Source organism: Argopecten irradians, chromosome 13, assembly GCF_041381155.1.
Source record: "Argopecten irradians isolate NY chromosome 13, Ai_NY, whole genome shotgun sequence".
Classification (NCBI taxonomy): Eukaryota; Metazoa; Mollusca; class Bivalvia; order Pectinida; family Pectinidae; genus Argopecten; species Argopecten irradians.
Window position 1 is genome coordinate 13979033 of NC_091146.1, and position 137407 is coordinate 14116439.

The following is a 137407-nucleotide window of genomic DNA, read 5'->3' on the forward strand; positions in this document are numbered from 1 at the left end:
TCTTTCTTTAGCTCAACTTCCTTTTTCCTGGTTTTTTTCCATACACATAAGTCTCCACAATCAAACTTACTTCAGCTTTGATATCTCCATTGGCGGGGGATCTGAATGACTATGTCCTTGTTTTTGATATATGATATATTTGAATTAGGTTTTACACGACGAAAAATAGCCCAAGAATAAAGGTGAGTGCTTGTGATTGAGATAATGTCCCTAATGCGTGGTAATCCTGAACGGGGAGGCCAGTGCAATGATAAATACATATGTCGTGGAGCTACTGAGTATACAGTCCGTCAACCATGTGCATATAAGATGTAAACTTCTATGTGGCGTATTCTATATTTTAAATCAGAAATACAAATTAGATCTAATGTTTTCCCTACATTATCTATAGTTATATGCGCGATCCCCTCCACAGGGGGTTAACACTGAACCCTGTGGTCTTATAATTGATAATTTTTATCATAACACCTTTTTATCTGAAAAGAATATTTGTTTATATCGTTTCTGGAATTCCGTGTACATAAAAAAATTGAACTTCAAATGGTTACATAATGTAAAACATATTGGTCCTTTTTGGTCCCGCCCCTCAAACCCATGCGTTTCAGTCAGGGAAAATGCAATCTCATACGGATAATTCTGACACCATGAAATTATTCTCGAAAATATGTTTTCCCTATATACACTGTAGTTAACCCGATCATCTCCAGGGGGAAACGTTATATTAGACCTCTCCATCTATGAAGAGTATCTGATTCTCGGCCCTGCATGATCGTAAAAGGCGACTAAATTTAGGATCTTATCTTTTTCTTTCTAGCGGACTTTATCTTTCCTAATGCCTCCTTTGGTACCGCCTCACTTTTGGCATGGAGTTGAGCGTTCGCCCCTGTGAGGAAGGCTCTGGGTTCTGTCCCCTGGCCGAGACATACCAAAGTCTATAAAAGTGGTGGTTCCTGCTTAGCGCTCAGCATACAGTGTGACGACTGGTTCGCTCGTCGTCAGTATAATGTGACCGGGTGGAGTGTGTTGCTTGGTGTCTTCGGCAGCATGCTCCAGTGATATAGCACTATAAAAAGGGCAACAGTTGCGCTATACTAGAAGACACAACATGAATATACCGTAGTCTCCTAAAACACGCACCTCGCACAACATACACGCAACACACCGCTTACATTGGATGCCGTCCTTACATGACCATAGTTGTTAATTAATAGGACTTTAATTAATCAAACAAACAAAAGTATCTGATTCTACCATTTCCGGAATTTCAGAATTTTGAAATTTTAGCGTATTGACCCCTTCTGGCACCACGCCTCATGCACTGGGGGCTGGGACCATATAATTCACAAATTTGGTTGACCTTTGGCCATGGAAGGTTTCTGCAAAATTTCAACAAATTTGGTTCAGTGGTTCTGGAGAAGATGAAAATGTAAACTGTTTATCGTTACAAGACTACAGACAAAAATGACCGTCGTTCACTTGAGATTTTGTCTCAGGTAATATATCCTTATGAAAATTTGTTACCTGTTTTTCATTTCTTGTACTATCATGTGATTAGCTCATAGGCATTCCGATGTAAATTGGTTGTATCTCTGTATTTGTACAGAACTAATGCAAATATTGATTTCCTTGAAGTCTAAATGAATCCTGATGTCTGAATTCAGCTATGATGAGTTTGGTTTTAATTGATCATGTAGCTCCCCAAATCTTTCCTTAATCTGAATCAGGGTATCTCCTACCAGCGTTTTATTATCTTCCAAGTTTGGTGTTGAACATCTAGCATAACTGTTTAATAATAAATAAGAAAATGCTAATACAAGTTTAAATATTGGTTATCATATTTTTGACATCAATTGGTGTTATTTACAAAACTTAGGATTCATCAATTATGATATACATTATGTACCTCTTGGTCACAATTTGACTCCCATGTGAAGCAATTGCCAGGTACTGAACGCTGGTCAGTGTTTTTTTTTTATCTCTGACTAACTCGGCTTTCATCCACTAAAAAGTAACAAACTTGGCTTGTCCTTACATGATCCTGGCTGTTAATAGAATGTTACACAATCTGATTAAAATACAGATCCTTATAACCACTCCGTTATATAAAGGATCTGACAACATCCCATAGGAGATCACGTCCAGATGACCTTTATACCACGTGGTCTTCATATAAGATATATTTTCTACGCCTTGTCACATTCATTGAAAACGATATTTCGTCCCAGTATATATATACAATTAGCTTTATTGTGCTCTTTGGGCGAGATGACTACGTAAACCAAAATAATTGACAGTTGTTTTTTTCAAACTATTTCGTCCCTGAAATTCACTGTCAAAATTTTCCAAAGGTCACCTGGACGTGACCCCTAATGGGAATTTCTTAGATCCTCTTATTTAACGTAGTGATAATAAGGATATGTATTTTAATCAGATTGAAATGTTACACTAATGAAACCCCAATCATTACTCATTTAACAATTCCTTATATTAACCTATAAAAATCAATATTTGTATAATGTCCTTTGACTTGTATGCATATATTTCTATTTTTTAGTAGAATTCGTTGATGTCAACAACATACAAGCAACACACCGCATACATGTGAGGCCGTCCTTACATGACCATAGCTGTTAATAGGACGTTAATAAATCAAACAAACAAATTGATGTCAACAACATTATCATTTTTCTTGATCATCATTAGCAAGTGTACTACATTATGTTTGGGTTTTTTTAAACTATAAAAGAAAATTTGGATAAAAATCAAACATTTGTTATAAAAAACTAACAAATAATTTCCAAATTTCGATGTGTAGATACTGTGTATACAGATACATTAATATACTGTATATCAACTCATATACTTAGGAACTATTAAAATATGTTACATATACATAAGTAGAATATTATGATATGTAGCTATATAGTCAATCAATCAATTTTCTAAATAAAATAACAATCACCATTATTTCATGAATTACTTATTACCTATAGGCCCTATAGTGGCTAAATATATATTCCATAGACATGATTTTGATTTTACTTTGAATTTATTTTGGCCTTTTATTTCGGATCATTAATATACTAGCTTTATACCGTTTTTACCTCATTATGACTTATCATCTAAATCTCTGATTTGAAGGCACAGCTTCATTCGATATAGCTTAAGGAGACTATTTTTAATTTCTGACTGCATGCTATGTTTAAAGGCCGAGTGCACTGTCTTTCCGAAACATTTTTTTTAAATGGAAAAGCATTTGACGTGTTTACGATATGGCCAGATTTTAGGAGTAAAATAGGCCCTACAAGTTAGACAGCGAGAGAGTCTTGTTTCGACACCAACATGGTCGATTTCTCTTAGAACTAGACGTATATATCATCTTTTCGAACTCTTAGTCCCATTTGTTTGCATTTTTCACACATTATTCTATAGCCATGAAGTTGTCCTGAATTCCAAAGTTCGGTACTCGCCGTCGAAACAATTTCGGCCAAATTAGTATATTGCCTTCGACGCAAATTCATACTCACCAATTGTCTTTTCAGCTGTATTCTGCTGCCAATTTTCAGAAACTTATAGGGACAGCCACTTGATATTGGTACCGTGTCATACCTATAGGCAGTACTACACCATATATGCAGATAGATGACCTTGGACGCGGTTCAAGGACATTGCACCGATAAAAAAATTGTATCACCATTTTCTTGGCAACCAATACGGCCAAAGACCTGATATTAACAAAATTCAACCTCAAGAGTAAGAAAACAGTGAATTTCAGGGGACGAAATAGTTTGAAAATATGTCAGAATCATTTCCGTGTACGTAGTTATCACGCTCAAAGAGCACAATAAAGCTAATCGTATTGTATATAGGGGCGAAATGGCGTTGTCGATTGACAGAGCAACGTGTAGAAAGAGCATTTGATTTCGTTGTCAGTATAATGTGACCGGGTGGGGTGTGTTGCTCGATGTCTTCGGCGGCATGCTTCAGTGATATAGCACTATAAAAAGGGCAACAGTTCCACTATACAAGAAGACACAACACGAACATACCGCAGTCTCCCAGTACACTCACCTCGCACAACATACACGCAACACACTGAATACATGGGAGGCCGTCCTTACATGACCATAGCTGTTAATAGGACGTTAATAAATCAAACAAACAAACAACCAATTGATCTGAATTACACGTGGAATAAAAGTCATCCGAACATGACCCTTAATCGGATTTTCTCAGATCCTCTATTGAGTGGTTATAAGGATCTGTATTTCAATCGGATTGACCTTACCTGTGACACCTGACTGATCATCATCCCAGGTAATTATATAAAAGGTGTCACCATCTTAGGTGGAAGGATGGGGAAAGAGGGAGAAAATGGCCGTAGGCCAGGTGACCATAACGACAGCCCCGTGTGCCTATATGTATAGTTTACAGTACACAAGTCATTTACGTGTATGTAGGTTCAGTGTATACCTGTATCCCCATGTACTTGTATGTATGTACACTTTTCAGTACTGTAACGAAACTGGGGTTGTGTGTGTATATATGATTCAGGTTCTTGCCCTCCTCTACACTCCCTTTACAGTGGTGCTTTAGTGCTTGGTGTCTTCGGCGGCATGCTTCAGTGATATAGCACTATAAAAAGGGCAATAGTTCCACTATACAAGAAGACATAACATGAATTTACCGCAGTCTCCCAAAACACGCACCTCGCACAACATACACACAACACACCACATACATGGGAGGCCATCCTTACATGACCATAGCTGTTAATAGGACGTTAATTAATCAAACAAACAAACTATCTTTACAATCCTGTTTCCCTGTGGGTAAAGTCTGACCAGGACCATGACAAGTGTGGTCAAAGACCACTTTTTTCCCAGTCTATTATTCATCAGGCCTCTTGGACCACTAGTAGAAGTAACTTCGAGTTCTGTAACCATACGCTTTGCTAAATCCTTATTTATCACTTCCAAAAACACATAACTTCAAAGAAAACTAGAAGTCCAAAAATAAATTACTGATTCTTTTTTTATTAAAAATTTTCAAATTCAACAATGACAATTAATATTTACAAGATATCGGTGATGAAAAATGATGTTACTGTATATTATAATTATAAATACATGGACAAAATGAAATATACTCTAAGCCTAATAACTGTAAAAAAAATAATCCAAGAGTCTTATAAGACCGTACGAGTAGTCTCCCTTATTTGTATACTAACTTTGCTATACTAAGGCTATCTATCTAATAGAGGTTATAAAAAGGCGCATGTATAGACCAATGTCGATGGGCTAGAACTGCCGAAACAGCGATGCACGCCGCCTTTTATAACCTTCCGTCCTCACCGGATGAGACCAATACCTCATCTGATGAGGAAAATATCCATATAAGGAAAATGTGACCTCACGTGCGGGGTCAACAGTAGCATTTACTATGACCGAACAGCCGTGTCTGGACGATTCCTTCCGCAACATAGTGCGGGAATCTATCGATTAAAATACATGTTTTACATTAAAAATGTATCTCTATAATTTATAGACTAGTATAAACTATAAAATTCTGAAAGCGAACAATTACAGCCGTACGCTTCCTAAGTAGTTCTTTCATAACGTTTCATTGGTAGTCATGTTGAGAGTGAGAACGCGATGAACTAAGATAAACAAACCATGAGTTTAGACGTGTATAACCCGAAAGTAATAAAAACTGTCGTTGCGAAAATGATCTATGAACTCATAAGTTTTACAAACTATGCTAACAACTTCTAATATTATTGATATGATTGAAATTTTACCTTGTATAAGTAGGCTGCAACAAATCCCGTATACCAGTAGCAGTGTTGTAATTGCGACCTGGGAAAATAATTTAAAGACCTAGTAGACAGGAAAAATCATTAAAAATCTAAAAGTGAATAGATTTTCACAATTCCTTGTTCTAAAGCTAGAACAATAATTTTACCAACATCCTTATTAATACTGGTGTGTAATTATCATTATTTATCATAAAAATAGTCGAGTAAACCCAGTCGAACACAGAAGTAAACAAAAATCAGCTGTTTACAAGGTCTCTCGATCTTGTTATAAGAAGATCACACTCACACAGTTTTCCATACCAATTTATCATGCTCAATACTTAAGTTACTAAAATTTATCTGCAACAGAGATGTATAGCCTACATGCTCTACCCATATCCATCCGAAATTATAATTATAATAAATATCCAAACTGGAGTTATAAGTATCATTGATGCCTTGGCACAGGCCCTTGCAAATTCAGATTCGCCACATTACTCCGGCTTGGGTGTGTTGCTTGGTGTTTTCGGTGGCATGCTTCAGTGATATAGCACTATAAAAAGGGCAACAGTTCCACTATACAAGAAGACACTACATGAATATACCGCAGTCTCCCAAAACACGCACCTCGCACAACACACCGCATACATGGAAGGCCGTCCTTACATGACCATAGCTGTTAATAGGACGTTAATTAATCAAACAAACAAACAAAAATTAAAATATTGACGTCCGCGTCAATGCTTAACTTTTCACACCATCATTATCACTTGCCCTGCAGGTAGGGCGTTAGAATTGTACCTGCTGGCCCTATTGCATGATCGTAAAAGGCGACTAAATTTAGGATCTTTCTCTTCTTAACTGACTTTATTATTCCTAATGCCTCCCTTGGAACCGCCTCACTTTTGGCCTTGAATTGGGCGTTCGCTCCTGTGAGGAAGGCTCTGGGTTCTGTCCCCTGGCCGAGACACTCCAAAGTCTATAAAAGTGGTAGTTTCTGCTCCTGCTTAGCGGTCAGTATAATGTGACCGGGTGGGGTGTGTTGCTTGGTGTCTTCGGCGGCATGCTTCAGTGATATAGCACTATAAAAGTTTGTTTGTTTGATTTATTAACGTCCTATTAACAGCTATGGCCATGTAAGGACGGCCTCCCATGTATGCGGTGTGTTGCGTGTATGTTGCGCTAAGCAGGTAGTTTCTGCTCCTGCTTAGCGCTCAGCAAAAAGGGAGTGGGACGACTGGTTCGCCCGTTGTCGGTAAAATGTGACCGGGTGGAGTGTGTTGCTTGGTGTCTTCGGCGGCATGCTTCAGTGATATATCACTATAAAAAGGGCAACAGTTCCACAATACAAGAAGACACAACATAAATATACCGCAGTCTCCCAAATCACGCACTTCGCACAACATACACGCAACACACCGCATGCATGGGAGGCCGTCCTTACATAACCATAGCTGTTAATAGGACGTTAATCAATCAAACAAACAAACTTGCCATTCGTTAGATTCAGTAATACAAAATGTAATTTCAGTATTTCGACAAGTATTAACAAGATCAAATATACACTTTTCTTGACTATCATAATCAAAAGTTTAACTCCACAGAATATATATTGATGTATTAGTATATGAACAGATATAATAATAATGATAATACTGATCAAAATTATATGGCTGGCATATATACCCTACTCTATAATTCCACTCTCTGTCAAAACGTTTGTTCCCAACTTGTATGAAATGAACATTACAATATAGTTATGCTTTTATACTCCATCTAAAAAAATACAAACAAGAGTTCTAAGTCATTCGGGTATGTGCAATGGTACGCTTGATATCCACCCTATCCCAATTAATTATAAATGCAGTATTACTAAATAAACAATTGTTGTCGACTTGTTCCATAAATAAAGTGATGTTACAATAACTGGTTTTAAATTGACTGATTTTGCTCCAAGGGAGGTAATCCAAACTCAAAAATAAAAACATTATTTCATCAGGTGAAATGACTATTTCATTTCTTTTAAACATGAACTACGAATTTAAATTCAAGAAGAAAATAAAATTACACGTCAATTTATCTTATGATATAACCTCTAATGTTACAATGTGCAGTACATGGTGCTATTTGAAAAAAGCAACTAAATGTAGACTTTATGATATAATTGTAAGTTACATGATACAGGTACATAACTACTTACTGATTTTTATCTTCTATCTGAATAATATTTAATAGGAAATACCTACCCATGGAGCATTACAATAATGATTATATTTAATTTATTTTAACTGCAATTGAATTTTCTCTATTCTTTCTAAAATTTGATCTAAGTTGGTTTTCCGTCCCACGGTCTTTAAATGTGACACGTTATCTCCCTAGTCCTTTCCTTTGATCACCACTTCTCTCAGGGCCTGGTACTTCCAGTACCTGCTCCAGGCAAGTACTTTCTGATTTCCATATGGACGACTTCCCTCGCTTCCTCTCAACATCAAGAAGTTGGTACTGTCCAGCAGCACTGTGCCAGCAGCTGTTTCCCAAACTTGCAGGAGTCGGTCCCCATCCATTTCTCTCCATTCCTTCGGAGGCCATCTTAGTTCTAAAGCCAACTCCACCTCTACCTCCTAGACTGTGGTCCAGTCCCGCAGTGCAGGAGGGAACAAAGGCATTCTTCCTCGGCGTAGCATTGCCTCAGTCTGCACTGCGAGACTGTCCTTTGTCGTCTCATCTCCTTCTCCCAAGCAAGTTGGGAGGGATAGTTCCAGGGCCTGCTGGTTCCTGCTCTGTTTCATCCCTACTCCCAACTCGCTTGGAAGGGTGGCTACTTCAATATCATCTGTCTTCTCCTCTGGAGGAGGGTTACTGAATGTAATTGTGGTCTCCCTCAATTCCTCTTTTTCTGCAATCTCTTCCGGAGGAGGAGTTAAAGGTAAATGATCCAAACTAGCATCAGCCTCCTGAGAAGATGGAGGAGGGGGAATCCACAAGCACATCCAAACTCCTCGGAGGCTCAAAAAGCTGCACTTCATGAGTAGGCGTGCAGGTGAAAAGTCGTACATTTCCTGTCCCTTCTCCGGCACGACCTGCTCCGGAACCATCGTGTCGCTCTGGCTTGGTACTACTGTCACCACTGAACGTGTGTATAGCCGAAATCTGTTCATGGACAACTTCCAGCTGGCTGTATGTGGAGTATACTCTCCTTTACCAAGAACATTATGGTTCTTTCTGATGTGGTTTTCGAGATGTCCTCTATTACTAGAATATCGAAAATTACGGTTGGGGTAAGGACACTTCTTCTCATGTCTATCCTTTCAATGCTGGTTTAGGCCTTCAGCGGTCTTAAAATCCTTTTTACAAATGTAACATGGGAACATTCTGAAACGATACAATTAATTACATGTGTCGCTATAAAGATTTATATTTAGCATATGACTTATGCGACAGAGTTTCAAACCACCCCCATTCCCATTATTATTATTGTTTAGAGCGAGGGAATTAATGTTTATTTATACATGTCTTCAAATTATATATAACTATTTAAATAATCATTCTTCAGCAGTTCTGTATGGCTTGCTACTCCAGTTCTGAAGATCTGTGTTCAAGTCATCGCTGCCAGAACTGAGTAGTGGACTCCATACAATAGACATCTCGAGATATCCTGGCTTGGACTCTTCCATCTTCACAAGGGTATCCTCTTAGTATACATCTCAATAATTGAAATAATAAATGTAATTTTAAGATATATCAATTTATGGTAACAATTGATATTGAAACTTATTATAGTGCCATATTATATTATATTAAAATAAATAAATAAATAAATATGTGTTTCTCTTCCTTTACAGTATTTCTCCCACCCATTCCAGATGAGTTGAGGACCGCCTATTTCTTCTTGTGGCTCTCAAGAGTACTCCAGACTGGTGATGATACTGTTACCTGCGCATGGTGCATCATCAATCTAGAAAGAGACACTATACATTTCTCTGCTATAGACTACATTGAACATCATCCAGCAATGTTAAGAGAACCTGTCCATGGTCAGCGGGTTTCCATTATATACCGTATATTATACAATTAACATTAATTAACTTAACAAACTATGTGTAAAATCTACTCGGGTGTGACCTCATAATCCACCATCCAATATGGATTTTTCCTGGTTCGACTACTTCTTTGTGTCTGAATCTCGGATTCTACATTGTTATTTTGTCGCCTGTCGTTTGAGGTAACAACGTCTGTAACATTCATAGAATGTTGTATCCTAGACGGATGTACGAAATTATCATTCATAATAGCTCCATAATACGGCTTCAATCTGTCATAATGTGAAATCTTTTGATCAGAATTCCTATGTTTCTTTATTTTAAATACCACGTCGAATATATATCATGTAAATACTAATAGTCTTTCCAATCTCTCTTGCAGTTTTGAAGATCGTCCCTTTACACGGGAAGTAACTCTAATCCAAACTGTGTCTCCAACATTTTTAGCTCACCTGGTCCGAAGGACCGAGGTGAGCTGATGGGATACCGCAGCGTCCGTCGTCCATCAACAATGGACTTCTTCTCCATAACCGCTGGTCGGATTTCACCAAAATTTGACTGGTAGCATCCTTATGGGCTACTAACTGAAAATTGTACAAATGATGGGGCTGAGGGGCGGGGCCAAAAGGGGTCAATTTGGCTATTTCCATATAAACGACTTCTTCTCTGAAACCAAGCATGGGATAGCACCCATAATGCAATGGTAGCATCGTTATAGGGTGGGGATTCAAAATTGTACAAATGAAGGGGCTGACCCCCGGGGGCCTGAGGGGCGGGGTCAATTTGGTTATTTCCATATAAACGACTTCTTCTCTGAAACCAAGCATGAGATAGCACCCATAATGCAATTGTAGCATCTTTATAGGATGGGCATTCAAAATTGTACATTTTTGTTTGTTTGTTTGATTTATTAATGTCCTATTAACAGCTATGGTCATGTAAGGACGGCCTCCCATGTATGCGTAGTGTTGCGTGTATGTTGTGCGAGGTGCGTGTTTTGGGAGACTGCGGTATATTCGTGTTGTGTCTTCTTGTATAGTGGAACTATTGCCCTTCACAATGAAGGGGCTGACCCCCCGGGGGCCTGAGGGGCTGGGTCAAACGGGGTCAATTTGGCTATTTACATATAAACGACTTCTTCTTTGAAACTAAGCATGAGATAGCACTCATAATGCAATGGTAGTATCGTTTTAGGTTGGGGATTCAAAATTGTACAAAAGATGGGGCTGATCCCCGGGGGGTCGAAAGGGGTCAATCTGGCTATTTCCATATAAACGACTTCTTCTCTGACCCCCGGGGGCCTGAGGGGCGGGGTCAATTTGGTTATTTACATATAAACGACTTCTTCTCTGAAACTAAGCATGAGATAGCACTCATAATGCAATGGTAGTATCGTTTTAGGTTGGGGATTCAAAATTGTACAAAAGATGGGGCTGACCCCCAGGGGGTCGAAAGGGGTCAATCTGGCTATTTCCATATAAACGACTTCTCTGAAACCAAGCATGGGAAAGCACCAATAATGAGAGGGTAGCATCCTTATAGGGTGGGGATTCAAAATTGTACAAATGAAGGGGCTGACCCCCGGGGGCCTGAGGGGCGGGGTCAATTTGGTTATTTCCATATAAACGACTTCTTCTCTGAAACCAAGCATGAGATAGCACCCATAATGCAATTGTAGCATCTTTATAGGATGAGCATTCAAAATTGTACATTTTTGTTTGTTTGTTTGATTTATTAATGTCCTATTAACAGCTATGGTCATGTAAGGACGGCCTCCCATGTATGCGTAGTGTTGCGTGTATGTTGTGCGAGGTGCGTGTTTTGGGAGACTGCGGTATATTCGTGTTGTGTCTTCTTGTATAGTGGAACTATTGCCCTTCACAATGAAGGGGCTGACCCCCCGGGGGCCTGAGGGGCTGGGTCAAACGGGGTCAATTTGGCTATTTACATATAAACGACTTCTTCTTTGAAACTAAGCATGAGATAGCACTCATAATGCAATGGTAGTATCGTTTTAGGTTGGGGATTCAAAATTGTACAAAAGATGGGGCTGATCCCCGGGGGGTCGAAAGGGGTCAATCTGGCTATTTCCATATAAACGACTTCTTCTCTGACCCCCGGGGGCCTGAGGGGCGGGGTCAATTTGGTTATTTACATATAAACGACTTCTTCTCTGAAACTAAGCATGAGATAGCACTCATAATGCAATGGTAGTATCGTTTTAGGTTGGGGATTCAAAATTGTACAAAAGATGGGGCTGACCCCCAGGGGGTCGAAAGGGGTCAATCTGGCTATTTCCATATAAACGACTTCTCTGAAACCAAGCATGGGAAAGCACCAATAATGAGATGGTAGCATCCTTATAGGGTGGGGATTTAAAATTGTACAAATGATGGCGCTGACCCCCAGGGGGCCTGAGGGGCGGGGTCAAAAGGGACCAATTTGGCTATTTCCATATAAATGACTTCTTCTCTGCAACTAAGCATGGAAGAGCACTCATAATGCAATGGTAGCATCCATATAGGGTTGGGATTTGAAATTGTACAAATGATAGGGCTGACCCCCGGGGCCTTAGACGGCAATAAATGCGGGGTCAAAAAGAATTAGGCTACTATTTTCATATAAAATTACTTTGTCTCTGAACCTATGTATTGGATAGCATATTTGTATGGTATCAATAGCATCAATGTATGATCGTGATTCAAAATTAAATTTTGGGAGTCAGTTTTGCTTATTTTACTAATTGTCAGAGTCTTGTGATAATTACTATAAAAAAGGTGATCGATACAGGCCCTCTGGGACTCTTGTTTGTTTTGCTTTAGTTTTGTTTTAATTTTGTTTTATCTTTTATATTCTTTATGTATAAATACAGTGTTCACTGATTATTTTTTTTACTGATACACACATATATATATATGTAGTTCCATTTCATTGGTACACTACGTGTATGCACATACAATGTACCATTATAAATACCTGTACTTATAAGATGCTCCACTGCCGACGGATGGTATTTTTTCTCTATCAAAAACAGTGATGTATCATCTTTAATTATTGCACACTACTCTTTACTACTTATACTGTTTATATAGGGTAACGTTATATCACCCAGATCAATGGCAACAACATCATCCCCCTCCGACTGGCAGGTCGGGAAGACATTGTCGGAATGTTTTGATCATTTGCTGACCTCCGGTATAGGCAGTGACGTCACGTTTTTAGTCGATGAGGAAAAGACCCGGATTTACGCCCACAAACTAGTCCTTCTCAGCAGAAGTCCGGTATTCTACGCAATGTTTGAGGATCCACTAGCCGAGAAAGGGGAGATAAATATCCCGGATATATCTCCAGACACATTCAACTTGTTTTTACGGTACACACCAAAACATTAAATAACTATGAATTAAGTTAACCTTTTCTGGCACCTTGACATTGTTGGTGTTAATGTATTAAGCAGAAAAAACACCAATCGTAAATTTCGGCACTTTCCGTGAATGGGTAATTATATAAGGTCACATATGTTTCCGTAAATACCCACGAAAAGTTGATAAGAATAGTAACCTTTGTAGCGTAACACTGTTAAAGATTGACAATACCTGAAACATTTTACCAATAACTTACTTTAAAAAAGAAAATCTCGAAATTTTCTACCGCGAAATTAAACAGCTGGTCAATTTATATTATTCTTTGTAATTACTTACGTAAACTGAATTCATTTTCCAAACTGATGCACTCTCACTCATAATGAACGGTATATAACATAGTGTAGACTATTTCGTTATTTTTGTTGTGGTTACGAAAATTTTTATTTAAAAAATGAAATTTGGTTTATTGATACATTTACCCGCAATATACTTTTAAAAGTTACTAGCCGATAAAGAAAAAACGAAAATACCTTGAAAATGAAAATGAAAAATGAAAATTGACATATAGAGGATCTTACATGAGTGGCTATGTGATATGAAATTTTCAAACGAGTTCAATAATTTAAATTTGAAATAATCAGATTATTTTACGAGTTTGATAAAATTGCATATCACATAGTCACGAGTGTAATACTATATTTATCACATAACTTTTAATAATAGAAATATAAGTAAAACTATAGATTTCGCCTCTATTTAAAACGGTAGAAATCCGGTTCGGATGTGACGTTTCCATCTACTAAGTCAATCATTCGACACATATATTATGACGTCAAATCTATATGTGACGTCACAATAGTGTTATTAGACGTGTGTCTAAGGATATTTATGACATGGGAGGACGGGCTTCTTATGTCATAATTCGTGTTCTGCAATACAGAGGATTTTTCCGCTAAAGCTAAATCTTTTTTTTTTATTTTCATGCTGTTGGGAATAATGTTTAATATCACATGTATGTATAATTGTTTTTAATTAATTAAACTAGATATGTAATCCTAAAAACACACAATTAAAGAATGCTTCGAAAATCAAGCAATGTAGTCTTACCCTTTCCAAGCTAATTTTTAGCCCACAATCTACAGATGGTTGGCTATTCAAATCGCTTTTTGTCCGTGGTCCATCCTTCCGTCCGTTAACAATTCTTGTTACCGCTATTTTTCAGAAAATACTGAAGGGATGTTTCTCAAATTTTGTATGTAGGTTCCCCTAGGGCGCTAGTTGTGCATATTGTATTTTGGGACCAATCGGTCAACAAAATGGCCGCCAGGCAGCCATCTTGGATTTGATAGTTAAAGTTTGTTACCGCTATTTCTCAGAATGAACTGAAGGGATCTGTCTCAAATTGCATGTGTAGGTTCCCCTAGGGACCTAGTTGTGCATATTGCATTTTGGGACCGATTAATGAAAAAAATAGCCGACAGTCCGCCATCTTGAATTTTGACAATTGAACTTTGTTACAGCTATTTCTCGGAAAGTACTGAAGGTATCTGTCTCAAATGTCATGTGCAGATTCCCCTAGAGGTCTAGTTGTGCATATAGCATTTTCGGACCGATTGATTAACAAGATGGCCGACAGGCCGCCATCTTGGATTTTGATAGTTAAAGCTTGTTACCACTATTTCTCAGAAAGTACTCAAGGAATCTGTATCAAATTGCATGTTCAGGTTCCCCTAGGGGTCTAGTTGTGCATTTTCTGACCCATCCGTGAACAAGATGGCCGACAGGACTCCATCTTGGGTTTTGATAGTTGAAGCTTCTTACCACTAGTTCTAAGAAAGTACTGAAGGGATCTGTCTCAAATTTCATGTGCTGGTTCCCCTTGGTCCCTGGTTATGCATATTGCATTTTGGTACCGACCAGTGAACAAGATGGCCGACAGGACGCCATCTTGGATTTTGACAATTGAAATTTTTTCCGCTATGTCTAAAAATGTACTGAAGGGATCTGTCTCAAATTGTATGTGCAGGTTCTTCTAGGGGTCTAGTTGTGTATATTGCATTTAAGGACCGATTGGTGAACAAGATGGCCAACAGGTAGCCATCTAAGATTTTTATAATTGAAGTTTGTTACTGTTATATATCTCAGAAAGCAGTCAAAGGATCTTTCTGAAATTTTATGTGTAACAATATGTAGTAAAAGCTTGAAAAGCAGAGGAAAGATCCCTCTTTCCTTTGTCAGACAATGATCGTTCTTAGGTGGGCGCCAAGATCCCTCTGGGATCTCTTGTTTTTTTCTTTTTTCTTGTTATGTCCCAAAGGTACCTTTACACTGACGATACCGAAATGCCATATAGAAGCATTTTCCCTGTCTTACAAGCCGCTAGGAAGTAATGTGTCGATACCTTAGTATCGTATTGCGAGGAGTTCCTGACATGGAACCCACTGCCTAACACTGTGTGTTTTACTGGAGCAGGCACACCAGTTCATGGAGGACAAACTACAAGCGGAGTGCATGAAGTTCATCGAAGAAAACGCTACCTTAGTTCTACAAGCTGAGACGTTCAGTGAACTCGGTCGGGAATATGTGTAATACATCACTTCTTCTGACAATATACAGGTCGTGGAAAGACGGCTCTATGACGCTGTCATGCAGTGGGCAGACGTAGAATGTTCTCGGCAGAATATTGAGGTACGTGTGTAGGTGGCCACTAGTCTCTAGATTATTAAAAACATAACTCAAATTTAGCTCTATATTTTTATCCCCCGCCCAGCGAAGTTGGCGGAGGATATACAAATGGGTTCCGTCCGTCCGTACGAATGGTTTCCGGAGCATAACTCTAAAACCAGTAGAGATATTTCCACGAAACTTCATACACACATTGGTCTTATGATCTAGTAGTGCCTTTCGCTATTTTTAGGTTTTCATTTTTTTGTACTTTTTTCTGTAACCATGGAAACATTGCTGAAAATGGCAGATTTTTGTGTAAGAATCGTTTCCGGAGCACAACTCTAAAACCAGCTGAGATATTTCCATGAAACTTCATAGACACATTGGTCTTATGGTCTAGTAGTGCCTTTTGCTATTTTAAGGTTTTCACTTTTTGTGGTTATTTTTCTGTAACCATAGAAACATTGCTGAAAATGGCAGATTTTTGTGTAAGAATTGTTTCCGGAGCATAACTCTAAAACCAGCAGATATATTTTCATGAAACTTCATAGACACATTCTTTTTATCGTCTAGTAGTACTTTTGCTATTTTTAGGTTTTCATTTTTTGCACTTTTTCGTTACCATAGAAACATTGCTGAAAATATCATATTTTTGTAGCAGGCTCATTTCCGGAGCATAACTCTAAAACCAGCAGAGATATTTCCACGAAACTTCATAGACACATTCTTTTTATGGTCTAGTAGTACTTTTGCTATTTTTAGGTTTTCATTTTTTGCACTTTTTCCGTTACCATTTCATTTTTTGCACTTTTTCCGTTACCATGGAAACATTGCTGAAAATATCATGGTAAATGGTAAATGGTAAATGTTACTTTGCAAAACTCCACCCATCTTTGTGTATATAGTCTAATATAAATGTCAAGGCTGTATACCTGATTCAACAATTGCAGCCCCGCTCTACTTGAATTATACTCCATCTTTCTTTAGCTCAACTTTCCTTTTTCCGGTTTTTTTCATACACATAAGTCTCCACAATCAAACTTACTTCAGATTTGATATCTCCATTGGCGGGGGATCTGAATGACTATGTCCTTGTTGTATCTTCGAAATGTCTGAATTCAAAGTCGTAACTAGAGAAAGGGGTTGGGAATATAGTATTGGGACTCTGGGTAACAGAGTCTAGTAGCCAGTCTAAATTTCTTAGTTTCAAACTAGAGGAGAACATCTACTCTAAGGAATATGCTGAGAAAAATCTTATCAATAACTTAGGGTCTGGTGGCCAGTCTCTTTTATGAATTTAAAAATAGGGGAAATAATCTATCATTAAGACCCTATTAAGAAAATGTCATCAATAATGGTATGTTATGGTAGACTGTCCTGTACATATGATGTAATGTTAAATTCGGTGGTTTAACGATGTGTAAACTGATGTATAAACATTAGTAGGTTCATGTTGATATAAACGTTAGTTAATATCCAATATCGTGACAAAACCTCGCTAGATTCTTCCATCGGCCTCCGCTTGCTGAAAGGTGTATTGCGTTATCTGTTCACTACCCCTATGTCTTCTTGTAATTTCTATTGTTACTTTTATATCATATGACCATTTTTGCTTGATAAGTGTATTGATAAATGAGTTTGTCAAAACATGGTAAGCATATGTTTATTGGTTTTAAGCAGAACGTTGCTTAAGTTAAACTTAAAGCATTACATTAAATTCATGTGAACTCGGTTTAGTGTGTGTGTGGAGTAGCCGAAAGAGTCGACCAACCAGACGCCGTAAATTACGTAGCCAATCATGTCCCGATCACAGATATCTCTATAAGCCAATCAGATCACGTGTCGAGTGTGTGCACAATGTGGCATATATTGAATGTTATTCAAGGATACTAGTGTTTATTTGATAAGCTTAGAGTTGAATAGCATTCCAATGATGCAAAAGAAATGAATATTTGTCGTTTAACTGATATTTCATCTCGTGGTTTATTTTCCAGACAACCGCTGACAATAAAAGAGAAGTTCCCGGAGAAATTCTGTACAATGTGCGTTACATTTATATCAGCGATGATTTTCTTGAAGGAAAAGTCCTCTCCGATATGGTGCTTGACCCAGAGTATGTAGACAATGTTATTGATCACAAGAAAACCGAATCAAGACTGATATTGAACAAATTGATCACGACGAAAAGGTTAGGATTTCCAACGCGATATTTTCAGGAATGTGACGGACATCAGGTGATAAACGGGTACTGGGCCCACCCCACCCGAGGACGAAACAATTTCATTAAAAACTTATGTAGATGTATATATGTTCGGATTCGGATCTTTTTTCTCCAAGGTCGACGGAAGTAGTGTCGATTTCAAAATATATGAGGATGACAGCCCGCAGCCTGACACACCAAGCATGGGGGATGTTCTGATAGATACTCCGATGAGGATACAGGCTGGGAAAACGTACACTGTTCTAGAACATTCACATTATCCTGTGTATGATTACTTCGAATTCTGTAGTTCTCTGACAGTTTTAAAAGCTCATGTACATATCAACTAGAGGCCAAATACCTTATTGAATTCTGTCGGAATACTGCGCGGACAAATAACGCTTTAGCCCTCTCGTAATAGAGTACGATTGTAAAGTATATTTAAATATAGCACAGATTTATAATACCAGTCATGATCTTTGTCTCGTCATCAACGAGGGCACGTGCTGGTCTTGCTTTTTATGTCATCTACATTGAATTTCTTCGTTGAGACAATGTGGGACAGACGCGAAGCAAACTAAAATAATAGTAGTAATTCCTATATGAAGCAAGCTTATAAATTTAAATGAACTTATTTATGTTATATTTTTATATTGATACTCAATGGCAATGTAAGTGTTCAAGTTCTAACAAATAACACTAATTCTCTGAGAATATATCTCACCGTGATAAGGTTAATTGGCTTATTGATCTCGTAATTGACCGATCGCCAGGTGTAATATACCTACGTATACGCCTCGTACTCGCAAACGCGCAGGTTTTTATTCATAGTCAGAGCAAACATCGTAGCACACACGATACAAAAAGCAAAGTCACGTGCGGTTTGATTGACAGTTGGCAATCCGTCAATATGAATTGAATATGCATCAATAAGGATATGCGTCCTTATCTGATTATCTAGGAAGAAACTAGTCCCTATACTTCTTGGTGCTCACGTATTGCATTAAAGATGCTCCATCGCCGACAGAGCATAAATTACATTCATTATTTGAACAATGATTGGTGTTCAATCATGTGTATGTATGTCGAATTAACACAAAAAATAATATATGTATTTTCATTTTGTCTTTTGTGCACGCGCAATCAGTTCTTCATTCCATATAGGATATAGTGCGTCGGATTTTTTCGGGATGCAATTAATTATTTTACATATTTTTAACTTGACGTAGAATTAGAAGCTCAAAATTTTCAACGGTGGTAATGGTGTAAAGTAAGTAGTTTTTGTAACTGAAGAAAAATACTAAACCGTCTGCTCCTGTTTTTGATAGTGAAACAGTACTATTTGTCGGCGGTGGCGCATCTTTAAGTAAAAATGAACCAGATTTTATGGTACAAATTAAATGGTATAATTATGAGTGTGGACAGAATATTGTCGAATTTTCGAGACGATCTGTCCATTAGCCAAGATATAAAAAGGACAAATAAAATATAAATAATAAAATTCGCAAAGGCTTGTAAAGATAAAAAAAAATCTTAGAGTATTTTAATCTGACATTAAATGAACACTCATTCAATATCCATATATATAACATAATCCGTATCTCACCCTCATAACATTTTTGTGTGTGTCTTTAATGTTATATTATAAACTGGAGCGCCTTTTATTGACTAGAACTTCATTATGACGTCATGACTTTACGTCAGTATTACAATGACGTGATATCCGGATTCAAATACGTTGTGACAAAGCCTCGATTTGATGTTTAAAAAATGTTGGCCTTGAAATACTCGGAAATATAGTTATTGAAGTTATGTTGTATCAATTTCAACTGATATTTTACGAACGTTTGCCTGCCAAGGCTCATTAAATAAAAACTTTTTTAGATTTTTTTTTCATAAAATCACAGTTAATATTCTGTATATATATAACCCGATTATCTTAACATCAATTCAAGATGCAATAGATTGCATGAAGCTGTCACTGATTCCTCGAATAGGACTGATATGCATCCAATTAAAGGATTTTTTTTCCAATAATTTCAGGATCGTCCCTTCGTAAATAACGTGTGGAAAGAGGCAGTTCAAAGCGTCTGTGTGAACGTTTTATGATTAGCCAGATGGTCATCACAACTGCTTGTAATCATTTAGAATAGAACATTATTTAAAATGTCAACATTAAGCGTTTTCTGACCAAACCTTACAGAGGCAAATTTTGTATATATATATATTGACAAAGGCCAAAATCAATGTTTCTTTTTCAATTTTGTTTGATTGGGTCCTGCCCTACATACAAAGGGTAACTTGATAAGTTTATCGTATAATATCGGCTAACACTACGGTGTTATTTTTAAAGTTGAATACATAACGAAACGTTTCTAATTTTTATACAATTACCTATTATAGGTCTTGTTTGCACTCAAATGTACTTCGATCACAATTTGATTGAAGCACAGCTCCTTAATCTCACTCCATTGAGGGTCTGACAACATCAAGTATGACGTCACTTTCTGATAGCATTTGTACTAAATAATCTGCATGTGTTTGCGAGCGCGACGTCGCAGAAAACGACGTGAATTCCACTCACAAAATAATGGCGTCACAATGGATTCCTGCCTGTAAGGGAACTAACTCTGTAATATGCAAAGACGGGATACTTAACTCACATTCACATTATCCGTCTAAGTACATTAACTGAAAAGGTCATTTTGCCCCAACGTGATCTGTGCATATAACATTGAATACTCTTTGGACAAAATTACTACATATAGGGAAAAGGTTTAAGTAGCAATTTGATTGGACGATTTGAAAGGTTATTCGAACGTGACCCCTAATGGGATGTTGCCAGCAAGTAGACGTGTGTTTTTAATTACATACAAAATGATATAAAAACCCGCTTCTGCACCACTTGACAAAACGTCAGAAACAATTTTCGAATTATCGTTTTTTTTTTTTTATTATTTCGCGGTCTTTATTTACATCTTACCTTCTGAGCAGAAACACACCTATACGCGATGTGTTGCAAAATCAATAGAAACAAATAATACAATAGAACATTTGTATATTCAATAGTGTGTCAAACGATCAAATGTTACACATTATATATTCGACATCGGGTATAAAACCTGATCGATATCTCTGTATGATATATACGCCATGAAATTGCAATTTCTTTAGTGTCACTTACCCACTTCAATGGGCTTAAGGAAGTATTACTTGAAATGAATGTCAGTGGTAAACAAACTATTTGAACATTTTTTCCCAGCTGGAGTATTCCAAGAAAAAAGAGTAATCGGCTGTGTTGTGTTTGAGGAAGATGTATAGCAATAATAATACAACAACTACTGGTAAGTTTAATTCAATTTGTTTTCTTAAATTATACTTTCTTTTTTAAGCGTATATTTGGCTAAATATTTACACTTGACTCTATCCCCATTTTCAATAGTATTAATTTGTAACAATAAATAAAGAAATATCATTTGGTTGAAATATATGTAAGTTGGCGGTCAAAAACTCTTGATTTAAGTTTTGACAAAATTTAATTTAAAATTAGTTTTAACGCGCCATCAAATTCCTAGTTAATAGTTGATAATTACAGCACAAATCTGTACTCCGATATGCTACTTCGACTTACATCATTGCTGTTTCGAAAACGTCATGTTTACAGTGTAATAGTAAGAATAATTTATATCTTCATTTATTGGTAAGCTATATTGATCTCAAATGAAAAAAAAATAGTTGCAGCTGGATATCCGTTTTAGAAATAAGCTTAACTAATCAAAACATATGATTTTCAATAGATTACTGAGGTAATGATATCATTTAATGTTTGTCTGGCAATTTATAGCCCGCATAAATTTAACAGCTGTATCATTTCCTCTCAAAATGTCAATATTATTATATTTTCCCAGTATATTAATGGACATTCAGTTACTAAATAACAAAACTTTATGTAGTTTTCATTTGGAAGTTAAGTTTTAAAATCACAGAGATATCAAATGTGACACTTTGCAGGCAGAAAATTCCCTTTACTCACAAAAGTAGTCGACATCCATGCATCGGTAAACCGTTACCTGTAAAATCAATAAATAAACTGTACAGCAGTCAAGACTAACGTGATCTATTGAAATGTATTCATGTGTGAAATAGACATGCAATCGCATTCAAGTTGAATGAACAGCTATTGGATTCACTTTAACATATTGAATTATAGCGATTTGCAGGCATGAAACACATTATCTCTTTTTCATCTGGGCATGCTGCGTTTGTTAATCTCTCTCCGTTTTATTTATGATTAGTGTTGCAGACCTAGGTATGAAGATATATTGCACACGGTTCGATATGATCTTCCGCTAAGGTATGTTCATCAAACGCACTTCCGACGAAACTGTTTTAACTTAATTCTCTTCGATACCTCTCTTGCAAACAGAAGTTCAAAAAACAATTGTATTGATGGTACTATTTACATGGGGTAAAGAAGTATTTCTAACAATATACACAAAATATTGTCAAATTATTTTAGCTGATTTTCTTTTTAGTTAGATCGTAAAATATATGTGTTGTGTATATGCCTATATGGCGTTTACAAATACCAATATGTCTTTCTAAAAACTATATATAGACTGGAATAATCTTCCTGAACACATTAAGGAAACATCAAATTCCACAGCATTTTTCCAAGCACAATCTAATCTTATTACTTCAAAATCAATTATATTTAATCTATATGAACAAGAAAAATGACAATCATTGTAGACTCTTTAATACACCTTTGTACCCAAACAAACAGATTTATTAACTTTCATTGTAAACTAACACTAAACAAATATTGTGATTCCTTTTTCCCTGAAATTAAAAGAAACTTTTTTAAATGTGAAATTGATTAAAAGTTACTTTAAACAAATTTTATATAAAATGTTGTGTATAAGATTTATTCCAAATTTTGTGTATAAAATTTATTTTAAATACATTCGTATTTGATTGATTCAAAATATATGTTTATAAAACTGATTCAAAATACCCGTGTAACAATATTGATTCAAATTGATACCTGTGAAGACTTGGCTCAAAATGTCGTTTTAATCTTATGCCTGACATTGTTGTCAAAACCTTATTGCTCTGACGATAACACTGATTCATCAAACAAAATAAGTATCCATGTGACCTAGTATTAAAAGTTTGATTCGTTTATTACTATAATTATTTTGTTCTTATTTCAATATTACGATGGTTTTACCCTCGAACATTACTGCCTGTGTGTATAAGTCTGGTTCTATGATAGCATATGCCGCTAGCTACATTTAAAAAAAGTTATATTAAACAGATTATGAGTTTAATTATATCATGACTATAACATGCCTTCCCCCATAACTCGTGTCATAAACCATATCAATTAACGATTATCACGAAAATACCGTTATTTTTCAAATTAAAAAATAAAGCTCAAAATGAAATGTATGAAATACAAACGTAAATACAAATTTTATTATATTTTATTTTCCTGATATAATTTTAACTCAAATTAAAATATATAATGATATCAAGTGGGTTATATAATATTGGTCCAGTTTCACGAAGTTCAATATCCCTTCTCTATAAGAAAATTAGGAAAATCCTAATGGTAATGTATGTTTGTGAAACTGGGCCAATATCACCCACTTTGCAGCAAATTGTCCTCAAATATATTGTTGTTTATGCATCTACATATATGTGCTCACAAGTAACAACCTTAACAACCATAACGCCATACCCAAGGTGACTGACAGGGTATTTGTCAATTCAACAGCAAATGATATTTCATTATTAGCCCACCATTAACAGATGGTGGGCTATTCAATTCGCTTTTTGTCCGTGGTCCGTCGTCCGTCCTTCCGTCCGTCCATCCGTCCTTCCGTCCGTTAACAATTCTTGTTATCGCTATCTCTCAGAAAGTACTGAAGGGATGTTTCTCAAATTTCATATGTAGGTTCCTCTAGGGCCCTAGTTGTGCATAATATATTTTGGGACCAATCAGTCAACAAAATGGCCGCCAGGCAGCCATCTTGGATTTTGATAGTTAAAGTTTGTTACAGCTATTTCTCAGAATGTACTGAAGGGATCTTTCTCAAATTGCACATGTAAGTTTTCCTTGGGGCCTATATGTACATATTGCATTTTGGGACCAATCAATTAACAAGATGGCCGACAGGCCGCCATCTTGGATTTTGATAGTTAAAGTTTGTTACCGCTATTTCTCAGAAAGTACTGAAAGAATTCTTCTCAAATTTCATGTACAGGTTCCCCTAGGGCCCTAGTTGTGCATATTGCATTTTGGGACCAATCGGTGAACAAGATGGCCGACAGGCCGCCATCTTGGATTTTGACAATTGAAGTTTGTTACAGCTATTTCTCAGAATGTACTGAAGGGATCTGTCTCAAATTGCATGTGCAGGTTCCCCTAGGGTCCTAGTTGTGCATATTGCATTTTTGGACCGATTGATGATTAAGATGGCCGACAGGTCGCCATCTTGGATTTTGATAGTTAGAGCTTTTTACCACTATTTCTCAGAAAGTACTCAAGGGATCTGTATCAAATTGCATGTGCAGGTTCCCTTAGGGATTTATAGTTGTGCATATTGCATTTTCGGACTGATCGGTGGACAAGATGGCCGACAGGATGCCATCTTGGATTTTGACAATTGAAGTTTTTTTCAGCTTTGTCTAAGAATGTACTGAAGAGATCGGTCTCAAATTGTATGTGCAGGTTCTTCTAGGGGTCTAGTTGTGCATATTGCATTTTAGGACCGATCGGTGAACAAGATGGTCGACAGTACAGGTAGCCATCTCGGATTTTGATAATTGAAGTTTGTTACTGTTATATATCTCTGAAAGTAGTCAAATGATCTTTCTCAAATTTCATGTGTAGTAATATGTAGTAAAAGTTTGAAAAGCAGAGAAAAGATCCCTCTTTCCTTTGTCAGACAAAGATCGTTCTTAGGTGGGCGCCAAGATCCCTCTGTTATCTCTTGTAACACATGATAAAACTTATGTGAAATACTTATAAAGCAATATTTATTTCGAAAATTAATATATTTAAAAGCCAATGTGGGTTTACAAAGTAGAAACAGCCAAAATGATTTTGAAAATGCCTTCGACACAGAATCTTTTAACAAGTATGTGGCTGTTATACAGAGACAGTCGGTTAGAAAATCTGGACTGTGCGATCCCGTGCTGACATGAATAATTGATCTTATTGTTTGATTTTCAGTATCCGTAAGGTACGTACTTATCTGTTACACAGCAGAAAATGAGATTAACACACAATGAATATGTTTACGGTTGAATAAATTGAAATATATATATTCATATATTATTGATGTGTTTCGACCATATTGATTTATTACAATATATATTTCTCTTCGATATTAGCGTTATTTTTCCGTTGTGTTGTATTCACATGACCGTTAAACATTGATTACTTTTATTTATTTTTCAAATCAATTTTACATATCATTTGTCAGGACGCAAAGGTGAAAGACACTCATAGTTTACTCTCACTTTAGATAAATATAAACAGACAATACATATATATTTCCATATTAAACAATTATATAGTATATAATGTACAATATTTATTTTTTCGTTTTGTTTAATCTTATATGAATAGCATTCACCCATAAAGGTATAAGTATAGTAAAAACATTATTATGGTTTTGTCAGTAAATGAAAAGACATATATTGTTTTATTCTGTTACCTATACTACTAATGTCGTAATGTAGAATATGGTTTTACAGTACAATTACTTCAGATGTTTAGTGATTACTGAAGCGTAGCGTTTATATATATTTCTTTTTTTTAGTTTTTTTTTCTTTCTTTTTTTTATGCTCATGCTATCGGTTACTATTTCCAACATTTTATTACTAATGTACTCTAAATCACACACAATGAATGAGTTTTTTGCACTAAAAATTCTGAAATTCTATTTTTTGACCTATTCATTACAAAATTGATATTTTGAACCTAAATCTCAATCTGAATTTCCAAAGTCATATCATGGTTATCTAGAAATATTTACCTGAAAGCATTTTTACTTTTGAAATTCATAATTAGCCAGCCAATCAGCGGCCGGTTAAAAATTCTACCCTGGGCTCAATCTTACGCTGGGGCCATTTCGAAGGTCTTTTTCCATTAAGTTGGTTTCTCCCTATATGCGTGTTCCTTATAGCTGTGTTTTGTTGTACAAGGTAAATCTTCTGTTAACAAAACTGAATCGTTATACTCCGTCTTTGGGTCATTTTATAAGATAGATGTAAAATTGGTCTTATTTTCAAGAACACATCAACAATTGAAAGGTTTCACACATTGTTATTATCTACATTTATCGCAGTACTCCTACGATTAATACAGGCCATTTGCTCCTCTTGTTTGCGCTACATTTCATAAAAATTTAGCCTTGGAAAACATTTTGACATTAACCTGATATATGTATCTCTCTACCATCAATCACAAACACACGACAATGTATACAGGTATATCTTGTAAATCTAGTTTCTTGTCGTTTGGTAGATATATTATAATGATAAAAGGGATATCTTGAAAGGATGTATATATTTAACGGTCTGTAATTCGTTAATTAACCAACACTATATAAAGCAAACGCAGACTAAAAGACATTCAGACATACATTCGGCTAATGTCTACTGAGTCTGACTAATCATATTTTTGTTGTTATAAGTTCATACATAATAGATGTCATCCAAACAACTGAGAGTAATTTAAGCGTAGCATTTGAGTGTGCATACGGGCGTTTCACGAGGGACATGTCCCAGTTGTTAACATCCATGTGGATTATAGTTCTCGACCGACTGGGGATACAGAGAAATCACCAATACACGGCGTACAGAGCTTATATGATATACTGAATTGACTGAATCCTAAAATCTGTAAGGTAAGATCATCTCGTTTTCTCGACATAGTAAGTGTTGTGAAATCGAGATATCACTTTTCCTTTTGAAAACTGAGTGTTTTTTGCTTTTTTTGATATATTTATCTCATATATTTTGTTACCGTTCTTGAAATTCTAAGGAAATCGTTTAAAGCTTAAGTCCAATTTTCAAGCAGCACATTTATCTTTAAATGCCATATCAGATATACATGCACTTTTCTTTGTTGTGTTAAACGATTTGATGAAGTCAGAATATTCAACATCTGACCAACAATCGGGTTATTTTACTGATATCGTCTTAAAGTCAAACAACTTTGAACCTGGGAATTGAATTTTAAATGTGAATATTCTGACTTTATCAAAAGTGCATGTATATCTGATATTAAAGATAAATATGCTGCCTGAACTATTGACATCTAAGTACGTCAAGTTATTGATGGCTTGTAAAAAGGTTATAATGCGATCATCTCTGTTTGAAATGAGATGTAACGTTATCTAAAACAGTTACAATGTAGTATTATTTAGTCCAACTACTACAGTACAGACCAATCTGTTGATCGACTTTATAGGAACCTAGATTACTAGTGAGCCGTACAAATATACTACCATATATGTTTGAACTAACAATTGTAATGTCCGCATATGTGTAAAATGGTTGTGCTTACTTTGGATGGAATTTAGAACTAAGGAAAACCATTTAAAATGTTTCACTGCTATGATAATTTCTCAATTTTGTAATCGCAATTAAATAAATAAATCAATAAACGAATCCGAGAGATAGTAAATATGATTAACGATACATACCTTTGTATACCTATATATTAGCTATTAATATATTAAATTTTTAATTCGCCTATATTTTCACTCTATGAAAATAAAATGCGAAACATTTGACCATGCTCATAAAGTTTCGTATAATGTAAATAAAAATGAAATATCATATATATTAATAATCTTAAATGAAAATGGAAAAACTACATCGCAAATACGCGAGACAACTAGATGTTAATCTCTTTTGTGATATATGTTATGTATGTACTCGGAGAATGAAATAAGTTACAAAACTGGGGATAAGGTGGTTATCCCTTTATATAATAAAAATATTGATGTTAAAAGTCAGCACATTCCGTGAGTCAATATTGTTGAGACTTTTAACATAACATCGTTTAAAACGTGTTGGTAAAGTCCTTTAATAATAGAGTAAACAATTGTAAAGAAATATTGACATTATCACGTGCGGTCACCTGTGGATAATACAAGTGGTCAACACTTGACCAGCATATACTTTGACCGTTAGAATACCTTCAACGAATAGTGGGATTCTTGAGATGTAAGTAGTCGTCGTTGCTGTTTTTGTCCCCTAAATATTCTATGTGTGTTTTTTTGTTTTTTTTACTTATTTTCTTTGAGTTTTCCTGATCTCATTAATTGATAGATTTTCACCAAATTTGGCATTAACATAAGTAAAGTAGGTACAGATACATAGCATATGCAGGCAAAAATCCATTGAAGACTACTTACGTACGTTCCATGACTTTCTTTAATTTGGTCAAATTTTAGGCGCGAGTGCGAAAACATGAAAATTATTGTTTATTGGGACAGATATAAATAACAGTCCTGTATCGGGTTGATACAGTAAAACAACTTTGTTTCGCCTGTGATATTCCTTCTTAGCATATTACAGAGTTAGCTCCCTTGCAGGTAGGTACGTCATTATTCTATGAGCGCAATTCACGTCATTTTCTCCGAAAGGTATGACGTTACGCTCGCAAAAACGTGACGTCCCAATATTTTCGTGGATTTCTTAATCCATGCACTTTCGCGAAGTTTTATCTCTGCGAATTAGCATCTTCGCAATTTATATTTTTATGAATTCCCAATTTAAATTCACCTATGTTATCTTCGCGAATTTTGGAATGCAAATCGCGAAATTTAGTAGTCGCGATAAGAAGCTGGTTTACAGTATTTGAATACCCCTTTACATCATGTTTAGCGTGCTACAGGGATTACCATTCCAAAGACAGTATTGAAGGGTTATAAAATAAAACTAAGGCTAAAACAAGTGCGGTTACAGTATATTTCAACTCTCTCTAAAGCCCTGTTTGATATGCATTATTTCTGTACACTATATAATTAGGTCAAGATAACTCGTAATTATTAATGGTCCTTCGAGATAACAAGTACATGTAGTGATTTTGTATGACTACGACAAATTGGCGTCAAACTATTGTTTCCGTCCGTTTTTCCCAAGAAAATTAAGGGATCAATATATATCGTCTTTGTTCCCTGAATGTTAACCAAAACTCTTTTCTATTACAAGATGTGCTAATTATAAACAGCATCAAAGAAAAACTGCGTTGTGTATTTATAAAACAATTATTTAGGATTCCCAAATAAAATTTTAAAAACAACAGAACTAGAAATATTCATTTGAAAAGAAACATTAACTTAACCCAATAAAAGTAACTTGATCAGGCATAAGCACTAAGTATAGCCCAAATAATTGTCGCAATGACTTTATTTTTTCGTTTTGAATCCAAGACCATAATTCACGGTTATTGAATTTAACGATTTATAATTGAAGAGTACATTTGCCTCCTGTGTACATAGTAAGACATTTTTGGGGCGATTAAGTTCATGATTTCGAACTCCCCACAATAAATGTGAAATTTAACGCAACAATAACTATGCATACAACAGATACACTCTGCACCACATTAGGTAACATATTTAGACATACATAAAAGTGAAGAATATGTAAAATGATGTAGCTGTATAGTTAATAACATGTGAACATCATTCATAGGACATAAAGCTATACATTATAGCTGTTTTATCATCATATTGAATGCCAAAATGATGTTGGGGACAACGCAAATGTTTTACGTTGTGTTAAAGTACATTGTAATTATGATCGTTACATAATGTAATTACATCCCTTTCCTGGCTCTTTGAATTTTAGCTCACCTGGCCCGAAGGGGCCCAATAGGGGAAATAGAGGTAACTTGAATAGAGGTAACTAGAACAGAACTTGTATAAAGTTTGGCTCTGACCCCCCCCCCCCTCTCCCCCTGGGGGGCAGGAGGGGCGGGGCCCAATAGGGGAATTAGAGGTAAATATTCGAATTCTTTCAGAAAAGAATCGATGAACCTGTATTTAGAACATTACTTGGCATTACAAACCAGGTGAGCGATACTGGCCCTCTGGGCCTCTTGTTTTATATATATCGCTGCTCAACTTTCTATTGTCACCCAAATTTAAGTTAGAATCGCCATAGCAGTATGCATATTTCTCATGGTTATCCTGTGTATGTTTTTAAATTATAACAACATATGTTGCAATCTTAAGACTTCGGTAGTCCATAGAACTACGACTTATTAAACGTTGACTTACTTTTTACGTAGATAATTTTGCGAGGTCTTAATTTTGGGATTTGCGTGCATAAGACTTTCGTGATTTTGTCATTTTCGCGATCGATACACATTTAGGCTTTTAACCAAGAAAGTTGATAAATATACACAATATGACGCGGGAGGAAGGATTTCAATTTTTACCAGGAAAGAAATACCAGGCTTACACATGTATATAAAAGGTTTGCTTTTATTCCGGTCTATGCCCTATACACATCCAGGATTAGTTATGGACGTGCCAGGTTAAGGATAGAGATAATATGAATATATCCGCAAAAAAATCCACTGACTGACGGTCTGTACCTGAAAATTTCACTGCAATGGTTACGAATTAGCTAACGAGGAGTGAAGGGATTCGTTCCAAACACCTTAACCACTCGGATTTTTGTACAAACAAACTTTCATAACACAAAATGATGCCGAATACAGGCCTAGGGGCCTGTTGGAACTACCTGCTAAGCTGCATTATCAATGACCAATACAGCACATACGACTTTGAATTGTCTGTCACGTTTCATTTTTTCGCACGGCGTGTTATTCCGTTCATTCGTACATATAACCCTACTTTAAGTCCGAGTACTTAAACACCTATCCATGTTTATACCACAGAGACGAGATATATTCTGTGTTTGATATTGTCAAACTGATCGCTGTAGTAGTAGGGTATTAACGTATCATCTGATTTGTCAATATTTGACAAGGGGTTTTAGACAGACATTAACGAAACTGTCAAATATACTTGTGATTAGGCTTTTACCTGTTTACCTGTGTTACCTTTTGACACTTCTTAGTACTTAATCACACACTCACGACTAGGTATCAATCCGATAGGTCAAACTATTAGCGTGTATGCAGTGTTTTATATAAGGTGTAAAATTGAAAGCTATGGTACTAACCACGTGAAAAAATAAACACACCCACAAAAATAAACAACAAAAAAGAACACAAAAAACACCAAAAAAGAGAAACAAAACAATCAAAAAAGCAACAAATAAAACATAAAACAACCACATAAGGCAGCACACAGGTATGTACTGGCTTATCATCAAAGATCCGTGGTTTATCTAGAGAGTTAAAAGGGAACGACTAGTTAACTTTTTCAACGTGCTTGAGATAGACCAGGGGTACATTGTATCCATCTAATGAAGTAAGAGTATTTGAAAACTTACTAATTTCTTATCAAAGAGCGATACAAATAGAATAACCTCTAACCTTCTTTAAAACTTTTCTGTAGTGTTATGGACGACACCGACTGATTTACCTTTCTTATTTAACCTTTCATGTCACATTTTAAGATACCAATAATGGCAGCGACCGATTTTTATTTCTCTTGTTTTTCTTGAAAATCATTCTACGTAGAGAAAAAAACACCTATAATTTTTTCTGTTATCATCCTTAAAACTTTTTGAATATCGATTGATTTTTAACAATTCTGTAAAACATTTCCTCGGTATCAGCAGTGGCAGAGATTGATATTTTTTCTCTACTTTTTCTGGAAAACTTTTCTATGGTGTTATTAAAGGAAGGAATCGATTGTTTCCCCAACGCTTTCCGAGAAAATAAGTTTCTTCGGTACCGTTATTCCCTTTTTGTACATTACAGAGTTATCTACCATTGCGGGTAGATTTTGGATTTTATTGATTTGTTTCGGAAGGTAACGCCATACTTTTCAGAGAAAATGACGTGATTTGAGCTCAAATGATAATGACGTCATAATGGAAACTTCATCGAAAAGGATGTAACTCTGTATTATGCCAAGATGGAATACCATTCTTTAGGCGTACCTCAAAGTTCGTGAGACATCGGGAACGTTATCTTTTAAGCTTCGCATTTGAACATTGTTTACTCTCGTTACATGCTACGAATGTGTTTATTTAAGCATTAAACATCTTTCAGTTAGCAATTATAGCCAATATGAATGTCAACTGGACAGAGGCGCTTCATATTGAATTTGCCTCTGTTTAAATGTACATTTGGTTACTATTCTATAATAAATTAGTTATTCGTTAACTTCATGCATGGAACAGTCCTTTGAACAGCCGTTTCCGTGATCACTGGCAAGATGATTGTGATATCACAATGATACTGACGTCATAATAAGGGCGCAGGACACGAAGTGCGAAACACTTCTAAGGTAACAGGCACACGAAAATATAAGAAAAAAACACAATCTTCAAATTTCAATAATACACACTGACAGCTTCAGTTTGCGGCCGCCATTTTTTCATATATGGGGAGGTTGTGCGTTGCTCCGGTACTGCTCTCAGTAAATATATGTTTAACTAATGCAAATGCATAACAGGAGTTATTAAACATGTTTTATTTTCTTTAAAATATGAATAATAACACTTTGAAAATTAAAAGCTATAGAATGCCGTCAAAATATCCACAAAGGCGAAGATAAGCGCAAGGAATTATGACGTCACATAACGTCAACAAATGGCGCGCAATCATAGGATTCTCATACGCGGCACTCAAGGCCTTGAATGGACACAGATAAATCCGAATCTTTGAGTTCATTTTTTGTGTTTATGCTACACAAGTATCACATCATATACTTCTATAGTTTAATGTGCGTCCTTTTATTTCTAAATTATGTCTTCTACATGAAAAAGAAAATAAAATAAACAAGTAGAGCTTCGCTCTTCCTATGCCATGCATGATTCATATCAAAACATCTGGCTGCGTCCCTTAAGGCCTTGCCTTCAGTCATATTAAGCGCTTAAAGTGCATAGACTATATGAATGCAAACTGCGCTTGGTAAGTTTACATAGTATGACTGCAGTGGAAATGTAAATATTGTCCTTACATGACCATAGCTGTTAATAGGACGTTAATTAATCAAACAAAAAAAAAACAAAAAAAATCTCTTGTTAAATTCAAATGTCGGCTAACCATCTTCGCACACACAGTGTATTTACCATGTAAACTCTGATATATATGTAATCGACTGTGATAGCTATGCGTAATACCCGTTAATTATAGATCAATGCAAATGTCAAACCCGTTAAACAACTGCCAGATAAAAAGGTTACGTCGTTTATTTTGACACTATGGTATGATTGATATTTCGTGGCTTGGCAGAGAAACACTTCTGATTACCTTTTCAAAATAAAAATATAAAGTTGCATATGTGGTCGTAGTGAAGTTCTTTCATATTAGGATGAATTTCTAGATGTTTTGTTTGTTTTATCACGTAATATCATGGTCCAGCATGGTCTAGAATTATACTCCGAACGTTTCTGATGTTAACTCTCGCGATATAACATGTAAATTCGATTTCTCAAAAATTGAAGTCTATATTTTACAAGAAAGATTTAATAGTGTCCCCATTCGTTAACGCTGTTGAATATCATATACGGCCAAAATTATTTTCACAATGGCAATATTTCCTTTACTTAGTATTTTTTCGTTATACTATTATTATTTATATTTGTAAAAATAGAAGCTATTGCGTCCTACAGTTTATCATTTTTGGAGCATGCAATACTTTTATGATAATTTTCGTTTATTGAAAGAAAACAACGCCATTATATATTCTAACATGTTGATTTCGAGATACCAAAACGACATGCTCGATGTAAGAATCAACGTCGATTAACCCCAACTTTCGGTGATTTTATTTTCATATTTTGCTTGATATTATCCTTTGTCAAAATACTTCACCGACGTCGTTATTATAATTCAAACCGACCTACTAAAGGTTTTTAAAGTAATTTAGTTAAATAAGTTGAATATAAGCATATTTTGTTTGGGTTTACAAAATATCATGTAGACAAAGTTTTAGCCATGTAGTAGGTCTACGTACGTATGTAAACGTCAATATCCATTTCTAAACAATCATCATCGTACATGTATGTATTTATGTAAACAACGATTACGAATATCATTAATACAATTATTATGTAAAAAAAAAAAAAACAAGAATTAATAACCGACAATTTTCTTAATTCTCTATTTACATTTAATAACAATAAATCATTCCGTCTGCTAATTATTTCGTAAAATTAATCACAACCATTGCAGCGTTCCAACCTGCGATCTATATTACACATTAATGTGTGTTCTTTGTATATTTCCGATTACTAAACGTTACATTACATTTTACATTATAAATGGTTATTTGGCTAAACCACCTGGATGTTGTTCGCAAACAATACATGCTGCGCTTGATAACTCCAGTTCCAATGTCAAATAACAGTTTATTCTTCCGGTATATGTCCTAGTCGAAAATACGTGTATTTGACCTGAAACGTTCTCTGTAATGACTAAAAGAATTTCTTGTAAGATCATCGCGTTTATCCCTAAAGTTTACATGTAACTTCCATTAACAACTTTATTTGAACTTGCAAACATATTCACGTGTTTCTTTGATTCCACCGTTTCGTTCATGGTCTCCCATGCACCGAATGTTCCATAAGGCGATTTAATAATATTTTATTGTATGGTCTTTAAAGTTTCATTTTCCAGTTTCACGAACATGTCTCCAATTTTTTCCATAGGAAAGCATTACAAATGTTAAGGTCAATCTATAGTACATAGATGTTCTTTTACTTAAGCTATTTTCCCTTTAATTTTTGTAATGATTTTCAATGAGTTGAGGAATGTTCCTGAAACTTCACCCTGTGTGGAATATACAAACTGACCTTTTTCATTCACATTGGTTTTTTTTGTTATTCATGCGTCGGTGTGTAGATGCATTGATCTCAATATAATTATCCTTGATTTATGTTGACTTCGTAGATTACATCAATAGAATAACGTTTGACAGAGAACGTTAAACAAATGGTTATTAGATAAATGTCTTCGTAAATGTGGCGTGTGAAATATTAATAAATCATAATTATTAACGTTAATTACTATAAGTTAGGGAGTGGCGGATTAAATGTAACGATAAAGATACTGTTTTCAAAATGTTATTTTTTATTTCTAATCCCTAATCTCCTCGATCTTATTTTTGAAAAAAAACGAACGTTAATTATTTATCGAATGAAAGTATTATTAAACAAAAATATAATAGGTTCTGAAGCATGACCATTGATAAAGCAAATCATTAAAAACCTATTAACCTATTAAAAAGTAATGAATAAAAAGAAGAAATGAATAGCAGTAATTACAAAGGTAGGTTAATTATCGAGTTAACGTTAATAACTGAGAAGGTAGACACGCCCCCATCAATCACCTGGTGATCGTTCATGCACGATTGTCAATAAAATGACGCCATGCAGCGTGATATTTAATATTTACACAAATCCATTGATAAAAAAAAAAAAAAAAAATAAACGTTGAATAGACAAACGACAATAAATGTGTACATACAACTCACTATGTCATTTAAATACATTGTGAGCTTACCATAATTGTACAGTTCAAGCTTTGAGTACCAGACTAGTGTCAAAGCGTGTGATACGGATCATATTTATAATTCATATGTTGAATAAGGTAGTGCATATTGATTTATTTTAAGACGTTCAATCTATATTTTGCGTATTAAAGGAACAAAGCAGTATCGTGACATTTAACTAACTTACTTGACAAGAGTAAAACTTAAAATCGAGTACTGCATATTCGTCAATACTGCTTAACTTATTATATATTGTCATAAACTCCTAAAATTAGATACAATGATATTTGGAGTAACACAAGGAAATGGGCGATATTGGAAAATATTGACATTTGTCAGCTTGATTTAAAAAAAGAAACTAACATTTTCTTTATTTATTAACATTTCAAAGATTGTTTTGATATTATTCCAAAACATTTGCATAATTAGTTGATTATCAATTATAAACGATTTACATATCTTTATGAGATAATAATCACCTGTACTATGTACGTGGTATCATCTAACTTAACCGGTCTAACATAGTATTCATATTGTACTCAAAATCAAAAATAAAAAATACCACAAAAACAATGCGGAAAAACCAGTTTAATGTGGTTTTGATGTAAATACAGCAGTCCATTCAAAAACTTACGAGGCTTCAATGCTTGATATTCTTAATTTTGTAAGATATATCGATGTTACCGTTTTTTGCGAGTGTTTAATTTCACGATTAGCACGGATAAACATTTTCTATGTTATTATATCGTGACAAATACATCTAGTAACATTGTGCTTTTACAACATAGTTTATACATGTATCCAATAGTACGCGAAGGGGATTCTCACGCTAACACGTCCGTCTGGTAAATACGTTAAATTCACCCTGACGTAAATTCCCAGCGGTATGTAATTTGTTATGTGACGATTTGTCTAATACTTTTAGCTGAAGTATTCACGCACTAACACGATTTTAAATAAGCCTCTCAGCAGAGTTCATTTTCACACTAAAATCGATGGTAAATTTTGATTTCAAGTATATGATATCGCTATGTCGAGTTATTAACAGCTTACAAAGTTTTGAAAGATTGGTATTTAATGTATGAACTTTAAAACCAGATTAAACCCACCACAGGTGTCGCCACACGTGTCAAAGGAAAGCGTGACGTAAATGATTAACTCTATTGGAACATGATCACGACATATTATAAAGGTTGATTTCATATATATCTAATAGATTGTTGGAATTGCACGACAGATCATACGAACATCATCTTATTTTTATTCGGCCGTATTTGCTATTCTCATGAACCACGAGGGGCTTTTTATATGTCAATCATCACCAAAATTTACCAACATATTCAGAGCTTCAGAAAATTTTGTATGAAGGGAGTACTTTACTCCTGTTTTTGTTCATGAGGGAGTAAATACGAGAGATAAAGGAGTACAAAAACATAGATTACAAAGACCATCAAAAAGCAGTGAAAGCATATATAGTTGTATCAAAATAGTAGCTAACACTTCGACGTTGCACAATGATAAAGATTTTGGACTGTTTCCGCAAACAAGGTTATTTAATGTCGATGTTTTTCATTGAATTCAGAATCTAGAAGATTTCAGAGACGACCCATTACTTTTACTGATGGAAACACAATTGTATTCATAATATCAACGAGTATTTGGTGCTTCCAATTTCAGAAACTAGGGAATATTGAATTTTGTTTTGAGAGCATTTTGCTCCTTCTATCTGGAGCACTGATATTGATAATTACAGATCTTTTAATGCATAGGTTTTAATTTTACAAGTACATGTACAAATAAGAGCTGAAAATTCATCATATTTACATCTATAGTGAAGTGAATACTGTCCGACTATGAAGTCGAATTGTGGTCTACAACTTCATTTCACATTTTTACAGTGTTATTGGTAAGTGTAAAGTGCTTTGAGCAGGTATGTATCCATCTTAACGTAAATAAGGCATAGAAAACAACAATTTTACAGTACATAATTTCTGTGTTTTAACTAACGTTTATAAGGCTTCTGAAGCCGTTGGAAAGATTTTTACAGCTTAATTCATCAAACATTATGGGTTTCAATAAATTTCTAAAGACAAATGACATGTAAAAATTTTCGCCCAGTATCGGCACTTATAACTTTAACGAAACAAACAACAACGTGTCTTGACTACCAAGACATGATTGTACTCAGACACGAAAGAAAAAACACTGTACGAACTTTGACGCTTTATCTAATAAAACAATAAAATACAAAAACTAATATTTATTTGAAGATTTTTTAACACGAATATTTGCATATTAAAAAAATACTTAAACACAATATGGCTCTTATCGACTTAAAAGGGGTTATTTAATGCAACATGACTTTATGTTCAGTTTGGGAAACGACACATAAAAAAAATAAAAAGTGATATTTCCTTGTCAAGTAAATTCTAGGTTTAATCGAAAAAGATAAGCTAATTTAGAGGGAAACTAGGCAGATAAACAATGAAATGTAATTAAGAATATAAAAAGTCCTTAGGTTGATTTAAATTGATGAAATGGAGTTTTTATTTAATGTAACACAGCTTAACAAACATTTTAGTGTGAACGCGGTTCTCTTTTATCCCCTTGCATATTACTTTTTTCTTTGTAATTTGAAACCCATAGTCATACACTCTCTATCTAACTTGTGTTTGCTGTGTTTCGCGTATCAAACGTTCCAAAATTAACTCGCATGTAGGTAGCAGGCAGTCCTTTACCCAAGCTATTTTGAATACGTAATTTGAAAAAGATCGGATGATACAAGTCGTTTAACTTCGGATTTATCAAATTATCACAGCACAGAAATAAATTAAATTGGTATCATGTAAAGCAAATTAAAAACTGTCTACGACAGATCTATGTTTGTAACGTCAGTGTCGATAGAAAATTTACCACGAGGAACTCTTATCGTATTAATGAATAGAATCAACAAACATTAATATCTTCTCGAGACAAGAAAATTCTTAAGTAAACATCTCGATGACTTGAGAGCCGAATTCTTCTATGCGCTTGAATGGGATATCATGACGTGAAGAGTCGGTGACGGAACCAAATGCGTAGGAATTCCGGATATGATTTAGTTTATAAAAGTTCCAGAATTGGATTTTCAATTCAGTTTACCATATTTTGGAGTACGGGTTTTCAATCGACATAAGGTATTCAGGTGAGTGAATGTCGCTTTATTTTAGCCGTTTTTTCTTCGTCCGTAACAAATATTTGAAGAGAAATTCAACACCATCGGCTTCCTTGTAAAATAAATTATACAAGTGGAGAGTTTGTGCTATGTTGATACGTGTACACAAATCTGCAAATGTGTTGGAGTAGTAAACAGTGCAAAGATATTATAATTGTATAATAGGTACGATTTTGAAAAGTCATAACGAAATAAGACACACAAAATGTTCACCTAAGTTCGGTCAAATTATTCGTAAGAAAATTAATAAAAGAACAGAAAATATATGTATTATTGATTAACCTTACTACTTTTCTTGCACAATAAAGGTCGAGAGCATCCAGGATGCTACTTTTATTTTAGAAATAAAATACGAGATTATCAAGAATGTTACTTTTAATAAATATCCACGAAGGCATCGAGCGTAGCCCTACATGTACTTCAAAAGCGAGATGAGCAAAGAGCGCACACAGATGCGTTTGTTTTAGAACCTGTTGATTTAATCTTCAGTCGATAAACAAAATCTCATCTGATTTAAAGCGAGATACAAGTGTGTGATTCTTTAAACCAAAATCTCAACAAAATGTTTAAAGCTGCTTCATCTATAGAGTTCAGGTTCGTAAAACTACGGATTTTAAAAGTACACATATTTCATCCCAATCAAATTTCGAGACATACAGATGGATGTTTAAGGATATCACTGTAGGTTCTGAAAGTCGTAGTGATCGGTTAAAGAAGTTTTTTTTTCAAATTGTATTCATTTTGATATCATTTCAATTTTTCAAAGTTCTATTTAGTTTTCCATTTAATTTCAAAGTTAATACGATTAATTGCATTTTGAAGAAATTGTATCGGTATTTTGTATTTGATATATGTACATGTTATTTCAGTGCTATTATTTCACAATTATCTTAGACCTTTATAATTCATTTGGGGTTTTAAATGCATATGCAAAGTTTCAGTAACTATAAAATTATTTTGAATATTACTTTGCTTATTCTTTGTCTTAAAATCCAATGCATAAGTGTGGACTTGAAAACGCCAAAAAGAAATAGAGGCTCGTATGAACATTTGTTATTTGAAAAGTGATTAAGCAACAACTTCTTTGAAGGACTTGGTTGAATAAAATGACTTCGAGCACATTGTTTATACCACCTTCTCCCCCTTCTCTCTCATTCTAATTTATATGATGTATTGTAAATAATTGAAAAAAATGTCAACTTGACCGTGTGATATTATATGTTTTTAACTTGAAAACGGGTTTTAGATAATTGGAATAGCCTGTGCCGAATACTATTGCTCCTTATCACAATGAAAAATGTTTTAATCAAATGAAAAATTATTTATGCTCAGATAGTGGCGGGACAACTTTGAAAAACATCTGATAATTCATCTTAAAAAACACCTGTTAATACCAAGGGCATTCGTTTCCTTAATGATACACTTGGTGGCATAGAGGTTAAGGTGTCTCAGCAGTATACCACTAGCCAATCACATTCGGGTAGCAACTGTACAGGAATATCACTATATATTTAAAAAAAAAAAAAAAAAACACTGTTGTTTAACATGTATAAAGGGATAAAAAAAAGTGTCCGAATGGCTGTATCTAATAATCATGTTCAATAAAATGTGATTATTCATTATCGATCTATCATTTGTTTAAACTTGGAATTGGATTTTTCTAATTTTTGATTGAATTTTTCATTTTATTGATTCAGAACGGTCTGCAGGATCAAGGCATCCTTCAAAACATTTGGTCAGAATTGATGTTACTTCCGGTTTTGAAAACGCGGGAGTGCAGAGCGATCTCGAAGATGGCGATGACCATCCGGTTTATGTAAATTACTATCTATCTGATGGTAACCGCCTGTGGCGACCGAGACACCAAAACAAGTCAGTGACAACAAAGCAGGAAATCTTCAAAAGTTTCACATTAAGGAGGTATCTACCGGAAACGGAACCAGTTATTCTAAATAATCCTTACGTAGTTCCTGTCGAATCTGATTATCGGAGTTGTTTTGAAAATAGATTCAATCCAATCGTCACATCTACGGATATTCCAAAATCGGATCTAGTTCCGCTAACCAACATGGCGGCCATTGATGGACTTTCCTTTAGTAAAATAAATCCAGCTTTTATAGATTCTGACGAAAAACAATCAAATTTACCATCAAATGCAACGTCAGAAAGTAAGAAAAAGGAAGTACGAATTGAAATTGAAGATACGTCACACAAACTGACTGGACACGATGAGGATAAAGACGACGTTTTTAACGATGAAAGTAAAAATAGACCAAAAAATCCTCCGACAGCACAAGTATCGCCGATCATTAGTCCCCGCACGCCCGGGGGTGGAGACGAGGAGAGTATAGCTATCTCTATAACGGACGAGAGAGGACAAGATCAAATCGTCGATACAATTCGGACATCAGTTTCATCGCCACCTGAAGAGAGTTCCGAGACTGGTAATGGAGTGATTCCAAACGGCACAGATGAAACAATAACAAAAGAAAGTGATCAACAAATAAGGTATGTTTCAATTTACATGCAATATTTTTTAATTAAAAAACTCACACCAAACTATTGATACACATTTTTGATATTAAGGTTTTTCTTCTTTTATTCTGAATAATTTGAAGTTTTTATGAAATCGTCTGATCTACACTACTGTTAACGTCCTCACTTTTGTGAAATAAAATCCTACCGCAAAATCGATTGATTTTGAACCAATTAACGCAGTGCTGGTTCGCCTGTTGTCAGTATATATAATGTGACTGGGTGGAGTGTGTTGCTTGGTGTCTCTGGCGTCATGCTTCAGTGATATAGCACTATAAAAAGGACAACAGTTCCACTATACAAGAAGGCACAACATGAATATACCGCAGTCTCCCAAAACACGCATCTCGCAAAACATACACGCAACACATCGCATACATGGGAGGCCGTCCTCACATGACCATAGCTGTTAATAGGACGTTAATTAATCAAACAAACAAACAGTAATAGCTTTAATACACATATGTTGTATAGAAAATACGCTTCACGCATTAATATGCATATGTCTTGCGCGAAAAGTGCTTAATATGATTACCTCCGAAATATGTACGTTTAAAGCATTGAAATTCAACTACACCGAACATACTCGTCATAAGATTGATTCTACATATTGAACAACATCTTCGTTTTTAAGGTCAAATGGATAATTTTGTCGCTGTTAGATGACCCCGGATAATCTTTAGTCATCAGCTTCTGAGAGCGGGTGTGAACTATTTTGGCAGTTTCTTAATAATTATAAAACTTCCTGCCAACGCGACATTCATTAAATTGAATGAAGCTATAACAGGAGTAGAACGGCTTATATACTCGTTATCATTATACTGTGACCGCGTGGAGAGTGAAATAGCATTATAAAACAGCCAGGAGTTTCACTTTATAAGGAGATGCAACACAAATATACCACAGTCTCCCAAAACACGCACTCATTTCATTTCACACATGCAACACACTGCATACGCGGGAGGTCGTCATTAAATGACCATATTTGTAATAATTAATTACAACAATGATTGTATACAGGTAGACACAATTTATATACGCCTATTTATTAGGTTTAATTATCTACACCAATGTAATTTTACAATAAGATAGAAAATTATACATAACTTATCTAATAAAAGTAGATACATAGATGGAGACAAATTTGTATTGCCAATTACCAGCACATAGAAAAGGAAAACGGGAAAATTATCAAATTTCAATAATCTCGCACATATAATTATAATTGCAATTATGTGTAAGGCCGGTTAATGCAGACATCAACGCGGATATTTTTGTTAGTTGTTTTATTTCGCTATCAGCACGGGTAAGCATTTCGCTGTGTTAATTATTTCACGATAAATACATCCGATAACGGTTTGTAACATAGTTTCGTACTAGACTGGATCCCGCCTTAGTTACCTCCCTTGCGCATGTTTCACTTAGTGAGTGGAACACAGCTGCCTGGCGGAGAATAGAGAACCTGGAGCAGGAACTATTCTAAGTTTTATACATATACTAAATATAAGTCGCAAGGAAAATGTTCGCGTCAAAACGTTCTTCGTGTAATAAGCGAAAAATTACCCCTTGATTAAATTTCCATGGTTACAGTAACACAAGATAGAACTGATTATACATATTTATCAGTGGTATACCGAATGTATGCAATATTAAACTGATTCGTTTTAGGACTGACCCGAAAAAGAAAAGGTAAGGTTAACATGATGGATGTACGCATTAAGCTTTGGTGATGGACCAGGTGTTTATCAAGGGTTACCATTGATAACATACAATTTGGCATTCGTATATTATTTTCAATATATTCTGATGGCCTTAACGTGAACCACTTCAAAAGACATATATACGTATTAAATGATTTTATGCATGTTTTGTATATAATTCTCAATTAAATTAATAGTGAAGCTCTTTTTTATTTTCACGAATTCTAAATCCAAAGAAATTGTGTAATTAAACTCTTATATTCAAAAATATCAGAAATATTCTTTTTATATACAGGTGTATTTTGAACAAATATTTCGAATGAAACAACGGATATTACTTTATGAGACAGTATCATTTTTGGCTAAGATCCCTTTGAATAATTTATAAAGTTGACAATGTGTTCAATTATGCATTTTTGTCACATTTTAGACATGTATTGGCGTGTAACATACATTGGGTGTTCCAGCATATCCAGTGGTGCACATTCGCGCACCATGATAGATATGCTAGAACACCCAATGTATGTTACACACCAATGCATGTCAAAAATATGATAACCAATGCTTATATTTACATTTAAAATTGTCATTGTCATTTAAAGAAAAATATAGATAAAAAATAAAGCATGAAAATATACGTAAAGTATACGTCTGCATAGAGAAATATATCAGTCAATGGAACAGCCTAACATTTGGCGGAAATATTGGATGGCACTGGCTTCCGGTGTGTTGTCCTATAAACAACCAACTAAACAATAGCAGTAGATGAAATATTCCTATCGATAAACCAAATATACAAAGATAAATACAACACTTCAATCAATTTCAAATATTTTAATTAGAATATGTTTCATATTGATAAACTTTAATAATATTTTGGCAATTTTTTCAGAGAATTCACACACCTAGTATTTTCATGACCTCTTGAACTCTGATTGTTGTATCAGTACGCCAAAGCCTAACTGACAATGTTATTATTGGAAAATAACATACATTGGGCTTAGTAGCAACATAAAGGTACTGTGCAGTGGCAATGTAAATATTCTTCCTTAAAACATAGGCCCTGCAGGTAGGGCGTTAGAATTGTACCTGCTGCCCCTATTGCATGATCGTAAAAGGCGACTAAATTTAGGATCTTATCTTTTCTATTCTTCCTAACTGACTTTATCCTTCCTAATGCCTCCCTTGGCACCGCCTCACTTTTGGCCTTGAGTTGAGCGTTCGCCCCTGTGAGGAAGGCTCTGGGTTCTGTCCCCTGGCCAAGACACACCAAAGTCTGTAAAAGTGGTAGTTTCTGCTCCTGCTTAGCGTTCAGCATACAGGGAGTGGGACGACTGGTTCGCCCGTTGTCAGTATAATGTGACCTGGTGGGGTGTGTTGCTTGGTGTCTTCGGCGGCATGCTTCAGTGATAAAGCACTATAAAAAGGGCAACAGTTCCACTATACAAGAAGACACAACACGAACATATAGCAGTCTCCCGAAACACGCACCTCGCACAACATACACGCAACACACTGCATACATGGGATGCCGTCCTTACATGACCATAGCTGTTAATAGGACGTTAATTAATCAAACAAACAAACAAATCCTTAAAACATACTTACAAATGACGCAGAACCTCGATATTTCCATAATAAACGAAATTTCTACACAAATATTTGAATTATTATTATTTGTTTTGGTTTAAGATACGTCAACATCTATTGTAGGCCACCGACACATTAATGATTTGTGACGACTGTTATGTTTTCTCTTCGCCTTATTCCGTCTTTGCATGTTACGTAAAAGATAGCTCCCTTGCGATTAGGTATCCATTGTTACGTCACTAATTTTTGGGCGCAAATCACGTCTTATTCTCCTCCGAAAAGTATGACGTTACGCTTGCAAACACATGACGTCACAATCAATATCTACTCACAAGAGCAAATAACTCATTAATATGCAAATACGGAATCCTATACAGAAATCCATTGAAATTAATATAACCCTTGGTAAACGCCTGAATCGCTCATTGTATATTATGTTTGCTATTGCGCATTATATAAACAGCTTCCTTCTTGTATGTCGATATATTTCTGCTATGTATTTTGTTTGCGTAAGCTTCATGCTTAATGTTTATTCCTGCTTCTGTGAACTTAAAATGACAAAAATGTTAATTCTGTTCAATATTCCAATACATTTACACATCACCACTGATTTTAGCCATGTTGCGCTGTCGCATTTGCCAACCTGCTCTATGTACGGCGCTCTTCGCATGAAGGGGCCGGCAGTGTGACATAGCCAACATCATGATCAGCCACCATACGAACTTCATTAATATCGATAATTACCGGAGACGTTTTGTCTACGTGAATAAAGTAATAATTAAGGCTAAATGTTGAATGTCTAACAACCTTTATGCCTACTCGGAACCTGTTTTGCAATAACTAAGTGTACCTTAATACACTACCTTACTTGAAGTACATAAAGTATTCTTTTTATATTTTAAACGAAGAAACATGTGCATTTTATCCATTTATTTCCTGAACCGTTGCTTTGAATTCTACAGAAATACCTTTTGTCTGATGTGTTGCTTTTAAAGAATCATATGCTTACTGTATATATTGCTTCGTATAACTTGTTACTTTGCATACGTTGGTGTTTTTGTTAAAGGTGTTGCTTTTTAGAGTCCATATTTCGTTCGACATTGTTGCTTTGTATACTTTATATATACACAGACTTTTGTACCTGTATACACTTAGCTGTTGCTATACATTTTGGTTTTTGAAGACCAAACGTTTAAATTATACGCTAATTTATTGCTATACAAGTTTTATCTAAATGGGGTGTTTTTTATGTTTTGCTTCACATGTGTAAATGTTTGCTTATGTTGAACGTCTTGCTTGAAAGAATCAAGATATTAAAAATAATTAATTGCGTCCCGAAAAAAAGAATATGGTATTATGCCGTTTATTGAATGATTGCACATCCGTCAAACGCAAAATCAGTTATCATATATATTTTTGCGTTAGACATCTATTTACATTATTAAACACCAAATATTGTTCAAATAATGAGTGCCATTGGTGCTCTGTCAGCGGTGGAGCATCTTTAACCGACAAATAAAGTACGTATATGAAAAAATGGACATTGACATTTGTATACACTATAACGGTATGATAATCTATTTTCGTTGAAGTTGATGTAATTCTATTTGTACACAGACAGTGCATTTTTATATGTGTGACATTACAATGACTAGGATGACATTGTGTCCTGTCACTGTCATCCGACAAATGACCGGGTGACATAAGTACGCCAATGTGTAAAACATGTACATAATACTCAGATATATATTTTTAGAATCAATTATATTTCTCGTTCATATTTGTTCTAAAACATTTTCAATTAAGTTAATATGTTTTTTTCCTCTCTTTTGATATGTGTTTGTTGTTTTTGCGTATGTTTATTCTAATCAATATTAAAATAACGATATAAGAAACGTAACAAAAACCAAGAATAGTGGAAGTTTTTTTTACCCGATGTCATATGGACTAGTATATTTGATCTTATAATAGTCATGTTTATGGATAATACAGACTTCAATTACTATAGATAAAGAACGAAAACGTCATGTAGTTACGCCGGGTTACATAACCATACGGAATAGACAAGTGACTGTTATAAATGTATTGGCATTAATGTGATGTGACACAACATGCAACATTACGGGAATATATAAACGCTTGCCTCAGACCACAATATAAATTAGTTATATATACTTCTGTAGAAAATGATAAGTTTCTTAAAGTTTGCAAATGAATTCGACGGAATATTCCAAAACTTGCTCGTTTCCGACATATTAGAAACACTAATATGTCTCAATGTTATGACAAAACGTTGACCTGGATATTGATAGACTAGGAATATCTATTCAAACCTAATAACACAATGTGTCATTCTGCAAAACAATAAGAACGGTGTTAAAGAAAAAAACAGTAAGATATTATACGAAAAATCCACAAACAGTAAAACACACAGCTACAAAAGGTCATCAAAACATTTTCTAACATTTAAACCTAAAATTCAAAATGCACAACATTTAAGCACAACGAACCGCAAGTAGCATTGGGGTTTAATACTTGCTAGTCTAACGGCGCGCCATATTTACTTTTAGGAATACCTGGTTTATAAATGAAATTATTATCTGTATTAAAGTCGTTTGTAATTGATCCAATGAGAATACTCTATAAAAGTTTAAATGCGTGTCAGTCAATATTGGTGCTTGGGGGAGATAGGGACTAATATCGAAGATATATACTGCATTGTATCGATTGTCGTTAGTTCAAAAACGAGTACCATATACGATGTACCACTTATAAAGGTAAATATTATGTTATAAGGATGAACTTTTCAATTGGGTACACTGTTAGGTTATTTTGAAGACACGAGCGGTAACTTTGATAATGAAAATCGTGCGGGTTAAAAACAAGGATACACGAACCCTGGTATGTCTTCATCTTTTATGCATACAAAAAGTGTATGGCCAAATGACATGAAAAAGGATGCCGAAAAACTTCATTTAGACAGTGCTAATTTAAACGATCATAGGGGCACTCACCTTGTACAGGTCAAATACAAGTTTCATAGATACATTGACGTCTCTTTTTGGCTTAAACATAGAAACTCTCCATAGAGTATCGGTCTGATAAGGTCATATAGCTATTTAAAAACGTATGTCGAGTCTGGTCCGCCAGATACATAATCAAGTTTGATTAATAATGGAGTTTAAGTGAAGTATTATATTTTTGTTGTTCTTACCAAGATTAAATTATTGATTTCCAAGATTTCGTGTAATTAAATTGACCTAGTTTTCTGGAGATAAGTAATTGATGCTATGGGGATTATGAACAGAGTCCGCCCTGCTGTACTTACCAGTGTAAAGGCAGTGACATCTATTGTTATAGCCCATGGAAGGTAAGCACGATTATCTTATTTCTATCGCATGGTCGATAAGGGTAATGATGCAACATCTAGTGCATGGTTTGTTTGTTTTCGTTTTGTTGTTGTTTTTGTTGTTTTTGTGTTCTACTACATCGGATCCTTTTGTTTATAGAGTATAGTGGTTTGTTTATTTCAAACCTTTTTGAAGTATTTGTTTATCCCATTTTCACTACAGTCGAATTTGTTAATTCTGTTATCCTTATTGCAGTATTTGGTGATCGCATTTCCTCATATATCCTTATTGCAGTATTCGAATTTCCTTTTTTCCTTATCGCATTACTTGTTGATGTCATTTTCCCTATATCCTTCTTGCAGTATTTGGTGATAACATTTTCCCGTTATCCTTATTGCAGTATTTGGTAATCGCATTTCCCCTATATCCTTATTGCAGTATCTGGTGATGTCATAACCCCGATATCCTTATTGCAGTATTTGGTGATCGCATTGCCCCTATATCCGTATTGCAGTATTTGGTGATCCCATTCCCCCCATATCCTTATTGCAGTTTTGAAGATGTTATTTTCTCTTTATGTCTATAACTAATTCTGTTATCCTTGTTGCAGTATGTGGTACTAACTTTCCCTTTTCTAACGTCTCCCCTGACACCGCCTCAATTTTGGCCGTCATTTGAACGCTTGTTCATTTGAGGTATGCTCTGGCGCCTGTTCACTGGCCGAGACACACTATAGTCTATGAAAGGTTCTGGTTCGCCCGTTGTCAGTAAAATATGACCGGGTGGTGTTTTATTCGGCGGCATGCTTCAGTGAAGCCACTATACAAGAAGCCACCTCACGAACATCGAGGTATCCCAAAACACATACATCACACTAAACTCACGCAAGACAATACAACCATGAGAGACCGTCCTTAAACCCTGTCTGTTACCAGGACGTAAGTATAATATACTTTACCAAGTTGATACCCTCTTCCCTTTACGTCGAATGTGGTAATTGTATATCGTTTTATGATATTTCTTGTCTCTTACACAAAGAATTGTATTATATATTTGTGGTGATCCCTCTGTCTCTCGTCCTCGATATTCAAGGGGTTTCGATCACTTACGATCATCTCTACAGGCCTTGACTATATCATAGTAAAACTGGGGGGCAAGAGAATAGAACAGTTAATTTAGTCCTTTGATGTACATCAAAAGTGCCGTATAATGGTACACTTTGGTTGACTGCGGCTTTGAAGTTTGGCATCGCTCTCTCTGTGGTCTTTAAATAATTTGTTTTCGCAGGCGTGTGATTGGTTCATATTTGTTTCCCTGGGCTGCCTTCAGTTTTACTATGAGATAGTTCAGTGTTGTAGAGGCCGTAAATGATCGGAACCCCTGATCTATTGAGGATGTCTGTCTTTCTACTGTATGAGAAGTTGTGAGGATCAATATTTATACAGTAAGGGATGTCGTGATGTTCAAAAACCATTACATAGCGTTTTGTTGATTTCATTTTCTATATCGCAAAGAAACTTTTGGTTATTTCCTTGTTTCTATTTATAGCACTTTGTGGTGATTCCCCATATCATTTGTTGTTCGGTAACACCTGTTATTCTGGTGTCATTTTCTCTCCCACAATTTGTTTTTATTGTTTACTTCGCATATATTAAAAAGGAAGACCCGTCTATCTTTATCTTATAGGCGATAAAGACGATTCATTATTTGAGACGTCTTAGTGGTTGTAAGGCACTGTTGCATGTTAATAAAGACATTCCCTTGTTCTCTATAGAACGGTGGAAAGAGGTTATTCTCTACCGCAACAACAAAATCGAAATAAATTTGCATCATATGAAAAATAGCTAGACTAGTAAGACTTATAATGCTCTTCCACATGATATAGATTTAAGCGAATTGGCACTAAAATCCGTGAATTTTTTACACGTCCATGTACAGGTTTAAAAAGCATAATTAATTTGAATAACGCAACATGTTGGATCAAGAGGTCTATTCAAAATGTCGAAAGGCCATTTATATTTGAGTTTTGATCAAGAAAGTGAAAAGTTAAAGCTAAGGTATTTATAATCATTTTCGTTTTTTATATTCCCTAATTTTCATGGAAGAGAACCCCCATATGCCAGCGTGGATATATTATTGAATGCCGTGTAGTCAGTTACCTCTAACATCGGCGTGATGTAGCAAGCTGGGCAGGTAAATGGAGTATATCAAAGCAATGTAATATCACAGTCGTTAAAAACCGATTTGGACGCGCATCCCGCTGGGACGCGACAACTTTCACTGTCAATGGTCTATACAGTGTGGCACGCCGTTATTTAAAACTGACCATAAACAAACCACTTGTACGACCGTCAAATTTACATTTGTAGAAAATAAAAATAAATATTATTCAAAGGAGTTTTTTATATTGTATTGAAGGAACATGCATATCGCCTAATTTGAAATATTTCCATCAGTATGCGCGCACTGTAACTGAAAATAAACAAACTCATGAATCTTAATTTATAGTTTTACTTTGTATGAAAATGAGCATTAAGATTTACAGGTGATCTTTACGAGACGTAACCGAATGTATCTAGAGTCTATAATGTAGAAATGCTTCCGACAGTGTTAACTCTAACAAAAAACAATACTCTTGAGCCTGCTCAATTTCTCAAAACAGTTCTTCTACCGAAACAGATATAGGTAGTTTAAGCGTTGTCTTAAATGAAGTGAATTATTTCATACCGGAGACAGATGATCGTAGAGTTCATGCAAGTAATTACATTTGTACCTCCATTCATCTCGAGATTTATGAGAGCTTTGGAAAATTTCATGATATCTGAGTGTTCGAGTTAAGCGAGGTTGAATATTACAAGACAGAGGAAAAACGACACAATTCTAAATAAGCAGGACTTTGAAGTGTGACATAACGAGGTTAAAGAAAACACAATGTGCAATATATCTGACGTCAGCTTTGGTGACTTTCGTGAAATACAAATGTACCGTGCGTTCCATTTGCGGATTCGTACCAGTTGCACTAAAGTGATACGGCACCGCCAAATGGAACGCGTTTGGATTTTTCCATGATGGCGGCACCCATATAAAAGATACGCTTCGAATATAAAAGCTAAGTATTTTCGGTGGTTTTTTTATATAAAAATAATACCTAAAAAGTTTCAGCACACATTGAAATACACGATCCATGTAATTTTATCGGATATAAATACGCTCTGCCTTGTTTTCAACAAAGAATAAATTCCGGTGACAAATGAAGAATGTCGGGTCCGCCATCTTGGATACAAGTGGTACGCTTCTGAATAAGAACCACTTGTACCGGTTCGGTTCGGCTGGTACAGCGCGTTCCATTACAGATACAAAAGGTTCTTACCAGTTGTATCTGCAAATGGAACGCACGGTGAATGATATACTAAATTCTAACTCGATGACGAAAAATTACGACATAAACATGCAAAAATTGGATGACCTTCACCTTATGTAAATGTTGGGATGTTTTGCTACATCAAAAATCTGTACGTCAATACATAAACCTTTAGGATTTCTATATGTGAGCTATTTCATGGGAGGTGGTGACGGAAAATGTATTGTTGTTGAATACAAATCACTGGTTTGGTGCATTTTTTATGACATTATGGCAATATAGGTCATGTACCGCATGTTGTGTTGGACACTATCGTCACAAAATATGTATGATTTGAAATATATACTTTTTTAAAGATACATTCTGGAAATATGTTTAGCTATAAAATAGGATTAAAGAAATAACTACTGTGTCATTTCGGGCCATGACAATCTTTATCCTACTGAGTGCAGTTTGGTGGACCACACGTGACGCATTCCTCAGGCAGGGATTAATTCACGAGACTTGGGAGGCAACCTAAGGCAAAATCATGTGGGATGATGAAATTGATAAGGACGATGATTTTGTGACGGTCAAACATAAATCGTCTGCACATGTGCAGAAAAGGCCGTATTATAAGTCGATAACTGATATATTTCTCAACTTTTATCCTCATTACCCACGATTTAGCGAGGAGGATATCAAATGGCTGTCGTGGATAGAACAACAGTTCACTACCATCGCCGGAGAGGATGGCGAGATCAGCTTGGAGGAGTTCAAGGACGCTCTCCATGTCAAACGGGTGAGTAGAAGCAAGGTTAATGTCATCATTTTATCAATAATATCAATGATTTTGTAAACGTGAAGGTCATAGTAACGAGTCTATCATATACAGGTATATTAATTACTTTGTAAAGGTCAAGGTCATGGTCACGAGTTTACCATTCATATCGATGATATTGTAAAGGTCAATGTAAATGTATACATATTTTGTTATCAAAATTTCAAAACAACAGTTAGTACCTATATAACAATGTAAATGTAACGAACACAGTTCGGGATGCGAACCCGGAGTATCCGGATAATAGCCAGACGTTCTGTCGACTTAGTAATAAAGGAAGTATTGTTCCTAACAAATATCGTCCTTTGTTTTAAACAGAAATTAATGGTGACAATACCTCTAAGAGATAGTTCTTGTTAACAATATAAAAGGTACCATATTCTGGTCTATCAAATAAATTTCCATGAAATATTAAATTCTTAAGTTGGTAATACAAAGAAAGCTTCGATAGAGTTGAATAATATAGTTCAGTTACGGAAGACACTTAATTAATCGTATTTTTTGTGTATTTAATAATGATATAAGATGATATGTCTAAAATTATCTTGACTGCAAATAGCGAATTCATAAACCGTATAGATAGCAAAACCATGACCTAGGAAACAAAATAAATCGAAAAAATCGAAACTTCGCGAATCGTAACTGAAATGGAAAACTCTATTGAAACAAAACAGGGATATATTACAGGGTATTTTGACTTTGTTTCAGTCATTTTTCGCCGAGAGGTTTTTCGCTCTGTTTGATCAAGACAATAGCGGTTCTATTGAACTTCACGAGCTACTTGACGGACTTCGCACGCTAACAAAAGGAACACCTGCTGAAAAACTCAGGTTCCTCTTTGATGTGTACGATGTCGATGGTAAGTATCTATTGTTTTAATTTAATTTGATTTTTTAAAATTTTAATAATTGTATTCTCGACGCCATTGACAAGTTGTAATAACCTCATCCTTAAAACTTCATTAGTTACTATATCTAAAGTTTTATCCAACCCCGGGCTATCTTAAAGTAAAAGTGGAGGCAGCTCAGCATAGACAATCTGAACCGATCACATGCCTTTAAAAACATTCCATTTGAAGTTTCAAAGCCACACCATTATACGGATATTTTGAAGTGCATTAAATGACTTAATTACCTGTTGCGTTCTGTTGCCTCCAGTTTAACTATGACATAGTCCAGGGGTGAATATAACGTCAGTGAATGTAACCCCTGGAGTGTCGAAGATGTAATAACCTGAGCCCAACCCTCTATTTGTTGTATTTTCAAAAATACATATATTTAAACCATACTCTTGACATATTTCATTAAGATGTATTCCTTGTCTGACAGTACTTTTTCTATAACTTATCAAAGCAATGTACACTTATTGAAACCCGAGGGTCAGTGTTTAGAATTTTAATGGCTGAGTCGAGAATGGTTGACTGCAACAGGTTCAGTTTGGTGCGCTAATTAAAACAGTCGATCTTCTCCTTTCATATAGAAAATGTTATAAACAACTCACCCATTGTCCTGTATGAGACATAAATGAGAGGTAATTATTTGAGAATTGTGCAAAAATGACAAATTGATACATAATTACGTATTTTAGAAAAACGAATGTCTGTGTTTCATATATCCGAGAATGTGTCACCGTCATATAGCCTATAAACTGTGGATAAGATTTCATATGGCATATCAACTTTGAAAGTAAAATAGTTATTGATTTAAACTCCATCACGCTTCAACCTTAAATATTTTTTTTTATTTTGATGAATCTGAATAATAACAGCAATCGCCGACAACAACGTAAATAGTTTTGCAAACCCGTGGTTGCATAAGGTTAAATACCCAATTATAGTATTTTATTACGAAAGGAACAGTCCTCTTTGTTAGAACTAGACACTACAAATGTCGGATTTAGCATTTTGTTTGGTAGTCCGCTATTGATATGTCAACGTAAGGAAGTATCTAATTCGAAATTACTATATGAATTAACTATGAAGAAGTGAAGTGTATAGGCCTGGGATATAACTGACATAAAAAATGTGAAAACATGACTCCTATGATGTTGACGTGGAGACATGCTCATGCACCGTCATAATGAATGTTCCACTTATTTTCTAAATCATCATTGATAAGCTGTTTTCTTTATCTTAACTCAACACCTTTAAGTAGAGGCTTTTACGTGTTATGACGACTGTCTACAATACTCTGGCATCTATATAGTTTATATACATACTAAGATACATTGTAGATAAATACTTACTTAACTGACAACACTAATCCTTTAAAGATGCTCCATATAAATAACTGAATAATCGTGTATATACATCAAGTGCATGTGGTTAATTAACACAAAATTACATATAGAATAAAGTATTTTGCTTTTTGTACATGTGCTATCTATACTTCATTCCACATAGGCTATAGTGCCTTTGGTTTTTTTTAGGGACGCAATAAATTATTTCGAATATTTATATCTTGAAGTAAAATATAAAGCTGTTGGTAATGATGTAAAGTATGTAACTGTTGTATCTGAAGAAAAATACTAACTTGACTGCTTATGTTTTTTGATAACAAAAAAATAGTTAGTTGTGGATCATCTTTAAATATCACATTTTGTCTTTAAATATCACATTTTGTCTTTTTTTTTAAACAGGAAGTGGAACGATCGACAGAGAGGAGCTGAAGACAGTGTTAATGTCGTGTACCGAGGAGAGTTCCCTCTCTATCAGCGAGGAGAACATGGACGCATTAACCGACATCTTGTTTGATTCCGCCGACGAGGACAACAGTGGCTCCATCTCGTTTGAAGAACTAAAAGCGGAACTGGAGAAACATCCGGGTGTTCTGGAGAATCTAACAATAAGGTAGGAGCTTTATAATTCCGCCTTTTGTTCTGTTATTATTACATGTTTGTGGCAAATAAATGCGTATGAAGAAGACATATAGTATATGTACATATGTTATAACAAATCATACCTTATCCTTGGAAGAAACTTTTAGATTAGTTTCTTCATTTAAACACCAACATAATGCTATAGATATATTGTTATTGCTAAATAATAAGAAGTGACAATAAACGTTAATTACCATACTTACCAAACTTTAATAATTAAATAAAAAATATAATATTATGTTATAAAATCGTAATCACCTTGACTGTTAATAGGACGTTAATTAGTTATAATCAAATAAGGTTATACGAGTATGAGGTCAATTGCATTGTATTTTCATTAACCTTAGACGAAATAATTTGTCATATTGAACAAATCTATATCTGGTATGTAAATGCATTTTATACATCCATTACTTCACATACTGTATAAACTCATAATGTGAAGTAATCTGGTCATACGCCGAACCCTTTTACTCTTACTATCCCTCAGCATCGAAGTTAACGGTTATACTGGAATCAGATTGTCCGTCTCTCAGTAGATTTAGTTCGGCATATGACGATGATATATGCTAGACTTCACTTCACACTGCTAAACTCACTGGAAGGCAGGAGTTGGTTCCAAGCTTCGAGTTCCGAGTTCCGTTTAAGCTAAACGGAACTCGGAACTGGTTCCAAGTTCCGTTTTACTTAAATGGAACTCGGAAATGGAGTTAATTGAAAACTTATTTAAACCGACTCTATCACAAATTATCCATGACAAAACACACCAGATACCATTTGCAATATGTTCCAATCACATGAACTGAATTTCTTAAATTATATTCTAAAAACAAAATCCTTAAACGGAACTCGGAACTCGGAACAAACTTCAGCCTCCCAAACTAACTTACTGGACCGCCGACTTAAAATAGTTTCCACTGTCATTTGTATTTTTTCATATCATCCAATTTTCGAGATTATCATATATATGACTTGTTTACCTAAAGTACCCAACTTGAATTATAGTGTTTTTGTCCTCGTTACAATTCCTAAAAAGCTGTTGAACCCACATAATGAGACATATTATAATTCGACGATTTTAGACTTAAAAAATCGACTATCAGTGACTAAACTTTAAACAGGATTTTAACGACCCAAGCCTCACCATAACACCATAAATAAATCAATTGTTCAATAAGTTTTTAAATAGTTCAATCCTTTTTAAAATTAAAAAAAAAACATCTTAACATAAATACTGACGAAAATATTCATTAAACGTCTTATGACATGTAGGATTTGGATTCAGAAGCCTTACCACCTGCAGAACAGTATTCCTGTAAGATTTTATAGTGTAAATTGTCTAACCCGGATGTATCTGAGACCGGTATGTATGGCCGGTATAAGAAGGTTTCCGGATTACATAGTTTTACTATTAAGAGAATATCCTATAATATATACGCCGGAATAAACAGGGAGTCGTGTTAGACAAGGGCCGGTTTTGACTTAGAAGTTATTCTATACTATTGTACGGGGAGTTCACAATCCACACTTTGACGTCTGCAATATCAAACACTTTCAGTGAAGGTAATACCCGTACAATGTATAACAGTAACACACTGGCAGTAATATCAGGACGTATCCTCTATTCATAAAATGTTTGTCTACAAGTCGAGTTGGAGTAATACGAAAATTAGATCAGTATCTCACGACGTATCAGAAATCTGTGTAAATATACTCAGGCCAAATATTTAACACTTTTAAAGGTTAAAGGTCACGGCAGAGAATGACCATTCTCAACATGAAGGTTAAAACGGTGTCAATATAAGCACTGAATTACTTACTTATGTGTCCATTTACAAAACTTATTCCGCCGCCCGATTCAATTGCATGGCGCGGTCCCATTAATTTTACTAGGGTGAGGTGGCTTGATAATATTTTTGTAATCATTTTATGTTCCCACATTGAAATGACATGTTATGGTGGCATTTTTTTAGTTTAATAAAACTTTATAAAATAAAACAATTATTTTTTAAGAATAATATTTGAGTTTATTTTTATGAGGCTATAATTTCAGTGCACTTATGTCGAAATCGAGTAGCTACATATTTCATTGACAAGGTGTGAAGTCGATATCAGAAATACTCTATCTTAGATATAATAATGCATTTATGATAATCATAGCGATGAAGGCGTAACAATTAGCCATTAACGTCTCACTTAAATGTAGTTTATGAAACTCTAGTTTAACAATTTTGTCAACTTCCAATGTTTATTTTAGTGCAATTAACAGAACAACAAATAAAACAAAACAAAACCCTTTAAGAGGGTCTTTTTATAATATACCAACATTCTTAAACGCATTTAGTTAAAGCGCATAGAAGTAACTGGTACCAAAATACCAACCAAAGTGAACGGTATCGTGTGTTTTGTATTATTATGGTCACGCTTTTCACAATCCGTAAGACGTGTCGTCAAACACTTAAGAGTGTTAGCCTATTGCCACGCTATAGGTTTATTTACATAGAACATCCAGTCTGTCATGTAGTGCAAATTGACAAGAGGATTAATTTCGATAGTTTTTTTTAGCTCAGAGGCCATCGCCATGTGAAGTTCAGATTATACACAGTTAAAAATTATCATCACTGATCTGCACGATTCTTTTTTCCTCATTTGAAAGAGCCGAGAGGTTTATTCAATTAAAATAGTTGCTCAAGTATTTATCAGAAACTTACATAAGGAAACTAACCTGCCTGTCCTAAAAAGCAGGACATGTTCTTTTAGAAATTCAACACAAAGGAGTCCTAGTGCCGATATAAGTGATCATGAGAAGACACGCAAAACGACTCTCTCTAAAAAGTTCTCGGCGGCTATTGAAAATGGTCGATATTATATAGGTATCCTGTTTAATAGACACGTGTCCATTTTATTGTTAACAGCCACTACGACCATAACATTAAGATCTACTATGGTCTGATTGAGAGAGCGCTGTTGCTTCTTTGGCTAAGTGATATCAGGCCATAATGGATCTAGTGTCTCATCCTCACTTTCATTTCATCGTACATGAAACACTTCTAAAAATACACTGAAATTCTATCTTTATTGTCATACCATGTTGTGGCCATTATCTACAACAAAACGACTGAAATCTTTAATATTATGTTTCATGGAGTTAAAAAGTAGATCAATATAAAAAATGTTTACTGTGAACAATATTTGTTTCCCCGTACACCACAGCCTGCTTGCCGTCTTGGTTGAGCGCAACGTTAAAATAACGTCACAATACCAATAGCGCCCGCTTCCCCGGCACTATTTGAAAGTATCGCACCTCGGACAGAAATGTCCCAAAATGATTGGTAGAGAGCGGTCACGTGGTGACCCACTAACACTTTTTGGGGGTTAGGGAGGCCAGCAAAATATATTATGGTGTATCCCGTCGATGAAAAATTAAAACACATTTTTCAACTCTAATATTATCACTATGAATACGGTATAAATATCGTTTACTGCTTTTTTGTGATTATAATTGTTTTTAATTAAATATGTATTTTAATATAATTCTTTCACCAATATCACTAAATCGTAGTCGTTTATACAAGTCCAACCATAAATGTGAATACCTCCAATAATGCGGTGACATCATGGACCTTTGTTTATCGTCGTCCATTCGTTGTCGTTAGTGTCTCAGTGATGTTCAATGCCAATACGTTTATATACAAACACACAACAAAACGGCCAATTTTATATTAACAGTTGCAAAATGAAGCGAAAAAATATTTTTGATAAAAAACAAAATGATCTATAAATATTGATATCATTCGTTTGTCACAAATACTTTATAAAGCAATCAATGCCAAGTGAAGTCGATGGTGATATAACTGATACCCCACACGTGACCGTTATGACGTCACTAATTTGACGTAGACACGTCACCATCTGTTTATGTACTGTCAAAATGACTATTCTTCCTTAAGGACTAAATCATCGTTGACTTTTTTCATGATCTAGCCTTTTTTTCATAATCTAACAACTTTAGCAGTACTGCCAAAAATCATTTATTTACATCAAAAGTGAAGTGAAATGAGTACATACGGTGAGACCATGAAGCCAAATTGTGGTCTACAATTTCATTACACATTTTTACAGTGTTTTTAGAAATTATAAAGGGTCTTCTGCAGGTATGTTTTCATTTAAACATATTTAAGGCATAAAAACAACAATTTTTCAGAAAATTTCTGTGTTATAACTAATGTTTATAAGTCATCTGAAGCCATTTGAATGGTTTTTACAGCTTTATTCATCAAACCTTATGGTTTTTAATGAATTAATGTTGAAAACATAGCATATCAAAATTATCGTCCAGTTACGGCACATATAACTTTAAATGTTTGTTTGCTTTCAGTGCTGCACAGTGGTTAAAACCTCCAGCGAAAACGAAGAACAAAAGAAGACGACGGTATTGCACTGTGGCCTACCTTCGGAACAACCTCAAGAAAGTAGTGTTTTTAGTATTATACTTCTTGGTCAACATTGCGCTTGGATCTTACGCGGCATACAGTTATCGGAACTCTAATGGATTTATCATAGCCGCACGCATTTGCGGTATGAACCTCAATTTTAATTGTATGTTTATTCTAGTGTTGATGTTACGGAAATCTATAACCTATCTGTTAATGACTAAAATAGCCAGGATTCTGCCGCTCGAACAGAACATTTTGTTCCATAAGATGGTGGGATGGATGATAGGATTTTACTCTGTTGTTCATACGTTAGCTCATGTAGGAAATGCAAGTAAGTACATTTGTATTCTATATAACAAATTTGTATACTGTACAGTTGCCAATTTTCGCGTGTTTTTTTAATTTCGCTAAATTCGCGAATCCATTCAACCTTTCAAATTCGTATGTGTCAGTTCAAATACATTGTTCATATGTTAGATCATGTTGAAAATGCAAGTAAGTCTCCCAGTATATGTTGCACAATACGATTGATGTTCCATATAGGATCTGATAACATTCCATATGGGGTCATACACGTTCTGGTGATATTCAACCTTCTTAAACGTCAGTTCAAATACATTTTCACCATCTGGTTAATTACATACAATGTGTTGCGGACATGAAATGACTGCATGTCTTGCAAGCTATTTCTTATCTTATTTCTTTACATAATCATACGTAAATTCTTAACATTTTAATAATTCGTATAATTATTGAAACTTATTTTTAAAGTATTTTTTTGTGTATTGACATTTTTCGTTTTAGTTTTACTTGACCAATCCAAGCCCGACCTCGCGTTATGGGAGATATTTTTCACCACCCGGGCCGGATATGGCTGGGTGTACGGTACAGCCATCCTGACGGGCTGGGCACTGGATATCGTCCTAGTAATTATGATCATCTGTTCATTAGAATTCGTCCGGAGAGGGGGTCACTTCCAGGTACGCTTCAACACTAGATATGACCATTCTCGATTTTGTTATGAATTTCTTGACCTCTCAACCTGTGGATTGAAAGTAAAATACGTATACAATGAACTAGATAGCAGTGAGATGATTTTTCTTTTTATCCTGCAACTGTCCCACATAATGACCGATAACTACTGCCGGATAAACTTATGCTTTATCCGTCAATACGATATGCCGTCAATATCGACACGGAAAGCCGAGATGACGAGGCAATCTCGGCTTTCCTAAGTCTCGCACCAAAATAAACCTTGTATTGTAAGATACTAACCGTGTATTCTCTCTATATATAGTGTCTAATCCACATTGACTATGGAGTTATGATATATCAAAGCATAAAATATATAGCATTGTAGGAAACGAGCCAATCAGAACAATCGAGGGATATTTAGTTAATAAACTATTCAACTTTTTTCGTACTTCTCAATTATGCCCGAACTGAAACCCATACTGTAGTCATTTGAATTTGATCAGAACATTTAATACCAGATTGCTGAAGTATTTTCAATGTTAACAAATTACTCACATGGTATACATATTATTCACTAGTAGCAACATCAAATATCATTAAGCAATATATTTATAATTTGAAATGAGATTTTACGAAATGTGTCCGGGAATGTTATTTTTTTATTCTTTTAGCATTGGCGAGAAAAAAGTGAAAACTTCTATACGAGTTTATATATTAATTACCATTTATGTGAAATACCTAAGTAAAATCTCGGGAAAGAAACCTGAAACGAAAATATATTTTTTCCTTCTTTCGGTTTACAGGTATTTTACAATACGCATATGTTGTACATATTGTTTTGGATTCTATTGATAATTCATGGCTCCAATTTCTGGAAATGGTTCGTCGGTCCAGGTGTGATATTCATCATAGAGAAACTACTGAGATCCAAACTGATCAAGAAAGCTAGATACGGAGACACCTACATAGAGAAAGTCAACTTGTTACCCTCCGGGGTGAGTTTTTGTAATTGCCATGGTGACACCATCGTTTTTTGCAGTGAACTGTAATTGAGATTGAGGAAACAAACACCCAAACGACCATAAAAGTATTTTTAGTCTTCATACACAAACTGAAATTAACCATTCGAAATCATGGGAAAATTGTCGTAGAAACCAGGTGGTCTTTTTAAAGAGGTTTTAGCTAAGGCTGTTTGATCGTATTTATATTTCATAAAGCAACTATCAGGTATTTTATCTGGCTTTGTATGTCATGTATGTGGTTGGTAAGACAGATTTAATTATATATTTATAAACAATTATGTATCTTGCATACGAAACTATTAGGCAAAAATATGTCTGTTTAGGGTTACATTGGCGAAATATAGAGTCGGTAGGTCGCGATATATATACATGTATATATATATTTGGTGTCTTTCACTCTTAAGTAATGGCCGGAACCGGAGTCTGAGATCAAAATCCCGACTTTTTTTTTTAGAAAAAATGAAAACAAATTAGGGTCGGGGGTAAAAATTAGGATCGGTCGGGTAACCCTTAACAGACATATTATTTTTTGGACTTATGTATGTTATCTGGTTTTGTATGTCATACGTTAGTAAATATCTGTATGGTTTCTAACAACCAGGTGACACATTTGGTGATATCCCGCCCGGCAAAGTTTAAGTACAAAGCCGGAGACTACGTATTCATTCAGATCCCAGCGATAGCCAAGCAGGAGTGGCATCCCTTCACCATTAGCAGTGCACCAGAGATGAATGGTGACGTTTTAACATTTTATAAGTTTACCTCGTTAATGCGAATTAAAATAATTAATTTTCCTGTCTTCTTCGACATTTTTTGTTTGTTTAACAAAGTTAACCATTGTATATTCAAATTAATAAGTTTAATGTTGACAATGCTAGTTAAAAAGTATTTGATAAAAATAAAGATATTAGTACACTTGTATTTCAATAATCGTTTATGCGACACCTCCCTTTCCATTTTCAGCTTCCATACACATTATCAGGTCATTCTGTTTTGACGAGGTTTCCATGTGACCATTTAAAGAAAAAACTAGACCAGAATTCTGTAGTTTTCCATGTACAGTTTATTTTTTTCGCATATATATTTCAAACAACATATAATCTGCTTTTAATTTTGCTTCGATCATTTTTTTTCTCCAAAATAAATGTTTATTTATCATACTTAAATATTAACATCTCGCAACATTACGTTGTTTAAAGTGCTGTTGAATTCTAGGACACATATGGCTGCATATAAGATCCGCCGGTCACTGGACCAACAAGTGTTACAAGTATTTTGAGAATTTGGACCCCGAGCTGGAGAAGGGTAAGACTGTGGTCAGAGTTCCTCTACAGAAACGCAAATCTCGGCACATAGGCATAGAAGGTAATAGCACTTTGTTCACGCTAACCTTTGTTTGTTTTTTCCATATTTTCGTCCGTCCGTCCATCTGCCCGTCATACCATCATTCTGCATATTCGTATATTACATAGCTATCTGCCACCATTGCGGGTAGGAATTGATTATTACGTCATGTTTTCGTGAGTCTAACGTCGTATTTTTGTATAGAATTATCCGATATTTTCGCTCATAAAACAATACCTACCATCAAGAGCAGATAACTCTTAGATACGCAAAAACAGACTTATAACTCAACCATGCGGATATTAGCTTTAATTGAATGTAAATTAGGATGAAGCTTCTGATTACTATTTATTAAAATGGATGACAAGATAGAGATTAAGTGAGAAAAAATAGTTTGGTTGCTTATCTTATTGTAGGATGCCATTATCCTTATCCCATGGGTTGATTACAATCAGTGTCGTTATTCCGTCTTTGCATATTACAGAGTTAGCTCCCTTGCGAGTAGATATCGATTGTTATATTTCTGTACGTCATTATTTTGTGAGCGCAATTCACGTCATTTTCTCTGAAAAGTATGACGTTACACTCGCAAAAACATGACGTCACAATCAATACCTACCCGCAAGTGCAGATAACTCTGTAATGTGCATATCCGGAATATCCAAAAGGAGCATCTGTTTAGTTATCCTCGATATTGCAGAGGTTACTGTCGTTATATACACCCCAGGAATATGTCATAGTAAAACTGAAGGCTCCGTGTGCGGCAATCTCTGTAGGTCTGTTATTAGTTGCGCTTGAATGCCTGAAGTGTGATTTTGACATAGTACTGGATTGAATATAAAGACAGTGATAGTAACCACTTGAGTATCGAGGACAGTTTATGTCAAAAAATATGCGAATGTATTGTTAACCATATCTGCCTTGGCCGTTAACGTCCCGTAGTGTCACGCACTGATTTTATATTGAGGCGGGCGCGATTTATAGCATTTATGAGGTAGCTTATTCATTCTGATCAAAATATTGTCTAGACCCTGTTGTAATAGATATAGATATACTAATACATTCGATTGGAAAATCTTAAATGTACCAAACTCATTTTTGTTATATATAAAATGGAGTCAACAAGTAAGTTGTATGGTATTTAAATTATCTAGATAACTAACAATATTTGTAAACATTACTCCGTCCTTATATATTTCAGAGTTATGTACCCTTGCAGGTATTGGGTGTACAGTCATTTTTTGAGAGCATAACGTCACGATTATCGAAAGCGACATTCAGTTTTAGCTCACACAATAAAGATGTAACAATATACATAGCTAACCACAAGGGGCAACTCTGAAATATGCAAAGACGGAATATATACAAACGCTTTTCTCAAAGATGTAAGCTATAAATATATAGTGTTGCATTTAATATGTTAATTTTGATATCTTAGTGGAACGTATGCAGGTGGTTTTATTTAGCTCGTTCACGTTTGGTTTAGTCTTTTAACGTGCACATTAGAAAACATTTTTGATTTTATGTATTGTGGCCGTGTGTGACTTGTTGTAATACTAGGCTGGTTTTCGCTACCTGTTCTTGTGGTGTTGGCTACTATGATTGTTTCAATTTCATAAAGCTAATACTGTAACACAATCTCACAGGCACTTCTCCAAATCAATTAACTCATAATAGGCTACATTGTACAATAATCCTGTCTATATTCACGGTACGGGATCAACTCACAAATAATACTAATGAGGAAAGGGCAATACCACACGCATGAAAATTTATTTAAATTAACTGGTTACATTATTAAATGACGTATGCCATTAACCTCATTCCCCCCTGGAATTTTAAATGGATTTATCTAGCCGTTTATTTAGAAGAGCCTATATGTGCCTTGGGGTGAGAATGTGCTTCCATTTAGTGCAGCCGAATGCCTACATATAGTAATTGTGTTATTGTTATGATTCAATATCTCAAAAACAAAAAATATAAAAAAAAAATATGAAAGTATCCGTAATTGTGTGCACAAGGAGTAATCACGTGGTGTTACCTAAATAAGGCATGGTTATAAATGTAAATGATCTCATTGTCAAAACTATTAGTTAAATGTATAATGTTTTCATTGACCATAAATTCTTAGTTGCAAAGTATATTTGAAAAATAAACTCAAAGTAATAATGGAAATATCAACCTTCCATAAAGTCGTGTCAATAATCATTACTTGATTAATTTATCGAATACATTTGTCATATACATGTATTTGATCTATTTTAAGAAACAGAATATCTTAGTTGCATCGATAAACTTTACAGAATAATGTCATTTGTAGGAAAAATAAGGAGGTCACCCATGGAAAACATTGAAATTAAGCTGGTGAGTGGTATTTTACTTCAAACATTTTATATGAAATGTAGTCTGTATTTGCATGTTACACAATAATCTACTCTCGGGGATAAATTTCGATTGTTACGTCACAATGTAACATAATTACGTCATTATTTGATGTAACAATCCATTTCAATTCGCGATGAATGACAAATTTCGCTAACAAATGTGCCGTTCATGAAATACAAGGTGTGATGTAATAATCTGAATACGTGTTATGCTAGAGATGAGCACACTAGCTAATGTAGATTCTAGGCATTTTCTTAGGCACCAAGGCTGGACAGGTGCCTCTTCATCAATTCTTATGCCTAAAATGTATCAATAGAACTTATTGAAATGAAATGTATTATAATCAGACCGCACCCTAACACTTAACGGATTATACATTTGTGTGTAAGAAATTATCAAAATTTTCGAAATAAAATGAATATGAATTTTGTTTAATGGATATTCAATCGGTTACTAACATTCTATGTGAATCTAACAGTGTAGCAAAACAAACCGAACCTATTCCGTACCGCTGGGTTTATTTTATTTTAATTTATTTACATACGATTTTTTTCTGATGAAAAATTTTACAATAGCGGATGTGTTTGGAGATGGCTAACACAGGCCAAATCCATTTGCTTTTTTGAACTGTAATTTGTTGAAAATGACATTTTCTATTGATTTCATCGTCCAGTTTAATGCGTAACAAATTAAAATTTTGCTTTATCAGGAAGAGGAGTCAGGATTGAGACGAAAGGAGAAAACGAAAGTGGTTCGTGTACAGGTACGTTATAGGGATCACATTGTCGAGAAAATATCGGTTGATGTCACTGATATACATGTACACATAGAGTCCAGCCAATTTGATAGAGGAAAATGGTCTTAATATCAAGGGGGTTTATCTATCCATATTGTGTTGGTTGAAATGTGTCATTTGTTTCCCTAAAATTGGTCTTATTACTCAGACGGTATTCATACAGATATGGTCACTACGTCAATCGGTATTGTACACCTATAATCTCTTGTGCCTAGCTGTGCACACGCTATTAACATTCTATAACTGATATATATTTATCGGTATTAGTCGTAAACCAGTAATGGAACTTTGAATGTAGATTTGAATGTATATATATGATTACAATGCTTTAATATCTGTGATTCCAATGAATTTAATTGTGTTTTTTCAATATATTTATAGCTCATAATTCAATAAATTTCAATGAATGTATATTTGATTTCAATGAACCCAAAGTTGTGATTTCAATGAATTAATATGTAATTTCAACTACTTGCAGTGTTTCATTGACGGACCATATGGGACTGCAACTCGGGAAATCTACGAGACTGAGCACGCCGTATTAGTGGGAGCGGGTATTGGAATCACGCCTATGGCGTCCATACTACAGAGTGTCATGTACAGATATAAATCCTCGTTACGTACCTGTCCACACTGCCAGAAGGACTTCTACGGCGACATTCCGGAAACCACAATGAAGCTCAAAAAGGTGCGTAAATTAGATTATATATTGTCATAATTTACTGCAGATATGCATGTGTGGGAAATGTTCCTTCTTGAGAAAGGTCTAAAAATGTATTTCCTGAAATGGTTTTAAATGTTTCTTGATCAAGAAATGTGGTTATTTTCAAAATATTTGGTGTATCTTACTCTAACTGAATTAATCATTGTTTGGAAATGAATGTAAATTGTTTTATCGCTTTTCGTTTATATAGCAATATAGATCAAATGGTAACGTTTGATGTCGGTGATAATTACAAAACATGAACTTAACATCAAAATAACAGAGATTTACAGAGATTTATTTCTCAAGATATGATTACAGATTCCTGAATACTTTTGGATGATTCCTTTGTTTTAGATAAAGCTTTAAGAAATTAGGTATTGTCACATTGTTTAAAGTTTTTTTAATCAACAATGGGATTTGTGTATCATGACAGATTCTAAACAAATTGACCATAATTTTAAAAAATGGTATCAATAATTTTGAATATGATTCAAATTTATTTTAGAATGATTTTGTATAAGTGGTAAAAATTCATTTTGTGATAAGTTTGTAAGGCTATATCACGAGTTTCAGTTTGAGATGATTTTGTCATACGAGTAAATATTTTTTTGCCTCGTTTTAGGTTGATTTTGTATGGGTGAACCGCGATCAGAAAGCGTTTGAATGGTTCGTGTCCTTATTGACACAATTAGAAATCGACCAGGGAGAAATAGAGACAAACGGCGGTCCGACAGGCTCACATAGAATCATTGACATGCATATGTTTATGACGGCGGCACAGAAAAAGACAGACATGAAGGGAATTGGCCTACAGATGGCGCTGGATCTCATGCATAAAAAGGAGAATAGAGACATGATAACGGGTTTAAAGACGAAAACGGAGCCAGGAAGACCTAACTGGGGAAAGGTAAGGGTGTTTTGTTGCGAAATGCACAACCAATCTGATTAAAATACATGCATTTTATAAGAGGATCTGAGAAAATCCCTTTAAGGATCATGTGCAGGTGACCTTTGGAAATGGCATATCAAATTGCTGCCGGCAAAACCTTGACAGTGAATTTCAGGGGACACATTAGTTTGAAAAACTGTCAAAGAATTACTTTCGTGTACCTAGTCATCTCGCCCAAAGAGCACAAAAAAGCTAATTGTATTTGTATACTGGGACGAAATAGCGTTTTCAATTGATGTAGCAAGGTGAAGAAAATGCTTTTGATCTGAAGTAAACGCGGTATAAAGGTCATTCAGCTATAACCCCCAATGGGATCTCGTCAGATCCTGTATTGAACGCAGAGGTTATAAAGATCTACACTGTTTTCATAAAATTGTCTATGGATTTCGTTATTTTCTTGGGCTGGTACATTAGTCTTATAGTCAAATGTGAATGTTTATCGTAAGTTCATTATATATTGATTACCGTTGTCATATAGACGACATTGGTCGGGTTGATAGGAACCGAATGCGAATCGGCATAGTTTTACTGCTACAAAAGTGCCATACAGTAATGTCGTGAATATCGTTCTCGTCTGTTATATACATTGCATATCAATGTCTGTCACTACCCTACTGGTATATTTAAATATCTTATTGTTCGTATTTCGATCCTGGTTTATTCATTAAGTTGTAACGCCAAATGAATATCGCGTACTTGGATCCGTTGAAGTCCTTTAAGTATTTAGCTGTTCTTTTCTTTCTGCCATTCAGTCTTATGATATGTACTAAATGGATTTCTTTATTGACAGCTTTTCGAAAAAATAATGAAGGAGAATCGTGGGCGGATCAAAGTCTTTTTCTGTGGAGCCCCGGCCTTAGGGAAGATAATCAAAGCTGAGTGTGAAAAGCAGAAGATCGGATTTTCAAAAGAAAATTTCTAAAACGCCAGCATGGATAGTTCTATGATAGTGTTTTATTTTCAGATTCGGTGGAGCCGGAACTTCGTAGATAGCTTGAATATACAGTAAAACCCCTCTAACTCGAAACCGGATTCCTCGAATACCCCCTATTCGTCGAACTGGTCATACGGTCCCGACCGTCTCTCTATATAATCTAAGTAACAAAACCCCGGATAGCTCGAACAGCTATTCGTCGAATACCCCTTATTCCTCGAACAGAAATATGTCCCCGTTGCATCAAATACATAGTATTTACCCATGTATTCGTCGAACAGGTGTTCGGCCCTTCAGATTTTTTTTACCTGTGTCACACCTGACTGCACGGACCAACATGGATAATTGCTCACGATCTTGTGTTTATACAATTGGCGTGTCAAGCCTTTAGGTAATTAAGGGATTAACGGTGTCATTATTACCTACCTACACGATCGCAAGCCGTTGTTTAATGCTAACTTTATTTAAATATTTCAGAAAAGGCATTAAGTTATTAATGTTTCTCTCGTAATAATCTTCGTTGTAAATAGAAAGTACGCATTGTGAAATGACAAAAGAGGCGGAAGATATAGCTGACGTCCGCCTAATTATAAAAGTGGTTTTTTTTTTAATTTCATCGTTGGTTTCATTCGACAGGCTAACACAATGTTATTTGCCGAAAGATGTAAACGATATCAAACGATATATGCAAAGTACATTTTATTAGTGCGTTCCGTATCTTTTCATGTAAATTGTATTTTGTAACTTTACTCGTAAATACTAAATAGACATCTATAGATATCATTCCTTATGTCCGTAAATATGCTGGTTAATAACTTCATTGTGAGTATGTATTTTGTAAATGTTTTAAATAATTTGTGATAATTAAATAATAGAAAATGTACTCCTTGTTGACCAATGTGGATATTGTACATTAACCTACAGATGACGAGCGCTTACTCTGATGTGAATGACATTTGATTTAGGGCTTTCTCATTAGCTTTTCCAAACGCTAAATTTATGTTATACATTTTTTCAACTTGATATTGCTATCAATACAACACTTAAATAAAGAAATCCAAAATGCTGAAAGATAGGGTAATTAAAATGTCATTGCCGTGCATTGTTTGTCATAGTTTGAAACCGGACATTTTAACTGTCGATCTTGACCAACCTCGGATGAGTCGAATACCCCGTATTCCTCGAACTATTGACCTGGTCCCCTGCAGTTCGAGTTATAGGGGTTTTACTGTAATATGCTTCAGAGGATCGTCAAGTAATGTTAGCCATAACAAAAAGTGTAAATTGCGATCACAGCAATATGTTATTTGTATTTTAATTAATTAAATGTTTGTATTTAACTTAATTAAGTGCTTGTATACATGTTGATAGTAATCAAATTTTATTAAATGCGGTCAAAGCAGTAGATTATCTAAGTTGCATTTTACTTCATTTACTATATACATGTTGATGTTAATCAAATATTACAGCTTTTTATAATCATTAGTAACCGAAAATGAGTGTTTTCATCCACACGACCTTGTTATTTGGAAATGGCAAAGGCTTATCTGCTTTTAGAGATATGTTTGATATACAGTGTGTAGATGTCAAATAGTTAAATAACTAAATTGCAATTGGAAACAGATTAGTTGCGGTATGAAACTGATGACATTTATACCTTATAATTATTTGGAACCGACAAATAAATAATAAATAACTCAATTATGGCGAGAAAATAAGAATCCCGTCTTTTGCTCATGGATGTGTACTGAAAAACTGAAAAATATGCTGAATTCAACGTTGAGTTAGATGTATTTTAAGAAATTCCATAGCATCATTACAGTGCATATGTGGTTTGTTTCTGACATAACATGTCATTTGTAAGGTAGGAGTTGTCGATCTTTTGTAAATGTGATGTTACACAAAATGTTTAAGCTGCATTTTTCTTGTCCATTTCATATTTAATCAATAGTCGGGGAAGAGTGTATTTGTGATTTATTTACTGTAAATCAACTTTACTCAACAATGACTCAAGTTCACTTAAGCATTGAACGTCTTTAAGTTGGCATTCATAACCAATATGAATGCAAACTGGACAGAGGCAAATTCCATGAAGCGCGCTAGCGCTTCATGTTGAATTTGCCTCTGTCCAGTTTGCATTCATATTGGTTATGAATGCCAACTTAAAGACGTTCAATGCTTATATTTACATTTGGTTACAATTTTATGATGAAATCCCAAGGAATTTTGCATATATAATAAATTAATCATTCGTTATCGTCATGGATGGAACAGCCATTTGAACAGCCGTCTGCCGTGATCGCTGGCACGACAATTGTGACGTCACAATGATAATGACGTCATAATAAGCGCTTGAAGTTCATTGTCTATATGACTGCCAACTGCGCTTGGTAAGGTTACAAAGTGGGACTGCAGTGAAAATGTAAATATATTTTGATATCTAACGACTTTTTTCACGATATTGTAATTTTACAATTTGCAGTTTACGTTACACAAAACCTGTATTTTATTTAGTCTAAGATATTTAGAAGTGATTTATTTTCAAGAATTCCAGTCGCCCGCGAAAAAAAAACAAAAAAAAAACGAATCTCACGCAAGAAATGCCACTGCGTCGCCATACAGCATTGCAGGGTTGATCGTTCGTTTTTTAATATCTAACTTTTCGGGGTATTTTTGTGACTGGCCTACATCACCTACGTGACATGTGTCATATCTTAGGGCGTACTGATACTACAAACCTCATACGCAAATAGTAGATTCCATTTTGACTGATTTTTAACGGCGCCATTTGCTTTTGACAATGGTTTTATCAACATTAGTGTTTTGTGGCAATTCCGCCAAACGTGTAAAAGCAGTTATCAACATGCTTAAGGACATGATGTTAAGAAATAGTTTTAATGTATTTTCCCATAGATTTTTGTATTTTTTTCCAAGTAAATACACATCGCCATTTTCTGTATTGTGAGGAATCTATAACATAGGGTTTTCGTGTCATTCTCCAATGTGTGTACAGAGGTATGAAATAGAAATGAATTAGCCAACCAGAAAAATCAGATTTGGTTTGAAATATATATATATATTTCTTTATCGCTTTACTATTTGCATATTTCACAATGTAATTAGTTTTATTACAAAAAAATCATGCGCAATGATTTGATGTAATGACACGTGTTTTTTTTATTCAAAATAATACTGTGTCACGACTAGCGTCAGTGCAATATACATATTTATCCTGCACCTGTCCCAAATACTGACCGATAGCTACTGCCGGATAAACTTGTGCTTTATCCGTCAATACGAAATGCTTTATCCGTCAATACGATCACGTGAATTCGTTCCATATCTGACGGAACTTTTTCTAACTTGACCCAGAACTTGAACCTTCCGGTGAATGAAACGTCATTCAGTCCCGTTAAAACGTGACGTCACATTTACCGAAATGACGTCATTTTTACGATATCGAAAATCTCGTATGTCGGTATCTTACAATACAAGTTTTATTTTGGTGCTCGACACGGAAAGCCGCGATGACTCGGCAAAGCCTCGTTATCTCGGCTTTCCTAAGTCTCGAACCAAAATAAACCTTGTATTGTAAGATACTAACCATGTATTCTCTATGTACATGGTGAAAAAGAATGGTACATTTAGCATAATCATATATTGATTATGACTATGATAACTACTTATATTGCTTTTATTTGTTTTAGCTGTAGATAGGATTTGATAGTGTCCTGCTCTCTTAATCGCATCATTTACACATTCACCATTAAAAAGTATATAATGGACTGGTATTGTATTTCATTAAGAAGAGCCTAAATATGTTTTAAGGAATGAACAATTTAATTAGCTTGTCTTACTTTTAGTACTTGGGTTCAATCATTAAACAATGACGTGACAATTTAGATGTCTCTGTCACTACATTATATTCACATAGCATAATTGTACTGACTGCATTGCAGGAAGAAAAACAGATATTCAACAAAACAGTTCCGGCATATGTTTTTGTTCTCAAGGCATAGTAAGATACAGGTTTGTCTTGGAAAATATTGCAGACGGAAAACTTGAGCACGAGCAAACCTTTGTCGTGCCATTAAGGTTTCAGAGTTTTCTAAGAGGCTTTGTTAATTGTTCTATATCCATATTAGGAAACAGTGATGTGAGGGTTGCTAAGTGGTTTATGAATAAAAAAAAATTTATGTATGAAATTATGTATGTGAAACGATAAACAATTTATATACGAATGAGTGTTCACTCTTGTGGTACAAAATCTGCCGCAGTTTGAAATATGGATTGGTGTTACTGTTGCTTATCTACATTATATACCATTGTATTTATTATGTTATTTCAATATCATGCAGTCAATTATGTATATGTTAATACAACTGAAGTAGAATACCTTTGAAGCTAGCATGACGAAATCGAGTAATGGTCCAATGATGAGTTAGTAATTAGTTATTGAGCGATTCGCTGTGAGTGAGTATCAATGTGCGCTAGAGTGATTGAAAGAACGCATGAACTCACAAATAATGTGATGAATATTTTGCTTTATTTAACGCTGTTTTCTTCTTGATATTTCCATCTGCATAGGGGCCATCACCTAGGTATATCACGGAGCAATTATAATGGCACATGTTAAGCCAGCAAGACATTGTTTGTAATGTTGAGTAAGTAAATTATCGATAAAGTGGTTGAAAGAATGCATGTCAGCTCGAATAATCTATTAATGAATAATTTCGAATGTTTAGTTGAGTAGGCACGTGCTTCAAAGACCAAGGAACGGGAGATAAAAAGTGTGTCATTTATTTTATTTTAGACGGATATAAGATGTGTGAATGACTCTGTGAGTAATAACGTAAATGAGGAGTGCATCGATGAGGTTATCTCACATTATATCCCGATTTTGTATATCACAGAGTCATCTGCCCTTGCGGGTAGGTTTGGATTATGGCGTCATAATTTTAAGATAAATTAAGATGAATTTCCCATTTGAAATAATGGCTCCGCAATGAATACCTACCTGTAAAGGGAGGTAATCAGTCACATGCAAAGGTTTGATTGAACAAATAATTGAACAAAGTAAAGATAATTTCATTTGAGCATAATCATTTTTTTCCATTTTTGTGATGTTTTGCCATCATGGTGAACGATTTAGAATGGTGGTCTTATGACAGACACCCTGACTGTGATAGCCCGTAATACCGGTTGTTGATTATTTTTCCTTTTTTAGCTTTCTATACTGCGCAATATTTTACTACGTTTATAAATAAATTATATTTGAACTGTTATGTGGTTTTTTTTTATTTGTTATTAACTATCAAATAAGTTCGTGTTTATATCTATCCATAACAAATCCCATTGATCTGATCTTGTTATTTTCTTCTTTTTGTGGTCACACAGCAGTTTCTGTGTATATTAGTCATCTGCCCTTGCGAGTAGGTATTTCTTATGACGCGACATGTTTACGAGCGCCACGACGTACTTTTCAAAGAAAACGACGCGAGTTTCGCTCACAAAATAATAACGTCAATTAGATACCTAACCGCAAGAAATACGTATGCTTTTTCAGGCCATCGCTAAAATATATTCCGCATCAATCATAAATGTCATTTTCTCTTGCGCTGCAATATAAATATGTTGGTAAATTCCATAACTGAAATATATAAATCAACTTTTTGAGATATTTCGCCTTTATCACAATTTTCTTCACTTTGCTGAACGCATCGTTATAATGCACGGATTTATGAGACTTTGAAGATAAGATCATACAAGCAATCGATCCATGTACTTTATTCATTGATACAAGCGGTAAATTATTGGATTCTCGACACATATTCTGTTATATGATTTATAATACTACAGCTAATCAGAACTGTCGTCTCATACAGGTTTGATTACTGCCAATCAGAACTGTCGTCTCATACAGGTTTGATTACTGCCAATCAGAACTGTCGTCTCATACAGGTTTGATTACTGCCAATCAGAACTATCGTCTCATACAGGTTTGATCACTGCCAATCAGATCTGTCGTCTCATACAGGTTTGATTACTGCAAATCAGAACTGTCGTCTCATACAGGTTGGATTACTGCCAATCAGAACTGTCGTCTCACACAGGTTTGATTACTGTCAATCAGAACTGTCGTCTCATACAGGTTTGATTACTGCCAATCAGAACTGTCGTCTCATACAGGTTTGATTACTGCCAATCAGAACTGCCGTCTCATACAGGTTTGATTACTGTCAATTAGAACTGTCGTCTCATACAGGTTTGATTACTGCCAATCAGAACTGTCGTCTCATCCAGGATTGATTACTGTCAATCAGAACTGTCGTCTCATACAGGTTTGATTACTGCCAATCAGAACTGTCGTCTCATACAGGTGTGATTACTGCCAATCAGAACTGTCGTCTCATACAGGTTTGATTTCTGCCAAGCAGAACTGTCGTCTCATTTGATTACTGCCAATCAGAACTGTCGTCTCATACAGGTTTGATTACTGCCAATCAGAACTGTCGTCTCATACAGGTTTGATTACTGCCAATCAGAACTGTCGTCTCATACAGGTTTGATTACTGCCAATCAGAACTGTCGTCTCATACAGGTTTGATTACTGCCAATCAGAACTATCGTCTCATACAGGTTTGATTACTGCCAATAAGAACTGTCGTCTCATACAGGTTTGATTACTGCCAATCAGAACTGTCGTCTCATACAGGTTTGATTACTGCCAATCAAAATTGTCGTCTCATACAGGTTTGATTACTGCCAAGCAGAACTGTCGTCTCATACAGGTTTGATTACTGCCAATCAGAACTGTCGTCTCATACAGGTTTGATTACTGCCAATCAGAACTGTCGTCTCATACAGGTTTGATTACTGCCAATCAGAACTGTCGTCTCATACAGGTTTGATTACTGCAAATCAAAACTGTCGTCTCATACAGGTTTGATTACTGCCAATCAGAACTGTCGTCTCATACAGGTTTGATTACTGCCGATCAGAACTGTCGTCTCATACAGGTTTGATTACTGCCAATCAGAACTGTCGTCCCTTACAGGTTTGATTACTGCCAATCATAACTGTCGTCTCATACAGGTTTGATTACTGCCAATTACTCGGACCAAAAACGTACCACGCAAAGGACGATAAAAAATATTAACCTCAAAACCAAAGAAAAAAGTCGTTGGCGTTTGATAGCCATAGACGATTTCCAATGCTGGATATAACAGTTTCTCTTCCACCGACTCGATGCATAGGAATTTATTGATACAAGTATGTTGTTGTGTTGTTTTCCAATTTTTAGCAAGTCTTTTTAAAGCGGTTGATGAGGGGTGCTTACCAGATTTTCAAATGGGCTATTCCACAGCTTATTGTGTTCTGATTGTGATATCGTTGCAACGTAAGAGAGATCTCGAATATTGTGGGAAGATCACTAGTTTGTTGTCAACTGCAAAAACATTAGACAGAATAGAATACGATTGACTCATTTTGCAGGAACCAAATTAACAAACAAAGTTGTTACCATTTGAGAACATATTTATTTTCATCTGTAATTATAAAACATTATCTCTTCTTGTGTACAATTTATAAAACATCAGTAGTATGTACAAAGAAATATAACACAATATTTGGTATGAGAAACATTATAGGAAAATATTTCATTTAAAACATACATTTATAAAACTTTTAAACAGTGTCAAAATAAAATGATAGATTATGGCACTTTAGCAAGGCAGTCACGAAATGCAAGAACGTAATGGAAACTTAAAAGCACTCCATTGGTTTTGCAAAATGTCCTTTCTGAGTTGGTAGTTAATAGGTAAATATACCCCCATATCTCCATATTTCATAATAATACAACAGAACATGAAACATAACACAAGGGTGTATACACATGTTTGGCATGGATTTCAAGCCGTAAATAGTACAATGACCTTGTAAATAAAATGTACAGATATCATGTAATTATGCAGTAAATTGTATAGGATTTCACAAATCACTTGCTTTTTTCCTCGTCAAAATATTGTAGTCGTTATATAAACATCTTGGTCCCGTGCCAACAATATTCAGACACACCGTAGCTTAGAAATGCAGTATGATATATACACATAACAAAACGCACTAGAAAAATAAGATATATCCACACATAATTATAAACGTCGGGTCAACATGACGCTTGGGTATCATTTAGGTCATCATTTACTGATCTGATGAGTCATGTTTTAAAGGAATGTATCGTTTTATATTCCGTTTCCACTTCAAATTCTCTCGGGCGTATTACATACCTATTACAGTGATAGAGTGGGTTATATGTGGTTATTTGATTTGAATGATAAACATTCTTCACATGGATGAACATTACTTTAAGTAGCTCATAAATAGTTTCAAATAGTCGGTTTACTTTCAAAGTTACAAATAGCGAGATGCTATTACACGATACCGGTTTTACATTTATGTTTAATTAGTTCCTTATCAAAATTCTATTCCCGGGGTTTAATAATTAGGACAAAAAATGGCGATGTATATCCAGAAGTCAGCAGTTATGGTTGACTTTTAGGATTTAGTATTTACCCCACAATTAATCAAATAAAAAAAACTAATTTTACATTTCTGTATCTTTATAAGGCACTATTGTTGTTGAACACCATTGTATAATTATCCCCACGTCCAAAGAATACCGATTCCTGCTTCTTAATCTTCAGGTTTAGTTGAAAATTCAATTCATCATATTCTACGATCCTAGTATAATGGTACTTTGTTAAACATACATTTACGTCGAAACACACCAAAGTTCACTTATAAAACTAGGTATAACTTAAATCACACCTTCGTGAAACATCGGTTTCGTCGTTCAATATCGGAAACATAATGCAGAAATTAGCATCCTTAACGATAAGCATTACACTTCACTAAATTAAGTAAAAATGATATACTACATACAATGGCCAGCATTGCAAAAGAGCCTTTGGAATTATTAAATATATATGACATATAGCGTTTAGCCTTCAAAAATAAGGTGAAATCGCTCATACTTGGCATGAAAAATGGTATATATTTCGTAAGATATGACTGATTTCTGTGCAAATCATTAGTTCTTACTCTAACGATGTTCCACACAATATAATCTGTATTTGCAGAGTTGTCTGTCCTTGCGGGTAGTTATCGATTGTTACGTCATGGTTTTGTGAGCATAACGTCATACATTTTGGAGATAACAACATGAATTGCGAACACAAAATAATGACGTCACAATGGATACCTACCCATGGGATATGACAGAATATATCAATACACATATATCGGCATCATATTAACATACATGTTTATGGCACAAAGCAATACGACACATCGCCTATAGACAAGGCTGAATGGAATTTTTTTATATTTGGCATAAAAGTTATAAAACTACAATGTATAAAAAAAATGTTTTCCATTATTGCAAAAATGAAAATATTTGTAAATTGATATATAAAATACATATACATGTATAAAAAATTGTATTATGCAAAGTGATAGTCAATATTATGCAATTAAGTTTTGTTTTTATCAAAATATGTACGCAAATAACCATTGAAATTAACAAAACATTAATTAAAAGTATCATCACAGGTATTGCTTAAAATTTCCATGTAAGGAGTTCACTTATTGGTCGTTTAAATCAAACGATACAATTGATTGGTCGATAAGAACCATAAACTTTCGTTAAAACCATCTTGGCGTTGCTACTGTAAAACTGGATATATTTGTGATGTGCAGGTACAGACCTTTTGTGGTGGTATTATTTTACAATCTATATAACCTGTGATGGGAAACACAGTTCACACATTAACGATGTATTGCATAAGTGTAGAGAACATTTTCGCGTCAAAATCGAGTAGCGGATTACCCCTTGTTACAGTATCTCGATTGATATGCCAAGATTAAGATGGCAAAATGAAATATCAGGTTCATGCAAATATGATATATTTTTATATTTATTCACTTCAATGTCTATCAACCGAATATGGTCGATAAACTAGTGGATAATCAACCAGTCTTGTTACAATATTAAGTAGAATTATTCTTTTCTTTATCATAAATATAAAGCATTTGACTGTTGATTTTCAAGATGGATTTCAACGCTAATCTAAGATACACATGCTAATACAAATAGTTACTTTTACTAAATGTGCAGCAATTGCTACGTTAAAAACAAACAACAATGGAAATTGTCACATTATAAAGTTGACATTCCCTTTCATAATTGTAACTTTGATATTTTTCTCCCCTTTTCTTTAATATCTATCTGTGAATGCTACACAGCAAAATATTATGGGGTATATTTAATATTGCATGACCTGTTCAATTTGGCTAATTTGCAACATATGTATCAGACAGAAAAAATATAAGCCTACTTAGCATATACATGTATATGGTCAACATGACATAGCTTGTGTTACTTGCCTTAAGTCAATATTTTATATTACAAAATGAAGATAGACTCGCTTGAATGGTTCTGAGATACTGTAATCTATGTCATTTTAAATGTGTCACATGAAGCTTGACGTCGGTGTTAAGTAGGGCGACATCTTGCTTCACTTAATGCCCGTGCCATCTTAACGGTGAGGGATATTAGCTCACCTGGCACTTAGAGCTTAAGTCCTCACCACGCCTCCTCCAGTTTGTCCACGAGATCTCCACATGGACACTGCAAACTGTCACGGCGTTTCTTGTCACTCAAAATGTCCTCATAATTCAGTTAAATGGCACGAAAGACAATCTTTGTTAATAACTCCACTGTTCCTTAGTTCCTAAAAGTTTTCTTTTGAAAATGAAAAATGCATTTTCTCACATTCAACTTTAATAATTTTCCCCAACGCGGGAGCTCCACAAAAGAAGACCTTGACTTTGCCTTTCTTCTGTTCGGCGATTCCCTTGAAAACCTTTAAGATAAGAAAAAAAACAGGTTTTTATAATGATTTAAAGTAACTATAAATGATTATGGAAAACAGACAGATGCCAATAGTGTCAAATATGTCATCTAGTATACATGCTTAAATGATTTTGAATATTAGCCTAAATGTATCGAATATTTCAAGCAAGGTACACGTGTATATGATCTCAGATATGTAGTAGAAACGCCATAAATGAAACTTAATATTTATTAACGGCCTAAAATGAAATTTAAAATGATGTTAAAACCATTTGGATATTTCAATTAACCTATTTTGTTACTTTACATAACAGCGATATTAAATAAATTAATTTATATATCAATAAAATAATTGAATGGTTTTATTATTGGTAACGTGTTTGTGACTTTAACTCATGTTGAACGTCTCCAGTTCACTTTAATAAAAACATACCTACAATTCTATGCATCTATAAATCTCCATACACCACTACTACACAATCTAGGAAATCATTACAATAAAAACGAAGTGCCTCGTGACACGAATGTTTGGCGACTCCTTACAAATTACAACAGGACCTTCACCTGTGGGAGAGTTACCACGTACATATATATCAGCGTTTTTTGTCTGAGTACTCTGGCTTTCACTCGCTTGTTAAATGTTAGATGTAGCCCACACTTAAATAGTCCTGGATGTTAATTGGTTTGGCCTGATTCTCCTGGTACCTGCCCCACATGCAATTCGAACTCGTCACAGAGAGGTGGAGGGCTTGCACTAATATGTCGGACATTTTACCACCAGGCCACTGCGGACCCTTGGCTGTTAATCAGACGTTTAACACAAACAGAACCAAACATATACTGTCTTGCACAATACTGGACATTGTTTTGGCTTCTGGTGTCCGATTACTGAGACAGTTTTCCAACTCTACATATATGGATGATTGACATAGATTAACGTTACTGAGACACCTTTATCACAGGACTTCGCCTCGAAAGATGGATTTTCTACGAGATAATATCTGCTTACCTTGCCCCACTTGGGTCGTCCAGCCTGTGTCCGGGTGTGAAGTCCGGTAATAAGGTCTCTATGGTCCTTCTTGTGGAGTAAGTCCATAGCTATCTGTAACCCTATCCCCTTCATATCGGTCAGGTCTTTCACTGACGTCATGTAAAACTGCATGTCAATGATACGTTCAAGGCTTCCGGAGTCCGAGCGGTCAAGTTCGGCCTGTTCTAACTCTAACTCTGTCAGCATACTCATGAACCATTCAAAACATTTCTGGTCTCTGTTGATCCATATGAAATCCACCTAAAGATAGAAAACGACATAAGTGATGTCACATCTTCTAAATCATCCCAACCAAGAACTCCCATCCATATCCCCAAATCCATCCTTTACGGTGACATGTCTTTTGAGATTATTGGTGAAATCAAAATGTGAATTTTAAAAATACGTATTATCATTATGAATGAAACATTCATGAAAAAGTATATAAAATCAAATTGATATTTTTTTGTGAATTCATTTTAATCTAATATGTCTTATTTGATGACGTTTTTTCTATGTAATTGTGACGATGATGCTACTAATGTATTGGTGTATGCATATCAATTATATAAAGTTCGGCCGTAGATAGATTTTCTACGTCAAGTATGTGTTACCATTGATCATCCTACCTTTTTCAGTTTCATGGAATGTTCTGAAATCTCGCCGTAGAACTCATGATTGCAGTGTGGACATTGACGCTTTGACGCTTTGTAACGGTGCATGACGCTTTGTAGAATAGACGCCATGGGTGTGACGCCTATTCCTGCTCCGATAAGGACGGCATGTTCGGTGTCGAACACTTCCCTGCAGCCAGTACCGTACGGACCGTCAATACAACACTGAAAACATGAGGAGACAACCCAATGACATTGCGCGAAAATTGGTGCTTCGCGAAAATTAAGTGTTTAAGAGGTAAGTTATTATTCAAATACATTTCCTTGACTAATATTCACATTTCAAATTATTGGCTAAAACGTCAACAATTTTATCAAAATTATGCTATAAATAGCAATTATCAGTTCAAAAACACTTTAATTAGTCAGTCCCACGACCATATTACATCATATACCTATCACAATTTTGTTCAAATTTTTAAATGACAAAATCAAAAGGGCTTGTAATTAGGTTTAGTCACTAAGTATGCTAATTACAGAAATTTCATAAACGGGATCACCGATCATAATTAAATTAATATCTTTATATAATGACCCGCATAAATAATTCATCTTACGTCAATTTTTTTTACCGAATTAGAATAAAATAGAAATAACAATACTTACCAATATGTTTACTTTCTTGTGTTTTCGTCTTCTTCGTTTTTCAGCTCTCAATTCCTAAAAATACAGTATTTTTGTTTCTATACAGTATGTTAAATCATTACTCTTATATTGATGATTAAATGTGTGACATTTACACTTAAAGTAACAATTCAGTGAGGTTAATTCTGTTACATGACCATGAAACAAAATATGACATAAATATATTGTTCTAAATTCCTTATGAAACATAAAACAAGAAATATTGACAAATTTCACGACATTGTTAAGTATTTGGATTAATAGTGTTGAAATTCCAAATCATTGATCAATACGATTGAGCAAGTACAATATGTACGCTGTACCCATACCCCGAGTCAAAGTCACACACGTTAAACAAATGCAATACATAACCACTGAGGAGTTGATGAAATTATTTTTAGACAAGAACATGCAGGTAATAAGGTAAACACACTACTTTCAGAGGGATTTGAGTTGTTTTAGACAAAAAATCTTTACTACACTAGCAAGGGCCAGGGTTCGGCATACAAGACATCCGACCACTATGTGTAATGGCGGACAGTAAGCGAGTTTCAGCATTTCGCATATATTTTACTACAGTGGGCTTTTCTGGTATATCACAGTAAAACCAACTAATCTTATTTCTATTAGAACCGGTTTGTTTCCGATATATGTGCAAATTTCAATATATATTTGCAAATTTCAATGCACTCTTAAACTGAATTGTCCCTTTATTCATCTTTTAGTTGTGTTTGTTGGTCTTCTATCCAAACATATACTGTGAACAAACTTATTTCGCATGCGATTGAATTTCGCGTATTTCGAGGATAGCTGGAATCGCAAAATTAAATCAGTAGAACTTTATGAAATAAAATCCTGACATTAAATCGCCATACAAAAAGTTACTAGTCAGACATGAAAACGCGAAATTAAGTCCCCGAGAAAAAAAGTTAATAGATATGAAAACGCGAAATTAAGTCCTCGATAAAAAAGTCAATAGATATCAAAACGCGATATTAAGTCGTCGAGAAAAAGTTACTAAACATGAAAACGCAAAATGAAGTCGCCGAGAAAATGAATTGGTTGACAGTCGTTGTTGAGTAGGACCTTGGTCTCGCTACAAACATGATATCTGATCATTCAGCAAATAATTAGATATCAAAATAAGAAATTTTTCTCCCCAAATTACATTGGATAACAGTAAATTCATACTTTGATTTACTATACGATGCTATTTGTTATAACAAATCAAGGTCAATTTGAGTAGGTATTTCACCTTATGCGAGTCAGGTGATGCCAATAACAATTCTAAGTATACAAAAATCATCAGTTCGATAATGTCTGAGTTGAGATCGAAAAGTGATTTTTATAGACACTTACTATTATTCGATCGTATGGCATATTCATAGCATGAAATATTTAGATTTTTTCAACAAAAATTAAAGATATTGGGAAAACATTAATTTTGAAAAATTTGATAAAAGTTACAGTTAAACAAAGTATTCCATGACAAGACTGTTTGAACTTTGAAAAACGTTGATCTGCATCATCAATCAAAATAGGTCAAAACTCATTAAAATAGTCGTAATAAGATTTAGGGGAAACGAAAAATTTTATCAACTTACTTCAATTGTCATTTCCTCTTCCTTTTCAGATGTTCTTTTGAATGTTCCTGTGAAATAAATATAAATGAAACCAGTGTAACTGATTTTTTTTTTTAAATTCCCTGATTTTTTTTAATTGTTTTTTTTTTATATCCAGAATTGATGGCATAATATTTAAAGAAATTAAGGGAAAATGAAATTTTATATCTCGTCGTGTCCCCAACGAGTCCTTATTCAATAAAAACAAGCGTTTGCCCTCCTATATTTGAGATGTGAAGCCTACCTTTAATACTTTTGTAAAGTGATCGACCCCGTGTTCCTCGACGACTACTCAAACCCCGCCTCTTTGGAATGACGTCATCCTCCTCTTCAAAAGTATTTCCGCTTCCGGGGTCGAGCTGTTCGAAATACTCGTACAGTTTCTTTGTCCAATGACCAGCAGAACGTATATGAAGTGTAAACTTCCCTACGATTAAAATATAGGTTTGCTGTAATTGTGGTTGTCGTTTTCACATTCAGTAATGATCTTACCTTGCCATAACAAGTTTGTTTAATGGATTCATCAAGTTAGAGTTGGCAGACAGAGCGAAAAGAGATGAAAGGAGGAAAGGTGACAAAACGCGTCGGAATAAGTAATCCAATAAAGACTTAACTTAGATAATAAGAACTACATTTTCAAAAACAAAATTCACTCAAGACTCTGTGCAATGGAATATTTACCTACCCGGTCAATAATGTAAGCCCCTAACCTTGTTTTTGTATGCGAATGAAGTTTGAGTACTTCGCCGATGATTATTATCGCATGAACAGTTTCAATCACAAATACTTAAGCATTGCATTATGATAATGAAATCGCAAAAACTATTTTGGTTTTGACAGAGCTGTAAGGCACAAAAATGTAAATTTAAGTCGCCGGAAATAACCCACAATCAGTTCATACTATTACAATCTACCTTTCATTTCCGGAGCACTGCTGATGGTGAATGGATGCCATTCGTACTGAGCGATGCAAGGAATCTGGATAAATACGTAGTCGCCTGGCTTATACCGGAACTTGTCGCCGTTGGATATCACAAGATGGGTCACCTATAGCAATAACAAATTTTTATCGGTCATTTTGTCGTTTTAATACTTGAGAGATTTTTATGTAATGACTTTGAAACTATGAAAAGCGTTCGTTTACAATAACTATGATATGAAAATTTCATTAAATAATTCTTATGATTTATGGGTTCAATTTTCAAATTTACGATCGAATGAACTTTAACTAGACAAACTTCTCTACAAACTTAATGTTTAGAATGTAAAGCTCTCAAGTAAATATTCGTAAACATAAGAGCGATTAAAAATCGATTATAATAAGAATTACATAAAATAATTACGAATCCTATTTGAAATAAAATATCTAACAAATGAATAAATATTAAAAATGGACTAAAGATATAAATTTATAGATATACAAGCGTAATATTATCATACTGACCCCGGAAGGAAGAATCGTGACTTCCTTAATGTGGTTTGTTCCGTATCGAACGCGCTTCACAAATTTGCTCCGGAAGAACTTCTCTCCAATGAATAGTATCCCTGGAGCTATGAACCATTTCCAAAAGTTTGGAGCATGGAGGATAAGGAGGATCCAGAAGGCGATGTAAAGAGTGTGTGTCCAGTAGAATACCTGTTGTGATAAGTTACTGGGAGCGTGGATATCTAGTCATTCATATAAAGGTAAGAGGTTATCAGGTCATTTTCATAAAGGTCAGAGGTTATCAGGTCATTCACATGAACATCGGGGATTATCAGGTTATTCACATCAAGGTAAGATGTTATCAGGTCATTCACATCAAGGTCAGATGTTATCAGGTCATTCACATCAAGGTCAGATGTTATCAGGTCATTCACATCAAGGTCAGAGTTAATCAGATCATTCACATAAAGGTCAGAGTTTATTATCCTATACTAAATCATCATCGTGTCGTTGAGACGGAACAGTTACGATTATTATATACGATCATAAAACAAATTCATTTGAAAAATTCAGTTTAGATCACGCTTTGTTTGTGCCTTTTAAATCGCTTTTGTCTAGCGAAATCATGGCATTGGTAATGACAGACATTTCAAAAAGACAGTGTGTAAGAAGGACACATTTTTACAATGGCCGTTATATGGATAATTTCCTGAAATTTCTATATAAAAAACAGTGATTCAGATTGGTGCTAAATTTAGGCCATTTTGTCAGTACTCTTCCAAAAAGTTCTAAAGTTTTTGAAAATCCTTAATCATTCCAAAAGTGAATGTCCTAACAAAATTTTGTAAAACCCCAAAATGTCTTCAAGATTTTGAAATCAATCTGAAACACTGTAAAAATTAAACATTTATATACGGTACCTTGCTACAAATAGAATCAATTATCAAGGATCACAAAAACTTATCAAGATTAAAATAAAACTTCAATGACACTGAAACAGTCTGGTAACTCACCCTTTGTCCCCAAGAGATTAAGATATGGTGTCGAATTATCGGGACATATGCACTATGTAGACAAAGTGACCTCGTATAAGGTAATTCTATACTGCAATGTGATGTAAAAGTAAAGTAGAATAACAGGTAATTCTATACTGCAATATGACGTAAAAGTAAATAGAGTTACCTCAAAATGTCCTGATCGTCTGACAAAAGGGAGAGAGCAGATAACCATGACAACGAGGACGACATCCAGTATCCAGCCAGTGATAAAGGCACTCGCATCGACATAGCCAATCCCAGCTTTCGTTGTAAACAGCACCTCCCAAGCCTTGAGGTCAGAGGTCGCGTTCACTACGTCATCGTCAAGTCCCGCCACCACGACTGAAATGGGGAAATAACTCAATTGTCACTCCAAAAATGTCACTACAAACATACTCTTTACCTTTTTTTTATTAATGATAAAGTCGAATTTAACTAGGATTGTCGTTTTTATTTTGGTCTATTTTTTAAATAACAATAACAAATGACCAACAAAACTTTCCATTTATTTATGGGACGTCTTGAGATTTCTTGGGATTTTTCTGAATGTTTTTTAAAACTTAGAAAACAAGTTATTTTCTGATGCCTCCGACAACTGATACCGAAGAATAAATTAGAGTAATATATAAATAAATTGGATTTCTATATACCTGCAACAACGTAATTAATTTGACACATAAAAACGACTTTAAACTAATTACTTTTTCAAATCAAATTATTCAATCAAAGTAAAATACTCAGCATTTTTTCTCTGATAGGATAATTTACTTTTAATGTGTTTTTATTACCTTCTGCCTCTAGAAACATATATCGACGAATAAATTAGAATTTCATATTCCTCCAATAACGTTATCAAACCAATACTAAGAAAAAAGATCTTCTCCAGAAACATCATATGCATGTCCAGTTAAATAATATTTTGTATCCTTCTCTAACCTTACTACTTACCTGCATTTCCAATATGTCCAACGGTGTGGAACAGAGTGAAAAAGGCGATAAAAGCACCACAGAGTTTGTGAAAATAGATATTTTGATCGATGGGTAACACTCGGTGCAGAAAGGTCAACCGTAGATAGGTCAGACTCTTTCGTAACATTAACACCAGGATGAACATCCCATTGAAGTTCAACACCATCCCATTAATTCGCGCCAAAATGTACCAGCCGTTAGATTCTCTGTAGTTATAGGCAGCGTATGCTCCAAGCGCAATGTTGACCAGGATGTAAATAATAAGAAAAACGATCTTCTTCAGATTATTCCGGATATATGTAGTCGAGAAATACCGTGAAAATGGGCGTGTTTTTTTCTTTTGATCACTGCTCGGTGCCTTTAACCAAGATGCAGCGCTGAAACAAAAAGAAATTATGGTAAACAAGATTGGGTAAAGAGAACAAATACAAAAACATAAGAACATTAGAATGTATGATATATCGTAGAAGTCGCCACGGCAACCTGTTTAATTTTTTTAAATTCATTTTTAATAATCTATTATTGCGGAGATGGTAATTTGGTGGGGCATTTTATCCGCGATCTATTGAGAAAAGTTTGAAACATATTTCTTCTCAAAGCCAGGTTCGCGAAAATTAAATAACGCTAAAATTCAATTTTTTTGTTTTAAGTTCAAATCACAAAAATATGGCCCGCCAAAATGCCCAGCTGTACAGTATATCAGATAGATATTAAGTGTAACCTTTGTCAGACCGACAATCTTATTAAATCAAAAATGAAAGACACAAAAGTGACTGAAATCAGTACTTCATTTCATATGGGACATAGTACCAGGGAATTTTGTGTGATGCAATTAATCAGTTTTAATATTTTAAGCTCAAACTTTTCAATAGTGGTGATTGTGAAAAGTAAGTAAATTTTGTAACTAAAATGAAATACCAATTCGTCTGCTCCTGCTTTTGATACAGAAACTAGAAATATGTCTGTTAGACATTAAGTGCTTGCTAAATACTTCCTAACCTTAATTTCCGCTATGAAATCATCCTCTGCAACAGGTGTACGTAGCACTTTCGCTCAATATCATTGGGACTATTGCAAGGAGATGGTTTACGCCATTGGTACATTTTAATAAATACTTTACTTTACTTCATCAGAACTTTAAATGTGAAATTACTTTGGAGTTCTTTGTTAAATAAAAGTGTGTTTATTATGATATTGATATTGATACGATAAACTTGTTTCGTTGTTCAAAATAGTCGTCCGCTAGAACACCGTCCAATCTCTGTGCACATGGTGACTTACCTGTGTCATGCTTGAACGTCTTTCTGGGCTACATTAGATCTAGAGCTCAGACACTCAGACTTATATTTTATAATGTGGTTTTTTTTTATTCTGTTTCTCTCACGCAAAGCTATGTAATTTTATAAATATTACAATGTAATTAGAACTGCAGCAAATGCGTTCTATGGTCACGGGTTTAGTAAGCGATAGTGCAATGTACACCTAGGATCTAGGATGATGTGAAATAAATTAAATATGCGGCCGTTACTAAAAGTTATCCGTTTCGTCACTTTCTTTTATTGACTATATGAACCTGAATTGCATTGTATTGTTCCGGAAGTTTCCAAAGTCGATCAGATGCTTAGAATATCGTAACCGATGCTAGAGTTTGTATGATACGCCGTTTGAAGTTTACACAAAACAAATGCGTTCAGCACAGTGAAATGTCACTGTTGTTAATTTATAGTAGATTATCGCTGACAAGTATATCTTAATATATGTTTCTGAAAGTTTGGTGTCACTAAATCATGGCGAAATCTATTAAACGCTATAAGACACTGACTTTTGGTATCGCGCACGCAGTTGGACTCTACACCCGACAAGGAAAATAATAGTACGAGTACACTCGCACTAAAACGAGTACACTCGCACTAAAAAAACATTTTTCTGCGATAGAGCATCTTTAAAGGTAAACCATATTGTGTCTGTATTATTGTAATTGTCTGTGAACTACCCTTATCCCACAAACAACACTAACCTGATACAGACACTATTAGCCTAATACAAACAAAATTTACCTGATACAGATATTACTAGCCTAATACAAACAACACTTACCCGATACAGATATTACTAGCCTAATACACCTGATACAAACTTACTAGCATACAAATATTGATAGTCCTAGCCTAAACAAAAAATTACTGATTACATTACTGACCTGATACAGATATTACTAGCCTAATACAAACAACACTTACCTGATACAGATATTACTAGCCTAATACAAACAACACTTACCTGATACAGACATTACTAGCCTAATACAAACAACACTTACCTGATACAGATATTACTAGTCTGACTCAAACAACACCAACCTGATATACTAGATACACTGACATTACTAGCCTAATACAAACATTACATACTGCCACAACAACACTACCTATACAGACATTACTAGCCTAATACAAACAAAATTAACTGATACAGAATTACTAGCCTGACTCAAACAACACCAACCTGATACAGACACTACTAGCCTAATGCAAACAACACTTAACTGATACAGAATTACTAGCCTGACACAAACAATACTAACCCGATACAGAATTATTAGCCTGACACAAACAATACTAACCCGATACAGAATTATTAGCCTGACACAAACAATACTAACCTGATACTAAGATTTTCCATCACGCCAGGGTACTTTTCCAGCTCGGTCTTCAATTCCTCGAAGGAAATTTCCCCGCTGTTATCAGTATCTGCCGCTTCAAAGATGGCGTCCGTCATTTTCGTTAAATTCTCCTCTCCCAAAGTCAGATTGCTTTCCTCCATACTAGTTCTCAGCACTGTATTCAACTCATCACGGTCGATGGAACCACTGCCTGTGTACCGTAGTTAAGCATTATCATAACAGCTAGTAGAAAATAAATGTCATTTTCATAATTGTGGCCAGACGTCTTTAGAGTACAAGAATCGTTAAAATATGGCATAGCATTAAAAATTGTCTGGTTATCTTATTTTTCTTCGTTAACAATAAATTGAAAAATAAGATGATTCGTTTTCTAGATCATCTAGTCAGCGACATCCGCCTGATATTTAATCACGAACAATCATTGGTAGGTAAAAACATGCAGTGTTATATTTTGTTCTTTTCTTTGTATTTCAATTATATCTGTTACCTAGACCTTGATGAGAACTGAAGCTAAAATATATTTCTCTTCAGGTGTGTTATCTCAAAAATAGATATTTCTATAAATGTACACATTTGATTCCTCTGGATTATCACATGTGTTAAGTTTCTCTAGACTTGTCATCTTACATATTTACATTTTGAAATCATATGTACAAGAAACCGCTTATTAGGCCTACATTTTCATTCTTATTTCTTTTTATCTTTTTTTACGATCATTTTTTTTTTTACTTTTTTTTGACAATTATTTTGTGTTATAATTATTTTCCGGGTTTTTTTATGACAATTATTTTTTATTGTAATTATTTTCCGTTTTAATTTATAACTACTCACCATCAATGTCATAAACCCGGAACAGGAAGAGTAGTTTCTCAGTAGGTGTCCCTTTTCTGAGCGTGCGCAGACCACTCATCAATTCAATAAGTTCTATGGAGCCACTGCCATTCTCATCAAACATCTGGAAAAATCGCTCGGCGAAGAACGACTGAAGGAGAGAAAAATAATTTAGTAAATAATGTCTTATTACAATTTCAGTTTTATTTGATATCCTAATCTATGAAAGCTTTAGGATGCTTCACCGCTGACAAATGGTATTTTTTCTTTATCAAAAACAGGAGGAGACGATTTAGTATTTTTCTTCAGTTAAAATAATAGTTACTTTACACCATTACCACCATTGAAACGTTTGAGCTTCTAATTTTACTTCAAGTAAAAAAAAATTAGTGAATAGTCGGGAAAATGGAAACAGTCTAAATGCGTTCGTTGGCTTTCAAAGGCCCTTATAAATCAAAACGACGGTCAAGTTCTGTTTATGTTATTGTCCAGTTTTGACCATTGAAATTATGAAAAAGCCGCGTGTACATTAAGCACAGCTCTAAAAATATTTGTTTTGAAAGCGTGGGATTGTCAACACGGCATAGCCAGCCGGAAGGACGTTTTAGGATTCCTCTAATATAAATCATGCAGAGAGATTTTGATGGGAAGTTTTATTTTTCTGTTTCATAAGAAATTATGCTTGATATATCAACACCTTTCTACTGACTTTAGCTATTCTTTGCCCAACTGTTCACTTTAAAAATAAATAATTACATCCCGAAAAAATCCCGTGTCACTATTTCCTATATGGAATATGAAGTACAGATTGCGCATGCACCAAAGGCAAAATAAATCATTTGATATTATTTTTAGTGTTAATTAGACATATATATACATGATTAAACACCAATTATTGCTATTGGTATAGCTTGGTGCAGAAATTGCATTTGTTCTGAAGTACACTTGGTATAAAGGTCACCAGAACATGACCCCTTATGGGATGTTGTCATATTAAGCTGAGTGATTAGAAGGACCTATATCATAACCAGACTGTTTTGAAGGGTCCATCTACTATTGATTCTGGAATGTAATACATGTTGTCATATTATATTCAAAATCACGTAAAGAGGGGTACGTCATCAAACAACATACACACTTAGCAACCCCGGATACTAGACCCTTAACATTACCTTGAGTATCTTTCAGGTCCTACAAAATTATATAATATTTACAGTTTCAGACTAAACCCGATATAATCATGCTGTCACATCACGCTTAACATAGACGTCTTGTCATTATAGACGGGAGACTCCTGTACGCCAATGTCTGAAGGTTATTTGTAGTCCGGTTTTATTGCTATGTTACAAAAGAGAGATTTATTGTTCGAAATCGTCGCTGATCAAATATTCAGCGAACCACCTACGCAGCTGGTTTATTTAAGTTTAAGAAAATAAATTAATTCAGCTTATTGATAACTGATTGACGTTTTAATTAATCACATGTTTATGACGCCATTGTTTCCTAAAATTGCGAAACAGGATATAACATTTTAATTCACGGATCAAGTACGAAATGCACAAAACAGGTATCAATTTCAGTTGTTGTGAAGAGACTGTCGGTATGCTTACAGGTACACATGGAAACACACTTCCGTATTGACGGTATTTTGACCAATCAGAATGCTGAATTTGTGACATAGGTCGTCATTGTATGCCATCCAAGACGTTTAAAGGCCTTATAATCATCAGCGTCACACGGACTACCTTCGACTGGCAACTCTCCGAGTCGACTGAGTTGATACTCGACAGTCGACCGCGCAGGGTTCTTAATTACTCGAGTATGTTTAAAATTGATTTTATAAAGAAGGTGAAGGTCGTTTTCAGAACCCTCGTGTTTGGAGAGTTTGGTCAGAGTTAAAATGGCGAAACAAGGCTGGCCGTTTTCATTTATTCAGATTAGCCGGTTCGGCCGTTTGTTAAAGTTATTATTTCAACTAATACAAAATCATCAGACCCTTCTTTAATTTTTAAACGAATAATTAGAGGTCTAATCAGTCAAACCGAATAAACAAAAACGGCCTTACTCTAGGAGTGAAGCATTAGATTGACAGAGAGTTTGATATTTCTATAAATAATCTCACTCATATTCGAGAGTTGCCTGTTGAAGGCAGCCACAGAGATTTCCCGATAACAGGACAACGTTTTCTCCCATATCTGACAGGGTTATCCCGCGGTTGCTAGGGAAAAGATAACTCCCTCTTTTACCGGGGTAGGGAAAAGACAGCTCATACGCGCTAGACACTGAAAGATTTTGACCATCAACCCACGGCAAGACTCGGGTTGATTAGCCAAAATCTTTCACTCGGGTTGAGATATCCCTGGCCTCCTGGCAGGCCCATCTAAGATTATATTATTCTTGATGAGGACAGCATGCTTATCATATGTTAAAATTGAAGGACTGACGACATTCGTTACGACAGTGAATAGGTTCACGTGCGTTTGCGAGCATGAGGAGTGGCTACATATATATACTGCTAGGCGATCGGTTTATTTGAAAATCTTCAAACTCTGAACTGTCATACGGAATAACACTATAGTTTCAGAGACAAGAATCATCGATACTATGTTGACTGGTGCAGTAAACCAGTGGTTATATTCGGCTTCTATAAAATTTACTGAATTACACATCACCGGGAACTACTACGTCATACTAGACAGGTGTACATCGCGTGTCGGATGCAATCTTTATGATATAATGTCATTCAATCCAATTGTCAGCAGGTGAAAAACTACAAATTGCATATATGTTTAATGCTTTAAAAACGTTCATCTGCAAACCAGTTACCAGGGTTTCGTATCTGCTTACAATGTATGCATGCTAAAAAGACAAATATGACAACTTACTACTGGTTAGCATTATATTGACATCATTGAAAGCTCAAGATAAAGGTATTATAGGGTTATAATTAATTTTTCATTGTTTTCATACCAAATCTGGCTTTCTGATTGGCCAATATGTTTTTTGCATACCACTATGAACAAGAAAATCCGAGAATGGATTAAAATGTCACGACATATTACCACTAGCCCTCCAACTCTGGGTCTTTAGTTCGAATCCCATATATGGCGCAGTTGCCAGGTACTGATCGGTGGTCGGTAGTTTTTTTTCTTGGTTACTCCAACTTTCCTCCACCAACAAATCTGGCACGCCCTCAAATGACCATGTACATTGATAAGACGTTAAAGTAATAAAACCAAAACCAGACGTTTTGGATTAATTAAGCATTGATGTCACACAGTTTGCAAACAATTTTTTTTCATACCCCAATGAAATTAAAAAATAGTGACATTACAATAATATGCCTGAAAAGATATATATTTTAATACAGTAAATAACCAGGTAAAATATGTAGCAACTTCGTAATATGTAATAACAGTTTTGTATTACTACATCGCGTTAGATCTTATACCGTAAATATCAATTATCTAATAAATATGCAGAAAAGTAAAATACCAAAAGATCTTTTTTATTTGGCTATATTCTTTGTTTATTAATCTATTCAAATAGTGTTGTCCTTATTATTTTTTTCCTCATTCACTTATTTTTTAAAATATACATATATAATTTAAATAAATAAACATTTTAAAAGACACTTTTATATAATAATATTTGACAATATTAGATCTGTCTCCATGGTAAGATGATATTTCGCGGAGATAAACATCCGCGAAATACAATTTATTTGGATCTCGAAATTCGCGAAGGTACATATGTAGATCGCACGCGAAAGAAATTGGTTCTACAAGCCGCGGAGTACTTGTTGTACGATAGACCCATTACATAGAGAAGACATGCATCGATCTATTTTCTTGTTTATGGTCTTTATATGCATACTACAGTGTTATCTGTCCTTGGAGCTAGTTAACGATTGTTACACCATGACAGCGATTTATCAACTTTACAGGAAAGTGACGTAATTTCTGTTCACAATGTGATGATGCACAAGCTAAGAGAGACTAGTCAAGTGGACAAGGATTTCTCTAACCCCGGACAGGGATATCCGCACTAAAGAGAGACTAGTCAAGTGGACAAGGATTTCTCTTACCCCGGACAGGGATATCCGCACTCTTACTGTTGTGAAATTAGATCTATCTCACCCTAGGGTATAGGCAAGTTACGCGAGATCTACACGCGTGTTTAAATAAGATAAGAGAAAAAGAATAATTCATCCTTTTTTGGAGTAAGGCAAGAGATTTCAACTCTCGGGATAAATGTCTCCAGCTGTCAAACACTCGGAACAGTGTCGTGTTAGACAACTTTAGAATCTTACCAATTTAAATCAGATAAAATGTTAATAAAAAATACCAACTTTATTTGACAAAGCGTGGGTGTTTTGTTGTCGATTATTTTTATTTATTGTTCTTGGTGACTGACACGGTCTGATAAAAATGTGCATGCGTGACACAAATGCACGTTTTTAGAAAAGTGATCAAGATGTTTTTGCTATTAATAAATGTATTAAATTTCGCTTATCAAGATCATTTCAGCAGAGTTCTTTCTTTCTTGAAATGAAACAGCATTAAGTTACAGAATCGGGTGGGCGTAGGTGAAATTACCTTAAAAAAGTAGAAGGTTTACACGAACTCCACAGAACGTCTGGTATAAAAGGGGTCTCTTTGTACAGAACAATGTGAAAGACGTCATATAGTCAATGTATACAGCGCCGATGTCGGACCTCCACTAAAATCGAAACTTTAAAGCGAACATATACTTATTTTTATCGTTATCTAAACATTTAGATCCGTCATCTGAAGGATTCTTAGAAGTAACAATGAGGATATATATAGCAACAACTTTTTAGCATATCATATTCTAATGACAGTTCTGTACTCAGTGTGGAACTTTTCTCAACAAAGAGCTAACTGGCGTAGGAGTAGTGATAATGAAAGAATCGAGATATTGAATTGACGTAAATACACGATACATCTGCATGTACTTTCAAATCACGTTTTCTTTGGAAAAAATGCCCTATGTTTTTCTTTTAAAAGCTAATTTTGCATTTCTTTAAATGCCGAGAATGGTCCTCTCGCGCATTGCTCATCAAATATATTATCTAAATCATCGAAGGAAACTCAGGTCAGTATTTTCATTCGATGTCTGTTTACAGAAAGACGATTCAGTCCAACCATCGGATAAGTCGAATATTTTACCTGGTCCCGTCGACATCGACTGAACCGTGTTTTACTGTAAACGAGTTAATTTACCATCCATAACGGATTAATTATCACTAATGAGAAAACCTTTGTTTGTCAAAATGTTATTTCTGAACTCCATGACATTCCTCCTTTCTTTTCAATTTGCGACGACCTTTAAATTTCTATTTTGATATCTGTTTTGACCTTAGAAAGGAAACTGTATGTTAAAGAGTACTATTACACAAGACCAAATATCATGAAATTTTCACAGCTTCTAAACTCAAAGGTTATGTTTAAAAAAAAGTCATAAAATTTGTCCTCCTTCTGTGTTGCATTTCTTGACTGTTGTAAATATGTTTCTCTACAAAATGTATTTTGTAAAGAGACTAATAAAATAAAGTTTGAAGTTTGATATCCGGTGCGTTCGATTGTGTCAAATAATAACGTTAAACTCTGTCGACACAAGAGTTGTCAGTCGAAGTCAGCGTTACTGAATGAAGATTCAATCTGTTACTGACATCTAGTATATTAATATATACAAACGAGTACGCCACACAAGAAGAACTCTTCACATTTACATTTTCTTTAGAAAATATAAGTGATACACAACGCCATAGATATGTAATGTATATATTGGATTATTTTCTTTGTAATACCACATACAGGCACCTGATCTGATTCATTTATCAGCTTGTATCCCACGTATTACAAGAGAAGTGAAGCGTAGTATAGACATGATCGGCGCATCATTTTAATTTGTTTTCCTCGCCCTAACCTTTTAATCATTTGCAATGACAAAATTTATTTCAAAATTCATTAGCTTAGTTTTTAAACTGTGTATTTCGAGGGGTAAAGCTATTTACTATGTGTTATAGAAGTATGTTAATCAACATTAAGCTGTATTTAATTTCGAGTACTATTGACTGTATCAGTATGCAATAAACTTGTTTAAAATGCTTATGTTGCTTTGTTGTTATCTTCTTTGTATATTTTGTCCCCACCCGAGTCAAAAAATAGAACATTACACATCAAACCGGAAAATGGCGGCGTCTTCTGTTTAACCGAATGAAGACCAAATACCTGATTCAATCAGGACAATAATGAACATAAACGTTATACATTGACTGAAAAAATGACAGCCGTGTCCGAAAAATGGCGTAAAAAGATAACACGTGAGTGCTCAAACCTATCAAGAAGAAACGAAAATTGAGTACACTATTTAGTTATAAAGCACTTATCATATTTGGTCATAGTGCATTACTGATATTTCAGAAGATCGTTAAGCCCCAAAGACCAGTCCGGATGCGATTGGATAAGGTTCAATGCACACTAAGGGTTAATGTACGAACAGTCACGAAATCAGATATATGCTACCGATAAAACTTCAATGACTTTTTAAATGTAGGCTAGTGACATGTGTCGATATCAATGACCATAACAATAACAGACTTTTAATCGGTAGGGCCTAGTCGATCATTAATCCGATACATTCCCATTTAAAGTGGATTCATATAAGTCCAAAACCAACACGATCTCTGACGCATATAATCCGCGGGTTAATAAATCGCCATATCTACGTCACTTAAAGTTAATACCTGCTTTAATATATGGGGAAATCATGAGTTTGTACCAGCGATCAAAATATCAAAAGTAATACCTTCATGTCGGGTAAATGCTCCGTTAGTTCAAGAACGGGGAGTTTATTCAGTTTGGAAATTTCAAAAATGATTCGGCGTATATTTAATGTGTAATATCTACAGAATGTGGTTTTAGGGAAGTACTATGCTTAAAAGGCAGCTAGGCATTTAAATTATTTGTTAAACCGTTTTAAATTATTTGCTCAATCAGATCAAATATACCTTAAAAATTTTTTTAGAAAGGATTGGCATCAGATACAAGGATATAGGAAGTGTTTAAAGAAGATGATTGGTCAATCTACGCTTCTATATTTAGCAATAAGATGTAACGATTTCGCAGAATACGCCAGCCACCCACAACAGACTGTACTAAATACTGTGCAGATGTAAATTTCAATCAGATAAATAATGAATCGATCAAATTCAAAATTTATCAAATTGCCCGGTGTCATATTTGTGGAAAATTTTAGGTTATTTTAAAGAAAGATACGGGTTTAAGGACATCGTAAGTAAATATTTGATCAAATCCTATGGATTTAAATAAATCCAAAGAAAACCTTATGTAAACTATAGAGGTGATACCCTCCGAGATTAAACTTTTATCATGACCCCGGAAGTGTTTGACGAAGGCGATTTTACCGGGTCTAAAAAAATTCCTAACTCAAGATTTCGTGGAGTGTATATTGACATTTACAAAATGTTTTATTTCAGGAAGAAATAAAACAATTTAATGATTTATTTCAGGAAGAAATAAAACAATTTAAATGGAATATAATTATTGACATAAGTAGCTTTGTACATTATAATTAGTCATTAAACCCCCATTGTATCAGGCATTACTCTCCATATCTAACAACAAAGCTACATGTAGAATTATCATTAAGGGCAAGAAAAATGAAAACTTGAGGAAAGCATACAACTCAAAACATCATGGATGAACGAGTGGTTTGATCAAACGAAAACTATTTGTTTAAAAAGCAGTTAACGTATATGAATTGATAATATATTATGTCGTGAAAACATATTTTAACAACTTTTCGAAATAGTAGCCAAAACTAGTTCTTATCATCAAACACCGTTAATCATTCTGACATAAAGAAATTGAAGTCTCCATTTTGGACGTGGGACACAATGCAGCTGATATTGTCTTGTAAAAATTACTTGTTGATCAATTTATTTCAGTGTTTTTTAATGATTTCAAAGAAAGAGAAATGTATCACAGATATCTGAGAATAAGTTAAAGTTTATATATATTGGGACCTAGCATAGTATCCATTCTAGACCAATTCACATAATCATACTCATACAATCATACTACATAGTTAAAACAACCGATTTTTTATGTAAACCCCTAAAACCTCTAAAATTCTAGTGTACATTATAGGTTATATAAACATATAACTGTTACTTCGTTATCATAATGTATTTCTTGTATCCATGTTGCGAGTATGTGCAGCTTCCGGATTTGTTCAGGATGTATTCTTCTGAGGTTTCAGTCCTGTTGAAGTCTCGTTTCGACAAAGATCAAAGAAGTTATGAGATTTTCAAATATATTTTATCAATATCTGTAGTAAGTTGCCAGATGCAAATTTTGTCAAAAAATTACATTTCTGTTTTTAGTAGATTTAATTATACGTGGATTTTTAGAAATGGCTTATTTGGCGGCCATTTTAAAATTGTGTCTTTTTCCTCTTTGAGTAGAGCCATAGTTTAACCATTTTTTACTGAAATTGTTTTTACTTAAATTATCACTGCACCAGCATTTTTAGCTGTATCGAGCTCATCTTTGCTGTTAATCTTTACTAGGTTCGTGGTAATTAAAATATTGAGCATCATTGCGTGAAGTGATAAGCTTTTGTTCCTTTATTTTTACATTTAATGGTAATTTGAGCACTTTTATTTTTTAACTCTAAAATACTGAAAAAATAACATATTCAAATGGGGCAACAAAGTAAGCACACTGACCCCCCTCCCCCCATCTTTCTGCCTAATTTAGAAAGAACAACCCATTCCCTATTGATATGCAAAATATTAACAAAAGTTTAATACCACAACTCTTTCTATATAGGGTTAAATTTGGCGAAAATGGCTGAAAATGGCGTATTTTGTAGCTCAAAATTAAGGGGTAGGGGTAGCATATGTTGTTATTATGAGAAAAAATATGAGTATTATTAATCAAAACTTGTATGTTTTTAAAGAAGACTACAGGAAAATAAATTCTTCAAACTTCCATATATATAAAACATCTCATTAGGAAATTATGGCTTTAAACTCCTGTGTATATGGTCAAAACGGCAAAAATCCCAAAAAATCTAAGATTTTGTCAACTTGATATCTTTGAGTGACAATAGCTCAAAAACAAGCACACCGACATATGTTTTTTCTTCCATATTCTTGTATGGTATTAACTCTTATTTCCAAAAATCTATATGAGAAAAAAAGTTTAATACAAGAAAATTTTGACTTCTCAGAGGTGTACATCCTTAAACTCTTTCATCCCTGAAACTTCATAATGGACCGGTCTAGTCTTTGATTTAGAAGAGCCTAAAAGTGTCTTCAGGAGTTGATGAGTTAAGAAGTTGTTTCTACATCCTAGCCCTGCTGACACAATTTTTTTCTTAACTTTAAATTGAATATACATGTCACTTTCCTTGCTGAATCCATGATGTGGTATAATAAAACAGATAACCTACCTTCTTTATCTGAAAAGCTTCCTTAAATTCCTTGAGAGTTATGTGCCCCTTGTCTCCGGCAATCTTCCGGAAGTGCATCGTAATCCATTCATACCATCGCAGATCGTCCATTCTGTTTAAAAAATTATCTCCAATTAAAACAATGTCATCGGGTAGTCAAAAAATATTTTTACATTGGAATATATTTCAAGTCTATGATGTGGAAATGACTTTACTACAGTTATAACATCAAATTGGATTTGCGCATCAGATGATGTTAAACGTTCGGACAGAAGAGTTTTCCATCAAAACAAAACCTACCGTGTTTTGAAGCTGTGGCACAAGAAAAACAACAGATGAATCTAGATCTCGGCGAATCGTTGGGAAACATAGCGAGGTGCAATTCCTTCTTACATTTTATATGTTTTTTTACAAATGGTTTTTAAATTATGCTTTGATATCAAAAACGTCGTCAAATGCGGAAAGCAGCCAAACAACGTTGAAAATGTAGCATTCTGTTAACGCTGAAGTTATATTTAGTAATAAAATTGCATGAATAACTCACCCGTCCGGAGAAGTAGAGTTCCTATGTCCATTTTCTTCGGCCACCTGAAGCTTTGTACGCATGTGTGGTTTATCAACACCAAGAGTCATCGGTTCGTCATCAATTCGAACGCGGAACTCTCCATCGCCATTTTCTTTGGTTTTCAATTCATTTTTGTTTGTCTCATTCATCTCAAGTATTTTCACTTTTTTATTGTCTTCCGGTGAACCGTTGTGGACTCTGGGAACTTCATCTTCATTGAAATCGTCCAAATCTGTCATTTCTTGAGATATATTCACACTTATATTGGCGTTTCCATTTCCATTCACTTTCTGAGTTCCATTGGATATAGATCCTAAATCGTTTATTCCGCCATCTTGAAAATCATCAGCAATACTATGGCAACTAACATTATCAGCCTCACTTTCAAATGCGAGATTGACCATTCCTGTGTCCAGCTTTGTATCGTTTTCCATAGCAATTGTCAACGATTTTCCTCCGGAGTCTATCCCAGAGTTATTGTTTGTTGAATCCATTTTCCGAAATATTAGACTTTTTTTAAACTCTTGTTTTTGCTGCCTCGACCACTAATTCATTGTACCTGAAAAAAAAATGCGAAAAAGAAATACTTAAAAATTGAATTAAATAAAATTCGACGAATTGAAAAAAGGTCAATAAGTTATATTTTCATAATGAGATATCAACCGATATAAATCCTGAAAGCAACTGTGTTACACATAATTTTATCTGAACAGCAACTTCGAAGTAATTATATATCACTTGATGTCCAGCGTTATTGCGACATAAATAAATAAAGGCAAATAATAAAATAAAAATGTTTCGATTTTGCGCAGTTCCCTAATGCATCAAAAACTTGCTTAAGAGACATCTGCCAGTGTATATATCCTACCCAACTAATGGAATGATGTTTTATACCAAGATGTTTATTGTCGATGAAAGATGTATACTTCAATCGATCACGTGATTTAAACAAGCCCACGTGATACTAGGTGAGTATACTCTGGATCACGCTGACACTTCATGGGTTATATGAAATTGATACACCTGATTCAAACACTTGACTAACCATGTTGATGTATATTATACTTTTGCTTTGATGGTTTGATACAAGGATCCGGGTAATGTCATTAGGCTAAATTCGTGAACAAATTGACTTGACTAGGAGTTGATATAAGTTTGATAACCACATAAAGAGTAAATACATATGTAGTTTAATGTACTGAAATGTCGCTTACTGTTTCAAATCTCATTGACCCGGGGAAGTGTCGACCATTTTTGAGACGTTTATTATACTTTTTAGGAGAGATAGACTATAGATGGGGTCATTTTAGGTCACGTTTAACAAAGCATTATATCTAAATGGTTTTAAGATTAAAATTCGCTAAAAATCTACTTTTAATAGTGACACGTACGTAAGTGGTAGCGCATACGTATGTTTCTACGAATTCAGACTATATACATGTATGTAGGTTTATGTCGTGAACCGTTTCAAATCCCATTGATCCGGGATTCTAGTAAACAGTCCTTATTCTTGGACTTGTTTATATAACATTTTTAGACATTTTCGATGTTGGGATTTAAAATCTACTTTTAATTGTTTTGCATAAGTAAATGATGCATATGTTTGTCATCGATAAATTGACTTTTTAGAAGTCAGAAAATATTCAAAAATAAATTAATGATCCGCTACTGCCGACGGAGCAAAAGCTATACCAATCATTTGCAAAAATAATTGATGTTTACTCATGCAAACGTACGTATGTCTAACTAACACAAAATATTAAATAACCTGTTTTGCATTTGCCGGATGCGCAACCGGTATTTCATTCCATGTAGGGCAGAGTTGCATGAATTTTTCCCATGACACAACAATTTCTTTTATTATCATTTTGATTTAACAGTAAAATGAGAAGCTCAAACTTTTCAATGGTGGTAGTGGTGTGTAACGTATTAACTTATGTAACTGAAGAAAAATACCGATTCGTCTGCTCCTGTTTTTGATAGATTTATACCATTTGTCAGCGGTATAGCATCTTTAAGAATTTAAGTTAAGTCTAAGAATATGTATTTTTTGGTCAAAGACAACGGAGCTGGAAGCATTCCGAACTACATATGCAGCACGAATATACAAAACTAATAAATATATTTCTGCTTTTCTGTACTTCAAAAAACACATATTTTTTAACGAAAGATTAGTCATATAATGTTACTACTGTTTGGAGAATCTACACAAAATTAAAAAAAAAAAAGTTTACACGAAACAGCGTCTCTTTTCCTTTCCATTACTTCTACACGGGTGTTTAACTTTGTAACGAGAAACCATAACTGCATATATAAATATAGCGACAGTGTAGTTATGATACATGTATGTATGTGGAAATCACTTTTCAAAGGTATCTCACCACATCTATTTCATAATGTTTGTAATACAGTAAAACCTACCAGTACATATTCATATGTTCCTCTCTTTCTGTCATGAAATTGTCAGTGTATTATTAGTTTCATATGTTATATGGAAAGTTACCCACAAAGAAGACAATAAAAACTAACAATTAATACAACACAGAGCAGAAATATCAACATATGATAAATGTAGACATTTGGTATGACTTTATCATCTGATTCCTATCAGACTGACAGTTTTAACCATCTACACAAATATGTTTTCTCACGTTAAATGAAGAGAGTTCGTGACATAGGCTAAATAAAGTATAGGGATATGTTCTTTTTTTCACTATCAAAAACAGGAGCAGACAATTTAGAATTTTTCTTCAGTAACAAAAGTTACTAACTTTACATCATTACCACCATTGAAATGTTTGAGCTTCTAATTTTATTTTAAGCTAAAATCATAAAAAAGAATTAATTGCATCCCGAAAAAAAATCCGTGGCACTAAATCCTATATGGAATGAAGTACTGATTGCCCATGCGCTAAAGGCAAAATTATTTTATATTATTTTTTTGTGTTATTTAGACATATATATACATGATTAAACACCAATTATTGTTCCAATGATGAATATCATTAATGCTTTGTCGGCGGTGTAGCATCTTTAATGTATGACAATATGTTATATAATGTTATTGGGTGCATGCCCATGTCTAAAAACAATTTTATCAACTCCTCGGTGGTTATATATTGCGTTTGTTTAACGTGCGTGACATTGGATTGGGTATAAGTACAGCGTAAATATTGTACCTGCTGAATAGTATTACTATATGATTTGGAATTCCAACGGTTTCAATTAAAATACTTCACAATATCCTGGATTTTTGTCGATATTTTATGTTCCTATGTTTCAAAAGAAATGTAGAACAACACATATGCCATATTTTGTTTCGTGGTTATGTATACTAATAAGCCTAACTTAATTGTCCCTTCAAAATGCACTGTGTTTGATTAAAGGTATGCGTTTTTAAAAGTGCGGTGTTGTAGGAAAGCTGTATGCACATGTCCATTTTCTTGTAAAAGGCACCGCCGTAGATACTTTCAAGTATTGATAACTATGCATATGCCCCTGTAGTAAGGCAAAAACTAATCCCTTTTTGCCTTTAGCCCCCACTGACCTTGGGGTCATTGTGAGTAAGGGGTGTACATTTCGCTGAAATGTATCCGCCATGGTCTGTTAGAAATTAACAAATACCATTTAATTTAAAGTATGGTTAAAGGCCCACTACCTTTCCGGAGGAAAACATAAAGGTTTCTTAAAAACATTAATAACATCAGAAAATATATACCAATGGCCTAAGATGAGGTTACAACACCAAACATATGCAAGATTTCCTGCGTGATGTTTGATAACAGTGGAGAGTTATTTCGCTGTTTTGCCGTCTGGCGCAGTGATAGTCAACTACCGCGCGGTGTTTAGGACGACGGCGGGAAACATAAGACGACCCGCGTTATGAAAATTAACATTTTATTTATTTTAATCAAATTGTTCAGAATGTGATGACACGTGTAGTATTAACGGTAAGTTAATAACTTTAGCGACTATACAAAAATATCGATCTCGTTTTACTTTCCCATTTTAGAAACTAAAAGCTGTTTCGGAAAGGTAGTGGGCCTTTAATTGTTCACCGGCAATATAAAAACCTTTTTTTTAATTAATTTCACAAAAACATCACGAAGTATTTACGTTAGCATATCTCTGAAACATTTTCTTCTTTCAAACATGGCCATGATGTCATCTTTAATTGTCACTAGTGCTAAACTATTGTCGAGTACTTGCTCTGTCTGTAGATTACTTTTCACTGTACATTAGTTTACCTGTAGTTGTAGATTAGTTTCAACTAATCTACAGGTCCACGTAAACTAATGTACAGTGAAAGGTAGAGAGCGACACTACATGCAGCAATGTAAAATTGGACAGATAAATAACAAATAAATCAAATTAAATTCAACATAAATGTAATACAAAACTTCAATAATCACATATTATTACATATTTCCTGTTTTATACATTGATTTGTAGACATCGGCATAAATCCAATCATATCAACCACAAATTTCTCCTTGTGTTGAAAGTCCAAACTCTTTAGTACATGGATTTAGAAAACACAGGCATTCCTACAATGATGGTTTGATTTTAAATATAAACATGCACTTTCTTTCTTTGAAAATTGAATGCTTGCATTATATTCATTGTCCCAATAATTTCACTGTTTTAAATTGCTCCATTTCTTGAATACAAAAGACTTTTTATCAAAAGTTTAAATTTCTATTCATTTTCTCGATTTTGACATCAGAATTCCACATTGATGATTTCACATTTTGAATTGGACACGTTGTTTAACATAATCAGACAATTCATCATAAATTCAATTTTGAGTTAGAATCTTTTGAAATTTGAAGTGAAGGAATTCATTTAGATCATAGCCGATTTAACATTAAAGATTAAACACTTCTATACTTGTGTACAGAACATCATCTAAAGGAATTTTGATTTCTTATCGTCTGTACCTTTATATGACGTTAACAGAGTAAGCTAATAGTCCCCTGTACAACATGGATAGCCAAGACTTATTGGAAAATATCCGATGAATGAGCTATGGAGTTATGGTATAATTTACCGAAAGTATTCAATTCGGGACTCGATGTTTCTAAAAATGGAGACATCGAGTTGATATATGTATCGAACGTCACGTGACCATGTATTAGTATTTGACACTAGTGGAAAATCAGAGCATATATATAATATCACACAAACATGAATATGTTATAAACACGTGAACTATTTTTTACAACATATATGTATTTAATATTGATGGCTGGTTAGATATTCGTGACAAATCCCTGTGGACACAAAGTTGGGTTTTTTTCATCACTTTGCCGTTTTCACCGAATTTCAATGTAGTTTCCTTTAGAATTCACTAAATCTTGATATTATGGTTTTTAAAAGGACCAATCATATTCTTTAACTATTGTTATTGCTTCATTTCATAACATAGAGCGGTATATTCAAAATTAATACGTTTCCATGGTAATCCTCCATACCTTGTGAATATCCGACAAGTTATATCCAAGTGAATGGTCCGACATAAACAGCAGTGAAATTAACATATCATACAAGAAACTACCTTGATGGAAATTTGATAATCATTTTAGAGAGTTTGACTTTGTAAAGATCTGATCTGCACTGCCATGTTGCCTCTTGTACGGCTCCACTCAGAATGAAGAGAATTGAAAATCACAAAAAATTCTCTGGTAATAACATTGATATGGAATTTCATGAAAATTTCATGCAATGCATGTCTGACCAGAGTAAAAATTATACAATCGTGTTGAAATGTTTAGTGTCTAAGATGGTTGACTAGCCATAGTTAGCACTCTGTACATCAAAGTGCCATGTTTTAAGTAAGAGAAACACCTCAATCTGCAGATTAATCAAGGTAATCAACATTATGTTCGGCCCTTCGGGCCTCGCATTGTCCATTATCTTGACTAATCTACAGTTTTCGGTGTTTCTACTATACATACATTTGGTATGTAATGTGAATAAGTCCTTACCTACCTGTTATCAATATATATTATTATATAGGCTGACACATCCCCCCGACCTCCCTATTGATAATAAACGTAACATGATTCACTTTTAACCTGACCCAGACATTGTACAACTCTTTTGAGGGGTCTGTTGTGTGTAATATGGTAACCTGTTGTGACCTAGAAACACATACCAAGGCAATATTGCAGAATTCAGTGACACGGAATAATAACCGTCTAGTTACGGTCATAAAATCACCCAGTAACATCGACTCCGCCATTGGATACAGTAATCCAATGTCATTCAACGTTCCACACCAATGGCGCTATGGCCGAGACGGGTGATTCGATATTGCATGCATACATTATACTAGGTGCATGCACTGAAACACTAGATATTATTTTCGCAAATAATCTGCTTGATGTTCAAGGGAGACAACCTTATGGCGTTATCTCTCAATATATCCCAGAATCCATTGCTGTGGATTTCAAGGGACAACCTTATGGCGTTATCTCTCAATATATCCCAGAATCCATTGCTGTGGATTTCACTGCAATGAACGCTGGGAGGTATTGGTCATTTCAATTTGTTGCTTTGATTTGCGTTACGTCAACGTTAGCGTTCCAAACATCCCGGTGATCAATTCATAATGTTCTTATTTCTAGAAATTGACAAAGAAAGACGCGTCATTGTAAATAAGATTACATTACTTACGACATTTGTCTTTCTGGCCCTATAACCTCTTATGCATAATTAATGTGTCCCAATTTGATAGATTTTGACTATATAATGTAACTTTGGTAATTTTAGATAATTAAGTTTATTAGATATCGATATCCTGATTTTTTCCTCGATTTTAATGTCAGAAATGTAACCACTATCTAAGGGTTCTATAAAACCATCTCATTGATTATATTTTGCATACATTATGTACTTGTGTGCATGTTACACTGATAACAGTAGTGTTCAAATTCAAAGAAACATGTTAAAAAAAGGCTTTATTTGTCGTTTGAAGACCTATGAAAATAGATATATATCATCAAATGAGTTTTCCACGCATAGCATGCCTATAAAGTGGATAGACAAATAGACTGATGCGCAAGCTATAGTTCCGGAATCTCCGTTATTTCGTTACGATGGGTATTTAAATTTATCTATATTTATCTATAATTGATACTATTGTTGTTAAGCAAAACAATAACTGTCGCCAGAGTGGACGACTAGTACCACCACAGCACAATTTTAGTAATAACTCCACTATTATAGGGAACATTGCAGAACCCTTTATAGTTTACTCAACTCCCATATATGTTAAAGGTAGGTTTCGCCCAATGAAATATAAAGACTACGAAATTGAAATTTATCCTATACATAGATATAATCTTCAGATCATTTTCAATGCATACAGCGAACAATATGGGTGGTCAGTTGCCTAGCTTGACCAGGAAAATACTCCTCTAAAAATAGAGCGAAGTCAAGCTTTACATAGAACATGACGTATTTTTTCCAAAACGAGGCCGCAGCAACAAACGGAAGCGTGCAACAAAATGTCAGATAGAAGTGACAGTCTTGCCACGGCATGTTTAGTTGAAAAAATAACAACAACAAATCGAAGAGCAAGGGACTGTTTATACATATCATATAATCTATTTAAACACTTCATGTTACTTACATACGCTCGCTCACTTTGTACACCAAATATACATGTAGTTAGTCTGCGGCTGTTTGTGCGCTGGCATATGTGTTGAAATTTAACTCACCACGTGCAATGCCGTTACATGAGTCCCAACAGATCCCGGCAAGTTCCGCTTGAGATGTGGCTTCTGTTTCTTCTATTGCTACATGCCATCTCTGAATTTAATTCCCTATAGATATCCTAGGGTGCTACCGAATCCATTATTATTTCCTCCACTCTGTTGCCGATTCAGATATATTTTTTTCATCGCACACACTTTCGTTCAGACATTTTGTTTACTTTTAGTGCGTGACAATGCGCATGCGCCAAACTTCGACAACACAATCCATCGCAGCTTCATTTGCATATTATTTTGTCTGACGGACACCGTAATAAATCAAGGATTTCCTTCAATTTTGTATTCAAGACACATTTGTTCAATCTCGAACACATAAAGAAATTAAATTGAGATATTTTAATATGTTTTTTCATCTTTTCTTCCGCTTATCGCATTTCACAAAAAATATTTATTTGGTTGGGCGAAACCTACCTTTAAGGTTCTGTGTACCAAATTTTATCAAAATCTGTTAAGTATTTTAGGATGAATTCTCCTGACAATAGTTATGTCTACAGACAGACAGAAAGACGGACGGACAAATGGACAACCCGATTCAAGTATACCCCCTTAACGTCATTGCGGGGGATATAATTACACAAAATGTTAACATTTTGCAGCATTTGCCAACATTAAAAGGATTTCGGCATTACCGCTGACGTAGAGACTTATTATGTTCAGAATTACGTAACGTGCATATAATTTATTCATACCTATACTTGGAGGCCACAATTTGAAGAAACTGGATGGTAATATAAATTATGGTTAACGACGTACAATGTACGCAGACAACTGTATGTCGACTTCATATCACACAAACGTGCAGTTTTTATGTACCTTCAAATTGCAGTAAACCAGCATGACTTTATTTGTTAAACGGCATAAAATGGTCGTAAAATCCATGAATATTCATGAAGACAATGATTGAATTCTCTTTAAGAAGCAATTTTCTGCTCATGCTTAAGTGGTTGCTTTGTTACATGTTCGTTGATACGCGTATTCATCTCGTATCAAAAGACTTTTTATCAAAAGTTTAAATCCCTTTTCATTTTCTCGATTTTGACATAAGAATTCCACATTGGTGATTTCACATTTTGAATTGGACACGTTGTTTAACATAATCAGACAATTCATCATAAATTTAATTTTGAGTTAGAATCTTTTGAAATTTCAAGTGAAGGAATTCATTTAGATCATAGCCGATTTAACATTAAAGATTAAACACTTCTATACTTGTTTACAGAACATCATCTAAAGGAATTTTGATTTCTTATCGTCTGTACCTTTATATAAAAGTAAGAGAGTAAGCTAATAGTCCTCTGTACAACATGGATAGCCAAGACTTATTGGAAAATATCCGATAAATGAGCTATGGAAAACACCCACAAACATGTTGTTTTTACTGATATGTTACGGTTGTTTGTGTTCTAACACGTAGACCAGAAGTTGTCCTCACGAGCGACGTCATCCGAGACGGTTTCCATCAGATAGGAATGACTTAGGTTTTGCTTGTTTTCAATTGTTACTTCCCTTTGTTTCGGGGGAAAATGTTGGATTTGTCCACAGGGATTTGTCACGAATATCTAACCAACCATCAATATTATATATATCATAAAAATAGTTTATGTGTTTATAACATATTCATATTTGTGTGATATTATAACATATGCTCTGATTTTCCGCTAATGTCAAATGCTAATACATGGTCACGTGACGTTCGATGCATATATCAACTCGATGTCTCCATTTTTAGAAACATCGAGTCAATATTTCTTTGTAAACTGCATGCATAACCAAAACGTTGCGTTCTTCATTGTGGCATCATATGGCCAACGCATTTCTTATAATTAACATGCACATTAGAGAATGTTTTTGAAACTACGTGTCTAATATAAAAATTAAGGATCTCTGTTTTGGTCCGTGACTTATGATGTTATGCTATCCCGAGAGAAAATAATGGCATCGAGCTACCAGGGCTGTAAAACACCATACCAACTGGACTTTAGTGGGCGTCTGACCATGTAGAGTTACGTCCCTTCGTATTACTATGTATAGAGTTGCTTCCCTTCGTTTTACTATGTATCAGATCAAGAGTTACTTCCCTTCATTCGACTCCATCAGCACAGTATGTCAGAGTTACTTCCCTTCATTAAACTCGGTCGGCGCATTACATTTACGTGTATATTTAATTATATATATGATGTCAGAGTTACATTTTTATTATATGTACATCGCCATTACAATATAGACAGAGTTACCACAGCGGTAGAACATCTTTAAAGTTCGTTACTCTTTATATTTCAAGTCTATCAATAGTTCAAAGTTTATTTATTTGTGACTTATAAGTGTGTATGTAATGTACATTATCAATTAACACATTAGAGGGTAGTGGATAACCAACGATAATTTTAATTGTCATTGAAAAAAATAATAAACACCTAAAACATAAAACCGGCTATTACAGCTAAACAAAACAATTACCGAGAAAACACTATACATACAAGTTTAATGGTGTAAAATGAGCTTGATGTTTGCATAAAGTTGTGTTTAGCGGAATTGCATTGTATGTAGAGTTTTCGCCCTTTGTTGTCATCTATACAACTTTATCGACCGAATCAATGAGGTCATAATTAAATTGTATACATCCATCAGCACAGTATGTCAGAGTTACTTCCCTTCATTAAACTCGGTCGGCGCATTACATTTACGTGTATATTTAATTATATATATGATGTCAGAGTTACATTTTTATTATATGTACATCGCCATTACAATATAGACAGAGTTACCACAGCGGTAGAACATCTTTAAAGTTCGTTACTCTTTATATTTCAAGTCTATCAATAGTTCAAAGTTTATTTATTTGTGACTTATAAGTGTGTATGTAATGTACATTATCAATTAACACATTAGAGGGTAGTGGATAACCAACGATAATTTTAATTGTCATTGAAAAAAATAATCAACACCTAAAACATAAAACCGGCTATTACAGCTAAACAAAACAATTACCGAGAAAACACTATACATACAAGTTTAATGGTGTAAAATGAGCTTGATGTTTGCATAAAGTTGTGTTTAGCGGAATTGCATTGTATGTAGAGTTTTCGCCCTTTGTTGTCATCTATACAACTTTATCGACCGAATCAATGAGGTCATAATTAAATTGTATACATCCATCAGCACAGTATGTCAGAGTTACTTCCCTTCATTAAACTCGGTCGGCGCATTACATTTACGTGTATATTTAATTATATATATGATGTCAGAGTTACATTTTTATTATATGTACATCGCCATTACAATATAGACAGAGTTACCACAGCGGTAGAACATCTTTAAAGTTCGTTACTCTTTATATTTCAAGTCTATCAATAGTTCAAAGTTTATTTATTTGTGACTTATAAGTGTGTATGTAATGTACATTATCAATTAACACATTAGAGGGTAGTGGATAACCAACGATAATTTTAATTGTCATTGAAAAAAATAATCAACACCTAAAACATAAAACCGGCTATTACAGCTAAACAAAACAATTACCGAGAAAACACTATACATACAAGTTTAATGGTGTAAAATGAGCTTGATGTTTGCATAAAGTTGTGTTTAGCGGAATTGCATTGTATGTAGAGTTTTCGCCCTTTGTTGTCATCTATACAACTTTATCGACCGAATCAATGAGGTCATAATTAAATTGTATACATCAACAGCTTTATTACAAACGAAAATTGAGTCAAAGGTGCCGGTTTACACCAAGTCCACATAAGCTTACATAAGAGGCATTTATCTCTAACGCATTAAATTGACATACCCAAGGGCGATAATTTATCCTTGGTGTCCTGTTCTATATGAATAACAATAGGTATAATGGGTTACCTTGATGAAGTAAATACTAAGTGTTAAAATATGTGTTACCTAGCTGCAAGCGGGTATTCAAATAAAAAAATGAGACTCTGTGTTAGAAATTGACAAAAGCGTGTGTACAGTAATTTGTCACGCTGGAGAGATCTTTGTTGTTGTTGTTGTTATTTTTTTTTATATTACCATCTTAATACATGTGAAAATGACACCATTATACAGCTGCGTCCCAAAGGATAAACATCTTCAAGTATATAATTATCAAATAATCAAAATTGTTATGACAATGCGTATTTTTGCACACGTATACTATATATTCATGGCATTGTTTTCACTTTGAATTGCAAATTAAAAAAAAATAACCATAATGAGTAATTGTACTAAAAGTATGCGTCAGTATAAATTTTGCCCTAAATGTAACGCCCTCATAAATCAGCCGATGTACAATTATGGTATAATAAATTTACACTAGTGTACCGCGTGTTCGGCATAAGTGTGTTTAAGTTTGTTTGGACCATACGTTCAGCAATGGCTGGTATAAAGTGGTTATTTTGTTTGTGTATCTTTTTTTTATTTGATCCTTTTTAGTTTATTTCTTTATTTATTTATTATTCTTAGTATGGGGGAGGGACCGTGGTGAAAATGTGATTACATACGCTACAGTAGACTCCGTTGAGTGTTAAAGTCTCTGACCTTGCAAAGATTGCATCAATATGAGACACGAAAGAAAAGTACAGATAGTCATTACACGTATATCGCTTGTAGTCCTGTAATAATGCGGTTGTGTATCTCATTTAATGATGACTTTGATAACTCGACATAGAAATGAGAATTTCCGAATTTTTAGGTTAATCAATCTCATCCACGCTTTTAATGGTTATAAATCTAAATCTCTGTTAATATAATACAATGTCATTTCGATGAATTTGGATTTTTTTCTCTCATTTTTATAGACCATTTTTTGTCCTCAATTAAGTACATCGCCTTTCCCACCCCAACCCCCCCCCCCCCCCCCCCCCCAATCTGTACGACATATACGGAGGCTATCTTTGATCGCTTCTAAACAATGTGTTTCGTGACTGCTCAGAAATATCCGAAAATTTCTTTTCGTTCTGAAATCCAACACCCCAACCTAAATACATTGTACGTATCGGCTGGTACAGCGATAGGTTTGTCATTCAAGGCCGCATTGTGTGAGCCGAGATCTGTTAAAAAAGGGTTGTTTGTCAAACTTCCCCGACTACCGACAACTTTTACTCGAAATATTAAAGAAATATGTATCTATTTTTAAATCACCTTTAACGTGTTGATTTAAATCTCAATGACTCATATGAAGTTTGACCTGTATGGAGTACATGGTTAGGACTTCTCATAGCTTTATACAAAATACAATAACATTAATCGTTTTTGATAAAGACAATTTGAAATTTAGTCTTTTCTTACGCTTAAGTTGACAATACTTCGACGTTAACGATGACACGGGTAGTTTAACTTCAACACGACTTTTATGGTCTTTCATGGATGGATATGACACGGACAACTTTAAAGGAAACTCGATGGTGCAAATTCTGCGCGTGACAAATATTCCCATTTTATAGACAGAAACTGCTATCAATCATCTACAGAACTGTATGAAAGAATAAATGTAAACAAAATTATGCAAAAATGTATAATATCTCTGATGAAAGCACATATTTTATCATAAAATATCTCGATTTCAGTCTTATACGTAATTCATATAGGCATTTTGGTATTTTAACACACTTTTTATACGAATGCAACTCACACACATATTGTATAGACAATATATGTGCAACCGTTTTGTTTGATTGAATTGAATTGGCTTAATCTAGCTGTTTGATCCTTTTATCTATTTATTCAATACATATTTATTTCATTTCTGTTTATTAAATTTACAAGATTCCGTATTTTCATATTACAAAGCTATTTTCCTTCTGTGTATTCGTTGTGACATCATTATTTTGTGATTGAAATCCATGTCGTTTTCTCTGAAAAGTATGACGTTACGCTCACAAACACATCACGTATTAATAAATACCTACCTGCAAGGGCGGATAACTCTGATATGCAAATACAGGATTATGCTTATTTGTTGTATGTATATAGAATGATAAAATAATTTTGATTTCAACACACACATCTGGATAACACAAATATAGAAAGTCCGCATCTACATGCATATCTTACATGTATATGAACTACAGTATTTTCCTGGTTTTTTTTTAGTTTATCGTTCCGGAGGTATATGATAATCTTTAGCTTAAACAGAACTAATATCCAACGAGATACATTGTATGGGATGTATTGTTTTAGCAAAATTAAGAAATAAGTAGTGAAGTTATCGGCTAGAAGGGACAATCCAAGCTACAACCAGTTTAGACAATCTAGAGGCATCACTACAAGCTAATATTAGCTTCTTCAACCAAAGAAAACTATCCTGAAGATGAAAGTACATGTTACAAAATAAAATGCGTTTTACTCACCGATATAACGTAAATCAGGGTCCTCACTAGTAAAATACTCCGACGCGTGTCCCGATATGTATCTTACCAGAACCGTGTATTTTTTTCTTATAAAACTTATATATGAATTAACAATCTTAACTTTGAAATAGTAAGCACATTCATAAAATTTCGTTACTTAAAATATGTACGACCAATATACAATGTAAACCTGGACCCTGTGGTTGTTCGGTCTCAGGTAAATACTGCAGGTGAGCTATAATCACGTGAACAAAATGCTAGTGTTACCTAAGTAGGGTTACAGCCTGACATCGTCACGCGTCACTGACCCGACAGATCTAGAGCTACTCCGCTCCCAGCCAGTGAGATGTACTCAAATTAGGTTTGTTCTGTAAGCTAACAATTCATTGGCGGATTAGATATCATTTTCCATTGGTTATAGCCTAAACGGTCTTTTCAAATGACGGTATTTTTGTTTGCATGGATTTTTTGGACATGGCACTATTTACTCAGTTATTATTGTGTTTGCTTGTAACAGGAGCATTTTTTGAGGTAAGAACGGAGGGTAGGGGGAGGAGGCTTCTATATATATATGTTTTTTTTGCTATACGTAAATTATAATATTAAGATTTATACGTATTCACAGCAGCATGCCTCTACTCTTTGATTAACCGAGTTTATATTTGGTGAAAGTATTATTTAAAAAAAAAGTTTTACACGATGGAAGATGTTTGACAATTTAATAAAAAAATGATTGATTTCATTTCTTTTTATAATTTTTTGTATGAAATTTCATTTTTAAAGAAATGAAAATGAAACGACTCGATATTTGACAATTAAATAAAAAATAATTGATTGATTTATCTAAAATGTATTCCCCTGCAAGAGGTTCTCTTTAATCAGAATGGATAAAAGGAAACTGATATGGAAAACTTGAAGTTCGGCTATTTTTGTCGAGTTAGTTTGGTAAAATATTAGTCTATAACGATTTGAAAACTTTCGTTTCAGCGTAATAATATTTATTGGAGTTAAAATTGACCGAAACCTATTAAATAATTGAGGTCAATTTCTTCTGTTCCCTATTTACCGGGGAGACATAGAGATGTATGATATGGAATTTCAACATTTTCATTCACTTGTCACGAAATTAAAATATATGGAGATTTATTGTATATGCACATTAGTATAGCGTTTACAAGTGTATAACTACTATCACCAAACATAAGGTACAGTACATGTACGTCCAGCCAATTATGGCTTACTTAGACATTGTACAAAAGTGTGTACATATACTTCTATATAATTATATAAAATATTTAAAATACAAAATGCTAAAAATTAATAACTTTAAATCATAATATGCAGGATGTCTATTAATAAAGTGATTAAGCTAATCCAATTTCGACACCTGGATCAATCTTATAAGCGTATTAATACACGTGTCAGAAATTAAGTTTACATAATCATGAACGTCATGTATTTTACTTTTTAACCTGTTATATGTACCAATGACAGTAATTTAATGCTCGCAGATAAAAGTGTACCGTAGTACAGTACACATTATATATTTACTAATCGAACATGGTGGATATTGGTTATAAACTTGTTGATGTTTGAAAAACTATCTAAAGCATTTTTACTAATGGTATTTATTCATTTTAACCAACCTATGGTAATTGAATTTTTTAATTATCCTTTTAAAGTACCATCTAAAGACAACGGAAAGGCCTGAATTTGACTTATATACAGACAATTATATAAAGCTATGTGTTGTATCTATTAGATTGAGCATGATTGGCATTACAACGTATATATATAATTAATATCTTAAGTGACGTTTTGAAGTTTGCCGTAAATTCCATGATATACACCAAACTGTTCTTAATTAATTAAGTACCGAAGATTTTGTATGTTTGTTTGTTTGTTTGAGTTTTACGGCCAATCGACAACTAAGGTCATTTAGGGCCAAACTTCAAGTCAGGCATTAATATCAGGATATAAACAAGGACTTATCTAAAAGATCAGGATACAAAAAGACAAACAAGAACTAAAATACAAATCGTAGATGCTGGTTTTATAAAAAAAAACAGTTGCATGGGATAAAATAATTTTAGCTAAAACACATGAAAAAAACTCATGCACAATGTTGATGCAATGATGAAATGTTGAGTTGATACGATGATACATGTAAGATGAGAAAACTTTCATATTTTGATCAAAATGCCGATCTCTTTGAGATAGTTGAAAATACAATTATGTCTCACAACATGGAACAATGTGTACATGTCGGAGACATCGTAATACTTACTTCCTATGTGCTTAAAATCATTACATTGCACTAAAATATGTTCCACTGTGAGAGGAGAATCACATGCATGGCATGTGGGAGGATCCTCCCATCTCAAAAGATAGGAATGTGTAAAATATGTGTGTCCAGTTCGGAGCCGAGAGAGAACAACTTCCTCTCTGCGGTCTCTCCGACTGGATAGTTTAGGATTAAGTGTAGGTTGTTTTTTTAAACAGTTTATTGTTTGTTTCGATTGAAAACCTTGGTTTGTTTTGACTGCTTGAATAGAAGGTTTTAGTCAGTGTATGGTAGTTTGAAATCTGTTTGTGCTAGGCGAGGAGCAGTCTTAGCTGCTTTATCGGCCTTTCCTTCCCCTTTATGCCCACATAACTGGGAATCAAGAGATAAGTAATTTGAGTTTTAGAAGATAATCGGAATGCTCTAATCAAAAGATTTTGGATAAATGAGTTTCTATGGTTTCTTGATTTCAAAGCCCGAACAACCGAAAGAGAGTCGGAACAGATGATTGCCTTTTCAATGCGGTGTTCTTCGATATGGTCAAGCGCCAGACCGATAGCACATGCTTCCGCACAGAAAATGGAGGCAACATCTGGAAGTCGGATAGAGGAGCAGTGATTAGATGTACACCATGCTGCTGCAACTTTATCACCATCTTTTGAGCCGTCAGTGTAGATCTGAACATGGTCAGGTAAAGCCCTAATGCATTTCCGAAATGAGGATTTGTGTTCTTCGGGTAATGCACTGGACTTTGCCATCTCATGTAGAGAAGCCATGGTGGTACATCCGATACGATGTACTCGTTAATGGTGTCGAAATTTATGTTTACATGTAGTTCCTGCAAAAAAATGAAATTCTGATACCAAATGTTGGCATGAGCTTTTAGTTTTGTGAGAATATATCTTGATGTTGTGAATTAAATACAAGATTAAATGCGGTTTTTTGGGGTTGGATTTCAACTGAGCAGCATACTGTCAGGATAATTTCTTTCTTCGCTCGTCTACAGATGGCTCATTAGCTTCTACATGGAGAATCTTCACAGGTTTTGTTCGAAAAGCTCCAAGTGCTAGACGCAGTCCCTGATTCTAGGTAGGGTCAAGCATCTGTAGATAGGAGTTGCGAATCGATCAATAAACTATCGAACCGTAGTCAAGTTTTGATGTAATAAGTGCCCGGGAGATACGCAGAATCATTTCACGGTCTGCCCCTCAGTCAGAATGGAAAAGAACTTGTAGAATGCTCAGAGCCATCGAGAACTTATCCTTCAGATGTTTGATATGTGGAACAAAGGACAGTTTAGAATCAAATATTAGTCCAAGAAATTTAGTTTGTTTAACTACTGGAATTTTAAGTCCATTGAGTGTGAGATCTGAATCGGTGTATGGCTTTCGTTTTTGGCAGAAATGCATGCAGACGGTTTTGATCTTGAAAAGCCATTTTCGTCAGCCCAATTTTGTAATTTGCCCAAACACTGTTGTAGTTGTCGTTCTATAGTGTGCATGTTTTTTGATCTGTAACAGATCAAGACATCATCCACAAACAGGGACCCTTCTGTAGATTGGCCAAGGCGTTTGGTTATGCTGTAAATTTTTAATAAAAAAAAATGTGACAGACAGGACACCACCTTGAGGAACAAGCATCTCCTGTTTGGTTCCTGTAGCGAAGATTTACATGTGTCTATGTTTGACATATACATGTATAAACAGAAGATAATGGTTATTCGAATAATTCGGTTATTTACATAACATTCTGCGGCCCCGATCTTCCCGTCTCTATCTCTGTACATATATAACATTCTGCGGCTCCGATCTTCCCGTCTCTATCTCTGTACATATATGACATTATGCGGCTCCGATCTTCCCGACTCTATCTCAGTACATATATAACATTCTGCGGCCCCGATCTTCCCGTCTCTATCTCTGTACATATATAACATTTTATAACTTAACACTTTTATAACTTTTAAAACTGCTACTCTTTATCTCTATATTTATTGTAGTTTTGTAACTGGTAGACACGTTTAAAACCACGTTAAATTATCAATTTGTACACAGACACGAACGACTTGTCAGCCCACTACCAATCTACTGATGCATACACCATTATCTAGTATTTAGTTTATATACGAAAAATCTTAAAGTGAATAGACGGCAAAGGAAGGCTAGAGTCAGTAAAAATGGTGTTAGATATATCCAGTATAATTTCTTATGAAAAAGAAAAATTAAAATTTTCCGTCAATTTTAATCTGCATGTGAAGAGATTAATTTATATTTTAGGAATCCTAAAACGTTCCCCGCCTGGCTATGTCCGTGATGACATTTCCACGCAGCCTCACTTTCAAATGGTTAGACAATTTATTTTTAGAACTAATGTACCCGGGCTTTTCCATAATTTCAATGGGCAAAACTAGACAAGGTAGGCAGAACTTGTTGATATGTAAGGACTTTAAGAAGGCCAATAAACGCTTTAAGACTTGCTTTCTTTGCCCGACTATTCATCAATAAATAAATTCATATGAAAATTTCTGTTTATTTTCCATTCCTTAATTAGCTGATTTTTTAAACGTTGTAATTGCAATGTCAGATACTATAGATAATGATACTGGTTTTAAATATTTTACATCAGAGAGTATCTTCTATACAAAATACAGATAATTAATTTTTGTCACGGAAAAGACGAGAAGTGTTTAGCGTTCCTTTGATTGGATTACGGTCAGATTAGATATAAATACCTATTGATATAAATTGTCCAACATCAGAATGTCATTATGATCTTCCGGAGGGAAATTGAACACCTCGACCCCACTAGAGACCGCAAAACCAAATGATTTCCCATAGACGACAATGTTAACGTTTGCCACTGTCTAGGTTAAATGGAGTTTTCAAGACTGGTCACTTTTCTGTGGGGGTGCCCTCTTGTGTTAAATTCCGCACCAAAAATTGACCAACATTTTCTCCTCCTGTCAGACACACACTTGACAGAATTTTAAAATTTCTTTACATATTTAGTATCTACACATTTGAAACTGATGCACCAATAATAGCCAATCAGCAGGCTCTGAAACATTAACCTCTCTATGAAATCTGGTTTGATTCTGCGGTCCCTACTACATGTCGGATGGGCTGATTTGACTTGAAAACTTCGGCCCAGGTAAAAGTCAGCCCCGTGTAGGCCTAAAGGCTCGTGGCATATCAAATTATTGAACTCGTTTGATTTTCATATCACATAGCCACTCGTGTAAGATCCTCCATTTATTTTCCTTACACAATGTCGAATACCCGGACTTCTTTGTCCAGAGTAATCTCCCTGCAAATCATTTAGATTGTTTGTTTTTTCGCACCACTGTTAGGAGAAGACTGATCCTTTTGTCTTACAATTGTAATCTAAGCCAAGCCCACAAAGTGTATATACTATATATACACAATGGATTGTCTCCCTTTTGTGGATGTTGAATGTTTAAAAAGCGTGAAGGTAGCAAAATTATATATTTTCCTTAAAATGTGGTTTAAACCACAAATAGTATATGATACATTGAACAAGTCATATGTCCGTTGAGCTACGCATAAAAGTAAACCAAAAACCGGATATCGATATTTTTTTGTAAAATCATGTTACTTTATTGACGTTTGATGAGGTTACCGTCTGTTTGTGTCATAAAATACAATACCGACCGGAACTTCAGTTGACATACATAAAAGAGGTAACATTCCCATTGTGTGACCACAGAATGCGGACTTAAATAAAACAACTGTAAACTTGGTTCAGTTTTGGGTTTAGTTAAAAATGAGCACAGAGCAATAAACTATATACCCATCATCTGAATAATAACAGATGTAACATGAAAATGCTTATAAAAATATATTTGCTTTTGGTGCATACACAATTAGTACTGAATTCCAAATAGGGCATTGTGTCATGGTTTGTTTTTACTGGTGGTGGTGTGATGATGATGTATTACATTAGATGATTTATGTGCTGTAACTAACGTTTAAAAGGCATCTGAAGCCATTTGAATTTTTTCACACCTTAATTTGCCAAACCGGATGTTTTTTCATAGATAAATGAAGAAAACATTACATGTCAAAATTTTCGCCCGGTTACTATGACACATACACCTATCTTGTTCTAAATACTGTATACTACTACACGGAGTGGCTTCCTAGAATACCACAGGATTGTACAGTACCCAACCGTCTCCATACATCACATAGATCGGACACGTGTTAATTAAATGTTATAGAGAGCATATTTAGGAGATAAACACACACACATACATATATATTACATCATGTATTACCTTTCCCGTTCAAGTGTGTGCGTTCCGGGGTTAAAAGGGAGGTCACTCGAACACAATATGTGGTTCACATAACATACATTAATCTGCAATTTTTCGAAACCTCATTTCATTTTTACACATTTACATCTTTTTTAGTATTAGTAAATATTTAAATAATCATGTGAACTTTTTGCCTTAGTGACTTCCACTGGTAAACCAATAGATCTCTGACATGGGATAATATATACACATAATTCAGATTAGTATGTGCTTTGCGTATAGAGTATATAATTTATATCATATAGTTATGATGGCTCTACTCTAAATATTTCTATATTAATCGCAACTCTGGTATTTTGTGAAAGGTGGTCGCGCTTGGATGAAATAAAGATAACATGTATCTTATTCGAATAATGATCAGATGGCGATTATCATTTACAAATTAGATCATAAACATATTAGAATAAGTCATTTTTCGGACATTGACCTATGAACCTTGTGTATCAAGGGAATATCACTTGTTCCGGATGTAAGATATCCATCTAAATACGAAATAAATTAATGTCACCGACCTATTTATCAATCATTAAACAATTAGTTGTTTTTTATTCTTAATTATAAAGTGTATTAATACAACATGGATTGCTTTGTATCAGATCAGCAACGTGTTTTAGAGATTTAAAACGGAACGTTTAAAAGTTTAGAACGGAATGTTACAAACTGTAGATGTTGCATGTGCAAATAGTGATAGAAATGTCTGTGATACTGTGTCATTACCTGATATCTGTGCCAACTTCTTACCTCAGTATCATTATTGTAAACTTTTATTAATAATCTGGCACCACATGTGACTTACTTCGAAAGCGGGGTATGAAAAATAAGTTGCTGTGATAATGTCTTTGTTAATAATTAGGTATTAACTGTAATTATTTAACTTTTTGATTTAAACCTATTTTATTTGCAATTTTTACAATACAAAAAGGATTGGGCATAAGTTAAAAAACTTATATTAAGCCCGTTCCAGTTATTTTTTTACGTATACAAGCAAATGGATGACCTAAGTTATATGCAGATAAACTTTATTAGAGAGAGAGAGACAGACAGACACAGAGAGAGACAGAGAGACCGAGAGAGAGAGAAGGAGAGGGAGGGAGGGAAAGAGAGAGAAGGGGAGAGAGATTATCAGTATTTTGATATAAAATATACAAACATATAATATAAATACTAGAATAACGGGTCTTTTCCAGCTCAGGTGACAATCACATCTGTAATACTAATCCTCATGTCATGCCATACAAACTGATCTAATGTCTATCACATGCCGTGCCCATGGTGTCTCTCTCCTTGTCAGTTGTCACTCGCTGATCCTTCTTGAATAACTTGTCACAATTATTTAACTTGTTATAAAGTCGGTTTTAAAAGCTTTAGAGGCCTGTCTTGTCATATGTTGTAACACATGTACCGACTCAAATAAAGATTACTTTACTTGATTATGAATTAAGTAAATGTTTGCTAGCGTATAGTTAAATAATTCATATTATTTGGAAATATGTCTTCAGGTACTTGACTTATATTTTTAATGGATGGTGATGTTTTACAAGTCAGTCTTGCTACATTGGATATACATCTTCTTAGCGATGAGGAGAATGCGACTGCTTTAATATAATTACAAGTATAACAGATAATAGTATAGTTTAGTACAGTCTTGTACAATGTATATATATATGTATAATATTCATTAATTAGGTGAGCTCTTGTCTTGTAATCCAATTACTGACTGGGCATTTTTGTATTTGAGAATACTTTAGAATTGTCCATATTGTGGGAAATATGTGACACTTTAATAAAATAGAATTTTTATGATATAGTACTTAACTTGTATAAGTTATGTTATATAAGTACCTTCCTACATTAATTTAAAATTACCCCCATACAGATGTACAAACTTACACACAGCTCATCACACGACAAGATATGTACAGACACATACATCTGACATACAAATACACATTCATTTATATTATTATTACCTTTACACCTATTTCCATACAGCCTTACGCACCGGACAACCAACAAGAACAGAACGAAGAAGGAGTTGAAGGAAGAGCTTTGATTTAAACATATCTTGTTTTATTTATTAAATATATTCACTGGGATCGGGCACAAGTTGATTAACTTATTGTAAACCCTATCTCAATACAATTTAATGAATATATATACAATTAAAGAGGGAGAGAAAAATGGAGAAGGAAGGAGTAGGTAAAAAACATGCACAGAAAGGTATACAGATAGGTGGGGGAGAATGGGAGGGAAGTTTCGTATATATTTAAAACAAAATGATTTACCAATGACAAATATTCTCCGATGCTGACAACAGAAGATTTAAACAGTTCTCTTTTCGATGCTTTTACTGTTTCAGATAGGAGAAAACTGTAATAGTAGTACAGTAGTAATGAAAGGTAGAGGTTTAAGGAATCATTACTATTCCCTAGTAACACAGATAATTTAAATTCACGTACCTTTCAGATCTTCTCAAAGACAACATCATGTATACATGCCAGTTAGTGATGGCCTACATTTTGTATGCACATATTTCACGCATGAACGAGGTCATTTGTTCCTATATTGACAGATTTAAATGCCAGTGACCTCCTGATTTAAATACTAGTGACCTCTGATTTAAATACTAGTGACCTCTGACTTAAATGCCAGTGACCTCCTGATTTAAATACTAGTGGCCTCTGATTCATCCTTCTTGAAATAACGTAATCCATCCTTTACATTACGCCATCAGAAATACATAATACAATTTCGTGTCCCAGATATTAACATGTAGTTTTGATATAAATAACTGGATTCTATTAACGTACATAAAGGATGTCTTTCTGAAAACTTGATATGGAGATTAAAAGACTGAATGAAATTAAAGCTTTCCGATGTGATAGCGTTTAAACGTTCTACACAGTTGACGAATTATAGAAAAAATTCTAAAGTCACTAGCATTTCAATCTATAGATCTTCGAAAAAAATCAGTTTGTTTCTCATTCAGAATTATGATATTGGACAAGTATTCTAACATAAGTATTCTAGAACAATAAGGGGTCCGATATGGTACTCGTTACAAGTCTCCCCAGACTAATTAACTTGTGCATAATTCCTGTATATTGCACTAGTTTATAGGAAAAGAAAACCCATTAAAACTAAAGCGAAGAAGGAAAATTGCAATTTTCAGCAAGTTCTGTGGGAAAAATCACCGAGAAAATACCACGTACATTTAAAAAATTTGATCATGTAAAATAATACAACAATGTATTTTCCATCTTTATCTAATTTCTCTTTCTTCCAAAACATTGCAATTTACTGAACATTTTCCCTATGACATTTTTCTTGGTCCTTTTTTTATAGATTTGCAAGAATAAAATTTATATAACAAAGCATCTTGTAGGTGTATGAAAGTAGGTGTGCATGCATGCATGAGTTTGTACAGATGGGTATATGGTCCTACTTGTTAATGTAATACCTATTGTGTGAATCAGATGGGTAAGTGAATTTCTTGTATATATAAGAGTGAGAGTTTTGATAGTTATGATAATTTGTAAATTGCAATGATGAAAAACCTGAATAAAAAGAAAATTATAAAAAAAACAAACAATATATCTTCCTTTCGCACATCATTTTCCATATCGGACGTGATTTTTATCTATTTTTGAACACATGCGTATCAATATCACATTATTAGATATATTTTCAGAACTCCCACTTTTTCACAAGTAATTTTAACTTAAGATAAAAAGATAACGGGACTAATTCATGTACCATGTGATACCCGATAACGTTTCTGCGGTACAAATACCTCCAGTGGTGATGGATCGTAACTATTTGTAATTTTCCTGACATGACGTTTGCGCGGGATATCATCTTTTAGCTTCATACCATCACCAATAGCAATAATAGTCCCGAACAAACATGATCAGGTATCACGTAGTGTGTGAATTAGTCCAATCTTGGGATGATTAGTGAACACAGCTTTCCGAATAGACGGGTTCCCGCCTCAGTTAATTACATCCCTGGCGAACTAATGGGAAGGGAACCAGTCTACCTTCTGAAAGGGACGCAGAATGAAACTAAATATAAATTTATAGAAAATCCCGTTTCGAGCACAAGGTTTCATGGAGGGATGAAAGTTTTGTAGCCTGCTAATAGAGTATTCAGTTTTAAATGTTTAATTTTTGGTTGGGCAATACATGTAGGCTTAAAGAGATTTAAAAATCATGTCAAGTCTGTTTCTGACAGGGGAAGGTGGATCAAGAGGTGAATTTTATGAAAATTTTGGTCAAATTTTTGTGCGGAATTCAACACAAAATAGTACCCCACTTAAAAGTTTAGCAAGATGGTAGACCTAAAAAAATATTCACATGTATTTGAGATGACCTTCATCAATATTAGAGCGTGCAGACTTAGAAACTCCATTTAACCTGGACAGTGGCAAACGTTAACAGTGTTGTCTATAGGAATAATTTGGTTCTGCGGTCTCTATGAAAGGCGTCCATTGCTCAGTGACTGCTCGTACAACTTAGTACTGAGCTCATTTGTATGCATTAAGGGACACGACAATGTTCCATTTACAGGCCTTTTATATTAAAATGAATACGAGAGCACTTGTACAACAATATATTTTTTTAAGAATAACACCCACGATTCAGTCGAGTATTTTGATTGGAACGTGTCGATCATTATGACAGGGAGCAGGGACACGTCATAGCAAACACTATCCTTTGTTGTCTGAACAGTCTCATATTATAGATAGAGACCAATTAACTAAATGATTTGACGTAAACAACACGATTTAATGTTTTCTGATGTATTATTAAAACAGCTGAATAGCATGTAGTGACTGCGTTCTATAACTGAAGTTAAGGTTCTCGTATAACACTATATTAACATAAGATGCCCAAACCAGAATAGCTATTTTTTAAAATTAGGTTTATTTTCCACTAAAAAATATTATGAACTACCTTTTGTAACTTTTCATGATCAAAATTTCAACATAAATTTTTTTGAAGATCATGATTAATCAGCCAATCAGTGAGCGGATCAATACTCTACCCAGGTCTCAATCTTCTACACACAGGGGTTAAGTTGACCGTTTCCTAGTGTCGCATCGTAAGAGCAACATGAGAGCGATCTGTGTGGTTCGTGGCAAGCTTCTGTTATATGTGTAGCTAGTTTTCCCCTCTAGTTACACGCCTTTAACACTGATGTGGGAATAATCACCCGGCGTTTACTGATATCATAATTTTGATATCCGACTTTCATACCGAACAATAGCGACATATGTAGATTACGCTGGATTGGTATATTTTAGAAGAGTATCTTAATTTGTCTACTTGTTATTTATGGCAAGAAAGGTGACCAAAAGGTCAATTAATATATCAAGACATATTTTAAGTTAACACAATGATTGAAAATACAGTATAACCTCTCTATCTCGTCGAAATGAGCATGATCGCGTGATCCTTACATTGCCTCTATATAATCTATGTAACAAACCCCCGAATAGCTCGAACTATATATAAGAAACTAATAAATATTGAATGATTTTATGGTGATTTTTATCTGAAAAATAAATTTGTAAATTTTTAATATGACGTCACGTTTTGCGTCATTTTCATTTCTCATCAAAACAGACTAGTTACTCTAAAAAGTTTGTTATCAATAGTTCTTTACCGAAATGTCTATCAAATTATTGTTACCATTGATTTAAAGATGCTCCACCACCGACAGAGCAACTTATATTGAAATAACAAATTAAAACCTTTTCAATAATAGTAAAAGGGGAAAGCAAGTAACTCTTGTTGATGAAGAAAAATACTTAGATTTTCCTGTTTACAAATTACCAATCGTCGGCGGTGTAGGATCTTTAAGATATTGTCCTTTATCAAACAACTTTCCAATACAACACGAACATGAAGTTTTTATAGAACTATTACAGATATAACCAATTGCCATGTCCTACTTCATGTTTTGTTAGCGTACAAGAGCCAGGTTTTAGATTAGATTAGAAAATTCAGATAAGACATCCAGATGCCATATGACTTAATATCCGGGTAATGTTATTGACTCCCACTCCAGAATAGTCTGTAGTTCATAACTGACCACAGCCAGGGCTGAAGAACGAAGCTTGGTGGTTGTTGAAAGCTACATGTGAGTAGAATAATTATAGTAAAGCGATTTTGAGATATGTCGAGACGCCATTCCAACATTTTTTTTTAATCTTCCATGCCCTGTAACTTCTCTTATCTGGTTATATATTCAATTCCGTGTCAAAATGACAATGGAAGTCAATGCATCTTCGAAGTATTAAATGAAGTCACAAGGTATGCACCAAATATGAGATTGCTAATGTAAAACGCTTAAGGATAATGGTACATATGAAAGAGTATAAAGTAAGTAACTTTATTATTGAAGAAAAATATGTATTTACTCCTATTTCAAGGGATAGAAATATCATTCGTCGTCGGTGTAGCACAATTAAGGTTATGCGTGGGTTGAATTCACGGTATTTGTGTTGACATTCACATTCTACACACTTCTCTGTCACTGCATGTAAACATTGTATAGTTTGTAAGTGAACATAAAGCCGTTATATCTAATCAACATATGACGTTATACTCAGAAACACGTGACGTACAATCAATACCAACCTGCAAAGGAAGAGAATTCTTCACACGTGCATTTTAGAAATACACCATAGTTATAACGGCAAATATAATTTGGGTTTATCTTGTCAATTTATATGTTACGCGTTTCTTCACATTTTGAAATTACTTTCCCTTCTGCCGATGGTGACATCCTCACACCAGTTTGTATGTTACCGTTTGAAAGGCTATAATTCCAGATTTGCTGACGATGTTTTGGTTCGCGTCCATTTCTACAGTGTCTCTGTATGATCATACAAACACAAATGATGGCTGATATGAGACATATGCCTAGTATGACTATTAACATTTTCGAGAGTGGGTAAATATTTGGCGGTAAAAATAATAGATCAGATCTGGGGAGAAAAATTAGACTGAGAAAACATACTATTGATAATCCAAGGCGTTCTACGGAGTCTGCCGGCAGAAGTAAGAGAAATAGATTCAGTAGTAAAATTAAAACAAACGGAGAATATGTTATAAGCTGATATATACCGTGTTTTCTGGAGATGCGTATCTCAACGTTTACGAAAACTTTATTTCCTTCATCAGACACCGTTACAGATGACGAAACATAATCCCAAACGTCATTTGGTACTAAATCGGTGACGTCAGCAGACGGCGTAGCAGATGTGAGCCACAATTGTGATGACGTTAGCCCTACGGGCGAGATGACTATTGAACAAGTCTGCACATCAAACGGATAATCTGTGACGTCATAGTTACAAATTCCCCGTAGTTTGTTATCAAAGGTCCATACGGCAGTGCCGTCATATACAAACTGGACATCATAGCTGTGGTGTTCTACGTCATCAGAAACGTCGAAACCGTTGACAACACCAAACTTTGGTTTCCAAACCGAGCTTGACGGAACATTTACGCTGAATGCCCCTCCGTGCCTGTTCGGCGTCCACGCCATCCTCGGATCTTTCCATTGTGTTGTGATGCTTCCAAGAACCGTGAACTCTCCCGTTGTCAGGTCAACGTTTTTGATAAAATTCAGGCTGAATGTAAAGGTCATATTTATCGCCTGCTGCTGATCGACGTCAGTCGGACGTACTCTGACGTCGTATCCTGTAAGCAAGTGTGTGTAGAGTGACGTCACATCCGTCATCGTCTGTGATGTCACAAGCTTCGCATGTATTGACAATGTCACTACTACAGTACAAAGTAAGAATGCTGACATTTTGACTTTCCAATAACGCTGTCGATGATGTCACACAAGCTTTAATGAAAAATTCTTATATGAAAAGAAATCGTTGTGAGAGTTAGACATTTACCACGTTAATTGAATTGTTCAATGTAAACAAACAAACAAACAGCTTGCCCCATCGTGGACAAGGAGTTATCCCATCTATTTACATATCACTAAAACGCCTATGCATTCATATGACGTAGTATTTCCAACGTAGATTAGATTTGCCACATCCAAATTCTGACGTAAAATTCCAACATTAGGACACGATCCCGCACTTTCTATGTTGATGTTTCTACTATTCTGCTACCGGTTGTTAATTTATGAACATAACATATACGATAAAAAGATTATTTAAATATTGGCAAGCTTAATCCTTCACTAATCATAAACCGGTTGTAACGCCGCCTAATATACACCAGGGTTGAGTAAGACACAGCTAAGTCTTGTGCATATTTGTCGGATTCATTCGTCCGTTGTAAAGGTCAAGGCCTCAAGCAGAACATAACGGGATTTTAATATTACAATGACACACTGGTGTCGCTATTGGTCATTTATTGAAACCGAAAAATGTTTCGCATGAAAAGAAATCCACATTCACGCATAACGAGGTCAGGGTGAGAACACTAGCGGATTGTCTTGTGTACAGTATCTTGAAATACAATAGGAAAAGACACTTTGTAAACAGAAAAAAGTAAATTAGGATTAAATATAAAAAAGATACCCTTTTTAACTATCGTCCGTTATCCTTGAACTTACAGTCAAATAGCTGGAGTCTATTAGTTGAACTATTATTGTTGAAAAAAACAGAGATCAGAAACGAAGTTTAAATTTTAACATCCACTAACTTTGAAAGTTGTCTTGGAACAATATTAATGATATACCTTGTACATTGTTTCTTAATAGACGCGGGTACAAAGATTCTGCCCGTTGTTTTGGGTCTATCAGTATGCTAACCCCCCTTCCACCACCGTCCCATAACAAACAGAAATCTCTCCAAAGGTTCATTGTGGTCCCCACATTCACCTACGTCAACGGCTCACGGACTGGGGTCTGTTGAACTCCGGTCACAAAATATTACGTCATGACGATTGTTCAATACAATGCGTCTCTTTTATATATGACGTCATTTTTTCAAGAATCTTGAAAGATCCGGTAGCCGTTTACAGAGGTGAAATGTGGGGACCGAAATGCACTCTGGGAGAGATTGAACAAATAGAGAAAGTATGTGAAGATTTGACTCGAGTAGTTTTCAAGACTATAGATCTTATTTCGCTCTTCTGTACACAAGCAATCATATTACCTCATGCTTATTTCATGATGAACTACATCTCATGTGCGGGAAATAAAACATATTTCCCTCGAAATAAAAAAAAAGAAAAAAAATCCCTGAGGCGTGTCACCCTATGGTAACAGCTCATTTTTCACATAGAGTTATCATCCCTTCTGATTGTACAACAATGATGGACGAAGCTCAAAATGGCATTTTTACTCAATACATTTAAGTCATATTTACTAAAGCAATTGCTACTTGTCCATTATGTTTGATATACTCACATTTTCTCTCATACCTACGGGTGTAATACTGGCTAGTCTAGGGCAATACACTCATGTCGTCTGAGGCTATACATACACGTGTAATACTGGCTAGTCTAGGGTAACACACTCATGTCGTCTGAGGCTATACATACACGTGTAATACTGGCTAGTCTAGGGCAATACACTCATGTCGTCTGAGGCTATACATACACGTGTAATACTGGCTAGTCTAGGGCAATACACTCATGTCGTCTGAGGCTATACATACACGTGTAATACTGGCTAGTCTAGGGTAACACAGTCATGTCGTCTGAGGCTATACATACACGTGTAATACTGGCTAGTCTAGGGTAACACAGTCATGTCGTCTGAGGCTATACATACACGTGTAATACTGGCTAGTCTAGGGCAATACACTCATGTCGTCTGAGGCTATACATACACGTGTAATACTGGCTAGTCTAGAGTAATACACTCATGTCGTCTGAGGCTATACATACACGTGTAATACTGGCTAGTCTTGGGTAACACAGTCATGTCGCCTGAAGCTATACGTACACGTGTAATACTGGCTACTCTAGGGTAACACAGTCATGTCGTCTGAAGCTATACGTACACGTGTAATACTGGCTAGTCTAGAGTAATACATTCATGTCGTCTGAGGCTATACATGCACGTGTAAAACTGGCTAGTCTAGGGTAACACAGTCATGTCGTCTGAGGCTATACATACACGTGTAATACTGGCTAGTCTAGAGTAATACACTCATGTCGTCTGAGGCTATACATACACGTGTAATACTGGCTAGTCTAGGGTAACACAGTCATGTCGTCTGAAGATATACATGCACGTGTAATACTGGCTAGTCTAGGGTAACACAGTCATGTCGTCTGAAGCTATACGTACACGTGTAATACTGGCTAGTCTAGAGTAATACACTCATGTCGTCTGAGGCTATACATACACGTGTAATACTGGCTAGTCTAGAGTAATACACTCATGTCGTCTGAGGCTATACATACACGTGTAATACTGGCTAGTCTAGGGTAACACAGTCATGTCGTCTGAGGCTATACATACACGTGTAATACTGGCTAGTCTAGGGTAACACAGTCATGTCGTCTGAAGCTATACGTACACGTGTAATACTGGCTAGTCTAGGGTAATACACTCATGTCGTCTGAGGCTATGCCTACACGTGTAATACTGGCTAGTCTAGGGTAACACAGTCATGTCGTCTGAGGCTATACATACACGTGTAATACTGGCTAGTCTAGGGCAATACACTCATGTCGTCTGAAGCTATATTACATGGCTACCCATGCAATAAAGCCTCGTGACGTCACAGTGTCAACAAAATTACTATTTTCTCGGTACAGCTTTACTTTTTTTCAGACACTACACTGGTTTGCTTTAAAAGATACAAACAACGATATTTTTGTTGAAAATATCACGCAATTTTCATATATGGAGAATTAACTTGCAGTCGCGGTTTTTTCGAATATATTTCAAAATGGTCGTAAATCATAGTACTAAAATTGCAATAAAATGTCGAGGTATGAGAGGAATATACTCTTTCATATGATAATATGAAGGATAGGGATATTCTACCCTCGGGTTTTACAGCATTTTGTGACTCTCGAGTAGAATATCTCTATCCTTCATATCCACATATGAAAATGTTATAGTATAATATCCCCGGTGACTGGGTGATATAAAGGTTTTTAAAACTACTCCCAGGTTAAATAGTTCTCTTGGTTCAAGTTCTCGGCAACTACTCCATCTTTGGGTGGGGTCTTCCCCGAACACCAACTCTGGGTAGGGTGGGGTGTTTTGATAGGAGTTAAGGTGTGTTGATAGGGAGTTATAGTCTATCTCAGAATTGTTCTCAGTGCAAGATCACAGGTAAATCTCAGGTAAATCAACTCACCAGGTAGGTGATCAGCAAATCAGTAACTGTTATTCTCAAGATGCTGCAGAATGGTGTATAAACAGAGGCATACTTCAGAAAAAATCATACTTGCCATGATATTTGAATAGAACGTTAAATTATCAACTTGACTTGTATTTGTACACTTTCAAGCTTTATAAGTGTAAATATTTAATAGAAATACTATTCTAGATAATTCAATTTCATCATTTTCTTATACTTTCTGACTTACTTTAGTTTTCATATTTAGATTAATATACACTTTGTAAAACATCTGTACTAGAATTGTCGAATTTACAGTTTATTATTGATCTGTGTTATTTTTTCAGTTTTCAAGGATGAGAATTTTCCTCTTTAATTCAGAGGATTTCTTCTGATAGGGCAAAATTTAGGAGAAACAAATAATGTCAGATATGATCTGAAATATCATAAATTGACCCTTTTAAACACTTATTGTAGGGATTTCTCTTATAAGTGAAGATGTTTCCTCCCTTTGTTGATAGGATCGATCACTATTTTCATCTATTTTCTGTGATATAAGCTTTTGATCGAGTAAGGCATTAAAACCAGAGACTTAGATATAATATCATATATATATTATATCTAAGTCTCTGTTAAAACAACGTACAAGTTGAAAAAAATATGGAATTAAAGGTAAACTGTATGGTTGGTTTGAAGCCTAATATCTGACAGAAAACAACTCGTATTCATAAACGAATATCAATTACCCTGTAATCTAATGAAAAACCGATAAATGCTTGAGTACCGCAAGGTTCAGTACTTGGTCTTTTCTTTTCCTATTGTTTATAAATGACTTAACAGATAATGTAATATCTTATATAAAAATATTTGCTGATGACACATCTCTGTATTGATAATGATGATGACCTTTTACTGACAGTAATACATGCAGAGTTTTTGGATGATGATCTATCGTCAATTTCTTCATGGGCTGATAAAAAAAAAGATCATGGTCGGATCACATCTTTAATATTTGTGAAAAAGTTTCATCAAGACAGAACTTATTACGAACATTGAAACATAAACTAGATAGAAACTCACCCACCAAGAACTTTGTATCTCTCCTATATCAGACCAATTTTAGAATATACAGACATTATTTGGGATACCAGAACGGAACCATTGACTTGATGACATAAGCCGACTCATGATCAGCATCACAGCTGCTGCACCTTGCTTAAATTGGCAGGAACTATTTTGCATATCAATTCAATTAAAAATATTTTATTTTATATAAATTATACAAAATGGGATTGGGTAACAGGCGGTGCCTATGTCAACCCTTTCTCTCTTCCACTAGTGTACAACATTATATACAAATTAAACATTACAAAATTGTAGTACACAGAACTCGTATAATAGTTACAAACGCAATTCGTTATATAAACCTTACTGGAACGATATCTTACAGGAGAATTGGGATGCATTATGTTCATTTTATTTTTAACTGTAAAGCGTATTTTGATTTAAGGAAAACTTACATAATTGATAGAGTAACTGTTTTATGTGAACATTTCGAAAGTATGTCTTCTGATAATCAACTTATCTTTTTAATGAATTGTGATGTTTTGCAAGTTAGTCTTGCTAAATATATCTTTTTAGCGATGAGGAGAAGGCGATCTCTATAATAGTAATTTTGACTTTTTATAACTTTAACTGATAATGTTGTTTTATTCACATATATTGTTCATTATTTTAGTACATTCGTGCCTCGTAAGCCTATTAATGGCTGGGCATTTTTACTAATGAAGAATATTTTTTTTAATTGTAAATGTTGTGTAAAAATGTGTGACATTATTATGCATTATTATTATTATTATGTATCTTATCATAGGTATGAGTATAAAAATTACCTGGTTGAAAAGTTACCTGAGTTGGTGTTAGATTTTGAAACAGACTATAACTAAACTTCAAAGGGTTCCCTACATAAACACATCCCTTTGTCTTTACCAGAGTTGGTGTTCGGGGAATTACTAAACCTTCATACCACCTTACTATCAGGTCCATACATGATTAATACCGTGTAGTCGGTCATTTACATGGGTCAATATTTCCACGATTTTGAGGTAGAACGAAATTTTTCGCGATCTACATTTCTGGGTTTATATGATTCAACCATTTCGAAATATTTCGCTTATCAAATTTTAGCGATCATAGCAATGTTGCGCAAATCACAAAAAAATATCATCTCCGCAAAATTAATCGACTATTCGGTAATACGTAAGTAATGACCTGTGTCACAAATAGACACATTATGATTTGAAACGCGTCATTTTTTTTTTCTAAATTGGGACGTCAAAATACTTCTAAACGTGACAGATTGTAATATAACTACTGATACAATACTTGTACCATCAAATATTTCTTCAACAGGCTTCATTATAATACTTATTCTTTTACGGTTTTTTTTCTAAAGAAATGTTTTTATATTTGATATGATATCAAGGGTGGTACTATTCACTCTAACAACAGGAGATAGTACATTACTTAGTGTGGATTGCCTGTAACATCTGCCTTTCATTTCGTTGTCGTAAACTTAATATTATAAATTATCAATCGGGAGTCTTCAGCAATTTCCGTAAATGAGTATTTTCTCGTTTACGGAAAGTGTCGCAAATTCACAATAGATAAATTACTTGTGGAATGACATGAAAAAGGATCTGATTTTGATTTAAACATATCCTATTCCGAAATTTTATATACAATGGGGTTGGGCACAAGTTTTCCAACTGCTATGAAGCCCTCTCCTTATAGAATCAATAATATAACAAGGAACACAACACGGCATTGATATATATATTTACATATTTATTGACAGGATAGAAGATGAAATAAATGGATTGGATCAGATGACCATGACGTTAGGTATTTTCTGTCACCATCATCATTCAGAAAATCATTTATAAAAATGTTCGAGAAAAAAAGATTCTCCGAAACAATTGACGTCACAAACAATATCTAACTTCAAGTGTAGATAACTCTGAAATATGCAAATGCAGAATCAAAAGATCTCAAAATACTAAATGATATTCATAGTATATTTAAGCATTGATGTCACTATTTTTTAATTTTATCGGGGTATGAAAAAAAATTTGTTTGCAAACTGTGTGAATCCGCGTAGCGGATTCTCACAAAAGTTTGCAAACAATTTTTTTTCATACCCCGATAAAATTAAAAAAATAGTGACATCAATACTTATAATTAATTTTATACTCTATTTGATAAAATGAAGTATGTTTAAATGTAACGTTATAGTGGTTTTTCAAGGGATTCTTTTTCCGAATCAATACGCAACGTCAATGTCTCTATTGTGACGTCACGAAAACGTCGGGGTTTCGCGCCATTCTCGGATTTTTTTTTTTCATAGTGGTATGCAAAAAAAATATTGGCCAATCAGAAAGCCAGATTTGGTATGAAAACAAAGAAAAATTAATTATATATTCATGAAAGAAAAAGCGAAAAAACCTAATTTTCTGTACACACTTCCATTGTGATTTCACTAATACAATACGGATTTCGAAATCACGTCCTGTTTGAAAATCCTGTCACCATTAACTCTATCACCCACCCCTGAAGGTACATTTAGGTCTTTCTTAGTCATTGTTTAGACCAATCCATTACGAAATTTCAGGGGTGATTCATATCACTAGTGACTAATATTCGAGGCAATTAACCAGTTGTTTACAAGCTGATCAGGCTAGTAATTGCTTATCGACAAATTTCCAATAAAACAAAATACTTTCTTGTTAATAAAATTTTATAACAAGAAGTATTCAAGTCCTAACTTATCTGGGTAGGTATTACAGAAAAAGAAAAAGAAAAATCATGTGATTAAGCTGATCAGCTTTAGAACGCACAGGCCCAGATAGAAACTATATAGATCATATTCAAATGTTTCTTTTATTATTTAACTGTTTTGTAGACTAGTGTAACTGAGTATTGATTACGTGAACAAAAAATGCCTAATGGTGACTTATTAAATAGAATATGATAACAATGCCACTTAGTTTTAACTGGTACCATTATGGACTAAACAAACACAGCACTAATTGCAGGATGACTAGGAATTCCCATGCAACACCCAAAGTCCACCCGGCATATCTCGATATCATCATTCTAACTTCGGCTCTGTTCGCTTTTCTGTTAGGTTCTAACGACGCCTAATTACGGCTTCTGGACATATTTCGACGAATTCACCAAACATGGCTCTTATTCAAAAGATAATTGTTGTGTTTATCTATGTGTTGAGCATGTGCATTTTAAGCCACATGTGTAGTACACAGACAGACATAGACACTTTGTATGACGATCTCCTGACAGGATATCACCAGCACGTGCGGCCAAGTTTAAACCAATCAGAACCAACTATAATCAACACCATGTTCTCACTGGTCAACTGTATCGCTCAAATAGCTTACTACCCCTTTGATGTGCAGAATTGTTCCGTTGTGTTCATACCCTGGGGATTCGGAGTAAATGATCTTCTCTTTAACATTGTGTCTCAGGAAATCCTCACAAATTATTTTTCTTCGAACAGTAAATTGGATATAACTGTAGCAGGGTCATTTTTATGACGCCATTATTATATTTGTTAATATTGTATAAACTTTATCTTAGTATAGTTACAATGTATTTATACATTATATAATAATATGTTTCATTTTCAGAGTGTACGTCCTGGATAGTCACATACATGTACTTGTATTCATAGTTTTAATTAAGAATAT

The 137407-nt window shown here is 34.6% G+C and overlaps 2 protein-coding genes across 4 annotated transcripts; one reads left to right on the forward strand and one right to left on the reverse strand.

Annotated features, from left to right (window-relative positions):
* Positions 1 to 21268: 21268 nt before the first annotated feature.
* Positions 21269 to 74023, forward strand: LOC138305911 (NADPH oxidase 5-like). 2 transcript variants are annotated; one of them, XM_069246186.1, is made up of 15 exons: positions 21269 to 21413; positions 40656 to 41466; positions 52164 to 52275; positions 53023 to 53173; positions 54952 to 55162; positions 59570 to 59958; positions 60432 to 60607; positions 61406 to 61597; positions 62226 to 62358; positions 62840 to 62989; positions 65289 to 65332; positions 66063 to 66116; positions 66628 to 66837; positions 67478 to 67762; positions 68595 to 74023. In XM_069246186.1, exons 1-15 carry the CDS (start codon positions 21383 to 21385, stop codon positions 68724 to 68726), a joined length of 3081 nt encoding a protein of 1026 aa, XP_069102287.1. In that variant the 5' UTR covers positions 21269 to 21382; the 3' UTR covers positions 68727 to 74023. The 2 variants fall into 2 exon arrangements, with proteins under 2 accessions (XP_069102287.1, XP_069102288.1); XM_069246187.1 differs by having other exon boundaries at positions 62840 to 62929.
* Positions 74024 to 76253: 2230 nt separating this feature from the next.
* LOC138306464 (NADPH oxidase 5-like) lies at positions 76254 to 114970 on the reverse strand. Of its 2 annotated transcripts, none has more exons than XM_069246927.1 (15): positions 114738 to 114970; positions 100598 to 101177; positions 100054 to 100165; positions 90547 to 90697; positions 89695 to 89905; positions 87012 to 87409; positions 86209 to 86405; positions 85045 to 85236; positions 84515 to 84647; positions 83845 to 84027; positions 83583 to 83629; positions 81961 to 82014; positions 81310 to 81519; positions 80660 to 80941; positions 76254 to 79660 (listed from the first exon to the last, which is right to left on the reverse strand). In XM_069246927.1, exons 2-15 carry the CDS (start codon positions 101110 to 101112, stop codon positions 79529 to 79531), a joined length of 2817 nt encoding a protein of 938 aa, XP_069103028.1. In that variant the 5' UTR covers positions 101113 to 101177; positions 114738 to 114970; the 3' UTR covers positions 76254 to 79528. The 2 variants fall into 2 exon arrangements, with proteins under 2 accessions (XP_069103028.1, XP_069103029.1); XM_069246928.1 differs by lacking the exon at positions 114738 to 114970 and adding an exon at positions 101455 to 101498.
* Positions 114971 to 137407: the final 22437 nt, after the last annotated feature.

Excerpts from the sequence above, each read along its gene's own strand:
- LOC138306464 (XM_069246927.1), bottom strand. The coding sequence starts at position 101,112 with ATGGATTCAACAAACAATAACTCTGGGATAGACTCCGGAGGAAAATCG. Across the intron at positions 86,406-87,011 it reads TGGACATATTGGAAATGCAG|TCGTGGTGGCGGGACTTGAC; the intron begins GTAAGTAGTAAG and ends TCCCCATTTCAG. Across the intron at positions 80,942-81,309 it reads ATTCCATGAAACTGAAAAAG|GTGGATTTCATATGGATCAA; the intron begins GTAGGATGATCA and ends TTCTATCTTTAG.
- LOC138305911 (XM_069246186.1), top strand. The coding sequence starts at position 21,383 with ATGTATAGCAATAATAATACAACAACTACTG. Across the intron at positions 21,414-40,655 it reads TAATAATACAACAACTACTG|AACGGTCTGCAGGATCAAGG; the intron begins GTAAGTTTAATT and ends TTATTGATTCAG. Across the intron at positions 59,959-60,431 it reads AGCTCATGTAGGAAATGCAA|TTTTACTTGACCAATCCAAG; the intron begins GTAAGTACATTT and ends TTTTCGTTTTAG.